The sequence below is a fragment of the Micropterus salmoides genome, unplaced genomic scaffold (genome assembly GCF_014851395.1).
Source record: "Micropterus salmoides isolate LMB-PRFRI ecotype aquatic unplaced genomic scaffold, ASM1485139v1 Ms_hic_scaffold_6, whole genome shotgun sequence".
NCBI lineage: Eukaryota > Metazoa > Chordata > Actinopteri > Centrarchiformes > Centrarchidae > Micropterus > Micropterus salmoides.
In genome coordinates, this window is record NW_024044348.1 from 5,304,075 (window position 1) to 5,411,330 (window position 107,256).

General features: G+C 39.5%; 3 protein-coding genes across 4 annotated transcripts; 2 read left to right on the plus strand and 1 right to left on the minus strand.

Annotated features, from left to right (window-relative positions):
- Window positions 1-6,745: 6,745 nt before the first annotated feature.
- cartl (cocaine- and amphetamine-regulated transcript-like) lies at window positions 6,746-13,091 on the minus strand. Its single transcript, XM_038701480.1, is given in 5 exon segments — window positions 6,746-7,257; window positions 8,352-8,429; window positions 9,121-9,173; window positions 9,176-9,447; window positions 12,456-13,091. Coding segments are annotated over 4 exon segments (426 nt in total). The 5' UTR covers window positions 9,363-9,447; window positions 12,456-13,091; the 3' UTR covers window positions 6,746-7,149.
- Window positions 12,384-59,938, plus strand: iqgap1 (IQ motif containing GTPase activating protein 1). Its single transcript, XM_038701479.1, has 37 exons — window positions 12,384-12,429; window positions 13,737-13,839; window positions 33,238-33,394; window positions 34,312-34,389; window positions 35,412-35,488; window positions 38,051-38,118; window positions 38,563-38,676; window positions 39,222-39,400; window positions 39,975-40,062; window positions 40,147-40,304; window positions 40,413-40,497; window positions 41,492-41,655; window positions 42,112-42,272; window positions 42,387-42,511; window positions 43,042-43,205; window positions 47,015-47,105; window positions 47,216-47,383; window positions 47,812-47,954; window positions 48,035-48,205; window positions 48,289-48,372; window positions 48,460-48,531; window positions 48,883-48,952; window positions 49,056-49,420; window positions 49,615-49,778; window positions 49,894-50,118; window positions 51,069-51,209; window positions 51,316-51,400; window positions 53,640-53,872; window positions 54,062-54,194; window positions 54,373-54,475; window positions 54,838-54,973; window positions 55,065-55,152; window positions 55,742-55,951; window positions 56,058-56,224; window positions 57,416-57,538; window positions 57,921-58,029; window positions 58,124-59,938. The coding sequence occupies exons 1-37, from the start codon at window positions 12,384-12,386 to the stop codon at window positions 58,235-58,237; spliced, it is 4,962 nt and encodes a 1,653-aa protein (XP_038557407.1). The 3' UTR covers window positions 58,238-59,938.
- Window positions 59,939-60,789: 851 nt separating this feature from the next.
- Window positions 60,790-105,729, plus strand: crtc3 (CREB regulated transcription coactivator 3). Of its 2 annotated transcripts, XM_038700942.1 has the most exons (15): window positions 60,790-62,053; window positions 66,194-66,304; window positions 70,837-70,965; window positions 77,630-77,691; window positions 84,865-84,927; window positions 87,600-87,703; window positions 91,781-91,819; window positions 91,920-92,005; window positions 93,235-93,284; window positions 94,264-94,487; window positions 97,336-97,571; window positions 98,979-99,227; window positions 100,084-100,167; window positions 100,741-100,954; window positions 103,036-105,729. In XM_038700942.1, the coding sequence occupies exons 1-15, from the start codon at window positions 61,922-61,924 to the stop codon at window positions 103,239-103,241; spliced, it is 1,989 nt and encodes a 662-aa protein (XP_038556870.1). In that variant the 5' UTR covers window positions 60,790-61,921; the 3' UTR covers window positions 103,242-105,729. The 2 variants fall into 2 exon arrangements, with proteins under 2 accessions (XP_038556870.1, XP_038556871.1); XM_038700943.1 differs by lacking the exon at window positions 84,865-84,927.
- Window positions 105,730-107,256: the final 1,527 nt, after the last annotated feature.

A 107,256-nucleotide genomic window follows, 5' to 3' on the forward strand; every position in this document is an offset into this window, starting at 1 on the left:
ATGGCAGTTGCTTCAATGCATTTAGGGGTGTGGTCCTGGTCAAGACAATCTCCTGAACTCCAAACTGAATGTCAGAATGGGAAAGATTTAAGGTGATTTAAGCAATTTTGAGTGTGGCATGGTTGTTGGTGCCAGACGGGCCGGTCTGAGTATTTCACAATCTGCTCAGTTACTGGGATTTTCACGCACAACCATTTCTAGGGTTTACAAAGAATGGTGTGAAAAGGGAAAAACATCCAGTATGCGGCAGTCCTGTGGGCGAAAATGCCTCGTTGATGCTAGAGGTCAGAGGAGAATGGGCCGACTGATTCAAGCTGATAGAAGAGCAACTTTGACTGAAATAACCGCTCGTTACAACCGAGGTATGCGGCAAAGCATTTGTGAAGCCACAACACGCACAACCTTGAGGCGGATGGGCTACAACAGCAGAAGACCCCACCGGGTACCACTCATCGCATCTGTACCTTTTTAGGTCCATTCCTGTACCTCGATTTCTCTGAGTGTACCTCAGTACAATCAAATCATTCCATGTACTGAACATCATATGGGATCCTTCAAAGAATGTCACTGTTGTATGTGATGTCATAGGGGAAAATCAGCTGTTAAGTTAGTTTGATTTCCATGTCATGACAGACAGTTGGCCCACATGAGATTACAGCGCATTGCTGTGTGACAAACACTGACACATCAAGACATATATACACATGAGCCAAAAGAGCATTCAGCAGCTAAAGAGCCAGATACATCCCTCAGGACCTGATAAGAGCTTAAAGGAGAGTTAATATTACTTTGATCAGGTGGTCGCAGCTTCAAATAAAAGGTAATGTTGGTCCGTGGATGCTGCTGGATGTGTAAATAGGCAACAATTTGTTTATGTGTTTGCCATATCAACTTCATAAGGTGATAGTATGTCAGTGTTTTGTAAAACGCTTGTTCAGCTGCCCCCAAGTGGTAAAAACAATCAACTAAAGTTAAATCTCGATATCAGTGAGATGGCACACTGAAATAGAAATCGTCCAGAGAAGGGAGAGACTCCCAGGCCATTTAAAAGACATCATAAAGCAACAACATTTAAAACAGACTACAACTGGTCTACAACCTACATAGTGTGTTTAGCTATCTTAATTCCAACATGAACAAATCCACTTTTCTTCTTCTTCCAGACTCACAAACTGTCGGGTTTCAATATTGTTGTGAATTAGATCTATTCTTGTTAGATCAATTATATTAAACACAATTCCTGATACCATATTTATATTTAATGTCTGAACTACTCAAATGGGGAGATGCTCTTTTTTTAACCAATGTTGGAAGATCATTGGCTCATTGTTTATCCCTCATCATCAGTTGAGAGGGCTTTATCATGCTGTTAACACGAGAGTGCAGCTCATTCTTCCGATTTAATACATCTCTAATCAATAATTGTGTGTGTGCGTGTAGTAATGCAGTCAGACTGAGCATCAGGTATACTACTCCATTTCATTAAAAGGTTAAAGGTTAACAGCTAACGCTCAAAACGTAATATAAGGTCTGTACCAGTAATTGCTCCACACTTCTCTACATCTCTTGGGGAACATAAAAATGTGCTGTGTGTCTGAAATGGTGACAAAGGAAACCTCCAATGATTAATATCCATCATCAAGGTTGACCAAGGTTAGTTTTATAAATTACAAATTAGTGAGTGATACTTGTAGAGACTCGTTTGGATGGATTTTTCTGAAAAAATAGTAGGATTTATTAGAATTAGTAGGATTTATTATCCCTGTAAAAGGTTAGTTTCATGCATTATCTATGTTACCAGCTACAGTAGGTCCCGCAGCTGTTGATCAGAGCTAATGTGTAAGATGTTCATTGTTTCACCTGATCCTTCTGATCTACTCAAATGAAGTCATTGCTCAGAAGTTGTGTTATTAGAAATGGAAAATGCAATATTATCTTTGAATGTTTCACGCAAGCAAAGCACCTGGTCTGATTTATGCTAATACCTATTGTTATGGTTGGCCTGCTATTATGCTGTCACAATCAACAAATAAACAACAGAAAACATTTGGAACATGAATGCCAGAGAGATAAATCAGTAAAATGCAATTTTCTCAGTCAGTGTTTGTTGTATAAAAAACATCTGCAACATTCAAGGTAACCACAGGTATTAAGTGAAAGTTATTAAGTAAAATGATTAAAATGTGATATCTAAGATACATATTGTTCAATTGAATTATATTGATCTGTTGGTCTAAAGACTGCCTAATAATATGCAGGGGACGATGATGAACTTTACTTGTTTAGATTCTTCACGTAGGTTCCTAGTTCTCTATCTTTTAATCCCATCTGGCATCTAGTTTGGTACATTATCAGCACTGCTGGATCAAATTACCTGGGTGTATCCGGGAAACAATGGTCTGTCTCAGCTGCCTAAACAGAGCTCTGTGCCCTCTGTGACGGCTGTTTGTACAAACACAGGAGCTCATTGTGGCTTTCAGCGGGCTGGCACCAATAAAAGCAGGTGAACCCCCTGTCTGCATGTGGAGTCAAAAGACTTTAGCAAACATCACTGGACTTGTGGGACAGCAGCAATAAAAACACAGTGTTGAAGGGCAAGAAAAGCAGAAGAAGAAGTTTGTGAAAAGATTTGTTTGACAAAGTCAGATAGAAATTGTGTAACAGTTTGTCAGTTTTCTTGACTTAATAACTCTTCTCTACACAACGAAGCATTTAGCACTATCCCGTAATTGTCACAAAGTTATATTTTAATGACAGGAAAGATGTAATGAAAGTTACAAACATTGTGGGTTACTGTAAGTTAGGAGTTGGTTTTAAGGGGAACTCTGCTGATTTGACCCATCAAAGTGTGTTTACAGGTCTTGGGGAGCACTACTGCATATGTGAAACACGTTGTACAGTGTAAAGTCTTTTTTTCGGCTCCAGATGGACTGTGTGAAGTCTGATGTGATGTCACTTGACTTGGTGTCGTTTACGGATCGAGACTAAAGTTGGAAAATGAACAAAATCTGTTGGCGTGCTGTAAGAAAGAAATGAGCTGATCAGACCTCTGTAGCCTGCTGATCATCTCTGCTGCAGGTTAGCGGCTAGAGGCTACCAGCGTAACACACCAGAATCTCTGACCAAACCATTGAAAGTCAAGTTGTATTGTGGGTAATGTAGGTGCAAGGAACTGACAAGGAAGAAGAACCCGTGGAATTAAAAAGATCTTCGCTCTGGTCCTGTGAGAATGTGCTCATCAGTGCATGAAACATAATGACTTATTTAATATGAAACCACACCTTAACCCACACTTATTTTCTTCAACACGCAAAGACAAAAAAAAGCTTGAGCTAAGCAGAATTCAAGAATGGAGACACTTTTCATTCACTATTGACTTGTTTTTATTACAGGCTAAATTGCTTTAGGCATTGAACGAGGGAAACATTACACTGCTGTTTGTCTCCTGTCTTCCCCCCCAGTGCCAAAAGGAGCCCAAGGACCTTTAAATGAGCTCTTCAGTCTTTTATGGTTCTGCGGATTAAGACTCCTGGGACAGATGAAAAGCACGTATCTGCGGGCTGCAGGCCACATGCATTGGATCTGCTCTGCTTTTCAGCATTTATTTTTTATTTTTGGAGCATGGCTTTTGTCACAGCTGGATGCTTTCAGTTTTCACAGTTTGTGGTAAAATACAGGAAAAACACTGAATGAATTTATTACAAGCTGTGGTTAAATGTGTGCAGCAGTGGGGTGCACAGACTCTGAAAGAGGCAGGAGTTAAACTTTAAGAAAGGTCAGTTTCTAAAATAATTCAAGCTCAGTTTTCTTACCTGAAAAACATTTTCATGAAACATTGTGAATTTGAATCAACCTCCTGAAATGTTTGGCTATCATGCTGGCTAGAGTGTTTGTTTGTTTGTTTGTATATTTCGCCTTTAAAAAGGCAAATTCATACTGTGTTACATTGGACTTTATAGGCATGTTTCACTTGACTCTCCCACAAGCAGTGATGGCCCAGCTGCTGTTTTCCATCAACTATCAAAAGCTAAAAAATACCTACTATGACATCAATTTGACGCAGCAGCAGTTTTGTGGCCTTAGGAAGGATTTCAAAGTGTGGATTTGAAAAGAACTCAGACAAAAGTTGCTGCAGGTGGTTATGTGACGTACACTATACTCCATTTTAGCTTACTTTAATTTCTGACCTTCTCTGAAATAAATACGTTATCGAACCTAAAAACAACAAATGTAAAATAAACTGACTGCGATATCAAACAAAAATCAAATAACAATATGTGATGTGAAAGGGACCGCTCCCATTCATAAACCCACAGATAATTGTCAGCAACAATTGATTTGGTTTTACAGCATATTCACTGTTTGCTTCAATCCCAGCACTCTCATCAGCCTTGTTTCCAGCAGCAGCAGGCAAAAAGCTCAGATAAACCAAGTGTACACTACATGCCATGCACCAAACAGCACACAGGCAAAGTTAGAGACAAGCTGGCAAAGTCAGTGGAACATCTATAGATGCCATAGCAGCACCAAAACAGAGCTGAAAAACAAATACGCTGACATACGCTGATCAGGTGGACAGGAACTCCAAATGAATGTTGATGTTGCTCTATTTCTGCTGGATGTGTAAATATGCAACTGTTTGCTAACATGTTAACCATGACAACTTCATATGGTGATAAAACAGTATTTCAGGGCTGTGAGTCGGTCAGATTGAAGTTGTGCCAGTTTTCTAGACTCTAAAACAAGTTTCTCAAAAAGCTAAATAAAGCTTTCACACAATAATTTACTTGTTTTGTTACTCTTACAGATCTTTTATCATTACAGAATTGCTTTTGAGTCAACTTCATATTCTGCCTCAAAGAATTCTGGGTAAAGCTGCACAATTTTTATTTTATTTTTATTTCACAAAGGAAAATCTGAGATTTGCAATTCAGAGGACTGGAACCAGGCTAGCACAACAGGCTGCTGCAGACAAGATACTGTAGAGAAAGTAATGGCTTTTTTCAAATATCTTAAATGTTCTTGCACATTACACATAAGTGTCAGAATTAGATTAATAAAATGTGGGGTTGTGTTTCCAAGCTCAACTTACACTCAACAGCCACTTTATTAGGTGCACCTGTTCAATTGCTTGTTATAACAAATAACTAATCAGCCAATCACATGGCAGCAAATCAATGCATTTAGACATGTAGACGTGGTCAAGACAACTTGTTGAAGTTCAAACCGAGCATCAGAATGGGAGAGAAAGGGGATTTAAGTGACTTTGTTGGTGCCAGACAGGCTGGTCTGAGTATTTCAGAAGGATTTTCACGCACAACCATCTCTAGGGTTTACAGAGAAGGGTCCGAAAAAGAGAAAATATCCAGTGAGCTGCAGTTGTGTGGACGAAAATGCCTTGTTGATGTCAGAGGTCAGAGGAGAATGGGCAGACTGGTTCCAGATGACAGGAAGGCAACAGTAACTCAAATAACCACTCGTTACAACCACTCCTGTCAGCTGGGAACAGGAAACTGAGGCTACAGTTCACTCAGGCTCACCAACACTGGACAACAGAAGACTGGAAAAACGTTTGTAGGGTCAGAATGTGGCGTAAACAACATGAAAGCACGGATCCATCCTGCCTTGTATCAACGGTTCAGGCTGCTGCTGGTGGTGTAATGTGTGGGGGAGATTTTCTTGGCACACTTTAGGCCCCTTAGTACCAATTGAGTATCGCTTAAACGCGACAGCCTACCTGAGTATTGTTTCTGACCATGTCCGTCCCTTTATGACCACAGTGTACCATCTTCTGATGGCTACTTCCAGCAGGATAATGCACCATGTCACAAAGCTCAAATCACCTCAGACTGGTTTCTTGAACATGACAATGAGTTCACTGAACTCCAGCGGCCTCCACAGTCACCAGATCTCAATCCAACAGAGCACCTTTGGGACGCGGTGGAACGGGAGATTCACATCATGGATGTGCAGCCGACAAATCTGCAGCGACTGCGTGATGCTATCACGTCAATATGGACCAAAGTCTCTGGGGAATGTTTCCAACACCTTGTTGAAAGTGTGCCATGAAGAATTAAGACAGTTCTGAAGGCAAAAGGGGTCCAACCTGGTACTAGCAAGGTGTACCTAATAAAGTAGCCAGTAAGTGTATACCTCTCAAATTTATCTTAATTATTTCATCTGAAAGAGTGACAGAATATTTGTCCTTAACTAAATTAGAATAAGAAACCTCTGTGACTTTAAACGTAACATGTGCTGATGTGGGGTAGCCAAGTACTGTAAGTGAGGTCATCTGAAACCAAACCAGCTGACTTTGTGTGAAACATGATTATTGCTGTATGACAGACATGTACAGGAGCACCGACAAACTCCTGTCAGTCTGAAAAGTTCTCATTTGCACAGTGCTGTCCTGCCAGCTGAGTACACCTCATGTACTGTTGTGGGTGCTATACAAATAAAAAATATGCAAACAACCTTTGCATAACAGGTCACATGTGAAAGTGCATGAATACATACAATGTAAAAATAGTATTATCACAGGTGAATTGTGTGTTTTAATGTGAAATTGTATTTTCACACGTGAAATATTGTTGATAGCAGGTGAAAAAAACCAGCGTGTTGGCAATTATATTTGCTTTGTATTGAAGAGTTTTTATTGTTCTTCTTTTGGTTTATTTGATTTGATCCCATTGTGATTGACGGCCTCCACCCCAGAGAAGACAGATAGCCGACAAGAAGCTTTTGATACAATGATTTATTTATGTGAATACACAGCTGCAAAATTCCAAAGTATTACAATTAAAACATTTATCATCCCTGAAATTGAACACAAATGACAGCAACATGGTCCAAGAAATCCTATGTAACTATGAGTAAACTTTGGGTAAATAAATAACAAATAGCTATGTTGATAAATGTGTTTATTAAACATGAAACATTTACATGCTACAGTTTATAACCAGGACTGTCAGCAATACAAAACCCATGCTTCTCCTCAGGCAACAGCTGTCAAAACAACAACAATGCATAATGATGCATGATGATATTAGAGACTGACAGTACGATGAGAGTCGGGGTTGCTGCTGAGGTTGTAAAGGATGTTTGGTCCTGCAGAAGTGATGCTGTGTTTGTGGAAAAGAAAAGAGAGCTTCAGATGCACTTGAGCAGGTACGAGTTGCAGTTGGCTCCTCTGCCGCAGTCACAGAGCTTCCCGATGCGAGGCCCGAACTTCATGGCACACCGGTCACCCATCCCACACTACCGGGAAGAGGGAGATTGAGAGGTCATTCAAATATAATCAGATACTTAGATTCCAAAAGTGACAATGATGTTTGACAACGTCATCACTGGCAGGAAGGTTATATATCAGTTTTCATGAAGACACATAGAAATGTATGGAGCAAATTAACTTTCCATTAATTAATTTGCTTTGATGAATTTTTTTCGTCTCCCATTAATTCTTCTGATTTATTTGACACAAGAGAATGAGGGTGAGCTGTTAATCACTCCAGAATTTTTCCTGTGAATTAATTAAATCCTGTTCATTAGCTGGTTCTGTCTTATTTCAGGAGGATTGAGAGGTTTCCGTAGCTTTTCTGCTCCCCTCTTTCAGCTAATTGGAGCTGAACAACAATCTTGATGAGTCTGTAATTGCACTGAGTAAAAGACTCTTGTTGGCATTTTCTTGTTATCTTTTAATTACAGGCAGGTATAGTTTGCTAATGGCTTTAATTAAACAACAGTGCAGTGATGTGAGTACAGAATACACAGGAGTAACTGAGCATTGTCAAACTAATCACTAAATTACACTCTTTACTCATTACAGGGCAGTGGTGGAAAGTAACTAAGTACATTTACTCAAGTAATGTACTTAAGTACAGCTCTGAGGTACCTGTACATTACTTGAGTTTTTCCATTTTATGTTAGCACTCTATATTTCGGAGGGAAATATTGTACTTTTTACTCTAATAATTTAATTTGATAAATTCAGTTAATACAGATTATTAATGAAAGGTAATATCAAATAAAATATGATATTAAACTACAATGAGCTCCACCTTTTAACAGCTGCAATATTAAAGTGATGCATAAATCTATCAGGGATGGTAATACAATAATATAAAATTCATTATTCTGAAATGGGCCATTCTGCAGAACGAGTACTTGATGCTAATACTTTTGAACTTTTACTTAAGTAAAACTTTTATTGCTTTGACTTGGAACACAGTATTTCCACACTGTGCTATTGCTACTTCTACTTAAGTTAATGATCTGTGTATTTCTTCCACCCCGTGTTACAGGAATAAGGTTAAAACTGCATTGCATGAATATATTGATTAAAGTATACTTACCAGTGGGATGCTTCCTCTTTTCTCCGTGGAGGAAATCCGATTATGCATCCTGCCCAGCAGAGCCTCCAGTGCTTCTATCTGCTCAGCAAAGATTGGTTCACAGAAACAACAAACATCAGGCCGGAGGAGAACGTGTCCAATCAGAGCTGTTTTTTCCCCAACTGTATATATTCTGTATTGACTTTCATTAACTCTTCATCAAAGCTGTAGGGTACTTTCAAAATCATGGTGCTGCGATTTTTTTAAGCTGTCTTCTGCATCATTTTATACACATTTTCCCAAAAATCTGCCTGATATATTTGGTATATTTGGAAACATCTCCATTAGAAGTTAAAATAAACTGTTAATACAGTGAATAAACTCTGACCTCCCTTTGACAATTATTGTCATTATAAATAATAATACATCTGTACAAATGCTATACATCTCTTACATTGTTGTCTAATACAAAATGATCTCATTTAAGTAATTTGAAATATTTTCTGTTTTTTTTCTATTAGGAAAGAAATGAGAAATCTGTTTATTTTATAAAATAAATCCAAATAAAAGAAAACGAGGATATGTATTTACATGTAAAGTTTTTAAAAAACTCAAAACTTTATTTTTCCCACCCAAATCTTGCTATGATGCACAGCAGACTTCTGACTGTTACGAAAACTAAATTCTACAATCCTAAACATGTTATTTATTCTGCTAAATAGGCTAAATCTTTCAGGTGTTTCCCAAGAAACGTGACCATGTAGCATTAAGGTTAACATCTTATACTGACCAGGTCTCGTTCTGCAGCTGGCTCTGGTTTGTCCACTCCAAAGTCCTCTGCGAGACTTCTTGGGACGCCTGACCGTGACACATGACCGAGAGCAGGCCGACAAGCAGCAGTACTCTGAGCATCCTGGAGCTATCCATGGTGCTGGTCTCGGTGGGGGAGGTCCCGACAGGAGCAAGCAGATCAGGACTGGAGGAGCAGAGGGTCGCAGCCGGTCCACAGGAGATCCCCCCCTCCACATACATTCTCCTCTCTTATACTGACTCACGCCCCGCCCGAAAGCCCACTGCAGGATTAGCATGCAGGAGAGTCTTGGATGTGGGCAGGGATCTAAGGGGTGGGTTAGGGTAGGAGGATAAACCCACCAATATATGAATCAGTCTAGATGAAACTCGCCACGTCTTGGTTGTAGTCCAAACTTAGGCTACAACAAGACAAAAAAAAAATAAATACAAAACATCCAGAAATATTAAAACTGCGTGAGAAAAGAGTCACATCAGGAACCATTTGGCCTCCAGGTGTCCACATCAAACACAGGAGCTACCGGGTCACGTGATGTTCTACTGTAAATTGGCTTTAATACTTATGTGATTTGAAAGTTTTTAGGCTGCTCGTTATAAAAACTAAAACAACTAAACTGTTGTTTTTACTCGCTAAAAAAAATCCATTGATTGATAAATATACCGTAATCATTCATTATAATATGCGTGGGCTAACTACAAAAAAAAAAAAGAAAAAAAAAAGTCAAAAGGTCACGTAATCTGCTGCAGGTATGAATTCAAGTAAGAGCACTATAAACACTCACAAAAGACAGATGGCCACCCACAGCTCCTCTTTAATGGCGAAGGAAATAGATTCAGGTCTTTGATGCTGGCCAGGTCGGCTTCAGGCTTAGACAGTGATGACTTTTCTGTGTTTAGTCTCACGGTTATAAAGGATCGTTTATGAGAGTAAACGAAAGAATACACTTCTTCTATCTAAAATGAAATTGATTTTTTTTTTTTGCCTTTGGGTACATGGAGTTTTAAATGATCAGACTTGATTCTCCACCGGCCACTAATGCCAGATACTGAACACATACCACTGATAAACAGATCCCGAACCTAAGTACCTTTTGATACTTCAATTAAGTATTTCTATTTTGTAGCACAAATGAGAACTGTCTCTCTGAATTCAGTGTTTTCTACATCTGGGAACAATTACTGTTAATAAAGCTGTTGATGAGGCTGTTGGTCCCACAGGACAGAGATCTATTCCCACTGAGAGAAAGACAACACTTATCTGTTTCAAACCATGGACAGATATCGATTTACGTCACATCTCCCTCTCCCTCTCTCTCAATTCAATTCAATTTTGCTTTGTTGGCATGAATGTCAAAGAAAATATTGCCAAAGCTTAAATGATAATACAACAATTAATTCATTTCATGCATTTCATTAAATAAATAACATAAAACAGTAAAAGTGTATGTTCATGTGTGTGTTTAAATAAATAAATATAAAAATAAATAAATAAAAACTTTACAGCAAATGTGTGTGTGTGCTTTAATAAAATAAATAAATAAATAAATAACATTTCTCTGTGGGCTTGTTTTCCACTATACTTGTAGGATCGGACAGTTTTGTGGAGAAAATTCTGGACCCCACAAGTTTAAAGGGCTTTTTGAGGGTTTTGGTTATAATTGGGTTAAGGTTAAGGTTTGGCATGTAGTTGTGATGGTTAAAGTTAGGTAAGGGGTTGGGAATACATTATGAGGGGTGTGTGCTGTGTTAAAATGGGGAAGAAGAACATTTTACCTAATAAGTTGATCCATTATACAACTACTTATTTATTTATTGGAATCATAATAGGCCTGTTTCACAAAAGACAGGTGACATGTCATAGCAGGAAAATCACAGGTGCATGAAAAATGAATAATATTAATGATGGCTGTCATTAATTCAATTGTTCCAGTTCCAGGGTCCTGGAATAGTGCACGCTGGCTCACTGTAATGGTGGTCCTATGAAATGTAGTGGACTGTTCATCCTGTAAATTAAATATACAAACAAAACTGTTGTGCTTAATTGACTACCTGGTTTGCAGCACTTATTTTTATAGAAACAATTAGGCCTATTTATCAAACGTATCATGTGAAAACACTTGTGTAATGTCTTCTGTTGCTCTGGAGGAGCTTTTCTCGCTTGGAGATGCAATTTTTAACAGAAAGCGCTACCACTACAAAAACTTCAGGTGTTTGAAAGATAAGTCCAACAAATGAGGGATTTAGTGTTTTTGCAGTTTGACCCATGCTAGGTAAAAAAACAGAATATTTCAGCATCTACAAAAGTACTCTAAAAGAAAAGGAAAAATATAGTTGGCTGCCCACTCTGTGGTTGAGTAGTTTGAATTATTAATAGGATATGCATTGTTCTCCCCTCTACTGCAGCCCTTCTCAAATATTTGGGGGGGTCACATCACAAGTAGATGCATAAATATCTACATGAAGTGATCTCGGAGTTGCTAACTTTAAGGCAGTTGCTACTATATTAGCCAGGACATACTGAGGTCCTCAATTTGACAACAACAAAAAAGTTTCTATAATTTTACAAGTGTTTGGATTTTATCTTATCTAATGGGTTAACTATGCTATGTCCATATTTTTTTCCATTTTTATTTTATTTGTATTTAGTTTGTAAGTCTTCAAATTGCTTAAACCCAAACATAATCAGTTTTACTTTTATTTCTATGGTATTGTATTTATTTACATAGGCCTAACATACATACTGTTTTAATTTAAATATATTGACTTTAATACTACAATCTGCCAATAAATTATTCACCATATGAACAGAACCAAAACTCCTTTATGCACTTTTATAGACAATCTCCCATTTTTCCCGTGAACTCTCAGGATCCCACTTAACGTCTCCTAAAGGTCCCCGGACCCCAGTTTGGAACCTGCGCGGTCTCGTGCGGGCAGCGGACAACAGGGGGCGCTGCGACAGCAGTTTGGCCGCCTGGAGGCATCTGAGCTCCGTTTCCTGAAACGCATACTTCAGGATTAGGAACACACCCAGTGACATCAGGGGTTTGAAGAAGAAGAAAAAGTCTCAAGTCAAATTGTGCAGAGGAGCAACTAGAGGGCCGAAAGGTCCTTATCGGTTTTCTCTCTGTGTTAAGTGTTTTTGGCTGCGGAGAGTTTGGGAAACAAGCTGTTCAGACTGTGCGTAAACTTTTTACTGAAGCGAACCGTGGAGCGCAGAGTCGCGTTTCTCAAGAGAGGAGGATGTCAACTTCAGACGAGGCAGACGGGCTCCGGCCGAGATATGGCTGTAAGTTCAGACTTTCTTCTGCTCACCTTGAGATGCCAGGCAGGCGGCTTCCCCTCACACTACAGAGGGACAAGCTACTCCGGGCCACAGCACCGCTTCTTCACATGCAAACGACCCCAAAACTTCAGAAAAGTCTCATGTATTTGTTAAAAGCGCTCACTGCTGGAGCGGGTTTTATGTCTGACAGCATGGTTACAGCCTATTTATGACTTCCGCGTTTTTATACTGTATGGCAGAGTTGAGGAGAGCGGCCTGCTTTCAGAGTTTCACAACTTTTTAGTTAGTTATTACACACATGTAAAAAGACAGGACAATTTATTCAAACTTTAAATTTGAGTGTGTGTGAGTTCTTCGTGGACCTGAAATGACCCAATAACCACCGCCCATGGATTTATTGAAATGATTTCACTTCTAAATCCCTTTGGAGCAAAGTTAGAAGAAACTGTAAGAATGAATCATCCATTCATCATTTGGATTTCACAATAAAACCGTATACTCCTTTAGCCATCAAACATGGAAAACAAGAAGCAATTTGCTCCACTGACAAATCCCAATTTAACATTTGTGAATACATATCATCGGTCAGACAAACTTAGAAACTGGTTCCGAAGCAGACATTGATCAAGTTTTCACTGCATGTAGTCTCGGTCTTTGTTGAAATGAGAATTTACCTGTTGATCCCACACAGGCTGAGCTCTACCACCTCAGACCTGACAGGAGGATAAAATGGGGCCTCTTTGTATTGCGCGCCCTCCTCTCTCCCATCCCCCTCTCCATAATTTGGGAGAAAACTTCTGTAGGGATATATAGGCGGAACCACTGCTCTACTCTGGTAACCTCACAGGAATCACCCTATAAACCCCACTGCATTGTTTTTTGTTTTCAGTGTATGAATAAGCACGCCATTTAAGACAAAGGCATGACCACATCATGGAGTCCCGACAGCCCTGGGCCACACTGAGCTCATGTGTTAACTTTCTACACAGATGACTAATAAATAAGGCTGGTTTCCTTTGTAAAACACCTCAGTATATTGACCTTTTAGAGAGGCCTGGGAGCTGGATGGAAACTTTTCCCTGGTTATGCAACCATGGAAAAAGTCACTAAATAGCTATTTGTTATTAAATCATTCAAAATTTAAAACATAATACAACTTTCTTCAGTGATTTCTTTTTCTGCTCTTTTGGCAAATCAAGCAAGAGATTCAGAGTGTTATGGTGATATTGCTTTGAGTCATTAAATTCATTCCTGTTTTTGATGCAGTTTGAAATTGCAAATTGAAATTTTGTGTATGTTTTGGGTGCCAGCTGTCCTGGATGGCGTGGAGCGGCTTACGGCGGAGGAGATGGATGAGCAGCGGCAGCAGAACATGGCCTATGAGTACCTGTGTCACCTGGAGGAAGCCAAACGGTAAGAGCTGGAAGACAGTTCGCCTGTGAGTGGGCTGAACCTCTGCAAGCTGCAAAAAGAGAGAGGAAGAGCCTGCGATGACTCCGGCTCTGATTCATGTCGCAAATGTCTGTCACTCTAAGGCTCAGCATTTCAGTTCCAAAGAATTATATTATGTAGAAAGAAATATAGAGCGGCCATTAGGGATGCAACTAACGATTATTTCTAATATCAAGTTTAGCCCATTCAGACTTGCTGTTAATATCCAGTTCAGTGAAGTGGACAATGTTTTGATTGTCTGATGTCCACTCACTCGCTGGTATAGGCACCAATATTGACCTTATTAAATGGATTGGGTATCGTCCATGACGCGAGTGATCCACATTAAATACAGGCTCTCTCTGTCAGTGTCATTAGAAAATTCATGGTTTCCATTACATTCAGTCAAACAGGCCACTCACTGACTGGCTGGTTTTCAGTGCCACAGCAATTTCTGGCCTCATGTTGCTTTCCAAAAGTTTCACTCAGTGAGGGGAAACATATTTTACATGTGGTTAAAAGTGAGCACAGACTGGTGCGGGGTATTAGCGGTAGTAGCAACTGAAATCTCTCACAATCTGAGATTCAGACATTCAGACTTGTTTTTACTCTGCAGTTCAGTGCAGTGCACTTCAATGACCTCTTGGTCACTTCTTTGACCTCCTGGTGGTCAAACCTCAGTGTTTTTTCGGTACCGACTGTAACACAGAGAATCAAAAACTGTCAAATACTGAAAGTTGCCATTGAATGTCTGGTCAGATTAATCTTGTTAAGTATTCTTTGATCGTTTCCACATTTAGATAATGATCCTGCCAGTTTTGATCTTTTATTTAACATCTTTGGCTTCTTGGTTTTGTAGAAACCCTTGAAACATTTAAAAGTCCAACAGGTCTGCTCCATGCAATAAAGTAACTTTTTTTTTTTTTTTCCTCTGGACAAGACAATATAATATTCACATTAAAGAAAATCTCATTATGTATGAAGACAATGGTGATGTATGTAACCAGATTTTGCACTATAGAGCAGATATAGAGGTTAAGATGATTGTAGAACATAACTTTATATTCAGCACATAGTCCGACTTTGCTAACTTCTGCTATTATGTGATAACTTCATTTATGAGGAAGTAGGTGAGTTATGTTAATAATTGCAGTTGTGCGCGTGCACAGAGACACAGACACACAGACACACAGAGACACAGACACACAGACAGATACGTGTGTGAGTTGGCTGTATGATTGCTTCTAGTGACTCTGGAGTCAACCTCGCTGCGGGCTCGCTGATTCAAAAGGGGAAGGATTGTGCGAGACAGGAAGTGACTCAGTCCCTGTTGATTTTAGTATCTCCCACTGTTGCCACAGAAACCCACAGTTGTCATAGCAACAGGTTCCGGTGTGAGTGCAGGAGTCCGTGCTGCGGCAAGGTTGTACGCTCTGATTAAAAAAAAAAAAAGCTAAGCGGTTGTGTGTCTGCGGCGTGTGCGTTTGTTGCCCTGCATCCCTCCCTCACCTGCTCTGTTATCACCGTCCACCTGGGATGTTCAGGAAATTCCTGGAATGATTTATGTTTTGTCTGTGCCCATTTTTCCCTCCAAGCGTAACCTCGACAGTTTGTGCTCTTCTTTATTCCCCATAACAAGTTTCAGAGCATGTCCCTGAACTCTTTGTTGGTACTGTGTGTGTGTGTGTGTAAATTAGTAGTTATCACCAAAATAAGAGCATAAAGAAGTAAACATTTTCTTTCTATCCAACAAAAAGATAACCCTAGTCAAAAGAAAATACACTAATGAAGAGAAATGGACAGAACAGCTCCAGTAGCTGGTTTTTAATTATTCTCCTCCTCCTCCATGTTCTTCATGCTCATGACTCGGCTTGTCCTTTCTAAGCTGCCACATCACCAGTTCCAGTGACAGGATTTCCCCCAAGAAATTTGCATGCCAGGGTGAAATTGTTCAGAGAAAGCGAGATGCACTCCTTGACCAAATGTGGTCTTTTACTCAACCTATTGTGATGGGACACACAATGTTTCATCTCTGTCCAGCACAGAGCACAGTGGTGATTTTTTGCTTTGCTAAATGAAAGTAAATGTGTTATGAAATTATGTTTTAACAGGGCTATTTAATGGCTATTGAGTTAGCTCTTTCTGGCAAGTAAGAGGGTAATTAGTAGTCTATATGAAAAGATGAGCCACTGTATCTTCTTTTTCAAAAATATGCAATTGCTTAATTATGTTCCTGATTGTACCTCGGTGTACTCTGTTAAACCATGTTTGTAGACATGTACATCTGCTTTTTTTCTTCAAATGGATTTCCAGCAGAGTAAGTGCTGCTAACCCCTGCAATTGATCCAGGATTTGTTTCGAAGGGAGATTGAGGATTTGTAATTTAAAACACGCTTGATTAGTCAAAGGTTTCACCAAATCCACCAACACAGAAATATTCTGCACAGAACTTGAACAGTAAAGTAGGCTACTTTCAGGATCTTTTAAAGGCAGGATTGTTAAAGGGGACCTTTTATATAGCTTTTCCTTATTTTCTGTCATATTGATATATAATTTTACAATGTCGGATGTTCATACTAAACTGTGTCAGCGTTTCCAAAAAATGTAGAGTGAGTAAAAAGAGAGAGAGTAAAAATGAGGTAAACGTATGCCAAAGTAATCCCGGTGAGTAAAAAGCTCATGCTTCAGGCTGCTCTGAATACTAGGTTATTTTTATATTTTTTTTCTACTTTCCTGTCGAGCTGACGTCAGCCAGGCAGGGATGTCCTTATACAGTCATCTGCTCATGATCTGCTTCAGGCACGACACGCCCACTAAGTACACCCACCCTCTCAGTCTGTCTGTGTTTGACCGCTCTGCTCAACAATGCGCTCTCCGTGGTTATAGAAGATTTGGCTAAAGAATAAAGTGATTCAGGGGAAAAAGTACTTAACAGAGGAGCTTTGCGTTACTGCGTTTTCGTTTCAAAACGGAGGCCTTTCGCTACATTTGCACCTCCCATCCAGACTAAAACGGCGAAAAAGACCTAAAATGGACAAAACGCTGCCAACCCCGTTTTTTGGTTTTGAAACTCCGGAGGGCGTTTTAGAGAAGACGGGCAAAAATGGACAACTTTAGAAACAATGACGCAGACGCTCACGCTTGGCTCTCTGATTGGGTCTTCTAAGTCATGCAAAGCAGACACAAGGAGCTACTGAGAGAGCTTTTGACTTGGTATTTTTATTAAAATATTCTGTACCATGCAAATAACACTTACCTGCCTACACTTTTACTGTGCATGTTGCCGTTTACTTTGCGACGACTCCCAGTCTGTTGTCCGCCACCACAGTCCCGTGTTACAATGAGTAACAGTCCCTGCTCGTTATTGGTCCATGCAAAAAAAACAAAAAACAAAAAAAAAAGCTGATTCTTAGTCTGTAGTACTTTATTCTTTCACCAAATCTTCTGTAACTACGGAATAGTCCATCTGCTTCATGTTTACACCAGCACGCGTATGCCCAGTGTACCTGAACGGCCACTAGATGTGTGTTTTTCACTCGTTTTAAAGTAGACAGAGATCAACTCTAAAACGCTGGTGTGGACGGAGATCGTATTCGTGTTAATTCTCCATTTTTAAACTAAAACGGATTGCTTGTTTCAGACAGGATGAACTGTGGGGCTGCATAAAGAGCCAGTATAATAGATAGGTTTTTTTGAACATTGAAAGCATGCAACACAACTGGAATCCCAGAATAAAACTACAAAAATGTAGAGCTAGAAATTAGCATAATAAGTCCGCTTAAAATAATTGCGTGTGTTGCTGCTGCAGTTGTTGTCACCTAAACTGGTGCACCTTCACACTGTGGGGAACACCTGAGCCTTCAGGGGAGTGCTGGGAGGAGGAATGGAGTTTGTGATGATTCTGAGTGGTATGATGGGAATGCATCTGACAGGTGCACAGCATGGTGTGAGACCATAACTGCGTGCCTTGTGGGAATGGCTGCAGGAATGCATTGTGGCTCTGTCACTGTTAGGACTGGGACTTTATAGACTGGGCTCAGTCTCAGAAAGAGATGCAAACTATTTGTTATCACTCTTATTTTCATGTTTCCATCAAATGTAGAGAAACGGCCTTCTGTGCACATTATCACACCTTATTTGAATGCGTGGTGACCTGTTCACCTCCTTTTGTTTTTTTAAATAGTAGATTTCTTGCAATGCTTGGCTCTAGGGCTTCAACTATTGACCGTTTTGTTTATTGATGAATCTGTTAATTCTTCTTTGGATTACTGGATAATCAGTTTAATCTATAATGTCTTCAAATTGCTGGTTTTGTCCAACCAACAGTCAAACTCAAAGATACGCAATTGACAAAAATGTTTAGAAATTTAAATTAGTATAATACTCATCGATTATCAGAAATTGCACTGTTTCTTTTGGATTAGTTGACGGCCTCGTAGATGTTATTCTCTGCTTTTCTTTCATCAAATTGAACGTCTTTCTCACTATGTTCAATCGTCGTTCTTCCTTTCACCCATTCGATGCTTCAGTCTCCCTGGGAATGCAGGTGTATTGATTTGTGCATTGTGCTATCACTGCTATCGCTAATGATAAATGACACAACGTTTGAAGTCAGGATGTCATGACTGCTTCAACACCTCTGTCACATGTCGTCCACATTTGTCTCTTGCTCATTTCCTGTCACCCTGCGCTGTGTGCAGTGAAGCTGACTGTAAATCACTCGCTCAGCAGATCTTTTCAGCGAATGACGTCGTTATTTTTGGGCGTAGCTGAAAGGTTTTGAATTCACAGGTGAATCATAATCACACGGATCTGACAGCACAGTGACAGCTGAGTGAAAGTGGAAGAGGAGCGTTTGGTTTGTCTTTGGAGGAGGGGAGGAGAGAGTGTCTATGATGGTACAGTGGAGTTAGTTTGGTGTTTCATGTTTACCTGGTTCCAGTGATGTCACTGCATTTCCAGAATCTCAGCAATTAATTTTGGAATTAATTGATGCATACATATAAATCTTGTCAACTGAGTGGAAGGACGACAACAGCTTTGAAAATTAGACCCAAGTGGCGACAGACTGGAAGACAGGAATACACTTTTTTTAAACAATCTTGACTTTCATTTAAATTTCAAATATTTGATTAATCCCTTAATATCAGTGCAATTCAGTAAAACTGACCTAACCGTGGATAAGATTCAAAACACGATTTAAACAAAACATCATGTTCGTTTTATTCTCTCTATTTTCAATGTTGAAATAGAACTTTATTGTCTACCAGAGTGGAAAACTGTTACCAAAACATAAAATCAGCATGAGAACATATAACATGTGAAACAATTGTGGTAACACTTAATTATAAAGTACATTACAGTACATTAATAACAAATACAAATAAAATAATTACTTGACTCACTCCAGTAAAAAAAATAATTAAAACAAAATAGTACTACAATCAACTCAGTATCCGTAGTAAATAATTGCACCCATTCAGATTTTTGGAGCTGGACTTCAACATTAAAATATTGTGAAACTATAGGGAACTAATTCCAGTGGAGCTTGTGTTTGTGTGTTGCGTTTTCCCTCTGTCTCTGTCCCACTCACAGCCGTCATTCGTGGGAGACCTTGTTTATACAGTGCTAAACAATATAAGGTACTGTAATGACTGCTTTAGTGGGAGAGCTGAATGGTAAACCAACAGGATTTACTCCAGCGCAAGTGCCAGCCTGCAGGATGTGTTGCATAATAGGTAGAGTCTGTCTCAGTATCATCCTCCCTATCATTCTGGCTACCTAAACTTTCCAAATACTCTTCATTTACTACACCACTGATGGTCCCCATCTGTGGTACTCGTCGCCTCCGTCACTGTGGTGAGATGAGCAGTGAGTGGTTCACTTTCAGGTCTATTTACAGCACACACACACACAGATCTTTTGGATTTAGACTGGTGTCTAATTAGTTTTTTGTGTAATTGTTTAAATGACAAGGTTCTCTATAACCATGGAATTGCATGACAGTTTAAGGATTTGAGGGGAAAAATGCACTATTGAAAATGAATGTTGCTGAAAGTACTTTACTTTCTTAAATCGAAGTACCAAAATATACTTTGTGTTGAGTTTGCACCAGTGTTCCGTTATAAAATTAATTATTTTACCAGGCTTTTATGACTTGAAACATCATACTTCAATACATGTCACTTTTGAGTCCTTGTGTTTCAACAAACGACCTATTTTCAGTCTTAAAGTATTAGAAGGTCTTTGTCCTCTTCTGCTACGGCAATAGTTATTATTCGCCTTCTTGCTCAGAGTTAAATGAAAAGATTGGTTCCACTCATGTCTGTATAATAAAAATACGGTCAGTTTTAGACTTCTGTTTTTGTATTGGTTAAACAAACTAGATGTTAATTACTGAACTTTAGAGGTGCTGGTAGGTGTAACTGTGTACTTTCCATTACTTCCTACACTCTAAAAAACCCAGCAAGTGACTATTTTGTACTATTGACCTTTTTTCTAAACAAAACTGTAGTAACAATAAAGTAAATAACTGGAAACTCTTACAGTGTAATTTTCCTATTAGTAGCCAACCTCAAACCTGATCATTCTGTCATGTTGAAGCTTGAGTATCAAAACTGTGTGCTGGTTTTTCAGAGATGCTGGACTTTGACTTTAGTTTCACATCTGAACATGAAGAAGATAGATTGAGTCTGCATAAGCAAACTCATGGGTGTCTAAAAGTAGTGAAAAAATACTCTAGCAGAGTTATAGTTTGATTGACTCCTTAACAAGTAAATGCAAGCCTAGAGGCTGGTGTGTTACGTAATTTGGGATGACATCCAGTTGAATTCCCACTCAACCATGGCGACTATACACTGTTTTAAAGCACAGTGCTTTACAACTCTATCTGTGTAAAACAACACACAAGATCTCAGTGTCCCTGTGACAACAACCTTTCATCGGAGCTGAGGATTATGACTGTCGAGATTATGACGGGGTTTTTCCTGGCTCAAATTGAGCCAGAGGTGGTTTATTGCAACAAATAAAGGTGCCCTGTTGAACGTTAAATCAAAGACAACATAAAGGCTCATTTACACATTCAACAAACTCACTGTCCTGATTATGAGACAGCGCCCCCGCATCAGCATAATGCTGCAGTTGTAGTTACAAATGACAGAAATCCTCAAAGTGCAACATTTGCTAGAAAATTGTGTTTACCATGAAGACAGCGTCAGAGGTTTGTCGAGAGCTGGAGGCCAGATTTAAAGCGGCATCTGTGCAGGAAAACCCCTGCTTTAATCAAAAGTAGGACTGCACGATATGGTAAAGAAAAAAATCATATTGAGATTATTATGATCACAATTTGTGGTAACGATCAGTTTTGCATCACAATTTTCATTTTCTCTGAACAAACTATTAAAATCGTGATGATGTGACATTTGTTGGGGTCTTTACCAAACAGACGTGTATTCTTAACACCTTGGCTCAGTTTCAGACAGCAGGATTAACAAACTCTGATCCCAACCCTGAGCTCTGAGTTGATTAAGTCTGAGATGAGCCTTGGCAATGGGTAAAGAAAGAGCAGAGCCTCCATTTTAATTTGGTGGTGCAAGAAATATATATGTGCAGACGAAGACATTTTATCTGAAAAAACAGGAGTGCAGAAAAGAGTCAGTGAGTTAATACTATTACATTTTATTCATCGTAGTCCGATCAGTCATCATTCAGCAGACTTGAATTTACTTAATAGATAATAAAGTTCTGTATGTTATATTCCATTTTTAAATATATTTATTCAGCTGTAATCTGACAGGACAAAATGCTGGTGGCAGTAACTGGGGATGAAAATATAGATTAAACAGATAAAATTTTGTCTGACCCAGTAATAAATTGTTCGCATGTCATTTATATGTAGCTTTAGCAATATTGTTGTTATACATTCATGCCAATAAAGCTGATTTGAATAAATTATTATTATTAATTTGCAGTTGAAAATGGGTGGGGTACTGATGGAGCAGTGGATAAGACGCATGCCTTTGGTGTGAGACCCGGTTTCAACTCCTCACTGTGACACACATCCACCAATGTGTCCTTGACTAAGACACTTTACCCCTAGTTGCTCCAGAGACGTGTGATCTCTGACACATAAAGCTATTGCAAGTCACTTTGGGGGGAAAAAAAGTGTCTGCTAAATGACAATAAATAAATACAAATGAAAATGTGTCAAGGTTCAAACTGACTGTACATTTATAGACGTCTAGTTTACGTTTAAAATATCTTTGCTAATTTTGCATTTAATGAAATCTCCTTAAAACACATTAAGACTAAATGCAGCTAATACTCAAACTCAGTCCAGTTTTAGAATCTGAAAGTTGTTTTATCTGCACGACAATTATCCTCATCATCTCCAACATGATAACTATGATAGGAATGTACCATCAGTGTGACTAATCACAGCATGAAAACTCTTCACTTCATCTTCATATATAGTAGATTAGTGTGATTTAAAAATTGATTATTGCAGTAATGTAGCACACGGTAAATGTTTCCCTCATATCAGGCTTAACAAACTCAGAGTTTTCACTAAACTCGCATTGTGAAACAGAGAGAACAAGATTTGTAGGCCTATGCTCCTTGTGGCACTACAGTATATGATTACAATACTATTTATATTTCTATCTCGATCATATTTCGATAAATTGTGCAGCCCAAGAACAGTAACCATTGTACTTGGAGTAATGGGATTACCCTGCATCTTAATTTGATTTTGCTGATTATGACCTGAATTCCATTTACATGACAGTTTGGATTTTTATGAAAGTAGTACAGTCATATAGTAATGCGTGTTAGCAAAGTTTACCTGTGGTTGGCAGATTTCCTCCGCACCGTCACTTTTTATTGCACTGGGGTAACATGCAATCCATTCTGGTTAGGTCATACTGACAGTGTATGTGTTTGTGCGCTTGTTTGTGTAACAGCCAGGTCTGACTGCTTAGATATGTTGCCTCTGACAAATAAAAATGTACTGAATGACAAAAAGCTGAAGTTACCTTGAGAAGAAATTGTTGCTGTTGAATTGGCACAATGATATATTTATTGGGTGACATTATTGACATTTGACAGTAAGGTAACATGTCGCTTGTTTAGTTTTTTGACTCTTTGTGTGCGTGCGTGTGTGTGCATTGAAATACTTTAAGGACAGACTGGTTAAATGAAATGTGTTTCTGCCATTATGGAGTAGTAAGCAATGGGGCTGAACACTGGGAATTGACATCCCAATATTCACAGGGGAGTTCTCTCCAAACTCTGCTCCCCTTTCCTGGGAAAAACACTTGCAGGAACACAGGATTTTAACGTTTGCGTGTGCTTGTAAGTTGTGCATATTAGAGACCATTGTACATCCTTAAACTAAAACAGTTTAACCTCCAAACATTTGTGGTGTGACCGTGACATGCTGTTATGATAACAGTTAATAAAACTTTTCAGATGCAGCGATGTCTGCCAGTTCTGCTAGTCGGAGACACTGAAAAACTGAAGTGTGCAGACTTCTCATCATCTGTTAAGTTGTGACACGATAACCAAAGTTTCAACACACTTTGTCGCTACTCATATCACTTATTTGTTTGAGGTGTGGGAGCAGGCTAGATTTTGCAACAACTCTATTTTTAAATATTCCCTCAAGAGAAGCTGTTTGTATAAAAAGAATGAAATGAAGAGTCAAAGGTTTTCATATCAGTTCTGCATTAGATTATACTCTTCCATTCTTTCTTCCTGTACGTCATCTGACAACCACCATAATAAAACGACCCAGAAATAATTTCTGTCACTTTTTTTTGGTTCACCGGCAGCCGAAGTTTGTGCTAAAGAGGTTGCGAAATGTATACATTTAAAAAAAAAAAAAAAAAAAAGGATTACTCATCCTATGCATTGCCAAATGACAGGAGGGGAAGTAAGCCAGACACAGATAGTAGATTCACTCTAAATTAATATTCTAATTTCAAAATAAAAGATGCCGTTTTTACATTGTAAAACACCCTACATGAGTGTCTTGCTTCATCAGTTTAAAGCTTTTCAGAATTTCACTCTTTGCACTACGATCCTTTACTGAAAGACCAGCCCAGTTCCTCCTGAAGCTCTGGCCATTTGCCTGTAATTTCCTGTTTTCAAACAGTTTCTAAACACTCTTGTGAATAGCTGCTGCTGCAATGAATATTGTGTAATGCCGGGCCATGACATTGTGTTGCTACGAGGAGAACAATGGCACAAGAGTCATGTGTTCAAGCCTTTTCATAGTGATATGATCTGTTCTTAGGTGATTGAGTCTGATGACCTACTGGCCCGCTGTAAACAATTTTTTATGTTTTGTCCAAAGGAAAACCCCCTGCATTTTTGTTATTTTATTCAGAGCTGAGCTGATAAGTCATTTCACTTGCTAGTCGGTTGATAGAAAATTAATCTGTGACAATTAATTGTTAAATTAACCAAAATATTCAAGGGTTTCAGCTTCTGTTCTGGTCCTTTTTAATGTGAACAGAAATAAAAAATAAATAAAAATAATAAAAATGTCACCTTCAGCCCTAGAATGTGGTGAACATTTTTCACTGACATTTTATAGACCAAACATTTAATCAATTAAAAGCAATCTGCAGATTTGTATGGATAATGAAAATAATTTAGAGCACAACCTACAGAAACTTTGCTCCTATGCAAGAAAAGTGTCACAGCAGCCATTCAAAACATCCAGAATGTATTTCAAGGCAAAAGAGGGAAGAATGTAGTATATAGAAATGAAAAAAGACCTGTTGAAAATGTAGTTTAAAGTTTTAAATAAACCCTAAACCAATTCAGCCTCAGCTTGAGCTTAGTTCTAACGTTAGCATATGAACATCATATCTGTTTGCAGATAGCGGGTTTTAAAAGGGGTTATATCATGAACCATTTATCATATCTGATCTTGTGGACTGCCTGTTTAAATGAGCCTGAGTCACACAGCCTGGCAGGCAACAGTTGAGACTGTGGGAATAAAAAGGGAATGAAAGGGAGAGGGATCAGTGCTCCATAAAGGCCCTACAGGAACTGTCCCGGTCCTGCCCCTCCTCCACAGCCTCTCATCTAACCCTCTGTGAAACCTGAGACTACAGATGTCTCTTCTGGTTAGGCTATACATCAATACAAGAGCAGTTTTTGAATCCTGTATAGTGATGAAACCTTTCTACAACTACGTCAGCCCTCAGCTGATATTTGCATTCAACAGTTGTGGCTCTAACGCTGCAGGTCAGACGTGAAGGATAATTGTTCAGAGAAAGACTCTTTCAGCACCACAGTAGTCACAACCATTAATAGTGCTGTGCTTTTATTAAAGGAAAGTGTCTTTAACTGAACATAATGGAAACTAGAGCAAGGGTTATACTATGAAAATGTGAATTAAAAGCATTTTTTATCATGTTTCATAAATATTACAGTAACCATTAGTATAATGTCAGTAGTAGACAATAAATGTCTCGCGTCTTTTTTATTTTTGATAGAAATGAACGCTTTCAACAGCCTGGTTCTATTTCAGTCAAATTGCCTTTCTTTTATGATAGATGCAGCTTTCTTTTAAGCATTGACATTTAATTTACTTATTTCTGCACCATGTTTACTGAAACAAAATGTGAACTAATAAGTCCATTGTTGTGCCCATTGCAGTTTCCCAGAGGCAAAGATCACATCCTCAATTTTTTCTCCTGGCCGACCAATAGTCCAATGCACAGTATTTAGTTTCTGTTATATAAAACAGGCCGGCAAAGCCTCAAATTTTTTTATTGGATTTTAAACCTTTTCACTTCCCTTAAAATACAGAAATGTCTATGACTTTGACTCCCTTATATTGTATGAATACTTTCACAAGCCCAAGGAGTTACAATTATCCAGTAATTCATGAGCAAACACAAACATTAGAGGAAAGTGTGTGTGCTGTTTTTTTTTTTTTTTTTTCTAATTCTGTCTTCTTATCTTGCTAATTAGCTGACAACTCCCCAGATTTATCTTACGGCCCCTTGGGGTTTGGAATCGCTGACTTAAAACTTTGTGTTCTTTCAATCAGTATATGGACCAGACGTGACTTCATTCTTTTAGGCTTTCTCACAAGCTTTCAATAAACATACACAGAGAGGTCAACGTCACGACCTGTGAAATTTGTTGCAGTGTAAGAGCCCCAGACCTTGTTGAAAAAGGAAACATGGTTGTTTATTTCCCCCCACTTTAACACACTAAGCCTGGATTTCACACAGTGACACAGCAGGTTCAGTCTCAGACCAGCTGCTATCAGGCTGTTTGAGGCGAGTGCTGGGAGGACGAGGTCAGTTGGTGCACAGATTCCAGTGTGGCAGCAAAGCATGTAATGGACAACTTGGCTCTCGCTCATCTTTTTTTGTGTTCCCTCTGGTCATTTTTCTCCTTGTGTTCTACCATCCCTTCCTTTGTGCTTTGTCCTTGTGAAACAACACCGAATTTTAGCTTGTTGAGACCCAGAAGTTCATAGAATGTCTTGCTGGTTAAACGCACTTTTCTTAAAATTGCATTTTAATACTATCTGTGCCTTGACATTGTGCTGCTGCCAGATAAGGCTCCTCACACATGATTAGCCTTTACAGCTATTCCATAAATACACTTCCTTGTCTTTCTTTTTCAAACACACTTGGATTCACAAATACTTTTACGATGACGATACATAACAGGGCATTGTTGTCTAAAATTAGCACAGTTTTTTTTGTCTTGTAGTACCTGTTTCATGTGTTTCTGGTCATTATTGAGACCATGCACATCAGGGGGTTTCCCTTGCCTTGCCCAGGCTCTTTACCTGAGATTCAAGGTTCAAGGTGTTGAGCACTAGAGTGGAGGAGGTGTGGCTGCCAACTTGAATTGTCTGGGGTCTGTTTGTGAGGTTTGAGAAGTACAATATCCACTTGCAGAGTGTTTAGTTTGCTTATCAGTTTCATGGGGGAGATTTGTTGAATGCTGAGCTGAAATCCACAAACAGCGTTCTGATGTAGGTGTTGTTTTTCTCAAGGTGTGTGAGGGCTGGCAGTGGAGGTAACATCCTCTGTTGGTTCGGAAAGCAAACTGGTGAAGAATAAAATTGATTGTCAATTGACAGGGAGAAGCATCTAATCCTCACATTTTTCCATCAACAAATATATTAATCAGCTCAAATAGTTTCCGCCCTATAGCTGAACAACAATCTTTTTCCAGTGACTTTAACACAACATTTCCTACATCTCCATCACAGTAAATTACAAAATTTGCTCCCTTTATCTTGGAATGCTTTTATTGTGAAACAGCAACAGTTTAGTTTGCCAACAACAGATGAAAACTTTTAAATTAAAATAAAAAAAGCTTCAGTGGTAGTAGTTAATTAAAGTAAATTAAAGATTCTACGGAACCTCATTTACCCACTAAGCTATGCTTTTTTTCGAGTTATACTTTAGCTGGATGTGCGATAACCTGCAACATTCTTGTTTTTAATGCCACAATTTACAGTTTTTAGACAACACCTTGCATCTTGTTTCTGCGATACCTGAAAGGTAAATTACAGTAGAATTACATCAAACTGTGTGTTGATGCCTTAATACATCTTCTGAGCAGAATCCTATTGTGTAATTCTAGTTATGCTAAGGCCAGTTATGCACTTAATTTGGTTAAGATCATGTTACCAAGATGATGACTTGACATTTTCCATATTCAGAGCATTCCATCCCAGTAAGCATGGTTTTGTTAAGTTGCAGGTCAACAGACATTGAGACTAAAGTTTAAAAGTGATTTGGACACCTAGGTTACATTTAACCATCGTTTTGACAACATGTCATGACCACATTATACTTGTGTATATTTAACTATGTAGGACTATGCTGTTAAAATGTTGTATTAACCAAATCTAGCCATTGGTAGATGCTGCAGGAAATGTTGTGTTAAAATCACTGGAAATAGATTATTGGTCAATTAAAGGGCAGAAACAATTTGAGCTGATTAACAGATTTTTTGATAGAAAATGTTAGGATTTGCCGCTTTTCTCTGCTGTACTACGATTGTCAATTGACAATAAATTTTATTCTGATGAACTGCTTTGGGAAATCAATTCTCAGCTCAGTCTGATTAAATAAAAAAAAAAAATAAATTTTAGTTTTTTTTTTTTCCTCTTAATCGAATATGGTGGACGGTATAATGTAAGACACACAAACTAGCAGCTGATTAAACACTAATTGTCTTCTTTCCAGTATAGCCCTGAGCCAGCTTTCCAAAACAATGAGCCAGTGAAACATATTAGGCTACTCCCTGAGAGAGACAAGAGAACAATAACTCATAGCATTGCAATAATGAGTCTTGCGGTCTGTTAGTGTAAGCTTAATATTGCCTAGCTGTTATTAAACATTAACTGCGGGGGAAGCACTGTGCCTGTGGCTAAGAGTGAACCCTGGGAAAGGGGAAGTATTGTAACTGAAGTCCAAAGTTTCTTCATGGAATAAACAATGTTAACGGACCCCCTGCAGCCAGAACATCTCTTCCATCATCCCAGTAAAGCCGTGCTGCAGGAGAAGCTGCTGCAGCCGAGGCGCTGTTTTTAATTTGTGCAGGACAACAGAGGATGTACCTTGATAACAACCGGAGACGGACTGCTGGCGAGGTGTCCGAGTGTCTTCCTGGAGAGACAGTAGTCAGTATCAGAACTCTTCCTATGAGACTGCCCTCTGAACTCTGCACAGACTTCAGCTTCCTGCCAGCCACACAGGAAGGAGGAGATAATGATTCTCTGTGTATTGTTGCGCTTTCCTGTATTGTAATGCTGTTTGATTTTTGTTGTTAAAAAATAGTTTGGATTTTTTTTACCAAGATGCATTATTGATCCAGAGACGGGAGGTAACAAAAATCTGCAGCTGGATGTGGCCTGTTAGTTTAGTCTGCAGAGCGCTAACACAAGCTATGCCATTGAATTGCCTATTACGAGCATTTTTTATTTCACATCTTTGTTTGTATTATGGCTGCACAGTATAATTGACCAAAAGCCACCTGACTTCACCACAGTGCACTCCTTAGCTGGAATGCACTCTTATCCAGAATTATCCACAACTGTATAATTATATAATGTTTGCAATGTGCAGTGTATGGTTACACAAGAGCTATGCAAACTACTGTGGCTACTAACTAACTAATATGGCCTTGCTGTCATGGAGGTATGCTAGCTACATTTAATTTGTTGTTTGTTGACACTAATTTTGTCCGTTTATGCTGGCTAGCTATTTATGCTAATTCTTACCCTATTTAATGTAAGTATGCTGAACTTTCTTGGACCAAAGTTTGCAAATTAAAATTACATATTGAGAGTAATTGTCTTTGCTGACTAGCTGAGTGATAAACATAATAGCTGCTGTCCAAGCTACATGTCATCTTGGAAAATGGCTTCCACCCACTACATGACGTGCTTATGAAACACAGGATTACTTTCAGTGCAAGACTCATCCCCACCAAAATGCACCACGGAGCCCCACAGGAAGTCATCCTGCCTGGGGCCATCAAACTCTTTAACTCCTCCCTCAAAGTGTCAGACACTTGGTCACTAACTGCACCTTGTAGTGCAATAACTGACATATGGTGCAATATTCTCTGTTTCATTACTTTTTAATCCCATCCACTTCATTACTACAAGCATTCATTATTATTACTCTTTTTATTAATTCCTGCTGTTTATCATTACACTTTTGTTAATACTGTATAATACTGTAAAAATCCACATTTATTATTTATCATTTAATCATTATTTAATTATAATCTTACATTCAATTTTTATACTTTATCATATTCTCCACTCACCAACTTCTACTATAATTACTATTCCTTTTATGCCTCGAGTATCTGCAACAAAGAATTTCCCCTCGAGGATCAATAAAGTATTCTGATTGATTGATTGATTGATTTGATACTGTATGGTAGGCTTGATTTTTGTCATGTATCCCATTATTTCAAGACGGTTACCCATTGCCTGCCTTGTAGACGCACCAAATAAATGAATTAAAATAAAGATTTGTCATTGTAGGTATTTGATGTTTTTGAGTGAAAATAAATACAAACAGTATATAGCTCTATTTTTAAAGGTCTGGGATCTGCTTAGATTTTTCGGGGATGTTTGCCACGGCTTTGCTTTTACTTCTTTCATCAAGTGGGAGATATTTTCAGAAATGATGTGAACATGTTCTCCACTTGGCTTTAGTGTGGTCATGGTATGACATGAATGTAGAATTAGCCTTCAGAGAGCTTGATTTTGCACTTTCATATCTCATCTGATGTGTTATTTGTTTCTTGTCATTCTGGAGATTCCTGACAATACTTTCATATTTGTGGCTATGTTTTGATTGTAGCCATTCCTGTTAATGTAATAATAACAACTCGACATTTCTTTCGGCTGCTCTCAGCTGCTGCTGGAATCCAGCTGTCTAACATATTCTAAAATCCCATTCATAGCTGCTGTTCTTACTGGTTAAGTGGAGGGTGTGTCTGTGTTTGTGCTAGCTTGGAAAGGGTGTGTAGCCCTGATAAAAAAGAGCCATTAGTTTGTAGTCTTTATGGAGCCTTTCACTGCTGCAGTGTGGAGTGAAAGGAGGGGCTTGTTCCCGGCTGGCATGCCCAGGCATTGCTCCATGGGTCGGTCACCTCGGCCTCAATAGCAGGCCTGTCTGGAGACCCCATGTCATGACTTCCTGGGAGGGAAGTTGTTTCAGCTGGTTGTTAGCTGGCCTGTACTCTGCAAGGTGTGGGTGTATTTTCATTTTTTGTGGACCAAATGTCTTGACAAGAATTTAAAAGTTAGGAAAATCCCTTATAATTAGGCTCCATTTCAGGAATAAGACTGGTTTTAGTGTTAAGATTACTTTGGATTAGATTGAAAACAGTGAAGGTCCTCACAGGTCTAGTAAGTGTGTGTGTGTGTGGGGTGGGGGGGGCTGTCTGTAGGAGGAAAGGAATCTTTTAATCTTACTCAGGATGTAGTTAACCTTGTTGTTGCTTGACAAAGACCTTAGTTACAGAATAGTGGGAGTCTTTTCTTTGCCTTTTTCAAATCTCACTCTGTTTGCCCTCACACTGTGAAATTCCTCACAGCCAGTGTTAAACTTGTGTTTTTTTATAATCAGAAGTGATATCTGAAGGCCTTAATAAAGCAGGGAAGAAGACTGGGGAGGAAATGCTTTATGAATTGTACCTGTTAATGTTAAATAAAACAAGGAATGTGTTGCTTTAAGGTGGAGAAGGCAACTACTATACAGCCACACATTTAACAGTTGATTCAGGCGTAGCATAACGTCAGGCCAACATTAGATAAAAAAAAGTTAAATACAAATTAGATTACAAAAGACTCACATGTGATGTAAACATAGTGGAATAAAGTCAACTTTTTTGCAGTTTTTAAAAGAGTAGTTATAAAAGTCGCAGTGAGCCCTGCCCTGACCAAGTTGTACAAATCTATGCTGTTTAGTGATTGCAATTTTATTTTACTGGGGCCTTGATATCATCCCACCTTAAAAATCTGACTTTGCAACTACAGTGGAGTTGTGTCAACAATCTGAAATGTGATAAATAATAAAATATACGTCAGGTTTTGCTGCCATTCCCTTAACGGTGCAACAGTGAGTGAACATATAGGGATAAATCCTGCTTTAAGCCTCAGGTTCTTACCCTCCCTCACTTTTACTGAAGTGAAACAAGTGAGGCAGATTGAATTAAAAATAATGTAAAGAACATTGAAAAAAACTTCTCCTCTTAAGTGAACAGAGCTATAGCTAACAGAGTGAAAGGAGATACCAGGATGATTTATTTCCTGCTGTGATAAACGTTTTAGATTCAGGAACAAAAATGGGTTGGCTTCGTCCGTAGTTACTGGCTGGTGATAACATCAGGTGGAATCCAGTCCACCAGGCCTGTCCCAGTATGAGAGCTCAGCATGTCTCCTCTGTGGCCAAGAGCTGACACGAGCACATAGCAGGAATGTGACTCCATAATATGACCTAAAAGAAATGAAATGTCACACATGAAGAATGCTGGGTTACCACAGGCCACGTTAGGTGTGTGCAGTCCTGGTCCTGGAGCTGCAGAATCTTCAGCCTCATCCAAGTTTTACTGGTGCAGATTAATTCATGAGATGGTGCTGTGTTTTATGGAAAAAAACAGGAGGTAATGTGAAGGAAACATGAAGGCGAGTCATACTGTACTGCACTAACATGTACCTGAGATCTAGTTCTGTGCTTAGTTCTTAGCTAGTATCCTTTTTATTATGTGGTTGAACCCAGAGACAGAATACCATTTTCATTCAAATACATGGAGGGAGGATCCTTAGAACTATTACTATAATTGTAGATGAATCAAGGAGTCATTAAACAGGAATTTGAGAAGTTATAATAATTTCATACTGTAAAAGTGAAGAGGTGCTTGTATTCTTCCACTTACAATCAATTTTGAATCCTTTAAATTTTGACTGCCACTATTGTTTGTCGACGGCATCCACCAAATAACGACCACCTGACTTGATCAAAATAAGCTTCTTTACCAGGATACTGTTTAGCTGAACACAAATTACTTTAAATAAATATATAGTAGTTTTTTGGTCACTGTCCGATGAACATGCTTACTCTTTGCTCCGCATGCAACCTGATATTATAACGCAATCAAAACAGTATTTTCTGTTTTGTACAACTACACACTACACTTGTGTGCATGAGTAGTTGTATAGTGTTTTAATCTTATCATTTAAAAAATTACAGTGCATTTATCTTTCATTTATTTGTCGCTATCATGTTATTGCTTGTTGCTCTGCGTTCTCTTCTCTTTACGTGCCAGTATAAGCTTTGAAGTGCTGTCCTTATTGTATTGTGGCTTCACAAAAAAAGAAATGGTAGATGTTTCAACAACAGTAATTATCCCTGTAGGGAAACTGAGCTGTATATTTAAGTAGAGCATGACCGATAAATGCTGATTTTTCTGCCGATATAAGCTAATTGCAGATTCATTGGTGTCGCTATTATAATGGTCAATAAGAAAGGGAGATGGATCCTTCGGGCATGTTATGCTATGAGTTTTGTAACTGCATAGTTGTCACCGACATAATCAGCTGTTGTACTTTTTACAAAAAGTTTATTTTTAAACTGCATTATGTCATGTTATCTTGCTACACATAATAAACGTTAGGAATCTATGTTATGTTATGTGTTTCTAAAAAGAAGAAATACATTTTTTTTTTTTAATCCTCAAATATCAAAATCGGTATTGGTCTTAAAAATCCTGTATCAGTCAGGCTCTATATTTAAGTATGATTGTATGTTTCCTCCTTGTGTTTACTGTGATATGTGACATCCATCTGCGGTGCTGTCCTTGTAGATGGATTGAGGCCTGTCTGGACGAGGAGCTGCCCCCCACCACAGAGCTGGAGGAGGGGCTGAGGAACGGCGTCTATCTGGCCAAACTGGGCAACTTCTTTGCCCCGAACACCGTCTCCCTAAAGAAGATCTACGACCGCGAGCAGACGCGTTACAAGGTGAAAATTTTATTTATACATCATTGAAAGATGAAATAGTTTTTCACCTTTATTTAATCCTCAATCAAGAGCCAGGTGCTGAGAATGGGAGTCACAGATTTTATTATGTCTTATGGTGTTTGGGCAAACCACTGTATAGGTGCAAGCAATTCCACTTCCAGTATACATGTTCCATGTGATTTGAAAAAAACTTGTTGCTAAGGAGGTTAAACTGGAAAGATTTAAAAACATCACCTGCTTGGAGTCTGACTTAGTAAAGTAAATAAATAAGTCTAATCTTCAGGACAATGAATAGCCATAGCAAGTCATAAAGAAATCAGGCCTTTAGTTCATGAGTAAAATATGAAAGTTTGGCTGGTGACCTGATGGCCATGTTGTTGAAAAATTCCTCCTTTTGGAACCATGAATATCCACATAAGTATTTTTTGAGATATCTTGCTCTCGAACCATGTTAACCTTTTGATACTTCTGTTAGCTGGTCAAAAACCATCACAGCAGGTTTTCTGAAATGCAAAACAATCAAGATAAAATCACAATTTATAGAACAAGAATGACTAATATTAAAAATACATGATGTATCAAAAGGCAAAAATGGTTAAGATGAAGCATTGTGGGCGTTGCCCCTAAAATGAAACTACACGCTCCTTGCACTGCTATCATAACACAGCCATCATTTGTCTAGCTTTTGTAAAAGCAGGAAGTATCAATCAAATGCTCTAAATATTTCACATATTTAGAGAAATATTTCATGGTTTTCTTCAAAGTAAGGCCAGTGTGTCACATTCAGTGTGCATTTACCCGCTTTGTGTTGTATCCTGGCGGTTGATTGAAGTTCAGTTTATAGCTCTCGGTGTTAATGAGGCTGCGTGCGAGTCTTAAAGTTTGTTGTGTCCTGACGTTTGGTTTCTCTCTTACAGGCGACGGGTCTCCATTTCAGACACACAGACAATGTCATCCAGTGGCTCAACGCCATGACCGATAAGGGTCTGCCAAAGGTGAGCATGGCTCGCATCCATCTGTGTCTCTCAGGCACATGCATACATACACCAATACTATCTTTTATATGCAAACATACCTACAATTGGACTTAGAGTCGTAGTAGAGTTAAACTTCATTTTATTAGAGATTAGGTGTCATATTTGTAAATGATTTCCAGCCACTAAACACATGATGTACATGTCTCCCTGCTTTGAAGAAGGTTTTGCGTGATTACATTTACATTTAGGTCATTAATTGCAACATTGTTTATGTAACATTAACGCTGAATATTATTTAAAGCTTACCATTTGGTTTTAGATTGATTTCCCTCATTCAAGGCATCAATTGGTGCCACTTAATTTCAGCACAGTATAAAGCACTTGCTCAATATCAAGAATCAGCCATGTGTTGAAAAATCGAACCTGAAAAATGCACAAACATTTGCTTTAAAATACTGGATATTGGAGTTTTACACTGTAACGAATATACTTAATTGCTTTCTATGTTACTAGACATGACACCAAACAATGTTCAGAGGGATTGAGAAACAATCTTTCCAGCCAGTGCAAGTTGATTTTCATATTGTGGTAAAATGAAATGAAGCCAGTGGATTTGGTAAATAGATTTGTAAACAACATGTTTTGTAGTTAGTTCCATGTTCCTTTAACTACTCACCTAAAAAAAAAAAAAAGAGTAAACAGTAGCCTATTATGGTAAAAGTGCTTTTCTGAGAAGTTTCCACTCTTTCAATTCTGTGGAAACTCTGATACATGTCATTATGTTGGCATGATTTAAGCACCAGCCCAAAATATCACCAGTTGGCCGCTTCAACAGAAAATATAAGTAGCTGTCTTTAAAACCTCAATTTCAGTTGCACCACAAAGACAATGTCAAGGCGTGTCCACATTTATATTATCTAACCCCGTTTGAGCTAATATCCTCAATCACTCTTGCACACATGCTGCAACATGCTAGCATGCTAGCATAGACCTGCTGAAAGTGCTGCTCTGATTGACTCATTTCCCTGGTTGTGTTTCAGATATTCTACCCTGAAACCACAGACATATATGACAGAAAGAACATGCCACGCTGCATCTACTGTATACATGCGCTCAGGTACGCTCTCTCTGTTTGTTTCTCTTTCTTTGTCTGATTTGCCGTGCAGCATGTAATTCAGTAATGAAGCACTGAAGTTAAACACCATTAGATCACTGGTTAGATTATTTTGCTGAATTGTTATAACAAACTGAAAACCCTATAATCACCTTGTTGGTGTCAGCAAACAGATGTTTAATCTTAAATGTCTGTTATAGAAATCTCATGTATTCCTCATTTAGTGGATTGTGAGTGAAATGATTCACTTGATGAGCTGTATATTCCCTGTGGCCTATGCATGTCTGTGGCCCGAGCATGTTTCAAGTCTGTGACATTTTTATGAGGTGAAAAGTGCAGTTTTTCAGCAGAGAGGCATTCAGTGGTACGAGGTATGTAGTGTTTGTTTTGTTAGAGCATTCCACTTCAGGTAAAATGGATGCAGGGGAAGCCAACCAGCAGAGCAGAGGCATGGTGTTAGTGTTGCCCATGTTCCAGCTGCATGACTGTGCCAAACATGTAAAACCCAGGAGCCACAGTACTGCAACAGAAGCATGCTCATTAACTGTTTTAAAGGGACATTGAGTGATTCTGCAGAAAGATTGTTGATTGGACTAAAATACTAAAATACACCCCTCATGGATGTGCATTGCCAAGGCGATGAGTAGTACTAGTGTCTCTGTTGATTCGAATCCCTCTTTTCAAGCTCATGAAAAAAGTATGTGCAAACGAGTTAGATTTAATTTAAGCAACTTTAGATTTGTTAGACAATCACTCTGCTTTGAAACCGCTATAATATATATATGAATACCATGATTATCCCGCATTTTACATATTGTTTGACAAGCTGGGCACAGGCTAACAAATCCACAACGAAGCCTCTCGAAAGTCTTTATAAACATACTATCAAAGTTTTAGATTCGAAACCTCATAGTTTTCACACCTGTCAAATTTGAAGTACCCATCTGCTTCCGAGTTGGGAAAACTTGATTAATTATAGTAACCTTTGTCTAGTTTATAAGCCACCTCCACTGAAGAGATTTGTTATGCAGAGAGCAGGCACTCATGTTACCAGAGGTATCACAAGAGTGGATTGTATCATTCCCACTCGAAGAAGTGCTTTTATCTAAACAATGGAATCTGTTCCCAATGCTGATAAGAGTTCTTTTACTGGTCAGCTTAAGAAGTGGCTGATTGATAATCAGATATGTGCACATTAGACTACTGACTGCCTACTGAGATTTGTTGCTTGTTTGTCTTTTGTCAAGTCTTTTTCATTTCTCGTTATGTTTTGCCTATGTTGTTTGTTGATATGTTGTTTGTTACTTATTGTTGTGTGTTGTACCTGTCTTACTACTATTCTGTATATATTGTTATTACGTGTGGACTGTAAAAAGTCATTTTATGTCTTTATTTTAGGTTGCCCTCATAATAATTGAACAGAGGAAAATTAGCCTGTTGAGCTAACTCTGGCTCATTTACAGTTATTTTACTGTTAATTAATGAGCACTGTCCCTGTTAAATAAACAAATAAATGAAAAAAAGAAATATAGCCTTGATAAGGTGGCATGTTTTTTGTGGGACAGCAAGCCTGTCAATATTTATGGAGTCTAGTTTATGTATCAGGATTACTGCAAGTAACTTTAACAGTAACGAATAGTAAACAAACATCATTAAACGAATGACATGCAAGCACACAAACGAAATAGTTTTTACAAATATACAGTGACTGACGAGAGGATGATGTGTTTGTATCAGATGCAAACGAACAAGGAACGCAACATCTCCGTTAATATCAGGCTACCTAGTGTGTAGCATCGACACTAGCCAGACAGATCTCCAGACATTAGCCAGTCTCTGGAACCAGACAGATCAGCTGTATAGCAGAATCAGCACAGAATATTTCATGGCAAGCAAATATATATCAAGCCGAACATATTTTACATAATTTAGGGGTCTCAAGTCAAGACATGATGAACTGTTTGCCTGCTATCAAATCTTCTATCAAGACTGACTAGAGACCAGAACTCTGTTCCTCTTTTTTTTCTTCTTGGTTTTATCCACCCTCTTCCTCTTCTTCTTGTTCAAACTTCGTTAACTTTACTACATGTTGTTCACATCCATATAACGTATACAAGCAACACATTTTATAACATCAGTTTACAGTCTGAATTATTGTTTTACCTCACTATGTACCAGTAGGTGAACAAACAAATTACTACAAATACTTCCAGTACATATGTCTGTTTTCCTCTACCTGCCTGGCAATAATCTGCAGCTAACAGGCAAGAGCAGCAGCGTGGTTCAATGTTTAAATGTTTATTGCCTTGCCTTAAAGTGGCATGGTTCCATCCTGATATTTGCTTGGTCTGACCTGTCCCCTCCCCTTACTCCCCTCAATGTCTTTTATGATGAACTAAAGTAATTTCCATGACCAAAAAATGCATGTAAAATATATGTAAAAACCTGCATGGAATTGTCTTTCGTATATTTTTTTTCTGTATTGCTCCCGTCCCTGTGCCACCTCTGCTAATGATGCATTCTGTCACGCTTCTTTATTTATTGTTTCTCTGTCCTCTTTTACAGCTTGTACCTGTTCAAGCTTGGCCTGGCCCCTCAGATCCAAGATCTGTATGGGAAAGTAGATTTCACTGGTAAGAGTGTGAGCTTGAACACAAGTCTGTGCATCTGTTTCCCTCATTCTGTCCCCGTTAACCCAATTATGTCATCTTAAATCCAGAGCATTGCAAATGTCACCATGTTGCCAAAGTTAACATGAAGTTTAAAATGTGTTGAATTTGAAAAACAGTACTGAGAGGAGGAGCACAGAGCTGTCTATTTTTTTTTTAGCAGGCCCCGGTGGTGAGGAGCTGCGGAAATGTTTAAGTCATTAGTAATTGTGAGAGCTTTTCCTGTCAGTTGAGTTCCCGCTCAGCACCATGTTCCAGAGCCAGAGTCAGAAATCTGATTATCACACATGAGCCAGGAACAGTCTGTCTCCACAGTCTCTCACTTCCCTAACCCAGCCCCCTTCTGCTTCCCTCTTTTTTTTCCCTCAACCCATTGATCTGTTCCTCCTGTTATGTCTTCTCTCTCAGAGGAGGAGATCAACAACATGAAGAGTGAGCTGGAAAAGTATGGAATCCAGATGCCCGCCTTCAGCAAGATAGGCGGGATCCTGGCCAATGAGCTCTCTGTGGATGAAGCTGCATGTAAGAGGAGCTCAGATGTCACGGGGAGAGGGCGGGATCTGTTAGCTACAGATATAGTTTTGTTGAGTCATGATTTTATAATGAAATGACACAATTACAGCTAAAATTATCAAAGTTATCTTTGTGCAACACACAACACTGATTTCCCCCAAATTTCCAATATAATGGCTATAGACTTTGAAGTTACATTGATTTATGGATTAGAATTCCCCCTGCTTGTAGTCTTAATGCTATGCTAAGCTAACAGTCTCCTTGCTGTGGCTTCATTTTTAACAGGCAGACATTGGGGTGGTATCAATCTTTTCATCTAACTCATGGCAAGAAAGCGAAAAAGCGTGCTTCCCAAAATGTCAAACTATTCCTTTAAGATCAATATATATTCTGATATATTCTATATCAGTAAGACAAGATGGAGTGCAATAAGATACAGTATTGATTTATTGATATTTAACATCTTTTATCTGTAATGTCAGATAAAACATGCTGATATAACCCCTAAAATTCAAATGAAGCCAGCTCTTCACCATCTTCTATTCCATCCTCAGTACATGCTGCTGTGATCGCCATCAATGAGGCGATTGATCACGGCGTCCCGGAGGGCACGGTAGCTGCTATGCAGAACCCCAACGCCATGCTGGTCAACCTGGATTCCACCTGTGCTCGTCAGTACCACGACACACTGTACCAGGCCAAGGGAGAGAAGGTGGCGAACTCACGCAAACGGGTACGAAGTTCTAAGCTACTCCACATATATATTGTGCTGTCAATGCTTTGCACAGGCTTCAGATGGCCAAACAAGTATGGTTGCCTGGGGGCATTTTATGCTTGAGAGGCCAGATAATTAAAAATGAGGGGATTCATGTGAGCCGTTGTCTGCTTTTTAATTAGAAAATAATTGAATATGCTGCCTGAAGCAGAAGAAATATTTTGCATGAGACAGAGCAAAGCGCTGAGGTCTCACAAACCACAAGGACAACTAAAACAACCACTACAGTAAAGAATGGTAGCTGGAAGATGGCAGAGGAATGAAATCACTCCCTCGTCTTTTGACAGATTTGCCAGCAATTTCTTGCAGTTGGAGATAAATGTAGGGTGTGTGATGCATTATGATTTAAAATCTAAAATGTTGTTTTTTGCCAATAGGCAAAGCGAATAAATGACCAAAATTCAGAGAACAAAAATACCCTATGGAAAGAAATGTGTTTTACTTTGGTATCATGATGATAAGTAGTACTAATGTGTAATCCTGTTGTATTTTGCTTGCTGTTGGCCACATTTTTATTGGTCTGCTTCAACAGCAAATGGAGAATGCAGACGCAGAGAGAGATATATATGATGAGCTTCTCACTCAGGCTGAAATCCAGGGCAATGTCAACAAGGTTAACGGTATGTCACATTAACACACACAGATTTGTTCACTTGTCTTGGTTTCCATGATAAAGTGGTGAAATGTCAACCTTTTTCCTACAGTGAGCAACGCCTTGAATGCAGCTGAACAGGCACTGCTGCGTGGCGATGAGAATAAGTTATATGAGGCCCTTAAAGCTGTGGGCATTCAGAACCTGCAGGCTCAGAACAAAGACTGGTACCTCAAACAGCTGCTGGCTGACCGAGAGAATAAAGAGCAGGTAGGGATCTGTGTGCAAACACAGCTGGACATTTATGTCAAGAAAAAGGTGAAAAGTCTTCTTCTCTGTCTTCTCATTATGAGGTCAACTTGATTTCTTCCTTATTAGGGGTCTCCTGGAGAAGCCCTGACTAAGGATGAGTTGCAGAGTGGTGTGGATGTGGCCAATCAGATGGCAGAAGGCTACCTAAAGAGTATGAGCATATCAAATACATCTGAAATTTTCTCTCAATTTCTCGAGATCATCAGGGTTTTTCCTGGCTTGAAATGAGGACATCCTGATCACATGCACACACGTGCACATGTAATGTGCCTTCAGCTGGCTCATGCAAACACTTTACAAGCAACCTATTTAAGAGTTTTAATAATGACATGATTGAACAAAATGACAATTACATTTTTAATAATAAAAAAACATAAACATAAAAGCTAATGTGATAATTTACATAGTTAACAAACTGCAACTTGTCAAATCAAATATAACATTAGTGCTTATTTTCATTTGTAGTTCAGGGTTCAGTTCCTCTTGCAGTGTAGCTGACGTGAATTCCTGGATATTACATGCTTATCTGCACTTTTCTGTAGTGTCCCAGTAATATTTGTTCTTACTGTAGCATGTCAGATGACATGGTTACATGCCCACAAATACTGACATACTGAATATCTTGTAAAACAGTTTGATTCTGCTGGTAAAATATTATTTACACAAATGTAGATCCTTCTCTTGTTATTGAAGCATTTCAAATTGATAGTAATACCCTTTCACACTTTTATAAGACAGCCTGCAATTTTTTAAAAACTTATTTTATTTATTTTACTTACTAATTTAAAACTTTTAAAGGCAGGGAAAAGCAATTAAAAGCAACTTTTCTTCCTCTGGAAGTTTTGCCAGCGTCTTTGCTGTTCACTGTGACGATTACTATACAGTGTCACCACATCATAGCATAATGCCACAACTGCAGTTACAAATGACAGAAATCTGCAAAGTGCGGATCTTGTTAGAAAACAGTGTTTACTATGAAGACCCTGTCAGGTTTGTGGAAAGCTGCAGGCGGGACCAAATTTGATCGAGGCGACCAGCTTAATTCTCTATGCAGGAAAAACCCTGATCATTGTCGTCTTCTCCTTGTCTGCATCTGTATCTGTTCTTCTAATTCACCTTTGACCGTTAATAATCTGTGTTTTTAGTGTTGAAGGCAGTGGAACGCATCAACGCTGCTATCAGGGCGGGTGTGCCAGAGAAGACGGTGGAAGAGCTGATGAACCCTGATGCTCAGCTCCCTGAAGTCTACCCCAGTGCTGCAGACCTCTACCAGAGAGAGCTAGTCAGCCTGCAGCAACAAAGCCCTGAGGTAACCATGAAGAAACGCGTACAAAATGAGAACCTGCACCATTGCATCATTCTTAAAAAAACACGTGAGCATTGAGTGTAAATACCAGTTGACCTGAAAATGAAAACTACTTACCTTGTCACAAGTTATCTGGAATTTGTACAGTTTATATTGTGCTATGCCAATCTAGCCCTCTCTGCTGATAACAGAGTTTATTTCATAGTATGTTGAACTGATCAGATTATGAGACACACAAATGTACCACCTTCTTGCCTAATTTGCCAATTAATAACATAATAAATGCACCAAAATTTTACTTTCTTGAATTTCCATCAAAAGCTGAAACAATTAGTCAATTATTTGATTAGGGGATCATTCGAAAACAACAAATCAAGACACCAACAATATAATTTTGCCTCTGGTAGTCTTCATTAGCAGTTTGACATATGAGGTAAATTTGAGGCCGATGTCCCGCAGGGCTCACTGTCCCACCCTGAGCTGCTTGTTGCCGTGGAGATGCTGTCATCGGTGGTGCTGATGAATGAGGCGTTGGATGTTGGAGATCGAGCTGCCCTCTGGAAACAACTGTCCAGCGCTGTCACTGGACTCAGTAACGTGGAGGATGAATATGCACAGAGGTGAGCACACACGCCGGGAGACAGATTGCCTCAGCGATGTCTAAGGTTTTTGTGTGTTTCTTCAATGCGGCGAGGCAGGCTGTTGATGTAGTACCGTACCTGTGTGTTCCTCAGGTACATGGATGAACTGATGCGTCAAAAGGCAGCAGCCAGAGAGGACGGCTGCGACTATCTGACCTGGAACGACATTCAAGCCTGCATCGACCAAGTCAACCAGGCTGTGCACGAGGAGCATGAACGTAAGAGACGGACACTCACGGACACCCAAATACTAAATCTATCAATGAAAAGTAACGCTGACTCCTAAACAGATTTATTTGATAGACAACGTTTCAATCCAAGTTAGATCTGTATCAAGTCAAAATGTTTAAAAATGGTCACCAGATAAGCTAATAGGCTCTTTGCTTGTGTGCTAACAAGTGATCTGACCAGGGTTTGGTAGTAAACATCTCAAAAGAAATTAGCCTTTAAATAGTATAGAGTGAATACTCCATCAATAGTAAGTATAGCATTTTTTTTATTTATTAATTGTCTGGTACAATACAGTTTTATGTAGAAGGCTACATGACCGGCAAAATTATTTCTTCACTTTGGGAAAGGAAATTTGTTGGCCACAGGTTCAGAAGTATACCAACATATTCAAAAGCTTTGCGTTAAATTTAATCTTTATTTGTCAGACGATGCCACATTTTGACCTTTTTTACCTTCCTTCTCATCCTCCCATATTATATAGTGATCATAAACTCAGAGTTTTTGTATATATTTGCAGGTATTGCTGCGATTGGACTGATCAATGAGGCCCTGGATGAGGGAGATCCCATGAAGACGCTGGCCATGTTGCAGAACCCGTCAGCCAAGCTCACAGATGTGGACCCGTCTGTGGCTCAGCACTACCATAATAAACTGCTGGAGGCCCGCAGAGAGAAGGCTCATGTAAGTCACTCACACAACATACACAGGTATCTGGGAAGGGTCTTTCAGCTGATGTTGAGGTTTACCCGGCTACTGTTTTCGGTGTCCTGGTCCCTCCCTGTGTGATTTGCCTTTTAGTATGTATCTAGTATTCAGGTAAGCTGTATGCAAACACTTCATGCAAACAGTGCCTGGATACAGTTAACATCTAGACTTTTAACAGGCTTTTTACTGCAGCTCATACAGTTAAAAATTGTCAAGGCTATACGCAGTATGACTGGACATATGATAAATATCGGTGTGTTTTAACTATTCTAATGAATGTTGGTACTGAAGGTGTCATTATTGTCAGTGTAAAACAAGGACCATTTCCTCCTTAAATGTGCAGCTTTTTGAGTTCAATATTTGTTCAAGCTCAGAATTCTGCTCCTGCCTCCAGTCGAGCAAGATATCAGAGCTTTTTTCCTTTAGATTGCATGCACCCAAATGACAATTCGTATTTTGTAATTCATACCCTCAAATGAATAGTTTTGCAAATGATGCGTGTCCCAACACATGTTCATTCTCTGCACTGTGCACCTGTAGTGGTACTTTTTTTTTTTTTTCAGTTTAAGCATTTATTATATTTTAATATATATTGATACAAAACAGTATTTTTTTTTTTATATCATGATGCTGATCTCAACCATTTGACAAGGCCGGCCAGCTCCACTTGCACAAAATGAATCACATACCATATCATGCCTGGTCATGTTTTGCTTTTATTTTGAAAGGACCAGTTATCTGATACAATACCACTTGTACATTTTGAGAAGCATCCAGCCAACAATTGCAAGTGCTGTGCCTCCAGTATGACCATCAGGGTGCATTACATCACATGAAGGCCCCAAAAGTTTTAAATGTCTTAAGTCACTGAAATACCCAATTGCTTTATGCATGGATTATTGTGATGTGTATAGCTCAGTGGGATCCCAGACCCATCGTGGTTGCAAACGCATGTGACTCAGACTTCTGAGCAGCGAGCGCCACATGACACAACCTGACGGCTGATGTCATCTCTTTTCCCCCCAACTCACTTCCTGTTGTATGTCTCCTTGCTCACTCTGTCGCTTCAGTTTTCTGTTTTCATTAACACTCCTGGGGTTCACACGTGCATCTGTGAGTCCAGTGGACACGCGTTGAACAAAAGCACCGTCTTTCTCGAATGCGGTTCATCAGCACTCTCTGACTCATTTGCCTGTGTTATCGTTACTTTAATGAGGTGAGGTGATAAATTTGGTTCTTGAATGTGTGTTTGTGCAGCCCATTTGCATGTCACAGGAAGACAACCATATTTGGTTTTTATCCTGCCTTAGGAGAAGCAAAGGCCAAAAGAGCAGCAGGTGAACTCAGACTGTAGGAGCTCAGTATGATTTTACCTCTGTGCACAAAAGAAGAGGTGAAAATCCCTAAATAAGCATAAAGTGGGAGTTCTTACCACTCAAGTTAAATGCTCGCTTCCGATTGCGTAAGAACAAAGTCTGTAAATAGAACAATTCTCAAGTGTATTCATGCAAGTACTGAGTCTGTTTTTGTTCTGTGTAAATACAGATAAAGGAAGTCTCTTATCAAGGTTGGAGAATACTTGGCCACTGCGCACACTACTTTAAAAGTAAACTCACTTACTTTTGAACATGCCCTTCAATACATCATGTGGGAACTTGTCACACTTTCATAACAGGACCCAGAAAAAAAAAATAAGAGGGAAAAAAAAGCAAACTATTTTCCTGCTGATTTCACAGGCATAGGAAATAACAAGCCGGGTCTTAGTCATTTGCTTCCATAAATGGGCAGAAAGCTGAACATTGTAATAAATGAGCCAGACCCGCAGGCACACACACCATCGTCTGGTTGTTGATTGGTTAACATGGCTGTTTGAGGTGATGAGCTAAAGACAGGGGAAGTGGTTAGTGGTGTTTGAGCTTTGTATTGGGTTTCAAACGGTCAGTTCAAACGAGATATTCCCTAGCTGAGACTGAAGGATTAGAGGGATGTCTGCAGCTCAGAGGAGGTGGGATTGACTCAGGAGAAAGACCCTCATGGCCAAGATGTAGTCAGGATGCAGGAGAGGAGTTCAATTTGTGACTGGCTTCTTGGTGTCGCCTCATTAAGAAAAGACAGTCAGGCAGAAGTTTGCTTTGATTGGGGCATGAGGGCTGTGCTTAGATACACAGCAGGAAGTCCTGCCCAGACTCTACTTACTAACAACCCGAATATAGTCTATTACAGTATGCCTTCTGAGATGGTTATCACTTCACTTTGTAACTGCAAAAATCTCAACTTGGATAGACTTTATATGTTTCTGTCTGCGTGTGTGTTCTTCTGTATGTGTGTTTTCAAGCTTCCCATGCTTGTGCCTGAATATAAATGAATGACCTCTGGGTTTCTAAGGAAGTAAAAAAAAAAAAAAAGGTGGGGAAAGAGGTGTTGCGCAAAGGTTTAGTAAGATTAACTCCCTCAGTTTTCACTTCCTCTATTTTCATGATGTGCTTGTAAGTACCCCAAGTCCTACTCCAGTCCCCTACCCATTCTGACACCACACCCTGTCTACCACCTCCCTACCAGCTACAGTGACTCATTGCCCACAGATACCAATTAGAGCAGCAAGTACAAACATACAAACACTTAAACAGCACTTGCCCAGGTAAGGTTTTGTTTACTATAAAGATGTAGCTGTGCATGCTGTTGCATATAGCTGCCAACCCCCATTCCCTTGCATTAGAAATCTTCAAGATCAGCTCTCAGTCTTACCCGCCCACCTCTTTCACACACACACACACACACACACACACACACACACACACACACACACCTCCTCTCAGCTACCCTGTAGCTCAACATGAAAGGGCGGCGCCCATGGTAGGGGAGGCCGAAAACAAATGAGTTGCAGCAGCAGCAGTTAGAAAGAAGCCACAAACTTTATACAGAGACAGAGTGCGCCATCTGGATGCAGTTAAGTGTCACTACAGTTCATTGTAAGTGTTGAATTCAGTTTTGAGGTCTCGTTCTGGTTTGTATGAAGAGCAACGGGAATCAAGTTATATAAAGGAAACATTTTACCCTGTAACACTTTACACATCTATTGGTGACATCTCTTGTATATTTAGGTCAGTTTCCGGTGTATTTTTCTGTCTACTCCAGGAGCAAAGGCTTCTCAAACACACTTATAAAAATCCATCACAGAGTTAAATATAAAATAGAACAGAATACAGTGCAACTGTAGGAGATGTTGTAATGTGTGTACTTTGATGAAACAGTACAAACATTTAAGCAACAGTTGAATTAACACACTTTAAACGATAAAGTTTGTCTTTGTGGTGTATTTTTATAACTTAATCGGAAAAATACAAAACATACTATAGTTAACATAGAGTAAAGGACTGTAGTTTACGTAAAAACTGCCAGGGAGAATTTGTAGAACACACTCCTCCATGATTTAAAAAAAAAAAAAAAGAATCAGTCAACATGAGACAAAATCTGCATGCCAGGAGTGCGAGTGTATTTGCTATTTAAGTACACAAAGGCTGCTAATTAACCAATTATCTCTCAGCCTAGAGAGATAATCAGTTATAGATTTGTTAGAATGACATTTGGAGTTGTATTCTTATCTATTAGTTATTAGCTATATTGTGTCTTTCACTTATAGCATTCATTTAAAAAAAAAAACAGTGCGTCTTTGGTATGCAGCTCTGGCATTTGGAGGAGAAAACATAGACTGGCAGAGTCCATGATCAGTTAGTGGACAGATGGTGTGTGTTAGTTTCTGAACATATTTTCCTGTGTCCCTCCAGGAGACCCAAGACCCCTCTGCTGTGGTGTGGCTGGATGAGATCCAGGATGCCATTCTGAAGGCTAATCAGGACACAAAGGAGGCCTTACAGTGTAAGAGCACACACTCGTTTAATTTTACTGGACCCATTTTATACCAACGTTCCTGATGTTAGGACAGTGTGAAGAGCAGCAAAGGCTGATGTTTGTGTTTGTATCCACAGTCTCGCAGTCCATCCAGGCTGTCAATGAGGCAGTGGACAGTGGCGATCCAGCTCTGACCTTAGCTGCTCTGCGTAACCCCGGGACAGGACTGTATGGTGTCACCTCTGAGTGTGCCCAGACCTACCAGGATGACCTGGTCAAGGTCAAAGACGAGAAAAAAGCTGAAGGTGAGGAGAAAATTTAGGGATGAATAAGGGGAACGACGAATGTAATTTTTCACAACTTCGTAGTTAATGTCATCAGAAAAGTGAGGCCCTGTGCCTTTCGATAATGTTTAATTCTTGTAAGACTCTAAGGCATGATGCATCTTTTCATTGGTTTTCATTGTGTTTAAGGTGAAAAAAGTTGCCCTGATGATATTATAATTTACTAATTCAAATAAAAGTAGCTCCTTATTCTGTGAGTCTGATCTCCTACAAACACAAAGCTGTACTTACAAACTGCACAAGCCTGCTTTTTTTTTTACATGTGATTTCCAAAAGAAAACTGAATTAATGAAATAAATAAAAATGTAGAGATGATGTATCTTCCTAATTATTGGCCCAAGGTGTTCCTCCATTTTGCTGACTTGCCTTCTATAATGCTGTCTGTCCAGGTGATAATGGCAGTGAATGGGTGAAACACTGGGTGAAGGGAGGACACAACTACTACTATAATCTGAATACCAAGGAGGGCACCTGGGTGGAGCCAGAGGGCTTCCTACAAAACAACACTCAGCTCAACAAAGAGGACATCCAGGTAGGTTACTATCCCTCTGCAGCACTGCTTGACTGTGGCTTTTTAACACGGCATTAAACTGGTTTTATTCTCTCTGTCAGTCTGTGGTTTCTGGAGTAACCACAGCCTACAATCGAGAGCAGCTGTGGCTGGCCAACGAGACTCTAATTGCCAAGCTGCAAGCTCGTTGCCGTGGCTACTTGATAAGAAATGGCCTAAAGGAGCGGATGAACTTCCTGAAATCCCAAGGCCCAGCTGTTACATGCATACAGGTGAGGTAGAACATTGCACATTATCCTGAAATACATTGGACCTTCTGTCTTCTATGAGGACTTATCAATCTGTTTTTATTCAGGCCCACTGGAAAGGCCACAAACAGAGGAAGATGTTCAAAGACCGTAAGCAGTATCTGAAAGACCACAGTGACGAGGCTGTCAAGGTAAAATTATACGCAATGTCTTTTATCTGAATATTATCAGTATATAAATACAGTTAAAACTAAGGGATTTGTTTTCATCTTTCTCAGATCCAAGCCATGGTTCGGATGCACCAAGCTCGTAAGAAATATAAGGATCGCCTAAAGTACTACCAAGATCATGTGAGTGTTAATAGCCTAAAAAGTTGTTAAACAAAATTACCTGTAAATTGAGTTGTAGACAATTTAAAAGAGAACCAAGACAAGCCATTGTAAATTCTCTGTCACAAAAAATAGGGTTTAAAGTAAACAAATTGCACCATTATCTAATAAAAGCTTTAAATAACTGTGGATAAATTTCCCCTGACACATCCGCTGACATTTACTCCGTGTCCTGTGGGGTTTGAGGGGGGCAGATGGCTCATTTAGCACTCTGACATGTGTGAAGTCATTTTCAGTCCGAGTCAGTGGATTCCTGCGGTACGGTTTATAATGAAGAGTATTGATCAGCTGTTTGTTTTTTTTACACTGCAGATCAAAGATGTGGTGAAGATTCAGGCTTTTATTAGAGCCAACAAGGCCCGAGACGACTACAAGACGCTGAGTGAGTAGGATCAAACTCACCTTTTTTTTGTGCAATGAATTGGTCTCCAGTTTTGGTGGTCACTTGACTCGCCCATCGTTTCAAAATGTTCTTTCTCACACAGTCAGCGCTGACGATCCCCCGATGGCGGTGGTGAGAAAGTTCGTCCACCTGCTCGACCACAGCGATCAGGACTTCCAGGAGGAGCTGGAACTGATGCGGCTCCGCGAGGAGGTTGTCACCAACATTCGTTCCAACCAGCAGCTGGAGAACGACCTGAACCTGATGGACATCAAGATCGGCCTGCTGGTGAAGAACAAGATCACGCTGCAGGAGGTGGTGTCCCACAGCAAGAAGCTGACCAAGAAGAACAAGGGCCAGCTGTCAGACATGATGATGATGAACAAGCAGAGGGGAGGCCTGAAGGCCCTCAGCAAAGAGAAGAGGGACAAACTGGAAGCCTACCAGTACCTCTTTTACCTGTTACAGGTAACACCAAATACATATCTCTTGTTTGATTGCTCTCTCTCTGTGTTTTTAATTAGGGTCTCTCTTTTAACTAAAACAAGTGATATGTTGCTGCTGAACATCAGAATCATAAAGTTAAAGACACTGGTGGCTGTAGTTGTTTAACCAGCTGATACCTCTCTAATAATATTTACCAAATTTCTGCCTCCTTTTAGACCAACCCCACATATCTCGCCAAGCTGATCTTCCAGATGCCACAGAATAAATCCACAAAGTTCATGGACTCTGTAATCTTCACCCTGTATAACTACGCCTCCAACCAGAGAGAGGAGTACCTGCTGTCCAAGCTCTTCAAAACTGCCCTGCAGGAGGAGATCAAGTGAGACGCAAGCAATGAAACCTAGTCAACAGTAATTTATGACCACAGTTTTAAATCAGATGAAGCCTGGATCATGAATACACAGTAAAATTTTGCCTTTAACAACTGTCTGCAGGTCAAAAGTGGACCAGATGAAGGAGATCGTCACAGGAAACCCAACAGTCATTAAGATGGTGGTGAGTTTCCACCGAGGTACGCGGGGACAGAACGCACTGCGGCAGATCCTGGCACCGGTCGTCAAGGAGATCATGGATGACAAAACGCTCAACATCAAGACCGACCCGGTGGACATCTACAAGAGCTGGGTCAACCAGATGGAGACGCAGACTGGAGAGGCCAGGTGAGCTGGAGAGGAGTTTGTCTTGTACCTGCGTCCCTCTGAAAGCTTCTACTGAAGGTTTCTACTTAGCAATAGTATGGCTTTCTAATTTTACCATAGTTTAACCATAAATAATCCATGCATGGGAAGAACATACTGCAACATCACTGCAAAAACAGCTAATCAAGAAAGCCATATAACTTAGTTTTAGATGAGTAAATCTTATTTTTTTTCTTATCACTGTTAAATACTATTGTCAAGTAACATTTACACTAGTCCAGTTGTTTCAAAGTAACTGGGCTTGATTTTTCTCAGCCAATGCAAAGCAGGTTTTCTTATTTGTATAACACATTTTAAAACACAGAGGCAATTTAAAGTGCTTTACATAGGCCCAGCCTTAGCATGACATTTACAGACGATGAGCAGTAAACACCAGAATAAAATCTGGCAAGTAACATATGAAGAATAGATTGAATGGCTATCACACAGAAAACTAGTTATGGTAAATCACACCACTCTTAGAACAAGGTTAAGAGGAAAACACCATTTTAGTTTATTTAGTTTCGTTGAGTTGGTCAAAGGCACAGTGTTCACTATAAAATTATATGTTCAGATAAGCATATAATCTTATTTTAAAAACATATTTAAAATCAGTAAAAACATTCAGGCACCTTATCTTAAAATGATGTTATCTTTGTTTGTATCAAGTATTCTTTCTATAGTACTACTGTAGATTGAAGATCAGATGGTGTGGCCTGATCTGATTTTGTCATTAGTAGTTACCCGACTGGCAGATATTTTGTTTGATACTAGCAAATTTCTCCAAATTAAAGAAAATGTTGCTTGGTTGAGGAAGTGTTTTTTGACAAAATGGCTACTGCACACTAGTAAAACAAAAAACACTTCAAAGGTTATGATTAACATTAATGATTCCTCTTTTTCTCCATCTCTTTCTGTGCTGTCCTCAATAGTAAGCTGCCTTATGACGTGACTCCAGAGCAGGCTATGGCCCACGAGGAGGTGAGGACAAGGCTGGAAGCCTCCATCAAGAACATGAAGACAATCACTGACAAATTCCTGTCTGCCATCGTCGTCTCTGTGGAGAAAATTCCGTACGTTCCTCACTTAAAGCATCACTTTCCGCACTTTTACAGCCACAAACCAACAATTCGAATGTTTTTCACCGCCTAACCTTGCCCGTCTCGCACTGTTTGTCAGATACGGGATGCGTTTCATCTCCAAGGTGCTAAAAGACACCCTCCATGAGAAGTTCCCAGATGCTACAGAGGATGAGCTGCTCAAGGTTTGCATGTTTAATTTGTAGGTTTAATGTTTGTCACATGTTTGCACCATGGACTTTTAAGGGGCAGTTCACCAAACTTACAAAAATACATGCAATTTTACAGCTCCGACTTAACACAGTGGTATCTAGCAGTGGTGTAGTCTATTTTTTTCTAGTGAGTATACTGTGATTTTTCCCTCCCAGCCTCATACTCACCCGTCCCAGCGTGACGTCCCCTGAGCACTACTACACTCACTAATACATACAGTATGCATGTGCATGTCATAGAGACCATTCTGAAGGACTGCTTAGGCTACAACGCAAAGACTTAAACAGCCAATGACAGTCACAGGTGGGAAAGGGCGTCACTTTGTGTTGAAAAGTGGTGGAGACATTTTAGGGCTCAGATTAGAGTTGTGACAAAACACTTAGCATATGAGACGTGACAATCCAGAATATTGGGGTCACAAGATCAAGACTAGAATATATTTTAATAGTATGTAAAGAAATAATTATTGATGAAATATACATTGGTGGGTCTGGGGGTCCTCCCCCAGCATTAAACATTTAATTTCCTGCATTCTGGAGACATTTTCTGCAACAATTTATGGTGGAAATGTCCAATGTTTATATCTAACTCAGCCAGTTAAGAGCTATATTTAGCCTTAGATGTTATATGAATCTGGTTTTATTAGCTGGCAATTTTCAATGCACTGAGGACACCAAAAGGGGTCCACATCCTCTCAAGCTCACTTATCTTCTAAAAACCATTAGTTAACTAGTTCTAGATTCAATTCAATAGACCAACAATGCTGTAACAGTTCAGTTAATGATAGCGCGAATGATAACATAGGCCTATATGCTATTTTCACTCACCAGGTAACGTTATGACAGCATCAGCCTCATCTGGCTCGTTTTCTGTGTTTCAGTAAGTTTGACGTTCGTGTCATCTGCTGCAGTGTCACCCGGAGCGGCATCAGCTTTAGCTGCAGGCTTACGAAAACACTAAAAGAGACTCGTTTGAGTTTGCTCGCGTTTCACATCTCCTTCAGTGATTCACATAAGTTCATTTCAAACGTGCGGCGAGTGACCACCACGCAGCTGTGTTGTTGTTTGGTAGGTGACGTCAGATCCCGGTCGCAGGCCACGGAAGCAGCAAACATCAGTTCAGAGCTACGCAACACAGACGGGGTGAATTTATGAATGAACGTGTGAAAGTTCTGTCACAAAACGATGTTGTTACGTATCATCTTGCTATTTTAAGCGGGTATACGGAAATCTTTGACCGTTCCTAGTGGTTATACGGCGTATACCTGCGTATCACGTAGACTACACCACTGGTATGCAGATAATTTCAGTTTGATATAGCAGGTGAGATCTCTGACACTGAAACTGATATCACAACCCTACCCTGATACAATTTGGGTGAATGGCATTTTCTGGCACTCAAAACATCGCAATCACTTTCTGAAACAGATCACGCTGATTCTTTACAACAATGTATGTACCACACCCTTCTGCATACAGATTCAGTAGTAGTCAAACGGTGATAGAAAATTATGTTGAAATCTGGATGAACTGATCCTTTAATCCTTGCAAGTTGGACAGCCATAGCCCCTCTTCTCTGCCTTCCACATTGAAAGCAGTTTCGTTCCTCTCATCTTCTGCCTGGCTCTCTCCTTCTTGTGTCTTACTCATTTCTGTCCTTTTTTTTTTCTTTTTCTGCTGTTGCTCTGCACTTTCCGCCTTGCCAACCAGCTGCTGCCTCTCTGTCGGGGTGGGGGTGTCCTCCTTCTCTCTGTCTGCTCAAATTAAGGTGGGCCATGCCACTCTTCTGGCTCACTTCCTGCACAAGATGAGTTCTGACACATTAAGAGCTTTTCCGCATTTTGCAGTAGCGCCTACGAGACCCTTAAATTTCAACTCAAGATGCCAACAAATATGTCACTTGCAGCTCTTTTTTTGTATGACAACAAATGCAGTCCCTAGATGGGTTAAGTTAATGCCTTTTTTAAATTTAAATTTAATTTAGTACTGCAAATACTAGTATTTGTGTTGATAGCTGTATCACAAAGTACCTTTTGAATATAATTTCATTTCAATCTGAAAAGTTAAATCAATAGTCACACGTGCATGTATTTTGCTCAGTTAATGTTTAACAGTTTTCGGAGCTTATGGTAAGATTCTTCATCCTAAAACGGGCTCATAAAGCATGAAAACTATTTAATGTATTTTAACTCATTTTATTTTGACTTTTCAGATTGTGGGGAACCTCTTGTATTACCGCTACATGAACCCGGCTATCGTGGCACCCGATGCCTTTGACATCATTGAGGTATCTGCGGGTGGCCAGCTAACCACAGAGCAGAGACGAAACCTAGGCTCTGTCGCCAAGATGCTGCAGCACGCCGCCTCCAACAAGATGTTCCTGGGAGACAACGCCCATCTCAATCCCATCAATGAATATCTCAGTGCCTCCTACCAGAAGTTCAGGTCTGATGTTAATTATTATAGAAGTATGAAGCACATGTGGTTTTAAGTGCGTGGAAGCTTAATCTTAGGATAATGTTTGTCATTTTCCAGTTTCTCCTTAGTTTGTTTCCTTTTTACTCATGTTTTCTATGTTGTTTAAAACTCTTTTTCTTTGCTTGTCTGACTTTGTTTTTCCATCTTCCGTCACAGGCGTTTCTTCCTGGCTGCGTGTGACGTTCCTTCACTTGAAGATAAGTTCAATGTGGATGAATACTCTGACTTGGTCACTGTCACCAAACCTGTCATTTACATCTCCATTGGAGAAATTATCAACACTCACACAGTAAGTTTGGACCGCCTCACATTTGCCCCTTCTGTCTCAAATCACTCCCACTGCATGCTGAAGTGCCAAAAAATGTATTCCTGTCAGTCTGTGCAGATATTGTTTATACAATCTCTTTGAGAGGTTTTGACTTCTACAGCAGGACTAGCATACTAACTGGGTACTTCTGTGCTGTTAGCTGCTGCTGGACCATCAGGATGCCATTGCTCCAGAGCACAATGACCCCATCCATGAGCTGCTTGAGGACCTGGGAGAGGTTCCCACCATAGAGTCTCTCATCGGTGAGTGGAGTGAGACGCTGAAGGCTTTCTTTATCAGTGTGGTTCCAGTCCAGCAAAAGTATGCTATACAAGAATTAAACTAATTCACAAAATCAGAAGAAAAGCAGAATGAGAATATTTCTTTTTGAGAACATTGACTCATAATATAATAAAAAAATATGTATGCCTTTTAACATCTCCAAAATGGTTAAATAGATTTTAAAAATATATCTAGTAATTTTTGAATCCCCTGTGAATGTCTGACCTTGTCTTAAATCAACAGGGTACAGATGAGATGAGAGCAATAATTAATAGAAACCACCCAGAATATCATCGTCTGAGCACTGTGTTCCTTCATCTGATTAGCTCTCTGTCTCATTCAGGTGAAAATCCTCTTCCTCCTGACGACCCCAACAAAGAGCTGATGGGGAAGACCGAGGTTTCACTCACACTCACTAACAAATTTGATGTCCCTGGTGAGGCCAATGTTGAGATGGACGCCAAGACTCTCCTGCTCAAGTAATTTAATACTGTCAATTCATTCATTAATATGGTTGTTTAAGAAAGTGAAATGATTTCCTAAATGTCTGTTTTTGTTGTTTCTTTTCAGCACCAAGAGGCTCATTGTGGATGTGATCAGGTTCCAGCCTGGGGAGACTCTGACTGAGATCTTAGACTCAGCAGCAAACGCGGAACAGGTCAGACATAAGATTTAGGACCAATAAAGCTGCTATACACTGCTGATGTTGTGGACTGATGTGTAAACAAACTGGACCTTTTACCACAAGATGGTCAGCCAGAAGCTTTGTCTACATTGCATATTTTATCTGGATAGAAAGCTACTGGATTGCTTTATGGCACAAAACAGGAAGAGGCGGCTACTTCTCTAGGTCCACTTCCTTTGCAAACAGGAAACAGGGAGTATTAAATAACTTTATAGCTAATGATGCCAATAAAATCCCAGTTAGTTTTATTAGTGCTATTGTTTGTTTTCATTACAATCTAATTTATTTACATGCTACACAAATGCCAAGCACTTTTAAGCAGACATCACAAATTTCCTTCCAAATGCGACACTGAGGGGAAAAAGTCAAACGTAAACAAATATAAATTTTAAAATTAAAGTAAATTACTTTAACGTACAGTAATTAAGGTGTATGCTCTCACTAACGAAGTGAAATATTGAATTGCCTGAATTTTAAAGATATATATTTTACAGCTATTTCTGTATAAATATGATTTAACTGAAACTATGACTATAATCTGTCTTGTTTCCCTGGATGCCAGGAAGCAGAGTACCAGCGTGCCATGCAGAGGAGGGCCATCAGAGATGCCAAGACTCCAGAGAAGATGAAGCAGGTCAAACCGGTGGTGGACGACAGCCTGACGCTGCAGGGCAAGAAGGACAAGATCAAGAGCAACCTGCAGAGGCTGGCAGAGCTGGGGAAGGTTCACCCCGAGAACCGCTATCAGGACCTCATCAACGACATAGCCAAGGTAAAACAAACACATTATCTCTGCAAGCGGACAATTAAAACAACCGTCTGCTCCGTGTTTTTTTTTTTTTTTTTATGTGATGTGTGTTTGCATGTGTGTGTTGCAGGACATCAGAAACCAGAGACGGTATCGTCAGCGGAGGAAAGCTGAGCTTGTGAGACTCCAGCAAACCAACGCCGCCCTCAATTCAAAGACCAATTTTTTCAATGTTCAGATTGATTCTTACAATCAGTATATCAAGACTTGCATGGACAACCTGGCCAGCAAGGGCAAGTGAGTGGCATTTAATTTTACGTTTGTATTTCACTTCTACCAGTCTTCTCATTACCATCACCAATGAGACATTTTCTGTACTGCTTCAAATTTTGGACCTATATTAGACTGACTTTTAGACTGACAAAGTCTTGACTGACAAGACTTTGTCTTGTACTTTGGCTACCTGTTAACATTTCTTTGAAGGTGAGTCGTATAGAATTACTGTTTTCATCCCAAACAACCCACACGCGGACATGATTAAACCACAGACAGAAGCCTGCCCTGTTAACAAAGGGTGGTGCACATAAAAGACAGAATTATATTTCAAGGTTGAAGGTTAGCAGGGGTTGGGTGTTTACATCCCAGATCTAGGGCCAGAAGGTGGGCAGTGGGAAGGATCAAAACAGAGGTCCACTACAATTCTTCCCCACCCCGTTTGGAGACACTAAAAAAGAGGTTAAATGGCAGGCAGCAATCACAGTATCAAGAATTATCTAAACTGTATATGTAAATGTCTGATTCCCATCAGACATATTCCCAATGTGCCCCAAACTGATCTTAAAATTTCACATCCTGTGTCCTCTCCATTTTTACCCGTTCAAAACACATTTCTGAATTGTGCCACACCTGCCTGGTTAGATAGAAAACCAGTACTATGGGAACCAAGGACCAGAGAAGAGGTCTTCCTCCCTTTTTTATGTCAGGTGTTTGTGAGTCAGAGTGTTTGTGTCATTAAATCGGACTGATGTGAAACAGGTTCAAATCAAGTTGACAGTATATTTATCAAAAAGATACTGTGTATACTCTGCAGACAGCAAAGATAAATACCAGATGAAGGCCAGTGCAAATGGTTTGTTAATTTCCTTAGTGTCAAATACAACCCCATTTTTTAAAGCCTGATGATCATTCTCCAAACATGTTGATAAACAAGGATGAATCTCCTCCTCCTAAATGGTGAATGTGCAATATACTTCCCACAAAAGCTACACAAAGTATTTCAAAGACTAATATGAAATGCTGAATGATGCAGCACAGGTTTGGAATAGTGAGATTTTAAAGAGACATTAATACTATGCACAAAGAGATGACCTCCTTTTGTTGTTTTGTTGTAGTGATATGTAAAGCGTCCTTGGGTGCCTTGAAAGGCAATATAAAAATATATGTTGGTGTTATTATTATTGTATGTTTGACTTTTCTCTCTCTCCTCAGGTTGTCAAAGAAACCAGGTGACAACAAGGCCAAGAAGAGTAAACAGGTTTCACAGAAATACACCGCCGCTCGCCTCCATGAGAAGGGCGTGCTGATCGCGATAGAGGATCTGCAGCCCAACCAGTGAGTTCTGCCGTCTTTAACACAAAACCAAGGTTCAAAATTTACACCCGCCGGGCACCAAATTCTGGTTAAAAGTTTTCCAGGAAGATCAGTTGCTCCTACTTGCGATTCTGGACAGTATATTTTTCAGATTCTCTGTTTGAAACTTTATCTAAACTGGCTGCTGTCATGGAATTGAGCTGTTGATTAGTTGCCTGTCATGTTATGCAACGTTATGTATTAAAACTTAACAGATCCAACTTCATCTTAAACTTCTGTCACTGTCATTCATGAAAAACAATTAGTTTACTTTGTTTCAAAACCACTGGGCTTTCATTGATCAGTTTCTTGTTGCTTGGTTTTTCCACATTTATGAGTCTTTCTTACTCTTCTCTCTTTGCAGGTTCAAGAATGTTATTTTTGAGATTTCTCCATCAGAGTCTGTGGGAGTTTTTGATGTGAAGGCCAAGTTAATGGGCGTGCACTTGGAGACGTTACAGCTAGAATATCAGGTCAGTGATATCATTGGATATTGGTAAATATTATAGAGACGGTTAGGTTACTTGTGTCTGATCTTTTCTTGTTTGTTTGTTGTTTGTTTCTCAGGATCTCCTCCAGCTGCAGTATGAAGGGGTGGCAGTGATGAAGCTCTTCGATAGGGCCACCATCAATGTCAACCTGCTCATTTTCCTGCTCAACAAGAAATTTTATGGAAAATAAAAAAAGAAAGGGCAATAGACACTGATTTAAACCACAAAACCCACTTTCAGGGTTGCAGAAAGCCCTGACCTGTACCATCCTGGCTTTCCTACACATTCCCTACTGCACTTCTCCTATGTGCCTTAGCAAATTTATGTGCATTATTTTTTTTTTTATGTGGCTCACCATATGTGCTTTATTCTTAACGGAACACTCCATTGTGCGACTTGCTCCGGCACACCACAGACGTTCACTGGAGTCCTTACTGCCTTTACTGTAACTGCAGCTAGGTCAGAGGTTTAAGATTTATATGTTTCACTTTAAATATTATGAATATCTTGTGCATGGGCTTTGATTAATTATAAAAATGTATGTTTTATGTAAAGAGATCACGTTTTGTGTCTTCCTTAGCTGTTAGTTTCTTTGCTCACTTAACTGATAAAAGCCTGATCAACATCTCCTCTGCCAATACCAAAGTGCCAGTGTACTTTTCAGAAGGGCTGTAGTACATGAGACAGCATTTTGTCTGTCATGGTCCTGGACTCAATGACTGTCTCCTCTGGGCCATGCATTTGTTGCTGCTTGAGGCAAATTGGAAAGAAAAACTGAAAGAGTTGTGGCGGCCAAAAAAACAATATACACTCCTTCTATTTTTCACAAATTTTGATTTGAATATGATTCAATGTCTTTATTTGGATTTGACCCAACTCTACCCACCATAAACATGCACACATATATTCTGATATCTATGCAAAGAGAAAGTGGCATCAGACATGGTATTTGACAAGAATTGCAAAAAAACGTGCCATGCTCATATTGAGCTGTTCAATACATAGTGTTTTTTAATCTAAATAACTTGTGACAAAGTCACGGAACACCTCTCAAATCCAGTCTGTGCTGGCACTAATCCGGCTCCATAGTCTGTCCTATCTTTTTCAACAAGTCAGAATGTTTGGTTTTTCTTGGACTGGACAGAGCTTGCTGTGACTACAGCCCTCTGAATTGACCTGCAGAACATTTGTGCTTTTGGCTCTGAAATTCATAAGCAGGAAAGACTTGGCACTTCTCCACTTTCAGCACACGAAGCTGTGCAGATGTGCTTTCTCAGATAACTTACTGGAAATCATACTTCTTTATCTCTCTCCCAGGCGTTTTATCTTTTTATAACTGAAACACATGTTATTGGTATAATACAAAATCAGTTTAGTGAACACAACATCATGTCTGTTAATCTGCAAAACAGGATGAGATCTAGAAGTATAAGCTGGATATTGAATACAGAGATTTTTATAATGTCTTGTTGAAAATAATCCAACGAAGTTGTCCTTATTTATATTTTTATATGTTGTCAGTCCACATTATACTGTAGTTGATGTTTGCAAAACCTAAGATAGATCATGTAAGTGAGCTGGAGGATGTGCAGTATTACAGTAACTAGACTTGTGGGTCCAGTAGATGTCACTCTACACAATCCAATTTTCAGTAAATGTTTATTGTATCAGAGTTTGACTTATTTCAAGAAGCCTTAAAGTGAGATTCAATGCACACCATATTGAACTAGATGTTGATTTTCTGTCTGATGTAAAGTTGCCCTGATTAGAGGTTGACACTGTTGTTTTGAAACAGAGGAGACTGTGCTCTCTGTATATTATTTGCTCTCTTCCAGTCCATTAAAATGCATTTTACCTGTTTTAGAATAAAGTTCTACAGAGGCAATGTGAACACTGACTCAAGTACTGTACCTAAAAACAATTTTGAGGTGCTTGCACTTTAACTTGAGCATTTCTGTTTTATGCTACCTTCTACTGCACTAGATTTCAGAGGGAATTATTGTACATTTACTCCACTACATTTATTTGACCGCTATAGTTACAGAACATTCTGCATACAAAACATATCTTTAATTTGATATTGAAGATATAATATATGGTTAGATGGATTATAGAAGCAGGTAAAATCAACTCTCTCTCAATCAGCTAACGAGTTAACACAATGCTTACATATTAGTAATCAAACGTGAAAAGAAAATATCAAGAAAAAAGCCTATATTCACAATGGTACATAAATAATTTTATTTCCTGTATAAGGTAAATTTAGCTGGTAATACTTGTGTTTCACTTGTAATGGAGTATTTGCACATTGTGGTATTGCTACTTTTATACTTCAGTAAGTGATCTTCCACCTCCTCTGCAGGTTGAGAGTACTTCCATAAAGGTATATCTGATATTAAGACACATGCACATCACTACAGTACAAAAAGTTTGTCTAGCAGTGCATGAGTGGGTTCTTATAATGTGTAAAACAAATCATGATATTTTACTTTATTGACTCAAATATGGGTAAACCCAACTTTGACTTTCTCAGTTGGGAGGGAAACCACACTAGAGCTGGGAGAAACTGTCAATTTCAGGATTTCACTTGAACCCAGAACATCTATTTAAATGATTAATTAATGCGGCCGCCTCTTGGTATCAACTTCCCAAATATATATTGGTAATAACTGGGATTAGTAATCCCACAGAGGCCGGATAACGTGGTCAGTTTGTCGCCGTAGTGTGGCTATCACGGGTACTGATGGTGTTTAACGAGGCAATGTTTTTCTCGCACTAGTATGAGGAGACCAAGCCAGCGAGCGGTTCTGAGTTGCGGCTCAAATCCCTGTCAACTGACGGCGAAAAAGCTGAAAACATCTGCAGCGCTTTGTCAAAAACAATTCTGGTGTAGCAGCAGCGACGAAGAAGCAAGCTTTTCTGTCGGCGTCGTTTGTTTATCTTCATAGAGTCGTCGGGTTGGAGTTTGCCTGAAAATCTCTCAGCTGTCCGTGGATTAACAACACAAAACTCGGGACTCCAAAGCGCTGTGATATTAAGTGTTAATTGTCAAATTGTGGATTATGCTCCTGCTTCACGTGTGATTATCTGCGTTTTTGGATGTTGCTTGTTCTCCAGTTTGTGGGTAACTTAAAGTCGAAATTCAGTTAAGTCCGGACAAGACCCAGCGGACACTTGTTGAAATAACAGTTTATAACCGAGCAAACCTTTGCTAACGTCAGTAGCGAGATTTAGCTAAAGAGGCTTACAACTTTCTCCAATACCACGCTATTTTTTTTTTTTTAAAGCCACAACAGGCTCTTGATACATGCAGTTTTAATGTTAAACGGAGACGAGTGTCGACAAGTTGGCAAAGTGCGTTTGTCACAATTGTTGAGACGGCACTGACAGCAGCTTAGCTAACTTGGCTAGCTGCAGCTGTTCCTCGGCTCTCCGTTCACCTCCAGCGTTATCTGTTAGCATTGACAGCTAACGTCAAGTTAACACTCAAACAAGTGGTTCGCTGGAAATGTGTCAATATGAAGTTATATTGTGCCATTCACTTATTTTAATCAGCACGTACGTCTCAGCCAAAGTTGTTCGAGTTAACTTACAAACACATATAATTTGAAAAGACTTTGTTTAGTCCGCTTTATATGTATAAAAGAGCAACTTTTATTAACGGGGAGCCTCAACGTTAGCTTAGCTACGTTAGCTTAGATAGAGTAGCGTAACCCTGATTGTTGACTGATTTTAGCTTTAGCCAACCGGTAATGTGTGCTATGTTTTAAAACACTAATGGGTTCACTACAACGCTCACTGAGAGGCTTTGACAAATAGACTCCCTGCACCGTCTTCCACTTCCCCCTGAAGTTGTAAAACTGCGGCCCGCACGATGTCCGGCTCCCCGGGCACTGGTGGCTCAAACCCCAGGAAGTTCAGCGAAAAGATAGCGCTGCACAACCAGAAGCAAGCAGAGGAGACGCGGGCCTTTGAACAGCTGATGACAGACCTCACGGTTTCAAGGGTAAATACAATTCATTTTCAGCCAATTGTCATTTGTCAGTGATATTTTGCACGAATGCGTTTTATTGCATTTTACGGACAAAGCTCCCTCTTTCACACAGTCTGATTGCTGAATGAGATTTCTGAGATTCAACCTGTAACGTTACTTCTGTTTATTTTATTTTTTTTCTTACGTTTCTTTTTCATACATTCATCAAGAAGTGACAGACCGTATTTGCCACAATCATAAGGTTATTACATAAACCGTACAAGACCTGTTCTTTGATTGCAACCAGCAGTGAAACAGGAAATGGGAAATTTCTCCTCTGCATCTGTAAGTTACCACCCGCCAAAAGTTCCTCTGGTTGAAATACCCATAGGAAGCACTATTGGGTGTTAATATGCAGTATGCATGTGTTCAGACCCTGCTCTTTTTGCACCTTGTCATTTTGTTACAGTTAATGAATTCCCAGGGGTTAAAAGACTGACAGGGACTGGACAGAGAAGGGAGAAGTGGAGTCAACTGGGCATGTCAGTGTGGACACTCATGTTTGTATTGGGCAGTGCTCCTGTTCATTTGCAATGTAGGTGCTCAGGTAGATTTACGACTTGTGATATTTTAAGAAACTTGTCCAAATATTGAGACATAATCTCACAACAGTCTGATATTTTGTGGTGCCATATTTAGATATCTTAAGCACAGCTAAAATGAATTCAAGTGTGCCTTACATATCCATTTTAGGTCGATAAAGATTTAAGCATTGAGTATGAAAGTTGTCTCAACTGTTTAGAGTTGTTTCTCAGCAGCAGGTAACATGATGCTTATTGCTGATTAGGATGGCAGCTAACAATTACTGTCAATAAAATAGTGTACTTGTAATTTGAGGAAATAGTGAAAACTGTTCACAAGGTGAGAACTTCAGGTGTATTGTTTTGTCTAACCAGCTGTCCAAAACTCAAAGAAAATTGTAAGTTACAATCATACAAAGCAGAGAAAAGTACCAAAACCTCCCATTCAACAGGTTGGAACCAGAATTTCTTTTTTTTTCTTCTTTATAAATGACTGAAACGATTGATTAATGTTTTGGGGATTGCCTTATCCGTTAATTGACTGATCATTTTAGCTGTACTTCAGATGTGTTGACAAATTATGTGGCATTTAAAAACATACATACATTTTAAGTCTTTTGGGCTGTTGGTCGGACAAAACAAGGCATCACTTTGGGCGCTGGGAAGGTTCGCCTAATTTTCTGAAAATAAAAATAATTATCAGTTGCTGCTCTCAAGAAGAATTTACGTCCAGCTGAATCCTCAGCGTCAGATAGAAATGCTAAATTATGATTTTGAAAAAATAAAATTGTTGTTTTGAAAAAGAGATGGTGAGGCTGATGTTTATAAGGATAGATGAATTTTAAGGCCAAAGGTACAGTTTGTTGTTACTTAAAATTGTATAAGCAGCTAGGTTTGCTGTTTAAGTCTTATATTAGATATTTGGTCACCGCTCATACGAGACCCTTCTTCAGGTCTCCAGTTGCGTTTTCTTAGTGATCTACATATCATTTGAACTGGTTTAGTGAGAACCTCACAGGCAAATATATATATATATGGATTTTTGTTGCTGCTGTCTAAGGAGTTGTGATTTCTTAGATTGTTTTTTTCTCCGTCTTAAGATAATTTTAAGAATATACACTACACGTTCCAGTAATAAAAATGCTGATCCCTAGGAGAATATAAAGGCTCTTTTCACATTATTTTCATGCCACCGGTTCATAATGTGCTCTTTCTACGAGAGCGAGAGGCCTGAATGGCCAGTCAAAGAGGATGTGGTTTTAGAGGCGACGCTGAATGAAGTTTGCCATAAGGTATGAACTGCCAGTGACCCCTGTGAGACAGAAAAGCCCAGTCAGCAAGGCTGGCCAGGGCACAGGACACACTGCCAGCAAACAGCTGGATTTAGAAGTCGCTGCTTCAACATTTACACCAGTGACCAAAGGACTGAATATGAACTCCACGAGTGGCTCTGAAGAGCTGTACGTGGTGCCTGGGTGCACAGATAGACTCAAGCCTTCTCTAGGCTGATGTACTGCAGGGACTTGGCATATTTATACGCATGCCACACCACCTGCCTGAGCAGCTCGTGTGCATCGCAGTATCTTACATTTTGGCGCCAATGTTAACAGGTTGGAGCAGCGTGGCAGCAGTGTGTTGCCGATCATCATGAACCAGATGTGTGTGAAGTCTGCATGTTTGATGTTGTGTAATAGCTAACACTGTCACTGGATTAAGAGGTTTAAATGGGGATTTGTGTTTTAAATATTTTCATATTTTTTTCATTTGTCCTAGATGAAAAATGTAATGTTAGTGGTGGGACATCCAAGTTAATCACAGTACTGTCTGAAAAATGTTTCTGTCTCCCTCTGCTTTGGGCAGCGGGGACAGTTGTAGTCTGACATTTATTGGCCACAATTCACTAGGGGTGTAACGTGTGTGTAATTGGGCGTGTTAGAGTGACAGATGTGTTTCGTTTGTATTCGGTGCAGCAGGGAAAACGCAAACATTTTGAAAATGTTTATCGTTTTTATGTGTAAATATTTAACGGTGTCTTATTGGCCATAATTCTTACTGTAACAGTTAAGGCCCTAATATGCTGGCATATTGTCAATAAGGGGAAAAAATATATGTATATATCAGTAATGCTCCATTATAAGACTGACCTAGTGATAATTCCCAAACAACTAAAGCTTGCACTCATTTATACAGGGCAGACACAAAAGACTGACTAAAAATACACATTGTAGTGGGGCTCAAGGACTTTAACTATATGCTTGTATTCAGTATGGTCGCATTTCCGCAGCGCAGGTACAACACTCCTATTGCATTCATTTAGCCTATTACTTTGGCACGGTCTGAATCTGCAGTGAGAGGCTGCCTGAACGCTGACTTGCCCTCCAGTCTGTTTTTGTCTCGTTACGCTATTAGACACATTTAGGTGTGATTTTTGAAAGCAACCTGACTTTCGAAGAGCAGGTAAAGAGTTTCGCAGTCCTGCTTTCTTAAACTCAGAAATGTCTTTTTTTTTTTTTTTTTTATCACATGCTGATTTTGAGAAGGTAATTCATGCTTTAATTTCATCTCGTCTAAACTACTGCAACTCGCTCTATACCTATCTCTGTCAAAAATCAATCAATGTGTTTGTTCATGATGCTGCAACTAGAATTTGAACAGCTTTCATCTTTTAAATCCCTTCTTAAAACAACTTTTATGTGAATCTCTAGATTCCCATTAAGCTGATAAAATGAAATGATGTAAAAATAAAAAAAAATGTTGCTGGCGAACAAGATAAATGCAGTGAATGTACATTTAGTTACGTTTCCCAGGCCCATCCCTAATCTTTTGCCATATTCACAATCCCTCTGACAGATCTGTCCATTATCTTTAAATCTATTGGGAAAAGTGAATAAGGTCAGTCTTTGAGATTCAAATTGTGCCCTTTCAGCAGTATACGGAAGAAATGCCCCTCTGATTTGCCTATTCCTGATCACAGCTGATGATTGGCTCTGTTTACCTTACCTTGGCAAAACAAATTCCCTTGTGTTCTCTGTGAGGTGATCGCTGTGGCATCTCTTGGTGTGCTGGTTTGGAGGCCAAGCTGCTCTTTTCCTAGAATGTATCCCCTGAACTTGTGCCCCGTATGTTACTTCTGCGCTCCATTAAACCCCAAACCCCTTTGGGTTGTTATGCATACAGGCCTACACGAATACCTAATGATACCTAATTGTAACGTGGGACAACTGTTGTTCAGACACTGGAGTAGCTGCTTGTGTCACAACATGACTTTACAACATTTATATTCTGTACATCCACAGTTTGCTGTAAGTGCTTTGAAGAGGCATACATAGAAATGTTAAAATAGCAATTTTATGAGCACTGCTGACTGAAATTTTAGACATTCACAGCTACAGTGTTGTGATTGCACAAATGGATGAGTATGATGAAAGAAAAATAAAGGAACTAGAGAGCTGATGTCACAATGGCAGTGGTGGGAAGGACGATCCCTAATCAGATTGTTATTTCACCCTGAAGCTTTATGTTCTTTGCACGTGAAGACTCCATGCATATGACAGTTGTGTTTGTTTTTGTCCCCCTTTTTTTGACTTGACAGGTGCAGTTTCAGAAGATCCAGCAGCTTCGTTTGTCTCAGTCACGGGCGCAGTACTATGGAGGCTCCTTGCCTAACGTCAATCAGATCGGCAACACCAGCACTGAATTTCAGGTGGGATCTCATCACGTTCAGAATATACGGCACCACCACAAAATTTAAAATCAGTTTAGACCTCTCTTAGACAGTCAGCAACACTAAACATTATGGACCACTTTATCTTTTATTAAGGCTAGCCCTAGAACTTACTACTTCAATAAACTCCCACATTCAGTAGAATTCACTTCAGTCACTTCAGTAGAATGTTTTTTGATTCCAGGATAAGTCATAATCTTTGTCTTGAAAACCAGACATTTAGGTTTATCAGTAGTGCTTATTCCAGGGTTATTGCAGTGAATTGAACTGTACCTTGAATTCCATATGTGATGTATTTTTTGCTCAAGTTAAAACACTTTCAACCCACTTGGATGTGTCCATTTGTGCTGTCCCGGGCAAATTTGCATCTTTCCATTGACTTTGTAATCAATTGCGCCACACCAAAACCAGCATTGTGTTGCAGAAGAATGTGCGCTTATACCTATAATGTCACATTGCATTGTGGCAAAAAGTGAGCTAGGTTCTTTGTCTTTGCTGGAAGGACCTGCTGTTTTTTTTTTGATGGAGCCCTATGTATCAGCATCCCAGCTGTGCCAACGCAGCAGTGCAATTCAAATACATGAGTAGGCGGCATTTTTTCACATAGTGGTAGTGTGAGTCTGAACACAGCCTTGTAGACATTCGGGTGCTCTATATCAGTGGAGTTTATTTTGTGTGAATGTACTCCAATGCTTTTCTTAAAGCGAAAGGATGATTGATGTCAAAGTAAACATGAATACTTTCTTTTAAAACCTGCTTAACTTGGAATTGCCATCTACCAAATTCAAGATGTTTTTCAAGTTTAGGATTTTTTCAATGCCTGACCACAATAAACCTAAGTTCTAATGTTGTCCAGTCCAGAGAGTAGGGCTGTCCCCGACTAAGGATTTACATAGTCGTGACCTGCCTACAGTCGAATCATATGTGTTTTTGAGCGAGGCTATTGTGATCCGGGGGGGTGTAACACATGGTAGCTCCGCTTTAATCTTGAGAAGCTACAGAAATGCAGTCTCTATTCATTCAACTTATACTTTAGATTTCCAACTAAACTGAGGCTTTTTGAAGACCCCCTTTCACTCTCACTCTCTCTCGCCTGTAATTTAAAGGTCTTGTGTACAGTTTAGCATGCAGTCCGTGCTGCCAGCGTGGAGGTCGCGGGTCTATTTCAAGTAGCCGGCTATTTAAAAACAATAAAATATTCTTTGTGTGGTTGATCAATGATGATAAATTATCCGATAGTCCCACGAGGTGCACACAACTCGGCACAACACGTCTCTTCAGTAAGTTTCCTCCACTGTCACTTCACACATACACGCTACCCCTACACATGCGCACTGACGACCCAGGGTTAATTTTGGATTTATTCTTGCACATTTAAAAACATTTATTGAAAGTTTTATTCTTTTTACATGTTTATTTACAGGATTAAACGTTGACATGTATATTGTAATGTTGTTGGCTGTATATTAACTCATTGGGAGAAAACTGATAGATCTATGTAAAATCAGACGTTGAGCACCCCCATATTGCAAAAATGGCAATGATCCTTGTTTCATTGCGAAGCTTCGACTGTGAAATTGACAGTTGAATCATGCTCCACCCATCGAAGCATCAAATCTTCGACTATTTGGGGTCAGCCCTACCAGAGAGCAAACTTGTTTAGACCACAGCACCCCTTCAAAGAACATCTTTTGTCCTGCCACCCCTAGCCACACAACCCCAACATGCGTATATACACACACATATTTGCCAACAGGTGCTCTGTCGATGTACACATAAATATTTAACTTAAAAGGGGCAATGAACAAAATGAAATACACTAACATGTCTGACATGATTTCTTTCATTTTATTCAAAATTAAAATGAGCTCATATTTAAAGTTTACAAGGACAAACAATTAAACCCCAAAAATATTGCAAGGATGTAACGGGACAAGTAAATTTGCTGTTGCAAACACTCAAATGTGTGAAGAGAGCAATACCTGCAGGTCTGACTCCACTGATGAGCAGTTTCTGTTCTTGTTTTCATGTAAATCAGAGATGATAAAGCCACATCACACACACACACACGATTTTGGGTACACAGAAGCAAATTCAGTCCGAGACAGGACGTTGAGGGATGAGATGCACTTGTATTTCTTCAGCTTGACGTGACAAGTCTTTACGTTGATGATACAATGATATGATAAATCTTGCAGCACCCTTGGCCCGTCCTTAAGGCTCCAGGGTGCCGCAGCACCTACTTTGGGAACCACTAGTCTAGTCTTTAAAGCAAAACGCTGTACTGGACCTTCAGAACTGCAAACAAGCTTCTCTGGAGAGGCTTAAATAATTTAGCTGCTGACTGGAAAACAGATGGAATAAAAGATCAGTGCAGTAGTTGTCAGCACCACTTCAGGCAGTGCTGTATGAGATCCAGCAGTGCTTCTCTGCAGAGCTGGGCCTGGATCTGTGTCGGCTCTCCAAGGAGTGGGCTATGCTGGGAAACACAGGGTCCAGGTGAAAGTGCCCTTGTTACTCGAAAGAATGGCCCTTTGAGGTAGATCAGTAACTGCAACACCGTGGCCAGGTCCAGAAATCAATCCCCGCATTGAGGGAGAAAGTCCATCTCACTTATGGAGTCCATTCACTTCTCTTCTGGGGACAAAACTCGACAAACTAAATGGCTTCTAGATTACACTTGATGATAACCATTTTGTTCGCTCTAATTCAAGTAAATGAATGCAGGGTACTTAATGTAGCCAGCCTACTAAAACTCAGATACAATAGTAAATAAATCCCTAATCTATGATTTATGTGCGGTGCGCCCATGACCACCATTCAAATGTGGATCATATATTCAAATTCAGACATTGTTGACTATATAAGCAGCAATTAAAGTGGGAACCACCTGATCTTGCGGTTGAGGTGAACAAGACAATAAAGGATTAGGGCTTTAAACTTTTTTTATTTCAATGTATATTTATACAAAAGCCAAAAATGTATATAATTTTCTCTGCATGCTCCTCACTCTGGTGAAGCAGGTTGAATCCAAGTAAATGCTTTGGTATGAGAGTGCATTTTTGTTTTATTCTAATTTTATTACATAATATATTTTTTGAGAGTACGTTTTTTTTTTTCTTTAGATTAATTTCATCACAGTGGATCACTAATGTGGTATTCAAATATAGAAAACACCTTTATGCAGTCATATACTATTGTGTGTCATTACTAAACAGTAATTAATTCCACCTTTGTGCCTGTAGTGTTAATCAGCAGTTCCTTGTGTTTGAAGCATCAATGTAAGACAGTGGCTCTGACTAACCCTGTACTCGCACCGGGAACAGTTTTGTTCCTCTGTCCGGCGTCAGCTGCCACTGGAAGCGTTTCGAGGGCAAAGTGTTTAGCCTGCCCGATGTTGTTGACTTGTTAATTTGTGCTTCTACTACCAGGCCACAGCTCTTCTCGGCGACCCGGTTTTGTTCTGTCGTCTACACGGTTTCATACCCCTTTATAGCCCTTTTAGAATCAAAGGTTTTGCCTTCCTGATTTTGGTGACTTGTTCAGATTTTGTAAATTTGGTCCTTGATTTTAATGCTTCTACCATGGTTAAGCAGGCTATGTAGTTAAATTTATTTGTCTGTTTTAATTCTGTTTATTGTTGATATATGATTGTGAGGCTGCTCAGGGTGTGTTCTTTTGAAAATTGGCCAGATTCTCTGTGCCATTCTGTATCTGATTTCCTGCTGATCTTATCTGTCCCCTGTGTGACTCTGTGCTCAGGCATAACCTGAAACTTTAGTTGAGGCAGGAATACAATTTTTTTGCACACTAGAGGATAATTGGGACGATTTTGGGTCCAGTACGTCCCTTCCGACAATCGTGAGGGTCTTCCCGATTCGAGACTGGTCAGGACAGATTATCAGCCCAAAGTATTTTAAAGTGTGGAGGCGTTTACAGACTTAATCTTAAAGTCAACAACTGGGCTGATCAGAAACCCGCCACAGCCAGTGAGAGCAAGCTGACGGGGGAAGCGTCACCTAAGTGTTGTGTATTTTTAAAAATCCGTCTTCTCAGCCACAAATTCATCTACAGTTTTATTCTCTTCTTTTGTTATTCTGTGCAAAACACAGCACGCACAAGCGCAACTAGCTGATGACGACGGTCTTTGCTGTTTGTGTAATGTAAGTCACATTTGATCACACAAGTTTCTGTAAGATCCCAAGTTCCTGGAATTGCCACTCCTGCGTCTTGACTGAATTGTCTGGTGTATGCATTCTTACAATTAAAATATTAATATTTGGTTAATTCTGTTCTCATGTCTCACATTCTTCACATTAACTACATTCAAAATCAGTTGAGATTTGAAAAGCCTCTTGTGTGCACCAGGCATTATTAACTGAAATTGTAGCAAAATTCTGCATTAAAATGCAACTGAAGTTTGATTAAAATTACAAAGTGATTACCAAATGTCCTTTTTTCCTCCATCCCTCCCTGACTGTTGTGTTATGTGTCTGATGTCTCTTTCTCAGGGTGGCTTTCCGTCAGGATTGGACTCGGTCAGAGGGACGCGCCACCATGGGCTGGTCGAGAGGGTTCACAGGGAACGCAACCGCATCAACTCCCCCCATCGCCGACCCATCGACAAGCATGGACGGCAGATATCCTTTCAAGCCTAAGTCATTGACAGTACGAGATCAGTGTTGTGGAAGTGGGTGTCGTGGCTTCCAGGTGGTTAGTCTTCATTGTTGTTGGTGTGTTGTTTTTTATCGTGTTTTTATGGCGGTTTGTGGTGTAGCTTCAAGCGTGACAACACTTACCATTGTAGACAGCTGTTTTATAGCCTCCGGAACAGAATTAGTTGCTTTGCTAATTTGAAATGTGATGCAAAGACAGCGCACTTATATGCAAGTGTAGCAGCCGATTTGATTTTTCTTTTTTTGAGGAAGCTGCAGAAGGGCCTAATTGTTGCAATGGTGGTCATACACAGAATGAGGAACAGAGGAGTGAGTGTTTACACTTCAACTCTCAGCCACATCCTTTCACATTCATTTTGCCAGCGTATCTTCAGCGTTGGAATGAGTAAAAGCAGGATAATCTCTCTTTCTGCTGCATTTTGGTTACAATTTTCATGGTTGGAGGTCATATAATTCAGGCTTTGTATGTTTTTGTTTTTATGCAGTGTGTGTCTGAATTAATCACAGCTGCGTAGGTATCATGTAGTAGAGAGTAGAAAGCAAGTGTCTGTTGTTGTTTTGAATGAGACCGTTATGTGCCTCTTATAACCAAATGCATGATCACACAAAAACAAATTACCATTAGAACTGAGTGAATGGAAATACTAAAACAGTACAATTATGATCTATTGCAAACTACAACGTCTCTCCTCCTGCATCAGTATTAGTATTACTTTTATGCTGTAAAAAGTTTGGTATATTATTATTAGTATTATTAGTATTATTAGTTATTCCGCAGTTTTTTGGCATCCAACTAGTCCTGTACCGTTTGTCCTACAAACTTGGTTCCAACTTCAAATTTCACATCTTCTTCATGACATGGGTGCTATTACCAATGTGGCTGATATCTGTAATGGTTGATTTTATATTAATATTTCTATGCATTTTAAAATGAATGGGTTCCTATGGGAGCAGGGACTCCACTCTTCCAAATTTAAGAGCTTAGTGCTCCGGCATATGTGCAGCCAGAGACTCAATTTCAGCTGTAAGTTGCAGAAAAGAAGTTGATCTTTCAAAGTTGTATTTGGTGTTTGCTAAAAAAATGTTTAGTTTAGGAGCTATGTACTTCCAAAGTGAAGGGTTTTACAGCTTTTACCAGACTTTGCCAGTGTGCCATGTGATCAGTTAGAGTGGAGACAGGAGGATTTTGCAGACCAGAAATGTTTTTGTAAACTGCTACTAGTCGCGTATATTTATCTCTATAAGCACAAGAAAGGCACCAAAATGTAGCCACATGCCTTTTCTCCCTCAAAATGTCAAAATCCTGTGGACGTTTAGTTTCCACCGTTTTTTGGCATCTAACTAGACCTGTACCATTTGTCCTACAAACTTGGTTTCAACTTCAAATTGTACATCTTTTTCATGAGATGGGTGCAATTACTGTGTGGCTGATATCTGTAATGGTTGATTTTATATTAATAGTTTTATGCATTTTAAAATGACTGTGTTCCTATGAAGGGAAGGCTTTCAAGTTTCTTTGTCAATCATGTCTTATTCTGACAAAAAAATGGCTCCTAAGCACCAACAGAAGGCATGTTTTGCTCTGTGATGGCTACACCACTGTTGAAGAATAAAATAAATGAACAGCCACAGAATTGTGCTGTGAAAGGCTTAATAGCTTGATAGCTCAATAGCTGTGATGGCGCAATTGTTAAGACGCATGCCTTTGGTGTGAGAGGCCCAGGTTCAATCCCCCACTGTGACCTATCCACCATTGTGTCCCTGAGCAAGACACTTAACCCCTCATTGCTCCAGAGGCATGCGAACTCTGACATGTATAGCAATTGTGAGTCGCTTTGGATGTCAGATAAATGTATGTTCATTTATTTTATTCTTCAACAGCGCAGTAGACATCACAGAAGATATGTTTATAAGCAAAACATGCCTTCTGTTGGTGCTTAGGAGCACATCATTGAGTATCTTAGCTGATGGAGCCGCACATTGCACCGACAGCGGTAGCAATCGTAAAAAAATAGCTGGCAGCTCTCACACGCATTTTCTTAAGGAAATGCCCATTCTAGTTAAAACAGTTCTGTAAATACTATACAGTTAATGAGATAGTTTGTAGTAAAGGGATTCAGAACATAGAACATAATTTCCTGATCTGGTTTCACACCCAATATGTTGCATTTACATGAAACACCACTTTGCCCACTGATCCATCAGCACGCCCCCACCTCATAGCATTTTAATAAGCAGATCTGTTTATTCCTTGCCTCGGGACAGAGATGATTCAGTAACCTGGTGTGTGACAGCTGGAGGGGAGTTTGTTCTATGTCCTAGTGTATATGTCTGCGACAAACGATCGGAACAGATGCATTAAGTCCTGGTCATTAGGATGCAAGCAGCATGTTGAAGAAAAAAATCCTCATCATTGTCAGTACAGTGTGACATCACTGATAAAACAAGCTTGTTTCTACTGTTTGTATAGAGTTGTGTGTGTGTGTTTTTGTTTTTTTCTTCCAAGCGGGCAAGGCTGATGTAGGGGGATGATCTACAGTGAGGGACTTGTTAACGACTGTTTAAATTGAAGAAAATTCAACTAGCTAGCATAGCTATAAACATTCTTGACTGTTTCCAAGGTTTCCTGACTGATCATTACAATTACATTTATTCAGTTAGCGGACACTATTATCCAAAGCGACTTACTGTTGCTGTATATGTCAGAGGTCGGACGCCTCTGGAGCAGCTAAGGGGTAAGTGTTTTGCTCAGCAACACACTGGTGGATGTTTCACAGTGGAGAAATGAGCCTGGGGCTCCCACACCCAAGGCATGTGTCTTATCCACTGCTCCACCACGACCCCACCACCATCATCAGTGTAATTTAAATGAATAAATACAATATAAGCAAGCTCTTTGGTTTGTCTTAAATGTTCCTGTTAATTGCGAAGATGCGTTGTAATGTAGAACACACTGTAATGTATACCGCCTGGGTAGAGGCACTCCTGTAGTCTGTTCTTGTTAGGGTCAAATAGGAAACAGTTGGCCCCATTTGTATTTGATGGTTGGTGTTGGTTCCACAAGTGTGTACTGTGCATCCACGTGTCCTGTAGGCGTATAGATGATGTGGTCAAAATGGGGTAAAGGTCACTGGTGAAAGAGATTGTTGCTGTCAAAATACAGAGGACTGTCCACTCAACTTGTGGTCATGAGATATACAGTACTGTGCAAAAGTTTTAAGCAGTGTGTGGGGGAACTGCTGTAAAGTAAGAATGCTTTCAAAATAGACATAGTTTATATTTATCAATTAACAAAATGCAAAGTAAGTGAACCGAAGAACAATCTAAATCAAATCAGTGTTTAGTGTGACCACCCTTTGTCTTCAAAACAGCATCCATTCTTGTAGGTTCACTTGCACAAAGTCAGGGATTTTGTAGGCATATCAACATGTGCAGGATTACACAATTATACCATACAGATGCTAATGATAGCCAATTCAATATGTAGGTTGAAACACAATCATTAACTGAAACAGAAACGGCTGGAAGGATACAACTGGGTGAGGAACAACCGAACTCGGCTAACAAGGTGAGGTTGTTGAAGACTGTTTACTGTCAAAAGTCATACACCATGGCAAGACTGAACACAGCAAGAAGACACAATGCAGTTACTGTATACTGCATCAGCAAGATCTCTCCCAGGCAGAAATTGCAAGGCAGGCGGGTTTCCAGATGTGCTGTCAAAGCTCTGTTGAAGAAGCACAAAGAGACAGGCAACGTGGAGGACTGTCGACACAGTAGTAGTAGTAAAGAAACTTACTGCAGCAGATGAAAGACGCATCATGCTTACTTCCCTTCGCAGTTGGTAGATGTCTAACAGTTCAGAGCTCATAGCTGGCAGAAAACCGTTGGATCCTGGTCCACTTATCTTCTGTCCAAAGAAGTCGGAAGTGGCCATCTAGGGAGACTTGCGGCCAAAAAGCCATAAATGGAAACAAGGCCACGTCGGAGTAAAAAAAAATTGGATTTGGGTTACATTGGCCTGCAGTCTGAACTTAGGCTTTGTTAAGGAAAAGGGACTGAAAAAAAGATTTTATTTAATTTTACTCATGCATATTTGTTGAAAAAAAAGATTTTATCATAATAGTTTTAAATGTTCTACCTCAGATTTGTGTAATAATCAACTGTTTCACATCAAGTGTTTGTCATGTTCTGACCATAAAGAATAGTTTAAAACCAAAAAAACCAAAAAACATCTGGTTACTTCAACTTTCCCTCAGGAGCAAATATCAGCCTCTAAACTTAATGATTTGACAGTTATTGTGATAATTATTGATATCAATAGGTAGATACTTATTCATCATGCAATACTATCAGGGAGGCATCTGATTGGCCCCAAATTTATTCTACAGCATGACGAATATAAATATAATCTATTAACATGGATTTTTTTTTAAAAACATTCTAACTTTGCAGCATTTTTCCACATCTATTCTAATTCTAACATCGATTCTTTATCCTCTTAATAATGATCCTGCAACTTAACCAGAGCAGTGTAAGAAATAAGGGTCCAGTTCCACAATGCGTATTGACATTCCAAACTATAAATACTTATTTCAATAAGATACCTCTTAACCGCTATATCAGTTTCTCCACAAAAATCTGATATCAGGACAATTGATCAATGGATGCAAATTTTATTTCATTGTACGTTAAAACTTAAATTGCTCTTTCTTGCACAAAATCTTGTGATGAGGCAGTCATTGCAAATATTTCTTAACAATCAACCACTCAAAGGGCAGTAAATGTGTATTGCCAAAATATTGCTATTATTAATTATGCCTTAATCAGATATTTACTAATTGTATAATTGCATAATTGTGTAGATTTTATGTAGGCAAAATCCTTGTACAGCTGCTTGTGTTTAGCATTTTATTTCGGAAGCATTTTATTTATTTATTGAAATTCTCTTTACGTCCCGACAGCAACCAATAAATCTAATGCGCTGACACAAATATCTGTGGCTGTTGCAGGACAGTAATAAGCACAGCCTACCTGCGTGCACTCTGCCAACGTACACTCAGTGAATGTGAACATGTGTTTTGGGGGAGTGGCTTTGGAGGGGGGTGCCTTAAGGGAAGGAGTGGGATTTTCTTGGGTTGGATACTTTTCAAAGTCTAGCTGTCTTTTGCTGGTTTCTCCAATCTTGCCCACCCTAACTTTGAAAAGTTTGACTTGTTATGTTAAATGGTTAAACGGTATTTGTAGAAAAATGTTTATTTTCCACAAAGTAAGGTATTGAAGAAAGTATTGTTTTGCATTAATATTGTGTCAGCACTAGCACTGAAAATCCCAGTACTCAGCCCTTTTGCCAGTTATGCTCACTAAGAACAAACTTTGTAGATGGGGGCCCCCAGGAAAAAGCAGAGCACTTGGAGGGTCCATAGTTCAGCTGTTTAACATCCATTAAGAATCTGTTCAGCCTGGCAGCTGCAAACTAGACCATAATCTGCTATGTAGAGTGGTTTAAATGATGATGACGGGGAGCAGCGCAACATCTTGAAAAGGAAAATGTATAGTGTAGTACTTAAAGAAATAGAAGGCGCTTTTCTAATTATGTACCAATTTTACAGTCACTGCTCTTGTAGTAGTGTAGTGGTGTGTAGTTTCTGCATAATGGACATACCGCTTGACCCCACCCTGGAGAAACCACATTAGTGTCCTTTCCACTTAGTTATTTGTGTAAATTTGAAGAGGGGCTTATCCCATCATGGTTTGTGTGAGGGACAATGAGTGATAGGTTGTGTGTGTCTGTGTACGACATTGGTTGGCCTTGTGCAACACCCAATCTGGGTGGTGATGGTTCAGTGGATAAGACACGTGCCTTTGGTGTGAGAGACACAGGTTCAATTCCCCACTGTGACCATTCCACCATTGTGTCCCTGAGGCGTGTGACCTCTGAAATGCGTAGAATTGTTAGTCGCTTTGGATAAAAGCGTCAGCTAAATGAATAAAGGTATGAATGCTTTAGCTTGTTTATGTTGATTGGTCAACATTTTTAATACCCTTCTCTAAATAACTACCCAGAGAGGAGACAGTTTCCTGAGCAAAGTAGCTCGACTTGCAAACAATAAAAGATTGAATGCAAGACGAAACACCGCCCTTCTGAAGTCCTGCCCTTCCACAGACAATGCCAGGAACGCTGCCTCTGCATTCAGTAGTAAATCAAATAATGCTGTCATTGTTTCATTAAGTATTTGAAAAGGGCAGCTCTATTGTTCACACTTGTCTTTCAGCACAATACGGCTTTGATGAGAATGTGCTTAGTATATGAATGCTTTCTTTTCTCTTTGAACACGTCAAACTCTCACCATCGAATATTTTATGTCCTGCAGTTGAGCTTAGAGCTATAATTAGAATCCATCTTTGTTTCGTTATTAAATAAAATAAAAAGTCAGGGTGAAGTCAAGTACAGGTGCTTTTGTACCAGGTCAGACTGGAAATTTGTTTGTTCTAGTTGTCTTCCATTTCTTTCTGTGGTGCTATCTAATAACAAGGAAATACATTCATGCAATGTTTTTTTTAAAGTTAATAAGTATTAAGTGATGTTTCTGTATTTGTGCCTGTAATTTCCTTATCTAAAACCTACATAGAGAGCTCTCCGTATGGAGCAGTGTACCTGTCCCCGCCTCTGGACAACAACTGGAGAAGGTGAGTAACAGATATGTTGAGTTGTTGACAAAATGGTTATTGTTTTCTCTTCCTCTAACCAGATTATTTTACAAAAGGAACTGTTTCCTCTTGCCAGTTTGTTTCCTGTATCAAGCCTCTCTGTGCTTACTAGTACTTTCTTTTTAAATTCACCCACCATCAAACGCAAATCAGAAATAATATATAACCAGCAGATGTCAAGGGCTGAACTGAAGCAGGGTGGCAGGTGGAGTTTTCGCTTTCATTATTTCTGCACAAATGTTTCAAGTGCTGTGTCTACCTAAAGGTGTTTGACAGATAGCCTTTTGCTTTAAAGGTCAATGCCCAACAGCAATCGACATACTGTTTAGGGATTTTATGTTGTCACAGCACCAATGCCTTGTGGTATAGAATCTCCAACTAAGCAGAAATTCAATAACAGTACCTGCTGGAAAACAATGATACATGAGCTGGCCTGGGTGTGAACAGTAAGATCCTTTTTCTAGCTCTGGTTGTGCCTATGCAGAGCGGTCACTGTATTGGTGGACAGCTTTTCCTCAGTGTTTACAAGGGAGTGAATTATGGCCCTGTGTTAAAAAGCTCAGCCAAGCTCCTCCCCACTTGCTGTCTTTCACTCTTGTGTTGTGTATGCTTGCTTGGCCGGCTGCCAATCACCCTGCCTGTTGCAGACACAGACATTTGCCAGGGTCCTTGTTGAGCGTACTATAACAGCATGTACTGTAGAAGTGAATAAGGTCCACGCCCTCTCGTCATTGTTGACGGCAGAAAACAGGTTTGCTAAGAAACGTCCTTTTGGAGCAACCAGACTTCAAGTGTTCTTAGGGTTGGTGTGTCTCTGGGAGGGCCTTGTGGCACAAAGCACTGACTCTCATGTTTAATTTACGCAGCATTGCTTTGTTCCAGACTATGTTTCTCAATGAAAGCTTGAGCATTACGTCATCTAAACTTCAGTTTGTAGGGTAGTAGACCTATCATTCAAACTCTACATGAAGTGAACTTCTAAATTGATGAGATTAATCGTAATCGTGATATAAACCTGTGTTATTTGCTGCAAAGTGATGGACCACAACAGTTTGTGACAAAATAAAATTTCATTGATTTCCATACGTGGTCTCTGCAGACATAAAAGGCCTCACGCCCTGTTTTTGATTGTAGCTGTTCAGTCACAATGGCCCTGCTTTTGGAATTGTGAACAAACAAAAAAAAACAAGGTTACATAAACAGTGTTTGATGCTACCTTGTGAAATTGCACACAATTTATCTCTTCTTCATTCTACTCATGTTCATCTCTCCCTGTGGCGATTTCTTCTCTTCCACAATTACCCGCCAAAAGCCCTGTATGTGATTGGCATCTGCTCTGTCAAGTCTCTGCAGGCCAAGCTGAGCCTCCTGCTCCAACCTGCAACAGACTGTTGTCGCAGTGTGTAACAGGGATAAACTTCCCTCTCAGCAGTGGATTTTGGCCCACTCCGCTGTCACAGGCAGAGATATACAAGTCTCCCCTTAGTGCTGGCTTAAACGGACTGAATCTGAAAGCTTGGAGAGCACCCAGATCCGTCTGCTTAATGTCCACCTATCCACTTACCATGAGAACATGTCACACAAGTTTTAGTTTTATTGTCTTTTTAGTTTTAGTGTCGATTATGTTTTGACCATAGTGTAACATGACCAGCTCACTTTCCAAAAACGTTCTGATTTGATCTAGATATTTCATCTGGCTTGCATCTTTTTTCTAAAGGATCAGTTAAGACAAACATGGGTGTTTGAAAAAGTCTAATATTGTACTAGCTCACTCTATTTAATAGGATATTAATTGTTGCTTACTAATGATATCAATAGAACACAGGTCTTAATTATTTATTTAAAACTCAAGCATTTAAGTGAAAACAATATGAAAACACTCAAACCACCAGTGCAAGTATTACTGACATCAAACAGTGCAAGTATGAGTAAACCATTTCATCTGCCGCATCTGGCAGTGTCAGTGTTTTACCTCCTGTTTGTTCACTCATTTTGCATCATCAAGATCTTTTGCCAACTGAGTGAGGTAGCCTACTCGATAATGTCTGCTCACACATTTGGCCAAAGAAGATGGACATGAATGTTGCATAAAAATAGTAGGATAGAACTTAATGGGTAACTTTGGTATTTTTCCACCTGGACCTTGTGTTTTTGTGTCTATGTGACTTTTTTTTTGTCCAGAGTTGTTTCTCAGACTAATTTATGGCTTGTAGCTGGTAACTTCTAGCCAGACAAATCTCCGTGTTTAGTTTTAGCACTGTGCCAGCACTGGAGAGAGTAACTTAGTAAAGTATACAGCTGGTAACTAGTGGTCTGTACCGCTCTGCTGACGAAGAATGGTAGCCTGACATGGTTGCGTTCATACTGTAAACAGGTTCTTTATGTCCTCTGCAGCAGTGAACACAATACACGACCTAAACACTTTAAGGCTGCAACTGAGCATCATCCCATCCCACAGCGCTGTAGCTGAACTGAATTTGCCCCACACACGTTATACCGGCGCCTGGTACGTAACCGGCAGGTGGGCCGGTGAAAACAAAGGAAAATACATTTTTTAAGACAAGACAATAGTCGCATAAACTATGATGTGTTTTATTATTTAACGACTATTCAAAAAATGTGACTCATCCTTACTTGTCATGTAATATTTTATCAACTTTTTGAACATGGGAGCAAAATTGCACCACTTGTCATGGTCATACTCCATTGCAACCTGGTAATTTCACAAATGATATTATGATTAATGTCATTTCAACATCAACATTTTGCAAGAGTGTCCTTGTCCTGTATGTTGTATATGTGGGCAAATTAATGAACAGTACATAAGCTTGCTTTTGCACAATCAGTGTTGTGTTTTTACTTTTAGACTGCTGATGGAACATTTTAGACATAACACACTGTTGGAGGGGAAGTGGGAAATCAGTGTGGACTGAAGTCCAGCCAGATTAGGAACACTCTTCTTCTAGTAGCCTTCTCTGAAATACCATTGAAGAAAATTATTTTTTGTTACTCTCCTTTATAAGAGGCTATTGCTAAAATATATTACATAAATAAATCCTCTTGTCGAAAGAACAGATCAGTGCCTCAACTTAATATCCTACCACAGAAATGGATTAGGCTCATGTGTTTTTACAGTCAGGCAGACTCTGCTTGTCCATCTCAGGGGAGAGTGGGGCGGTAAGTGTTTACAACGCCAACCGCATCTGCACTGCATTACCGCCAGTCAGCTCTGGAGAACAGCCACAGAGCTCTGTAACTGTTTCCGTGCTTTAACTATCACAGCAGTGATCAGCTATCTGCTATACACCCAGCTGCTTGAACACTGACAATTGGCATAGAGCAAGTGTTTCTGTGGCAATTACATTATATTTTTATTGCTGCATGTTTGTATTAAGATAACTCATGCCAAGCTTCCCAGCCTCTTTTTAAATCAAGTCTCGGAGGCAGTGGGCCAGTGCAAAGGGATCGTCAGGCATTACAGAAATGCAGGGGAACAGAGCTGTTCACATAGCCTTTAACCGCTCTATGACCAGCAGGTCTGGCCAACAGATTTTATCATCTCTCTGGATTTGGTGATGCAGTTTTGTTTCTTTTTCTTTTTTTTTTTTTTTTTTTTTTTTAAGCAAAAAAAACAGTGATTTCCCAACTTCTACATCTGTAGTGAGTCGGTCTGTGGTGTTTTATATCCACCATCTGTCCTCTAGAGTTTACTCAAAGAAAGTGCTCATTCTGAGATGTGGTGTCTCAAAGAATATTACGCCGGGGGTTTTTTTAACTTAAAAAAATTTTTAATGAGTTTTTCAAGGGCATTCAAGTCATCAGAGTATTCATGAAAAGTAAAAGGATGACGGACTACAAAACGCTTTTACTTAATTTTTACTCATGCATGTTTGTTGACAAAGATTTTATCATAATTGTCTTGAATATTCCATCTCAGATTTGTAAAGTGATCCAGTTTGGCCTGAAGTGTTGACCATAAAGAAGAGTTTAAACCACAATTAACCATCAGGTTTCTTCAACTTTCAGTCAGGAGCAAAAATAAGCCTTTAAACACGAAAGAAATAACAATTTGATAATTATTGTGATAATTATCGATATCAAAAGATATAAAAGTTTTAACCGTGACAACATTTTTGGCCATATCGTCCAGCCCTAACACCAAAACAACTTATGAAATACTAAAATTGCACGACCCTAAGCAACTAAAAAGACCACACATTCTTAAATGTCCCTCCAAGCATCCTCTGGTATTACCTCCCCCAGATCCTCCTTCAAAAGGTTTTTTTTTTATTCTGTACGTAAAAGGTTGTATGAGATTGAGCGTTTCAGAGTTAGGATCGGCGTCAGGAAACCATCTAAACTTGAATCATTGGGAGATCATTTATTATAGTGGACTGGTTCCTGAGGTCCTCATGCATCAGACCTGAGTACAGCCCTGGGTGCTTCTCTTCCGAGACCATCTGTTTCAGGGTCAGAGCCTTGATTCTGTCCCACGCTCTCGTCTTCTTTTATTCACCCATTTTTGGCCAGCTATTCCTGTACCAGCCTCTCTCGGGACGAAATCTCAGACCGAGCTCCCTGTAGATTATTCTGTAGAAAAGCCTTTCAGAGGAGAGCTCTTAAATGTCAATGTCAATGTGGTGTGCCGATTCTTGAGGGCTTTTATCTAACGTCTATGTGGTCTGATTGTTGCTCAGTCTGTCTGTTTGTGTTTCATCTTTAACGCTGCTCTGTTTTGGCTGATTAAAGTAGCTGAGCCTTGTTTCTAGAATATATTTATATGATATACTATATGCTTGTTAGCCAATATCAATTTCAACATAACTACATTTTTCTTAACATGAGGGAATCGATCTGGAAAAGGCATGTCCGTAACAATCAAAAACCAAATCAACATGTCATTGTGTCAGACGGATATTTGTCATATCTAAATATAGATATAGGCTATCACACCCTACAGTGAAAAGCATAGTGGCTAAAGCAGGTGATGTGACACACGTGGAGGTATTGTAGTTTATCTGCATTTTTTTTACACTGCTCATCAAATGTGTCACAGTGCGTTAAAGGACACTGCCCCGTCAGAGATGACGGAGATGCCTATAGTATGACTGGAGACGTTCACGCTCTTGTGTTGCATCATGTGAAACTTTTAAGATCTTAGTAATAGCCTTGTTTTTAGTGTGACCATTTGGTATGAGTCAGGTTATAGAAAAGTGTTTTAAATGTTTTTAGAAACAAAACTGTCTAACTTTTTCTGATTAACACATCTTTGGCCAAAAGTAACAATAATGGTATTAAAAAAAGAAACGTCATGTTAGAGTAGCACAAGTAGAGAAGTCAGTGAACTGCCATCATAATCTACAAGCGACAAAACCCCCGAGTATATTGAACCTCGTGTGTGTCAAATAGTTTGTGTTTATTTGATTAATTGTTATTTAATGTAGCGAACCTTTCTTTTAGATGAGCTCTGTGTCAAAATTAAGTTTCAGTACTTTTTTATTATTTCAGTTTGTGTTATTCTTACATGATCCAAGTAGATTTATGTTTAATCTGTTAACCTCAAAGTAACTGAAATAGCAAACCTGGGGTTGCACATCTCATACCTGCTATTGTGTGATGGCTACAGATATTTAATAAACTCGTACTCTGGCTTATATAATTTTATTAACAGTAAACATGTAAATTGAACTATTAAATGATCAACAAATTTGACCCAAAACAATTACAGCAAGATACTTCAAACTGCTGCAGTTTTACTGATTTGTTGAATTAAGGGGACTTTATATACTTTGTGAAATGCTATCATCATAAAAGTCTTAATTATTTATGTCTTCTTGTGAATTCAGCATTAAATAACACATTTTCTAAATTAATGTACTGTAATGTAGTCTTCTTTATGTAGAACTTATGTCTGTTTCTTGGCTTTACTCAATGGATGTTTCATGTTCCTGCTGTTGCTGTACAGTTCCTCCCCTAATCAGTCAAAATTTTGCAATGCATTGTGCTGGAGGACTACCATTGAACAGAAAGTCGGGATCCACTCTCAACTTCGCTTACAGGTGCCACGTGGTGTTTTTTTGAGCACACAACAACTCCTGGGTGTTTAAAATGCATTAATGAATTTAACCGCCCCCCTGCTGGTGTTGTGGGAATGATACACAAGGCCATTACTGTTTGTGGAGCACAGAAACAAAAAGAGAAGAGAGATAGCTGTATGTGCCTTATGGGTAATTAAAGGAAACAGGATTGTGCACAAATTCAAATGCACAGAATGGAAGGAAAGGGCTAAATTTTTCTCCAGTGCCCGCTAGCAGGCAAATTTTTTTACAAGCCGTCAGATTGTCTGACCTGTTTCTTGCCCAGACTGACTTCATTCTACAGATGTCACTGTGTTCCCAGATCTCAGCAATTGGTTGCAGTTGTGTTGAGTACAATGTTATCATATCCAAAATAAATTCAAAAGTCTGAATTAAGACCCCAAGTTGTAATAAAGTGAAACTACCTAACCCTAAACTAAAGTGCCATTGAACATTTTGGACTAAGAAACCACCATGTTATTTTGTGGAGCATTTGTATTTTTAGAATACTAGCTGTGCCTGTTTTTAAAAAGCAGGCCTATGTACTTGAAGCCTAAGGACAAGACCTGTTTTTGCTGAACTTTTCAGAAACATCCACTTCACTGTCACCGTTCCCACTCCATCGTTTCAGGCTTTGACAATGACCCTTCACATCAAGTTGTTTATGTCGTTCCTCTCTCTGGCCAGCCGTTCCCCAGAGAGCTATTTGTGTTGCACCAGTTTTCTTTCCCCATTAGATACTGTAGAACAGCTTGTAACCGCTCCTCAGCTGCAGGTTTATAAACCTGGCTTGCAGTCAGTCTTCTCGTTAGCACTCCTGTCATTGATTGTCTTTATGTTTTCCGTCTCATCTGTTCACTCTGCTTTTAATTTATTCAGTCTTTCCATTTTCAGTGGTTTTGTGCTGTATCTGAGCATTTTCCAGGGTCTTTTTTCTTCCACACATAAACCAACACAATCATATTTTTTACAAAGATACTTTGTCTTCTTCAAAATCCTGATGGTATGAGCCAGGGGTCTCTGCTTTCACCCAGTAAAATTGTCTGTCATCCTTTTCTTCTGTCTCTCTTTGAAGGGAACAGCAGCCATGGACTGAGGAAAAACGGCCTGGGTTTAGATTAATATCACAACTCAACAGGTGACCCTTGACCCCCCCCCCCTGCCCCCCTCTCTTTTTTCCCCCATTCTATCTTTACCACTTTATCCCTCGCTCACATAAAGGCCAACAATTCTGTTCTTTGTCTTTTTGCAATCTCTTGACTACATTGCGTTCTGGTTTCTATCCTTTGTAAATCTCCTCCTGATTTGTAACATCTCAATAATCCTCCTTTCTTCCGTTGAAGCACTGAGATAGAGGGACACAAAATCTCGGCGAAAGACTGTTAACTGTCAATTTTATTAACAATTTTTTCTCCTTGTAGTTTTCCACTCATCTTTCCAGTTTGGTATTTCTGAAACATGAATCAATTGTTCTTCTCTTACTAACACAGCTTTAGGACTCATGGCTCCTTCGCAGTCTAACATCAAGGCTCTTTATTCACATTTTCTCCCTTTCAGCCTGTTCACATGCTTCTCCCAATTGTTGTATTTGTAAAGTGTTGTTTTTGAAACTGAGTTAAATAAAGATTTCTGAATTCAATGCAAATCCAGTTTGAGCTGACCATGGAGCGAACATGGGCAGTGCAACATGGATCTGATTACATCCTCAAACTTAATTGTTGAAAAAATATTTGATTTCTTTTGAAGAAAATTACAATAAGTATAATTAAGTGGTTCACTGGGGGAACTTTTAAATGTTTCTTTGTAAACATACCTTTATAACATCTTGGGAAATGTACTTATTTGCAAGAGCTGAATTTTAAATGTATAGACATTTCATTTTGGGTTCAGTATACAGGGAGCATTATAACAAGTTACTAGCTTTGCATAAAACTGGATGCTGATACCCACCAGTACATCAAAGAGTCAGCTGGGTTTTGTTCAGATTTATAAATGTGTGTGAGGACAACAGAACTTATGAGACGCTGTGTGTGATCATTGTGCCAAGCTGCAAAGCAATTGCTTCAGTGCGTAAGCTAACTGCTTGTTAAAACAATATATTTTAAATAAGTGTCTGGGTATCATTTAAGATTTTCCATTTCCAGCGGCTGTATGATACCTGATACCTTACTTTGAGAAATATATCAATGCTTTTTGTCATTTGAAAAAAAGGGCAATCAGAAAATGTTAAATATTGTCTAAACACAAGCAGCTGTATTAAAACTGCAAAAATTAAATTGACAAAATTGATTTAAAAATTGTAATAGGTGAATGTGTGATTAAAGAGAAAGTAACACAATGAATGAATATGCATAAGAACTTTGCATGCTACAGATAAAGAGATAAAAATTACTTTAATCTCACTCTCTTTCATCTCTTTAGCAAATACATTTCCCAAAATGTCAGTAATCTTTAAAGATTACTTATTTAGGCTGTTACAGACTTGTCAAAACTTGTTGTGTGTGTACTGTGAAAAGAAATGATAGCTTCTAATGGTTATCTTTTTGTGACCTTGCTGTTTAATGGAAAACATGGCAAATATATTAAATTATATACACTGAGTTTTCCATCCTTTGAAACTGTGTCGCTTGCCATGTGTTGAATTTAAAATTCAACTTAAAAAATATAAACTGTTCATTCAGTCTGACTAGTGAACACTCTGATTATCTTTTTGTATATGTTTGTTTATTTATTTCCCATTTACGTGGCTACATTTTACATTTGCCCGGACAATCAAACAATTTACATAAAATATGTATGTTAGACTAAGCATTAAAATCTGGCTTTGAGTGGCTATTCAAGTGTTTTTTTCTATGCTAATTCAGTCCACCATAATTGATGAAATTAATCCAGCTTTAAAAGCATCATATTCAGATGAATCCGATTTAAGTCTCATTACTACAATTTGCTACAATGTACTAGAAGGAAAGGAGGGATGATGCATGAAAGGACCCATTGAGGCTTAATGGATAGCACTAGAGAAAGCTCGCAGCTGAAGCGATATAGGACTCAAGGGTGTGCGCATGTGTGTGTGTGCATGTGTGTGCATGCATGTGTGTGTAAATGTGTGAATTTACAACTCATATTACATATATACAACCAAGTGAAGACAAATCTTTTGTAGCTGTCAGTTGATATTTCATCCGGATTAAAAAAATATGTATATATCTGATAAACAGAATATTTGACATTATTTAGCTAGTGGAGAAATCCCTGTCAAATCAATTCCAGGTAAAAGCTGTCACAAAATGAAATTCCTGAATCTTTAAAAACTAGATAAACATAGTTGATCTTAAAGTTATGTCGAGAACTCTGTTATCAGGTTCCCTGCATCAGTATTATTAGGGATAACAAATAATGTTATTGGCTTTGGCTGTCAGTGGCTTTCATTTCATTTCATTTTCATTTATTTATTTAAGGACAGTGCACATTAATCAACATTTCTGTAAATGTGCCAGTGTTAGCCAGCAGGCTAATTTTCAACTGTAGTCCATTGGCAAGATGTTATACTAGGCACATGCTTTAAGGTGATCATTATTTCATCACTGGGCCAAAATGTTTTTTCATCCCAGGCTGATAAACATTTGGTCCAGTGCTGTGAGGATGTTTATGAGTAAAGGTCAGTGTGAGCTTGCAGATGAATGCAGATTGTGTGGAGGCAGAGCAGGAAGCAGAGTGAGTCACTGACCTTACGGCCCGGAGAAATCCTCTGCCTCTGCCCAAGGTGCTGAGACAATTTGCATAATTTTCCTCCTCCTTCCTCCTACACAGAACCAACTCAGACTCTGCTCTCCATACAAGCGCTATGAACCCAAACCCTCAGGACCCCTTTGGCATGAACCAGCAGATGGGTCGAGGCCCCCCCCAGCGCAATGGTGAGAGTAACAAACACACACTAAGGACAGAAGATACTCTCCTTCAGAGCAGTTTCTTTATTAGAGTGTCTATTTGACTGTGTTTAATTGTTTTGTCATCCGTATCTTGGAACAGATGCCTTTGTTTTAATGTATCCTTAACTCCAAGCCATCTTATGGAGGCTTGTACCTTAGCTCCATCATCTGGACGTCATTCTGAAACTTCTGGAAGGAACAATATTTGCAGAATTTTGACAGGATCACAAATTGTTCTTCAAAGCAGAATCTTAAAACGTGTCCGGGAGGGATCTTCAAGCTTGTTGTAAACCAAGCAAAACTTCTATAACTTAAATAACAATGAAAAAAGCATTAGATGTTTGCCAGACTGAATCTCATTTCAGGAACACAAGTAAAACATTCACATCATTCATTATTATCATTTCCTACTAACAGAGCTGCTACCTCTGGCAGAATTCCTCACTATCATTATGGAAAAAGCACCCGCTGTACTGTCTGGTCTGGTTGTATTGGATTAATCATTCACTGTGGAATGGACATTCTCATTAAATGTTAAATGCCTTTTTATTTATTACATGCCTATGGTAGCTTTGCAGTCGCTTTATTTGAGCTTTTTATACTTTATAAAACTTCCCTAGTTACAATACAGCATCCCTTTTATAAAATAATGTATTTAAATTTCTGTTAAACCAACTCTTGCATGTGTTGCTGACATGATTTAACACAAATCTCTGTGCTGTTTGATGAAGTGAGTGTAAATGACCCCAAGGAGCAGAGCTGACAGGGTCACCTCTAACCCTCACCAGGTACATTATACAGACGGGTGACAAATTAATGGAAAAACCAACATAAAGTCTTGTAGTATGGTGTTGGGCCACCACATGCCACCAAAACAGCTTCATTGGCATTAATTACAGAAGTCTCTGGAAGTCTACTGGAGGGATAAACACCTTTCTTTTTAAAGATAGTGTTAATCTGAAATCTTCCATAGTTGTTCAATTGGATTGAGATCTGGAGACTGCAAAGGCCAAAGTATATGATTCACAACGTTTTCACACGTACGCACATACGCAAGGAACCATTCAGTGAGCCTTCATGTCCTGTGGATGTGAGCATTGTCATCCTGGAAGAGACCACTCCCATCAGGATAGAAATGTTTCATCACAGGGTAAAGGTGATGAGTCAGAACAACTTTGTGTTGATTTGCAGTGACACGTCCCTCTAAGGTGACAAGTGGACCCAAACCATGCCAGCAGAATGTCCCCACAGAGTAACAGAGCCACTGGACCCCCTTACTGTAGGGGTCTAACATTGAGGCCTGTACTGTTCTCTTGTTGTTCACCACATGCACTCACCCACGTGTCGAGAATATGGTGAAGAGTGACTCATCTGACCATGTCACTTTTTTCCACATCGCTGTAGAGCAGTGCCGATGGGTTTTGAACCTCTGAACTGTGCGTTCATCTTTTCTAATGAGGGGTTTATGCACTGCAGCTCTACTATAATATCACTCTTTTTGTTATTGTCGATGGACTGTTGCTGACAGTCTGATCACGTCCTGCTTTGACATTCTCAGTTGCCTGAGGAAGGGTTGCTCTTCTGTTATCCAAAGTCAACCACTATTTCCAACCCTATTTACTGATGACTTTCCCATATTTCAAAGTCACTTGGATCTCTTCCTCTTGCCATCTTGATACAAAATCAGAATTAACTGGGCCTGCTCGGCATTGTTATACCTGCCACAGAGCAGGATTGGATGGATTGTCACCTGTCTGTACTTTAAAACAAAGGTACAGCCTTGTGAGAGCAGAACTGTAGGTCATTGCATCAAGAGCTGACATGTTTTTAAAGTAGATACCTCTCAGTCACATGCAGTATGCATGCTGCTCCTGCACTAGGCCCATGTCAAAGTAATCATGCTAGTTTATGGTGTTTGTGTTTCTGTTCCTTGGTCATTCATTAACAGAGAACGCAGTCCATCCAGCCAGCTCCTTTTCCGTCTTCTAAGCCACTCCGGGCTCAGTTACACAAATCAGCATCAGGCTATTGTTGTTTTCAGATGTTCTGTTTATATCTCTGTAGTTGTTGAGCATCCAGTTTATTTTTGACAGTGTTTATCACCTTTGTCTGATCTCACCACTGATTAAGTGTGGAGTGGATGAGAGAAGTGCTCCTGTAGTGGAGTACTACTTACTGTGTTTAGCCAACAAGTTAAAACAGGACATTGTCTGAAGGCCCAAGTATGAGTTTCATCTGCAAACAGTATCAACCAAGTGTAGATATATGAATTACAGCACACTGTCTATTGTGCTTTAAATGACTCACCTTAGACCCAGTTGGAAACGTTGGCGTGTGTGTGTGTGTGTGTGTGTGTGTGTGTGTGTGTGTGTGTGTGTGTGTTGTTTACAGAAATAGCTGATATGAGGTATTACATGTTTATGATTGCTCCGTGTTTGCTTCCATGCCCCATAAAACTATTGTGTAAGGCCATTATTTTAATTATCAGGTTCTCTTGATGTATCATTTGGTTCCACAGAATTTCAGCTAATAGCAAAGAAATCCCATCAAGTTTCAGAGCCCATGATGACATTTTAAAATGTCTTATGCCTTGGGCAGAGCCTCCATCAGTGCAGAGCTGTCAGCAGACCTAGAATCAAGCCATTATGGTTAAACTGTATTTGTTAGGAGATGATTATATTTCCTCAAATGAACTGAGCTGCCTGTGGAGGATCACATAGCATATACTGTACCATAGGCCATAGCCTGCTGTATATACTCCACTAGCACATACTACACATAGCTGTACAGGCTGTTTATTCTTTCCTCTTAAAGAGGCTTTGACACCAAAGTGGTTCATGTTAGGGAACGAGCAGTGTAGCGTCTTCGCCTCACTGCTGCCATCATAGGAGCGCAGAGAGCTATGAATCCCCAGGCCCTCGTTGACACCCCGAAAGGTTTCACTTTGTTTTGATTGGTGTTGAGCCCTGGCTGATTAAAGCAAGCATCTAACTAGGGATTACAGCAATGAGTCACAATGCCAAGTTGGAAACACTTAGAGGGGTTCAGCTACAGTCTTTTTGGTGCGTTCTCTTTTCTGTCAGTTGTTGTTAATGGAAAAGGCATGTGTATCAATCATAAGAAATCTAATGTTACCTCTGCAGCTGAAAGGCCTCTGATTACTGTTATGCTCTAGCAATAGACAGTGGTATTTTTTTCTTAACCCTGAGTAATTACAACACCCATATTTAGTGCATTGCACAGTGTAAGTGATCCAGCCGGGGACACAAGTCGGCCATTTTCCATCCCAGTTGTCCTATTTCCGTTCCAGTTGCGCCTCCGCAAGCAACGGTGACCAGATACCTTTGAAGGGAAATGTAATGATGCCAGACTGTTGTATCGCCTCATTGTCCCATCTGTTCCAGCCAAAAAGCTGCCTCTCAAAATGAATAGGCCTCAGAGAGACTGAGAGCATGGAACGAGAAGGAATGGGTGGGCAATGGTTCAAAGGCTAATGTGAGAGAAGCTGAGTTGAAGTTAAAGCAATGAGACTTGAAGGCAACATCAAGAGAAACAAAACATATTTTCCTAATAAGTATGCAGTAAGAATGCACTGGAAGTGCTTTTGCTAAATGTAAAGGTTAGACACGGAATAGACAAAAGTTAAAAGGAGGAAAAAACAAAGGCATGTGTATCTGCCATCGGGTCTACAGTAAGAAGAGAGAAGGCTCTTTGTGGCTCAAGAGAACAATGGTCCTCTCTTAAATCCTCATCAGTCTATGAACCCACCCCCCACCACTCAACTTCTCTCCTCCCTTTCCTCATCGATGTGACTAATAACATGATGCCAGATGCCCAGCTGTTGTGTTTATGAAACTGCACAGTAATTGCCGTGTGTATTCCAAAGGGCCTGTTCCTGTCAGAGTGACTGATCATTGTGCCAGACATGCCAGGATAATTCAAACAGCTGGTTAATATTGAATATCCTCTAATGTTCGCCTCTTTGTTTTTATGCCTTTCTTTATTTCTCCCTCCCCCTCTCCCTTTTTTGTTTGTTTGTGTCTCACGGAGGCTGGCATGCAGCTAGTGTAAATGAGGCAGATGTGGACAGCTCTGGAAATGGTGAGTTGTACTTTCCTTCAATATTCGAGAAATGATCTAGTTAGTTTGTTTATAGAGTGTAGAACACATGTTTAATTCAAGTGTACCTTCTTCTCTGCAGTGTTCTCCTTCCCCTCCCTGCCTAACGATGAGAATCTAATAGGCGTCAGTAAGCCCCTTCCCAAGCAGCTGTGGGAGGCCAAGAAGGTGAGACTTATTACTTCTTACTTCAATGTCTGGTTGATGCTTTTTGTGTTTTAACAGATGGTAAGGAAGCAGCTTATCATCTGTAAATCCAGGCCTTCACTGGTCTCACACCTGGGTGCATTGCTGCCGTGCTGACGATGAACACTTCCAAATAATGACTTTAATAACGGGATCAGACTGCACAACGTTTATGTCTTTTTAGCATTGTCACGGTGTCACATGAGGAGATTGTGACACCTTTTAATTCCTGCCTTTGCAGAAACCTGCCAGACTACACATTGAACCAGTCTTTCCTGTGTGACTATAAATAGGTGATCAGACAGGATGGGCCTGAGACAGATTTCTGGGATCAGAAATGCCAACAACCAAAGCATTCACAGCATCATGGAGAAAATTATAGATGACGTCAAACTATTGAAGAAAATGCAAAAAACAATCTGACTCTGGGTCTCTCGAGGTGTACTAGACTCAGAATCAGTTGTCCTCCATCATTACTTACTACATGGGATGAAACAGCAAATTTTCATGTCCAATGCTAATTTTCCTTCTTGACAATATCTTTTGGATCTGCACATGACTTTTCTTTGCTCAGCCAATCCTGGAAGGGGGCATATTTTTGCCAATGCTTTCCACTCCATGGTGGATTTCAGGGGAGTTGCTGCTCATTAAAGATAGAAATACACTGATCTGACTAACATTGACATTAAATACATCTAAGGTGGCAAAATTGAGATAATTGGATAACTATGACCTGGATGACTGAGAGTCTTCACAGACACATTAAAGTACAGTTTCTTTGTCAGTGTCTTAATGAGAATTCAGTGTTTCCACCACAATGTATGTGTATCAGTCACGACAGGCTGCCAACTCTCTTTTTAATGCCATAGCGATCACTGGCCTCACCGGTATCTGGTTTCATAGTCGAAGTTAAAGTGATTGTATAGGGACCAGTGCATCCCTAATTACAGATTGTACAAGTCCCACTGGCAGCCAATATGTTGTTTCTTTTTACTGCAGTTGTGTGATTTTTGTCTTCTTTTTTTTTTTCCTGTGTGTGTATTTTGCCCATTCTGTCCTAATGCCATAAAACATTTTTGTGCTAGGCGGCCAAATATCTATACACGGTATGCTATGAACCTGGAAATGATATTCTGAAAATGAAAATGCAGTGTTGGAGTGTTATTATCTGTTTCAGACAAATAATTGTAATGTTTGTGCTTCTGTTTTAGGTCCAGTCTCTGGCCTCAAGGCCTAAATCATGTGAAGTGCCTGGAATCAAGTAAGTGAGGGCCGAAGCAAAGGGTCAACGTGTGCTTTTGCTTATTCGCGATGAAACTTTTTTTATTTTTTATTCCATCATACCCAGATCATCATTAATGTGATGTTACACAAAGCATGTGTAATGCCACATTCGCTGCAGCTGCTGTAGGTGGTCAACAGAAACAATAGAATCCTGGAAATGAAATTCCACACATTCCCACCTCGTCGAACAGGATGTCTGTGTTTCTCTTTACACCTCTAACCTTTAAAGTAACGGAGTATATTACAGTCAGATTTCATGGGCGTTGTTTAAAAGTTTGCCATCCGGTGTCATGTCATGATTTGGAAGCAAACGGATGTCTCCATTTTTACAAGCAATACTTTAGCAATACTTCAGCAGCAGTTTTTCTTTACCATGTTGCCAGTAGATGGTACAGATCAGCCATAATTTAGAGCTCATATTCTCACACAGAAAGCAATACAGTCTTCTGGGGATCCTTCACAGATTTAAGATTCTTAGTAAGATGTCCTCTTGATGAACACAGTGATGAAAAAAGACACATTATGACCTGTGCAGCCAGCACTAAGCTGCTTTAGCCTCTTTATTTCATGCTGTGTCTTGTGCTGACAGAAACCGACACGGTTTATATGTTTGTGGAGGCAAGCATTTGTTCATTGTTTTGTGTTGTGCCAGTTTTTGTGTGGGGACAGACAACAATGAGTCACTGTTGCTGCTCATATGCCTTTAATGTAGCATATGAGCAAAAATGGAAATTAGCGAAATAATAGAGGAATTGGAGTGTGGGTGTAAAAAAGAAGAGGCTAGAACAAGTGGATGGGAGTCAAAGAAATGTCTTGTCAATTTGAAATGGCAATGGCAGCATATTACATGACACTGCCTTTAATTATGCACAATATTTACATGAATTAAAATGTATTCAGAGCATCAGTCTTATCCTGTAGGGACAAACGAAGTTTTCTATGTACCTTCGTTGCAGTATATTCCCATCACCGGAGCAGAACCCAGGTCTGTCCCTCTACCAGGGCTTGTTAAATACCGGCGGCTCCCTGCCCGACCTCAGCAACCTGCACTTCCCGTCACCCCTGTCCACCCCGCTGGACCCTGATGACAATGGAGGATACCCGAACCTCAGCGGGGGCAGCAGCACCGGAAATCTGCCAGCTGCCATGATGCATCTAGGCATCGGCAGCAACTCACAGGGTGGGTGTAGTTTTTTTTTAAAGCAAAGATAATATGCAAAAAAATATGCACATTTTTATAGCATAAATGTTTGTCTGTTATCTTAAACCCCCTAAAACTATCTTACAACCTCGTGGGAGGGGTCCTGACCCCAGGTTAGGAACCTTCGGCTTGGGGTATATGGTGTGGAAAGCCAAATAAGCCATGATATTTCAACTCAGCTAGTCAGTCCTGAGTTCTTGGTTTAACAAAACTTAAACAATGTTCTAAGAACCATTTCGAAACTGTCGAGGTTACAGATCCAGACATGTACAGATAATAGTTCTGTATATGTCAAAGAAAAAAAGTTTCAGAAATAAGAGTTGAGGGAGAATTGGCTTTCTACATTTGAACACAACAAATACATGTTTTAATCACCCTGCACAAGGGAAAAAAACTATTCCATACTTTACTATAAATGCTTTTGGTCAATCAGCATGTTTTGGGAGAAGATATGTTTGAGCCTTAAAGACATTATAGGAGTGCTCATGACCACAAGATATCTCAGATTGAATTAAAATTAAAAAGCAACCTCCATCTCTGTAAAATTCTTTTTCCTACAAAAAAGCAATAACTAAAAGCACAATGCAGCCACTGAAGGATCAATGCATATATGAATCTGGATAAATCAACAAGCAATTTGTGCAGACAGTAGAGTAAGAAATGTATATTATACATAGTTCCAAGCCAAAAATGTAACAAACAGTATCAATTATTGCTGTGTGCCGTGAGTGGGTTAGTGAATTATTTCATAATTCGAGTTCATCAGCTTTCAGTGTCGGAGAAAAAGCTCACCTGATGATGATGTTTTGTTGCTTTCAACTGTCCATCCACCATTTATCCAAGTGTGACATATTTCCTCCGTTTTTAGCATCCTGCAAATCTTCATCTGTTCTTGTACTGTCACATACATGACTACAATATTTTATCTTTTTGCAGGATTTGGCGTGTTGCCTAGCAACACAACTCTAATCATAGTCTACCTGTCGTCCAGTATATTATCTGAATTTACATAGTCATTCATCATGTGCCCCTTCCCACCGCCAAGACTGAAAAATATGTGTCAGTGGAAATGAATCATCTGTGGAGATTGCAGTCTTTTTAGGGTTAATGAGCGTGGTCATATTATGCTCATTTTTATGTCCATCATTTTCTTTAGAGGTTGTAGCAGAACAGGTTTACATGGTTTAATTTTTGTCATGCTGCACATTGCTGCAGCACCTCTTTTCACCCTGCGTGTTGACCGCTCTGTTTTAGCTACGGAGTGAACTAACTCACTTCTACAATACTACGAGATCTTTGTTGGGAGTTGCGCAGTGCCTAGTTAATGACTACTAGCCAATCAAAAGCAGAGTAGGGCGGGTCCTAACAAGCCAGTAAACACAGCTTCAGTTCATCTGTACATGTTTCCGAATCAGCTTAGCAACCTAGACTGGAGCAAGAGATTCAGAGTGGTGAGTTATTAATTTGTCAGACATTGATCTTTCATACATAACATTTTTAACTGTGCACTGTCTCTACAGCACAATAACAACTTTATGGTCACTGACTGTAGGGATCGACCGATATGGTTTTTTTTTCGGGAGAATCCCAAATACGATTATTAATAACCAATTACACCGATGACCGATATGTGGAACCGCTATGCATTTGCTTTAAAATTTTTAGTCTTGGTGTCAAAATGGAAAAAAATTACACAAAACCTTGTTCAAAATAACAACACTAAAGTTAATTGTCGTGTTTAATCTTTATAAATATTAAATTAAATGATGAGATGGACTGAGTGATAAATTATCATAAACTTTGTCTTTACCTGCTGCCTATAGTAAAATATTAAATTTGATTACTGTTCTGAATTTATTCTTTTTTAAATAAACATATTTTCAAAAGACAATTATTTAGTAATGAAAAACCAATCAGAGTATAGATAAAGAACATAACCCATAAATAGTATCAATAAATGCATCAATAAAACCCTAACAATATAAAATAAATACTGTTTTCAGAGCAACAACAAAAGCAGCAAAGTAACTATGTAAAATCAGTTTCTCACTGGAAACAAACATGTTAAATAAACTATATTCCTGACATCATTTTTATTAATTAATTAGATCGGCTATCTGTTCAAAAAATGACCGATGCAGATTATTGGAAAAATGCTAAATATCGGCACCGATAATCGGCCAGGCCACAAACCTATTACATACACAAAAAAGATGTATAACACAATAAAGGAAAGGGAAAAAGACAAAAAGCATAATATGACCTCTCTAAGGTTTTTAGACTTTAAGTTTGGAACCACTGCTCCAGTTTTTTGAGCAGGTTCCAGGTTTCTTCCTCTGGCAGCAGACCGTACACTATGGATAGCTCATTGAATGATCTCCGACTTCCGGCTGCCTGATCAGATCACACTCACCGCTGCTCCCACTCAGTCTTTCCTTTCTGTATTTTGTGAGTGTGATGTGTGTTTGGACTCCCATGTCCAACACAGTTCAGCTTGGCCGAGCACTAAAGTGACAGAGGAACTTTGACCCTGTTTTGGCTCACTACAATCAACCCTTTTCTTTTCTCTCTGTCTTCTCATTTCCCTTTTTTTCTCTCCTTCCCCAGTCACACAATACAGTCTTGTGTTTTGGGTTAGGCATGGGAGAGAATGCTGGAAAATTGAGTACATCATAACTTCCACATGTTCTCCTCTGTTTCTAAGGGCCCATGCTCTTGATTCACAGCTGCCTTATTAGTTTTCTACTAATACACATTTACACTCAGATGCTTTTTGAATCTGTCTGATCGATCTGCCCATGTCTTGTTATCTTTACCGTCCCTGCAGGTCTCTCTTCTTCTCTGAGCAATCCCTCAATTCAGGCTTCCCTCAACAACTGCCAGCTGCAGTCGTCACTCAGCAATCCCTCCATCAACTCATCCCTGCGTCTGTCCAACAACTCCCCCCGGAGACGGCCCGCTCCCATCAGCCCCCTCACTCTGTCTCCTGGCCCTGAGCAGCGCAGGGGTCTGGCCAAGCAACTGTCTCCCACCATGTCCCCTTCGCTGTCCCCCATCACACAGGTACACACACCTCACACTGAAGGTTTCATTGTTATTATTATTATTACAACAGGTTGTAATGACAAATAATATTATGATTTCAACAGGTTGTAAAGTGAAATTGAGTTTGTAACTCCCTTGTGTTGCATAGCAGACAATATACAGTAATAAAAAAATTATAACTAGAACTGCAAGCAGTTGTAAGCAGCGTCCATGCCCCGGCGCTAGCGGAGGCGAATAAATGACCAGAGATTGAAATTAAAGGCACTTGAAGGTTTGTCCAGTCATACGAGATTCAGCTCCATCCCCCGAACACGTGGATATAAGGTTTTTGATACGCGCCTCCGTATCCAGGAGTTCCACGCCTTGCATTCGCGGGTTCCCAGCCCCACTCGGCTTGGACGCCAAAAAATGGTAAACAGAAATAAACTATATTCAATGGAGCAATGCTGAGGATGAATTTGAGTTTAAAATTCTGATAGCTTGGGGGGAAAAGCTGCTCTGCAGTCTGGTGTGGCAGCAGAAACTTCTATATGCCTTCGCAGAAGGCAGCAAGATGAACAGGCTGTGGCTGGGTGGCTACTGTCTTTTAGTATCCTTTGGGCTCTGCGTAGTCGCCACACCTCACCTCACCAACATCACTGATGCTCGGGAGATGGGTACCAATGAGCTTCTGAGCAGTTTTAATCACCTGCTGCAGAGCAGGTCCTGGGCCATGCACATCCCATGCCAGTGATGTTTACAGTCAGGATGCTTTCTATTGCTCCTCTGTAAAAGCTGACAAGAAGAAATATAGTCATTTTTGAGCTTTCTTCACCAGCATGGAGATGTGAGATGACCATTGTCAGGGTCTCTGTGATGCTGATTCCCAGGAACCTGAAACTGTTCACCTGCTGCACCTCAGCTCCACTAATGTAAAAAGGAATGTGTGTCTTTATCTACTTTTTCCTGAAATGAACGATCACCTCTGTGGTTTTGCTGACATTGGGCAGTAGGTTGTTCTCTGTGCACCACGCTGCAAGATTATAAATTTCCTCCCGATAATCATGTGTCTATAAAACTGAATAGTATAAGAAACATTGGTAGTTTTTGTAAACTGTTCAACAAAAATAAATTCTGGGTATTTTTGTTGGGGCCATGGCATTTCCACTGTCATTGCACCAGAACCACCACAAGAACCAGTGCTGTCAAAAATACTAAAACTATGATCTAAGAAAAATGGTAACAAAAAAGATGGAAATGTACAGTGATATAAAATACAGTCTGAACTCCAAGTGAAAAATCCAAATACACTGGTGCAATTGTTTTTACCCCTGCTTTGATGGGCAAAGTGTAGTTGAGTAATGACACTACAATCAGAATAAATAAACTTCAAGTCCTAACTTTCATTAAACTTAGTGACTCCTGCTGGCTTTCTCTCCTGTGTAGGGAGTTGCTTTGGATACCAGCAACATGCCAAGAGAGCCGCCCCCACCCTATCCGCTCTACCAACAATCACAGCATGGAGTGGACCAGGGCCGGCAACGCCAACAGCAACATCAACAGCAACACCAACACCAGCAGCAACAACAGCAGCAACAGCAACAGCAGCAGCAACAGCAGCAACAACAACAACAACAACAACAGCAGCCTGTTTCCCCCCTTCAGAGCATCCCAATGGACTTCAACACGAGCCAAGTAAGTACCATGGAGAGCATCTTTGTCAGGGTTTGTGTGCATAGACAGAAGGCTGGCGGCCACACACCCACACACAATCATATTCTTTGCCAATAGCATTTGTGGTGTTCTGTGCATATGCATTATTGATGGTAATAACTTGTTTTTGTCTCCCTCCAGGGCATAAATTAGTGTGGGAGATTAGATTCAACATTTTATTAACCCACACTAAGTTCAGAACAAGCATTTACTGCGTAGTTTCCCTGCGAAATACAAAACAGATTTTCTGCAAATGTTGTCCTAAGCTATAAATATAAAGGTATGTAATGTCTTTAAAAATAAAAGACTGGGAGTTTCCATTCATGTTAGACATCATGTCATACTGATCAAATGAGTTCTAATCATTAAGAGGTATTCTAGCCATTGAAGTTTAATAGGTAGAGAAATATATAATGTGTGACTGCCGACTGGGCCACCCTCAGGGCTACAACCATCACAATACCAAGGTCCAAGGTGTCGTTTCCAAATGTCTAGTTTTGTCCAACCAACAGTCCAAAAACAGAAAGGCAGCAAATCCTCACATTGGAGAAGCTGGAACCAATAATAAATGATTTAAACAATTAATTGATAATCGTAATCTCTGCAGTTTTCTGTTGATTGACTACTCAACTAATCATTGCAGACAGTTTTATTATTTATTTATTTATTGCCTAACTGTGAATAAAGCCTGATCAACTCCACCTCAGTGAAACACTGATAAAAAAGTTATTTACATCATCACACGTGTCATAGCTCATCGTAGTTTTAAGAGACCATTTGCTTTCTTCCCAAATTTGACAACAATGTGATGTTTTGGGACTCTTTTCTTCCCTCACAGCACAACAACATGGCGACACTCTTCAGCGACACCTTCATGGACCCCCAGTTCTCCAATCGCCAGAGCAAGACCCTCCCCTATCAGGTACATGCTGACACACACAGACCGCAGTAGACACATGTTTAAGCACAAAGTAGTGACTCAAGCACAAGGTAGTGTGCATCATTACTCAGAATTTATCTTGGAAGAGACATTTCATCTAGCAAGGTAAAGTTGTTGGAAAAAGACTTGTTGTCTGGTTTATTCTCTCTGTAGTTCTCACTGTAGCATTTCTTTATCAGAACATATGTGACGGCCAGTCGATGCAACGTGGATGCAAACTTGTAATATTTGTAACCTGACAAATATTTCAAAATAAATAGGAAAATAACTGCTGCAAGTCAAACGATAAACTAGTTATAAACTGTAACTATAAACAGAATCTGCTTGTTACACAGAAGTACATTTTTTACACAACCAAGTTAAAACAACATTTTCTTTAGCCAAGAAATGATGTTTGCCAGCAGGGTGTATCCAGATCTTGTGAATGGATTTGTCGTAATTTGCAGTGTTAACTATGCAGTGTAAAACATCACATAGAATTAGGTTGCCAGAATGAACACATGAGAACTGATTCTTTGCATTTCTTTCATCTTCTCTCCACCATCTGCCGGCTAGTTGGACCAGTTCTCTTTGTTGGAAAACGCATTGAGCTCCACAGCGGGGGGGTCCTGCTTCGACCCATCCTCTTCTTCCTCCTTGCTCTACTACTCCCAGGCTGCCCTCTCTGGGCTGGGTGGCAGCCATGGCAGCCTGCAGGACTCCATGCACATGAGGTCCAACATGCTGTACTCCAACTGCAGTGGAGGACTGCCCAACATCATACTCACTGGTAAGTCTTAATGAGTCGGTTGGCCGTTTTGGTGTCCGTAACTGGCCACCTTAGGTGCATCCAACGGAAGAGGATGTTTGTGTTTGTGTTGTAACAGAAAACAACTGAATATACAAAGGTTTGAACAGTCATGGAAAACCTGGAAAAGTCATGGAATTCGAAAATGGTTCTTTCCAGGCCTGGAAAAAAAGTACCGGGGGAAAAAATAAAATCCCCAAAGTTTTGGAAAAGTAATGGAAATTAGTTTCAATAACACTAATGCCAAAGTAATCACATCAATCAATTAGTCATTAGCCTATAAAAAATATTTCTGTGTATATAGTATATAAAAATTATTTCTGTGTATATAGTATATAAAAATTATTTCTGTGTATATAGTATATAAAAATTATTTCTGTGTATATAGAAGGCTACTAAGCAAACGTCAATGACAGATGCTGTATCAAAGAATTAAGTACTAACTGGAGAGGTACTAAAGTTGCTAAAGGTGGCAAATACACATTCTTACAAATCTTGTGCAGACTTTTCTTTTGTTCAGTCATGACATTTTGGTTTAAAGACATGGAAAATTCATGGAAATTAATTGGTCAAAATGTGTATGAACCCTGAATATTATACTATAACTCCCGGTGGTAAGAATTATTTATTTGTAGCCACTAGGGCTGTAATGGTTCTAAAACCTAGACCGAAACCGCAACACAAAAGTCCATGGTCTTATGCCGGCGGTACGCACTACGTTTCATAAGGTCACCCTGATTAATAAACTTGCCCGTGATTCAAGTGCACCGCATGTGGCTCGAATCCAAAACTTAACGTTAGTGAGTGATATCTGCAGAGGTGCGTTCACTGTCGCTCTATAATGTAAACTGTCTACTGTGTCTGCCTAATGTAATGTCAGATAACATCTCTCTCTCTATGTGTGTTTCCCTGCAAAATGCTAAAGTGGGTTGCCAAATATACTTTGGCAGGTGCAAATATACGTGGCCGGCCCGCCCAAGTAAAGTATATGTCGAAAACACTGTGAAGTTTAAAGTTAGTACAAGATGTAGGCCTATATTTCGTGAATATTACACCATTTATTGCCTTCCAGCTGCTGGTGTCACGTGTCTATTTTTGTCCGGTATGAACCGAATTGTGGCTCAAAAATCGAGGTCTGAACCGAACCGTGGATTTGGTGTTTCATTACACCCCTTGTAGCCACTATGGGGCATAAAATCTTTAAACAGTCTTGACAGACACATAGCCCTGACATGTTATTGCCTTACATTGTTGTTTTCAATTTGGTGCTGGATAGGTACAGGTAAGTACAGTGGGTGTATCAATTCTTGGTTATGAAAGCCACTGCCTGCTGCTGAAACAAGCTGGCTGAGACTGAGAGACTGAACCATTCAGTAAATGTCCCGTAAAACCAGAACAAGGAGCTAAAAGGGGCAAAAAGTTATAATAAGGTTCATCACTATACGTGACTCCATTCACATTCCAGCAGTGATTTGATTGAGGTAAATAATGTAGCTTTGTTGTAGAGATATATTTTTTGTGATTATGGTGAGAGACAAGGGAAAAAGGTTTCTTTTGGCTGATTTTGCAAGTCTTTGCAGTAAAAGCATTAATTCTCTACAGACAGATTATTTCTTGAATTTTCCTTGTTCTATTTCACTGAATGCAAATATTAGTGTGTGAGTGTGTTGTCATGTTAGTGGTTCTTTCCTGAGGCTTAAATCAGGAAAAAGAATTCGAGGAACGTCTACAGAACAGCTGGTTTATCAGAAATCGAGCGCTGTAGGTTGACATTTCTCACAGGACGATAACTAACACACCTGCATTAAGTTGTTGACTTGTGTCTGTGCTGTCTCGTCCTCCAGCTTTGTTTTGGCTGCAAGTGCTGATATTTGGGTCTAACTGTGGCTGGACAATTACTCCAGTTTAAATAAAACTTAAAGGGAGAAGAGTGTCAGATGTATCTTTAAAAAGAGCTGTCATGACCAATGACGAGGGCAGTGAGACTGTTGGCTTTAGCAAGTGGAAGTGTTTTCCAGACTGGAGGAAACATTCACCCACCATCATCTGTTTCTCTCTCACAGATGACTCCAACCCCAGTCTGTCAAAGGACATCAGCAGTGCACTTTCCACAGTGCCTGAATGTTTTGACTCAGAGGGAGGCTTCCCGTTGGAGGACGAGCTGCGCATCGAGCCCCTCAGCCTGGACGGTCTGAGCATGCTCAGTGATCCTGACATGGTGCTGCCGGACCCATCTGTGGAGGATACTTTCCGCAGTGACAGACTCTAAACATAAAGAGTGTCAGAGGTTTCAAGAAAGAGAACATATACACATGGATTTGCAGTGTATAGAGTGTACAAATCTGATTATGCATGCAAACAATCTCTACAGGGCCACTGTGCATGCATCCACTGCCACTAAGATTCATTAAATGTGAAAGACACGAACACAACGTGCAAGGTCATGAACCAACGCTTTTTAACGAGGAGACTTGTGAACAAACACTGTTTACACGTGCTTCATGCAAAGTTAAGTTAGTATTTCTCAAGAAGTTATTTTAAATGAGGTTTATCGATGCAGTTTGGGGTTTAAAATCAGCACTGGGAGCAGAAGCAGGTCCCGCTCTGAGGGTCTGCACCTCGTCAAGATCGCTTCTCATCCCTCGAACCAAAAAGACTCAGATGACCCCTTGAGACGATCCAGCGAGGAGCCGGAATAAAAAAACTCTCGCTCATCACAAGCCCCCCCCAAAGCCATGGCAACCTCATCGCCATGGTTACACACCATAGCAACCGCATCGCCACGCCGAAGAGCAGCAGAGATGCCTCTTGAACAATCCTGGTAGAAATGAAGACGACCGGGGTTAGAGCTTTTATTTTAAATGTATTTCTTCACATATGGCATCAGATTATTTTTGAGATGTTTGCCACAGATCTATAAATAAACATATATATATATATATATATATATATATATATATATATATATATATATAAAATGTATAATATGCCTCAATTTCAGTCTGATTAGAATGTATTTTCAAACTAGAAACAAAAAGGGCAAACGTTTACAAAGATGAGATTTTAATAAGTAAATATTACTTAAGAGTATAGATTTTTGAATTTCTAATTAAGAAATAAAATTCTACGATGTATTGAATAAATGCTATATTTTTCCTTGTAATTTGGATGGATATCCCCCTGCCCCCCTCCTGGTCACAGATGAGTCCTTTGGTTGAACTCTCACAGCATTGGGACAGCATCACAATCCATAAAAAAAAAAAAAAAATGAATAGGTTGTATTTTAAAAATATTTCTATGTACATTCATTGCGTATGTTTTAATTTACATTTTGTACTGACTTAATGGCGCTTGTACTGTACTTTAAATCTTATTGTGAATAAGGGCATGCGCTGTGCTACCGTGGATCGATTATGTCCTGAATATCTTTTTGCATCCGGCTTTTTGTCCTCGTGTAACGGAAGTACAGTAACCCCTCTCTGTGGCTGAACAGTCAAGTGACTCATTCAGAGAGCACACTGCCATGTGGACATCGGACATCATGTAACATTGCACTTAACCTCTTTTGCACTAATTGGTAAGAATGTTTTTGTAACCTGATAACCCAAAGAAGTTGAATGAAGCCATTACTAAGAAATGTGAGACTTAGATATACTTTATACATATGTAGGTGATTATGTAGTAATTAGGCCATTTAAGGCATTGAGTGCCCCCTAGTGTCTGTTTTAATAAAGTCAAAGAGCGATTTCATTTAATATTGTTTCTGAAAAGCAAATTTCCTTTGATCCTTTTTAGCTATGCAACTTTTTCAATTAAGTGAAACCTGTTGAACAGGTTCAACTTGTACATTATGCAGTGTTACATGGCTTGCAGGTTCATTTTGTTATGTTCACAATGTGGGGGATCAAAATTATTAACAATATTACATGTGTCCAGTGTCCACAATGTGTATTGGCTCTCAATTAGATGAGTAACTGCTCCTGCAGGATTTGCATCTAACTGATCAACAGTCCAAGAACAAGAGCATTTGTAGTGAATCATTTTTCAAGGAACTCGTGCAGCATTTGGATTGCAAGCAAAATGGTGCATGGCGCTGTTTGTGTTTAATTTTGTTTGTTTTGTTTTTTACTTTTCGGTCAGCGGATGTCATACCTGCATTTGTGGACTGTGGGTTCTTTCTAAGAGTATGACAGAGATCCAGCGTGATAATTTGTCAGACACAAAATGAAGAGGTTTTGGGGTTATCGTGACATTATTTTATAAGAGTTTATATTAAATTTCAGCCATTATACATTTTTACCTGCTCTCTTGTTAACTCTGTAAGACAATGGGTGAGTGATGGAGCCACTTTTTACTTTTATTTTTGTTTATAATGTTTTGTTTGTTCCTCCCTTGGTCCCAGCCTGTTTACTGCCTTCTGCTGCCTTACTTTTTTGCATTTTTGTCTAGTAATCTGTATCAGCTATAAATCACTTCTCTTTATCTTTATCTTTACTAACTGCCCATTGTTCTTTTCTGTGACTTAGCCTCAATGTTTTGTTTGTTTTTTTAGTGTCATACTTTTTTAGTTGCAAATTAAAATGTACAGTTCTGTTATTTAAAGAGTGTCTTGTCCACTAGTGTTACTACTTTTTTTGTAATGCCATTTGAGTTTGTTTTTCCCACAAGATATAAAATGTTCTTGGATTGTAACATATGTTATAGTGCTTATCTGTCTGATTTAATATAAACAATAAAACTATACTGTGTATTTAGTATAAAGGTTCTGTTGTCTTAACATGTCACGGGATGTGGTTGCTGTTCCTGCCAGTAGATGGCAGCAGTGAGGTGTTTTCACACAGACCATGAATGCTGCGTTGAGTTTGGAAAAATATAAAAATACATAGTTTAGATAACTTTCTACCCTTTCTCTATGCTGACAAATTATTTTAAACAAGAACAGCCTTTTCTTTGCTTGATTTATTGCTCTTAAAACAGCTCTGTAATCTTTATTGTGTTTGGTTTCATAGCTGAACAGACATCTGCTATATTTTTTACACAAGCTAACGGACGGTCAGGTTAGAAAGAGACTTTGAGCCAGAGGTGACACAAGTTCATCACATGAAACACATTTTTCCCTCATGTCTTCTGTAATTTGGTGTTCGTCCTCTGCCAAAACTTGCTGAACTACATCATCAGTTTTTCATCAAGTGTCTTCACTTTTAAAATGTAGATTTTTTTCTTTTCAAGACAGCTTTGCGGTATAGTTCGTGCATCAGTTCCTACTTGACAAGATAAAGTTATTATTATTATTATTATTATAAGAATAATAAATAATCATATCTTTACAAAAATTCCCCTCAAGTTTTGTTTTTTGCTTTCTCTGAAGTGAATCATCACTGACCCCAATCCCGTTTTTATACAAAGTAGACAAGAGTGCTTTTGCTTGGTACTCCAGCTGTGTCCAGCTCATCAAAGGCCACCAGAAGGTCCTTTCAGGTGAAACTGATGGCGGTAATACTCGATGTTTATTTGCCAAGATCCAAATTGGAGTCAGATGGTAACAATTTGAAGATGGTTTTTACCTCCCTACCAGCTGCAGAGATGATCAGCAGTGGGACCAAATTCACTACTTTCACAACCAAATTTCCTCTTTGTGTTTCCCTGAACAGTGATTCTTTGTAAGCTGCAGAAGGAGAGTAAGAAAAAGACTAAAAGTACCGTAACTTTGATAATTAACAAGTTGATTTGTGGTAGATTCCGGTTGCTGAAGCCTCATATTATATATATATTATTATTATTATTAATTTGAGAACATTGTTTTATGTCAAACAAAGTGGATTTTGTCCTCCATGCCGTACATTGGAATCATGCTAAAAGATCTCTTTACAGCCAGTATGCACATGGGAATAACTATTACAACAACCAAAACCTATTTCAATATACAGTTTTGGCATGTGAGAATTGTTTTGAGAGAGACCTAAAAAATGTGAACTTTTAAGTATGTTTGGTAAATTTTCATATTTAATTTAATTCCGATTCTCAATTGCTTAACTTTATAAATCTGAAATTTGGTGCCTAGCATGGTGGGAATTGCAGTCCATGTGTTCAAACACAAACAGTATCTACATGGGAGTGTGTGGGGACTGTATAGTCTGGCAGATGGACAGTGTGGGCTCCTGGAAATCAGCCAAACCTCATGCATAGAATGCAATCTGGGAGTGAGTTCCCAAAACAACACACACAGAGTGAGGGAGCCGAACAGATAATCACAGTCATCAGTCAGAGAGCTGGAGTTGGTCCAC

Coding starts and splice junctions, on each gene's coding strand:
- iqgap1 (XM_038701479.1), top strand. CDS start 12,384: ATGTCAACTTCAGACGAGGCAGACGGGCTCCGGCCGAGATATGGCT. Junction 34,390..35,411: donor CCGATAAGGGTCTGCCAAAG/GTGAGCATGGCT, acceptor GTTGTGTTTCAG/ATATTCTACCCTGAAACCAC. Junction 35,489..38,050: donor TACTGTATACATGCGCTCAG/GTACGCTCTCTC, acceptor CCTCTTTTACAG/CTTGTACCTGTTCAAGCTTG.
- crtc3 (XM_038700942.1), top strand. CDS start 61,922: ATGTCCGGCTCCCCGGGCACTGGTGGCTCAAACCCCAGGAAGTTCAGC. Junction 100,168..100,740: donor GCAAGACCCTCCCCTATCAG/GTACATGCTGAC, acceptor TCTGCCGGCTAG/TTGGACCAGTTCTCTTTGTT. Junction 100,955..103,035: donor GCCCAACATCATACTCACTG/GTAAGTCTTAAT, acceptor TCTCTCTCACAG/ATGACTCCAACCCCAGTCTG.